We start from the raw sequence: 144,179 nt of genomic DNA on the forward strand, positions 1-144,179 counted from the left end.
GAAAATCAGTTATTCTTTGCAACAATCATCACAACATTACTGTGAATTACTTAATTGTTAACTGTTACATTAAATAGCATCTGAAAGATACCATATGTTTCCATCTATTTCAAAAGTCACAGACTGCATGGGGTGTGCACATCCTTGAGATATCTCAGGTGCCAAAACAACAGAGAAGATGAGAGATGAGCCAAGGATAAAGAAAGGGAGGGACTGTGGGCCATTAAACAGATGTGTTGAGGTTCTCCTGCCCTTGTCTGAGAGGAGCTGTGGCAAGCACTCAGATCAACCCAGCCAGCAGGCAGGCACTGGCACCCAGGCACCCTCAGGGCTGGTCTCCCAAGGAAAGGACCGAGTTCTAGGAGACATAACTATGATGAGAACTTTGGATGTTAGTGGTGGGAAATTTACTGGACTTCACCTGAATACTACTGTGAAAGCCAGCACTAATACTTCATGACCCCTATTCTTTCAAATCTATTTTTTTAACACACATGAAGCAAGACAAATAATTTGAAATAATTTATTCCTTTTTTTTCTCCTTTTTAATGCATTTCATGCTAACCCAGCTAATTACAACCACAACAACTAAAACTTCATGATGAATCCCTATAAATCTGGGCAGTGCTAGGAATAATGCTGTCCCTTTAGCTTCAGTTCAGTCTCCTTAGACCTATGAATGCAGCTGTGGTCTCTAACTGTAGGATAGCTGTTCTTGCCCTAGATCCTGCATTGTCACTGCAGACATGTGGAGCAATGTGGTTCACTCTGCCTCATCCATCGTGGGCTGTTCAAGCCATGCCCTGGTGATCAGGTTATTTATTTCACCCAGTGCTTTTCTTTAGGGCTGATCGCTGCTGTGACAAAAACATTAGTCAGTGCATTGTTGTAGCTCCTCAGCAAGGAGTCTCTGCTGTACAATCAAGGAGCAGAGCCACAGCAAGATTCCTAATTTTGGATGCCCATTTGAGGTTTATGGTATAATTTTCTTCCATACCTGAACAAAGTTACAGAATGCTGTAGATACTTAATATGCAGCTGGTTTTCATTTCAGTTATAACTGTGAGAAAGTTATTGATGATCAAACTGGATGTAGAGAAAACACATCCAGTATGCCTGCTTCTTTTTAAATGCCACATCTATGTATCTTGCCTGTCAGAATGTACAGAAGAGTTGGTAAAGGCAATGCAAGACAGCCTTCTGCAGGGCCGCCTACATATTTTCACCTCTTTTCTCTGGGAGAAGCATGCTATCCAATGCTTGATGAAACAAAGCTGACAAATTATTCTGATCCTTTTAACAGCACTCTGACACCCCTTTCTTGCTTACCCACTTATTGGATATATAAGTTTACAAAAACCTTTGAACCCTTTAGATAGGTAAGGGCTGTGAAAAATATCCTATGATTCTCAGTGTTGCTGGAATAACATCTACAGTCTGACCATCTGACCACCCTGCCGTTCCAGGTGCACACAAATCATCACTCTGCCTCTTTGGTGGGAGAGATTTGTAATCCTCTTCCTCTTTATGGAAAACAAACCAGTCCCAGTGGTCTGAAGGAAGAAAAACTGTTCTCTAGTCTGGTCCCTGATGTTGGCAATGTGTGGAGCAGAAAGCAGGTTGTGCTGTGGCACCCTGATGTTTCTCAGCTTTAGTGATGCCAAATCAACCATGGACTTCTTTTAGCAATTATGAAACACCTGGAGGGAATCCTATTTCCAGTTTCATTGTGCATTGGCTTTGCATGTGGATGAGATGCTGCCATGCGAGGGCAGGTGTGTGACTCCAAATCCCCAGTTCACCCACACATTGCAGGAAAGGACTCCCCTGTAGCCTTGGTAGCTGGCTGTGGGGCATCCAGGAACTACCAAGGACATGGAGGGTACACTTCTGCACCTTGCACTGTGGGGTAAGAGGAGTGTGGGCATTTCTTTGAAACTAATTAAAGAGAGGAGTTTGAAAATGCAGCAGGATTTCATAATGCAGTGTACAGGCCACTGCACTGAGACCAAAGAGCCTCTTCCTCACTTTGGCCCAAATAAAATTTCTGTACTGTGGCATCTGAATAGCTTTGAGGATCTGGTTGTCAAGGGAAGTTTTGTGTCAAAACTTCAAGAATAGCTATCAAAAAATACAGGTATCTGTTTTGGGTTTTTTTTTTCCTGGATGTGGATGTAAAAGTACCTTTGAGCCAATGTATAATTCTCAGCTTTGTGAAGGCTTTTTCCTTTTTTAGGGCTGGTTTGTTGGTTTTTTTTTACTCTGCCTTTTGCTTTCAAAAGTGTTTTCAAATTCCCTCAACACTGTTCACATTCATGCCTCATAATTGTGTGGCACTTTAAAAATACTAATGCTAGCAGTCACCTTTCATGAGATGAAGGTTACATAAATGCCTCTTAACTAACTACAAAATGCTGCAAACAAAGAGCTCCAAGTTTTTCCCCAATGAATGTTTCTTTGGAGATTCAGAAGCTGATATTTTACTGAACTTTTTCTGCCTGTGGACAATCATAATAGCTCTGAAAAAAGTAATCCACACCAAAGCTTTATAGCTCAAAGCAGAAAGCTGCAGGAAATTAGCTTTATTTTGCTGTTAATGGAAAGAGGCAAAATTCTGCAGTAACTTAACAGTTTTGTTGGGTTTTTTTTCATTTTTAAATGATTGAAAGAGATTAATAAAATTTAGGGGACAAAATCAACTTGCACTTCCTATGAACATGAAAGGGCACTGTATCCTAACAGCAGATTTCTGTGATAACCATAAAGCAGAATTTAATGAAATTGCTTTAGAGAAATGCAGCAATAAATACAAGTAACGAGCCAGCAAAAGAAGCCAGGAGGCAAGGTGCTTCCATAGATATGAGTCAATAAATGCATTAGTGAAGTGAAAGGAACAATGGAATCTTGGAGAGAAAATTGCTTGAAATTATCAGAAATTAGAAGAGTAGCAACTTGTACAAAACTCCACCAATAAATCTTCTTTTTTCCCTCTGGTTATATTTGAATATATGCACTTAAACAGAAGTCTGAAAAGGCCAAAATGGCAGTTAAGCCAATATGTTTTTACTGTCAGCCAAAATATCTTCAGAGTCTGATGTGTGATATGGAGCAAGATCTCCACGCCTCATGCACTGTTTTACCAACCAGCACACAAAATACAGCTCTGCTGAAAAAACACCAGTCTCAGGATGATCATAGCTGGAGCTTTGCGTCAAAATATGCATCAGTTTGAGATGGGACCCATATTAAATGAACCAGTAGCTCTCCTGTGTTTGCATCATTCCCCTCTCACAGAGGCATTCCAGAAGCATACAGGTGGCAGAGAGCAAAGCAGAGCTCAGATCTCCTTTCTTCATGGCTTTTGTGGAGCTAGAAGAGATGGTTGAATGAGCTGTGCACCTATATATTTACACCTCCTAGCTGCAATTTGCTGAACAGAAGTAGCACAAACACATCAAGTTTGTGATGCCATTCCTACCCCCTAATGTTTTACTCACTGATAGCTGCAATTTTCTAGGCAGCTCCGGCAGAAGATTCAAAGAAATGAGAGCACTGTCAAAGTAGCTGTCTCCATTTGTAGAAAGGCAATTGCACATCTCTGGGCAGTCACTTGGATGTCTTTCTAAATTACCTTATCTGCAAGGACGTGTGAAAGTCTGCCACAATAACTCACAGCATGCATTACCCTGGAGAGGCCTGGCCCATGTGCAGGCAGCATCTGAGGGTATTTATTTCTATGGCATGGAGCTGAATTAGATTGCCATATGCAATGCATACATCTCCTGGGCTGCAGACAGTGGGAAATGGGACAAACAAAACATTTTAGAGAGAACATGGAAATAAGACATTTCCCTGAAATCAGAGTCACTGCACAGCACGGGGCACAGACATGGCAAGTCCTGGCTGTGACACCAAATGGCTTTGTAAAGTTCTGTGCTACATGACTTTTAGGAGAAGACTCCAAGGATCACTCTCACCCAAAATGAATTGTGGGAAGGACTCTTGCTTAGAGCTGCTGTCTAGGAAGTGGTAACAGCCAGCCTGTGAAATTAGAAAGCCAGTAACAGTAATTATTTCCCTAGAAGAGAGAAGGGGTTTTGAAAGGTATTATGTACCGGTAAGCACTCATTCTGAAAACTGAGACAGATTTCTGTTTCTAATTGGTTAATTATATGTAATTTCACTAGGTAGGGATGTTCCATTTTCTGGAACCGATCTTTTTTCTGTCAAGTGCTAATGGAGGTTAGAAGAAAAATATATTAAGCAAGCTGCTGTGTAAAAAACTAAGCAGACCCTTCAAAGACTGGGGGTGCTGCAGGGCACCTGGGCACCTCTAATTACAGGTCAGTGACAACCAGCGACTGAGAGTGCTTACGTTCATGTTTTTCAGGCTTTTCCAGGGCTTTCTTAACAGGATGTATAAATGGTAGAACACATTAGATATTGGGGAAAAAAAACCACAACCAAAAACAAAACAACCAAACCAACCCAACCCCCCCCCCCCAAAAAAAAGGATGACAAGCATTAAGTACAGTTAACCTATCTGCTAAGTCTATTAAAAACTCTGAGCATTGTATGCATCCTGTTACTTTCAGACAATCAATGTAGAAAGGTTGGTCATAAGTAGGACAGTAAAAAAGGAAAGTTGCTCAACCAACATGCAGAAATAGCAATGATGGGAGATTCTGTGGTCTGTGTGAGCCTGAGGTTGCATTCCCTCCCTCACGTCTTTTCTAGCTCGATTTTTTTCATTGCTTATTCTCTGGAAAAACTTTTCTGCAGATCTGTGTGCCGGTGATACCATCTGCTGGCTAAGCCTGGCACTGTCCAGGAGCGAGCAAAGATGGGCTGGCAGCGCCCAAGGTGGGGCTGGCAGTGCCCAGGGCAGGGATGGCAGTGCCCAGGGCAGGGCAGGGCTGGCAGTGCCCAAGGCAGGGGTGGCAGTGCCCAAAACAGGGCTGGCAGTGCTCAAGACAAGGCTGGCAGTGCCCAAGGCAGGGCAGGGCTGGCAGTGCCCAAGGCAGGGGTGGCAGTGCCCAAGGCAGGGCTGGCAGTGCCCAAAGCAGGGTTGGCAGTGCCCAAAGCAGGGTGAGGCTGCCAGTGCCCAAGGCAGGGCAGGGCTGCCAGTGCCCAAGGCAGGGCTGCCAGTGCCCAAAGGAGAGCTGCCAGTGCCCAAGGCAGAGTGGGGATGGCAGTGCCCAAAGCAAGGCTGGGCTGGCAGTGCCCAAGGCTGCAGCCGCTTCTCTGTCCCTGCCCTCCCACCCCCAGGAGGGCTCCTGGGCCTGGCCCAGCAGCTGAGGAAGGAGCTGCTGTGGCAGGGCGAGACAGCAGATCCCAACCTGTCATCCGAGCCAGAAATGTGTCCAGTTACTCCTATCCCATCGCAATGTTCTGTCTTTCAGTCCTGGTTCCTTGGGTTTTGGGGCTTTTTCTTTGTCATGCTTAAAAGAAATGCCTTGCCTGTTCATTTCTCAGCTGTCCAGGCACACACAAAAAGTCCAGATTGTGCACAGGGATTGGCACAGCCCTTTTTTCATACCTCAGGAAAAGAGCTCTCTGTGCTATGTCCTTTGTTGGAGCTTTGCACATAGCAGTTCCCCTTGGATACAGGACAGGCATTTAAGAAAACTGCAATAAATGTTATGTAATGAGGTAACTGGAAGTAGAGAGCATATGCAAAATGCCTTCAGACACAGCTGGTGCTTGCTGAATACTAGGTATTTCTAGAAATACCTAGTATACTAGAAATGCTAGAAATACTAGAAGTATCTAGAATACTAGGTATTGTATTTCTTTTGGACTAAGATGTCTGACTACATGAGCAAAGAACAGACCAGTACCTCAAAATCAGTAAAGAACATTCAGGGAAAGAAGCCAGAAGCATTAGGTAGCTCTGGCTTCTCTTTTTATTTAAGGGGATGTGTGTTTTACAGACAGGATCACAGAGTTTTGGTCACCAAGGTCTCTGTCCATGGAGTGGCTAAAGAGGCTGGGAGTCTGGTCTGGGAGAAAGAAGCTAAGAGGGAGGGACGAGAGAGGCAACTATAAGGGAGCAATGAAGAGAGATTAAGAAACAATTCTTCTTTTTTTTAGGTAAAACTAACTGGAAACTCTTGTAGAACAAAGAGGGGGGGAATTAGGCATACAAAAGAGATTTGGTGGATTAATAGATCTCTTGCCATGCTCATGGATGTCCTGGATGCTGAGAATTTGCATGGTTACCCAGATGTCCAGCCCTGAGGGCACCACCAGCACCCACTGCCCCATAGCAGCCCCCTGGGCTCCCCTGCCCCTGTCCATGACCCCATTTCAGTCACCCGTGGCTCCCGTCCCTGCCCAGAGATTCCCTAATCCAAGTCTGGTTTCAGGCTCTCACATACTGAGGCACAGTGAGAAAATATTAGTGAACTGAAGTCATAGAGTCTTGCTTGATAAACTGGGAGAGGAAGGTTTAGATTCACTGAAAACAAGAAGGATATATCTCCAAAGCACCAGGGATAGCAAATATAGAGAAATAATTGATTGCTAGGAGGGAGTGAAGTTGCTTCCATCACCTCTAACAAATATGTTCCAATACTGGTAGATAATATTCTTCATGTGTTTTCTCCTGTTTCTGCAAGAAAAATGAGCAATTTCCTTGACTTGGACTGAAGTGTATGGGGTTGTGTTTGTTTTTTTTTTTTTTTTTTTCTAGTCTGAGAAAAATAAAAGTAATTTTAGTTTGGAAAAGAGAAAAGGCTACCTCTTAACTTTTGCTCTATGAGGCAAAGTTTTTGTTTAGGGTTGTTTTGTCGACTGAAAAATTGACTGGGAGCTGTGGACAAAACCACCCCCCTCTACTGGTCAGTGAACAGAGAGACTGAGCTGGTACTTCCAGATCCTGAGCAGTGCTCCATCTTTTCTATGGGACAAGTGAATAGAAATAATCCCAGTGCAGCTGGGACATGCTCACATCTTGTGCCCACCACTATGATTATCTGAGGAGCAGAAATGCACTGGTCACCTATTCTGAACTGATAGGTATCAGTGGAGTTATTTCAGAAAGGGATGTCCATAGTCCTCATTGAAAAGACTTTGAAAAGTAAAGGTTCTGCCTACCAACTTGTAGGAAAAATTATATATAAAGGGTTGGAAGGAACAAAGAGTTTGTCAGTCTCAGCCACCATGCTTGGCCAGAGGGTGAAAAAGCTGAATAAAGTGCAGGGTTGATGCTCCTTCAGAGAGGCCTGGGGAGAGCAAAGCAGCTGCTGGGAGCTTTGCCCCATTCAGAAATTCCCAGAAATACCATCTGTTCCTGTTCTGGTATTATTTAATCAGAGAGAAAAAGAAAATGCAACTCCCTTTCCTCAAAATAAGGTAATAAAAAGCGCAGTCTCAGTGACAATGGGACAACCCTACACTTGTCCTATTCATAACATCTTTCCAAGGTCTGTATGAACCTCTGTGATTCAGAGTCAGTGCTTTCATGAGACAAAGAGCTGCTACTGCTGCATTTTACAAACCACAGAAAGAAAAGCTCCAGGGATTTCAAAAGCCGTAGACTCAGCAGAGACTCCAAGTTTAATTTGTGAAGTGAGAGAGCTGACAGATTACAAACTCCATTTTACTAAAGCCACGAATCTAGTGCTGTGTCACTTGAATCAGGGATGGTTAATGAGTTCCAAGACCTTTAAAAGTGCAAAGGGAAGTAGTTCAGAAAGGAAAGGCTTCACCTGGCACAGAAGAGACAAGACCTTGTTGCAGGGTGACATGAGCCAGGTATTCTCCAGCACCGAGGCAGGGATGCAGTAAGGGTTACTGTGTTGAATGATGTAAGAATTTGAAACATTTTTCTTCCCAGCAATAGTTCACTGCTGTCGTTTTAAAGAAAAGTGGGCTCCCCTAGGTATGCTAGAGAGCAGTTTTGCATCAAATGTTGCCTGGTGCATGAAAGTGAGAATCCCTTGGAGCAGTGAGCTGAGCAATGTGTCAAGGAAGGACAAATAATTGCTCAATATACATGGAAATAACTCCTGGGAATTTTTATCCAAAGCCAGCAGGATTCAGGCTGGAACTGCAGAGCAAGGCAGCCTCCATTTTGACAAATACAGTGCATGTGTTAAGCAAGAAAAAGAGGATTCAGAAGCATAAAGTTTCAGACCCATGATTCTCAAGAACATGAGTCCGATGGGAATTGAGCATATCCCATATTAGGCATAAAAGTACTCTCTCTTTTTCACCACTAACCTACTATTTTTCAGCCAGTCTGTTCCATTTGGTTTAGCTAGTAAAGTAAAATTTATTTCCTTCTTAGTCATCTTCAGAAGAATTCATGTCAGTGGACAGGCAAGAGGACATTCTCTGAATATGCACCAAAGCTGTATGTTACATTTACTAGATTTGCATGTCTGTCCTTTCCAGTTAAGAGAAAATATAAAACAAGGAATGCACAGGACAGCTGTGGACCTTTGCAGAAAGAAGAGCTGTGTCCTGGGATGTGGCTGATCCCACCTAGCAACTGCAGAGATTTATTGAACCAGATATATTTCAATAAAACAAAAGATTGTTGTCTTGCTTAAATCCATTGTTTTCTTTTGTTGAGGTGTTTTTAGTTCCACAGTTTCCATCAGCAGCTCTCTATCCATCAGAAAAAATCCCCTTGTAAAGCAATTTGCTGGCACTGACCTTGCTCTTTGAGGGCAGGGACTCCCAGAGATGCATCCAACGGAGAGGGAATGACTGTCCTTCCACACCTGGGCACTGACAGACACCTGCTGGGCCTCTGACCACACCGGGACCTCCACACTCACTTCCAGTAAAGGGTTCCTGCTGTGTGCAAACACACAACAGCACCAGAACATTGCATGTGCCTTTTGCTTAGCTGGCAGGAGAAATAAATTTATGCAAATCAATTAAAAATAAAAACCAAAAACCAAAAAAACTGAAAAAACCCTAAAAAAAAAAAACCAAAAAACCCAAAACCAAGCTGAAGACAGTGACCATCTAAAATTACATCTTTTCCTCCTTTGTGTAATTTCTATCTCCTTTTCACTAACCCTCAAGTGAGCAAAGAAGGAATTTCAGGAGTCCAGCTCTACATTAAAACATCGACAAAAGGTAAGATTTTTACAGTATTTGTATTTTAGTCTCATATTTACTATAGTTTTATTTGAAGGAAATATTCTGTTCACTACCTGCCTGCAGGTGGGATTGCAAGACATTAGAATTCAAAACTCCATAGTATCAGTCAATCCACAAAATTAGGCTTATCATTTAAAAACTGAATGAAAACAAATTAACAAGCAAAAGAGTATGAAATATTTATTTCTGAGAAAATATCCTACAAAATTCTGTGACTTAACTACCAATAAACTGTTTACATAAAAATAAGAAAGAATGTGATTAAATATATTCCTGACAATCATTTAAATCTTGCATTATATTTTTAATGGTTTCAAATATAGAAAAACTCCAAACCTCACCTATAAAGAGCTTATTCAGTTTGCATCTTGTACTTTTACAGTTTATAACTGGATAAGTGTTGATGCATAAAGCTGCAATTCACCAGTGTTGACCACAATTTTTATGAAAATAAATAAGTAAACACACAGAGATGATACAAGCTGAGCATACAGAATTCATCCTAATTCCACTTGGGCAGAGAAGTTCAAGTAAATAGAGTCATACCATGAAATTTTTATAAGAAAAGCAAACTAGAAGCAGCACCCTCACCTGGTTCTCAGAGCAATTTTCTCCTGGTATTATAATTAGTCCTATAAACCCATTGGCTGAAGTTGCAAAATAAGATGCATAAAGGCAAAAGTAAAATTAGTACATACAAAAATATTCATCATCTTCTTCATCATCTGGAATATAATGAGATGGATCTCCAGCTTTTCCACTGTGTCACCAATGCAACTTTAATGTCCAAAATTTAAGCGCTAGGTTCACTGTCCATTCCTTGCCTGTTCAATGCAGATTCAGCTTAACTAAGACAGTGATTTTAGAAGAATATACATTTCCCATCCCAGATACCTGCTTTTATTTAACCTCTGTGAAAACAGATGTCTACTTTTCTTTCTGGGCATGAGGAAAACAATATAGAAATCCATCATAAACCAGCCAGTTGATTTTTACATGGCTCAAATATGTGTGATGAATTGGGTCAGATAAGTGACACATTCCCAAGTGTCTCTATCACCAAAGGAGTTAGAGATCTAGCTCTGTGTGTCACTTTGTCCATTAGGGTACAATTCAGTGTCCCACAAACCCAACAGAACTGCGATGTGTCAGCACAAAAGAATCAAACCATCACACTGGATACCTATAGCCAGCAGTCATGCTGTGCAGACAAGGATTTGAATTGTGATTTACATCAAATACCAGCACCCAGGCAGCATTTGACCTCTCCTCTCTAACCCTCCCCTTGCACAAGGCAGGCTGACACTGCTCACACTGGTGAACAGCAAAATCAGCTTTCATATATCTGAAGGCTGCCAGTCTCTCCACTCCTGAGCTGAGGGCTCTGTATCTCTCATTGCTGCTGTTAGTGATCTCAGCAGCTTCTGCACTCCCAGCCCTCTCTTACAGAGTCTCCACAGAGAAGCGAAAAGGGATCTCCAGAAGCACTGAAGTGTGTGGCTGCCCCTTGAGCTCAGGGGTGACATGGAAGCCCCTCAGGGTGCTGGGCATGCTGCTGGCCCCGGGTGATGCACAGGCACTTGGGTTTAGAGCTCAAAAGGAAACAGGGCAATGGGAAGAAGAGCTGGAGTCTCAGCATCCTTGCTCCCTGGTACATCCATCGGGCAGCTGATATCCCCAGGGGAGCACCCAAGGGAGCAGAGTGGTCACAACTGCACTTCGGTTTGTGGCAGCAGGACCCATTTCTGAAAGGGAAAGAAAAATGCCCAGTGTTAATGTTTAGCTGGAAATAATTGATCTTATGACCTCAGTGGAATAAGAACTACATATGTCATACACTGAGTCAACTGCCCAGCGACTGAGCAGGGGGCAGTAATTGCCCACTGCTTTTAAATTTGGAATGAACTTTGATTTCATTGTTTGTTTTATGACCACACATCAGAGGCATTATTATTACCACTCCCTTGGAAAATGCTCTGAATGAGGTAGCAGCTCTCTCAGAAAGAAAAAAAAATTATCTCACTGTTAATATTTTCTTGGGTGGAGAAGGGGTCTAGAAGCTGTTGTTTTTCTGATGCATGCTGAAAAATGCTTAGGAAATACCACCTAATTTTCAGAGCAGAAAAGAAGAGTACTCAATGCTTGCTACTGATAGCCTGTTAGCCTGTGTCCTTGAAAATTAACATGCTGCAAGGAGAAAATGGGTAGTTCTGAAGTGTCTTCTATGCCTCAAAGTATAAGGAGTAATTTTCTTTATTGGATGATTAAAAACCTTTGCCCCACTACTATTGCACTGTATGGGGCTGCCATCAGCAGTGACATATTTGCTGTCAGGGCAGAAATGCTTCTTTCAGATGCTGGCCTAAATGCAAATAATTGCTGATTGGTGCTTTTCTGCTGGCAGCGCGATACCCTTAGAAAATAAATAACTTCTGCCACAGGGCCCTCCTTGCTTGGCAGCTGGGTTCACTTGGGTTCCCTCCCCTTCCTCGTGGTGACAGGCACGTGAGCACTGCTTACAGAGAAAGCTTTCTGCAATTCTCCTGGTGTGCCTCATGTTCACATGAAATGCTGTTACTGCTGGGCTGGATATGTGCTTTCTTTGTAAGGGCTTGTCAACCACAAGACCTGTGAAATTGTGCCAGAGAATCAGGAGATCTATTTTAAATTGTTACACTAATTTTCTGTGCTTTCAAGGGTGCCCTCACATCACATTTCCAAGTTTCGCCATGCAGGATTGTTCCTTTTCAAATGGATTTGGTGGGGGTGATGGCATTGGGGACTGAGAAAGTTGGTCAGTCCTGTGCTTCTTTGACCTGGGCTTTACTGGAAACTAAAAATTGCCATAAATTATCATTGCAAATACTGGCAACACTAGTGATGAAAAAAAAGTCCACAAACCTTGTTGTGTTATTAAAGGCACTGTTTTCAACATGAAAAGGCTCAAATGTGGAGAAGGAAATGTTTCAGCTCATCTGGGAGGAGAAGTCCAGTTATTTTTTGATGCTGCTGGTGTCCAAAGCACCTCCTGATGCACAGGCGGCACAGCTGCATCAAGGACAGTGGCCCTGAGAGAGATCCAGGGACAGGTTACACACAAGGCTTTATAATACCAAGACTATAAACCTGAAAGAGCAGCTGTGCAACCCACCTCCTGCCTCTCACCAGGTTTTCACACTCAGCAGTGAGAAGTCAAACCTGCATCCCCCAAAGGACACCTGCCTACCTGCAATCCAGTCCTTGCCTCATCACTCTGTCATTACTCAAGCATCAGCCTTTCCCTTTTAAGCTGTACAAATGTTTGTACTGTCTGAGAAGAGATGATTGATGCTACTTTAAAAGCCGTTCCCTCCTCTCACCTCCCCAGTGAGATCAAAGCTTTCACTCCACTGCTTTCTTGAGGCATATTTCATAACAGTGATGATGAACACATAGCAAAAGAAGCACTTTATAGTTCTTTATTTAAACCTTCCAGGTGAACTGGTCCCACATTGATAGATCGGAGCCCTGTTGAAGAATCTTTGTCACTTTATAAAAAAATCTAAGTGAAAATCCTTTTCAGGAAGAGGAGGATCCAATATGAAGCTCTACCTGCAGCACCCATCAGTGTTCAGCCCTGCAGAGCATGGTTTGCACAGGGGTGATGAGTGTGTAGGGGGGCAGGGGCTGTGGGAGGGGAGGGCAGGTAAAAGATGGGCACCAATGAGGGGGTTGGATGCAGGGAATGGGGAGAACATGGTAGGGACACTGCAGAGAGCAAGAGGGAGGTGAGCTGGGAGGGGACAGTTTGGGTGCTCTCTCTCCTGCAGAGCAGAAGGAAGGAACAAAAATGCAGTGAGGTGGCAGCTTTGAACAGCTTTTGACACTTCCCTCCTGCAGGACACCACACTTCCAGCAGATCTGCAAGGCTGAAAGCTGCTGTGCTATCACAAGGGTTGCACCTTCTGCTAGGAGGCAGCATGAGAGTTGTTACCCTGTTCTTGGGTAAAAAACAAGGCAAGCTATTGCAGTATCACTCTGCACTTGTGCTTGACTCTGATCCCACAGATAAAGGCTCTGCCTGCAAACATCTCACTAAAAAAACAAAAGCTTCCATTAAGAGAAAAAACAACCAAGCCCAAAACATGAAGACTTATCAAAACACAAGCAGTTACACTACACTGGAAAATATTTTGCAAACACAAGCACACAGTACATTTTTGGAGCATTAACCCAATTCTCCCACCCCCACACAGGACTGTTCCTGAGATGTAAGCAGGTATGATGGTCCAGCAGCACAGTGAACTGCTGGAAGGGAACCACCACAGGCACTACACCTGCCCTGGGCTGGTCCTGGGAGGGTGACTGGGTCAGCACACTCACAACTCATCTCTGGTGACCAAACACTCTCCCTGCAGGCTGCCTGGCCATGGGCTGCAGGGCTCCAGCAGCTGGCTCTGGGGGCAGAGGAGCCTGCATGGAGGAGAGCAGCTCCTGCACCACTCTCCCAGATCACAATTGCTCAGCCAGCCAAAGCAGCCAGACATCAGCTGTCCACAGGCATGACCCCACTCAAAGAAGCGCACCTTGGAGAACATCAGAAAAACCACTATTCCACAGGAAAATTCCCTCCAGGCATTTATTGTTTCTGATTTTGATTGCTGAATTTCACTTAGAAAGATCCTCACTGCCCATGCTGTCAGCTCAGCCTGAGCAGTGTTCCAGGTCAGCAGCACAGGGCGTGCCTGAAATGTTTTTCTATCTGAAATAAACAGGACACATGCAGTGCCACAGGAGTCAGGAACTGAATGCAGCACGGACTGGAACTCAAAGAGATCACTGTTCTGTGTGCCATAGATTAGGCTGGGAAACCAAATATCCTTTGCTCATGCATAACATGCGCAGCACAGTTGCTCCCATGCAACTTTCATGTTACTTTTTCAAGCAGGGCCTGATTCATCACTTTGCTATTCCAATTTTACCTTTCTATGGCAACAATGTCATCAATGTGTAACTGTTTTAAACAAATCATCAATTTGTTTAAAACAATGAAAATTCAGATTATTTAGTAATGTATATAGCTTGCTGACTGGCTGAGAATATCTAAGGAAGAACGCAGGTATAAAAACGAGCAGACACTATGGATCTCATTCTAATTTCCCTCAATAATAAGTAACATTTTTCTCCATAATTCATTAAAGATTTCACAATCAATAAAATAAAATAAAATTACCTGAAACTATTAATTTACAAGTATGAAATAGAATCTTCCTAAATTTTAAGCTTATGGTTTGATATTGCTGTTATTATTCAGCACATGTTTGGTCTTTAGAGAAAGTCTAATGTATAATTGAATAACAATATATCATTCCTGTGCAATTTCCCTTAATATTAAAAAAAAAATCATGTAGCCTTTAATTTTAAAGATACTTTTTCTATGTAACAGCTTGGCCCAAGAATAAAAGCAAAGGACAAAGAATTAAAACCCATGTTCAATATACCTTTTCTAGTATTTCATGCATTAAATTTTTTTTGGCTTGCAAATCTGCATTTATGCATTTGTGCTGAGACAAACCTGACCTACTATATCTGATCTACTGTATATCCAGAGATCCCAAACCTCATCCTCCCTACCTAGCCTTAATTCCCATCAGAGGTGATTTGCTGCCTGCATTTGTCAGCATACCCCATGGAACACTCCTGGGTCTACTGCTGTCTGACACAAGGGAACTGACACATTCTGACTAAATTCAAAGCTTTAGGCAATTTTAAAAAGCTACCATTAATTTATAAGGCATCTTTTGCTTGTTTATTCACCCTAAACTCTATTCTGCATTAAATGGCAAGGTCAAGATGATTGCTTCCTGATGCAGAAGATTAAAAATCTGGAGGTTCAGGATGGATTATTTTTGTTATCATTGTCACTGTCAGTTCACCACTATATTCTGGCACTTGAACAATGTCCCTATGTCAGCAAATGGAGGCAAGCTCAGTTATTCCCAGTTTCCTAGCGCTAGCAGCCTGGAACAGCCTAGCCCTGTGCAGCAGTCTGTGTGGGTTTTCCCTAAAACAGGTTCTAAGGGGCACCTTCTCTCTGCAGGAACAGCTGGCCCAGAGGGCAGCCAGGTGGGACCAGCTCCACTGGCCTCTTGTTTTCAGCATTCTTCAGCCACAGGTCTGCTCCAAAGTCCACCAGCAGCTTCACCAGCTCCACGCTGCAACTCCTGGCAGCCGTGTGCAGAGGGGAGTCCAGGCCCTTGCCGCTGTTCACGTTTGCTCCTGAACAACAGGAGGGGCAAACAACAGTGAGAACACACCCAGGCCTGCACAGCAGCCCATTTGCACTCCCTGCACCAGCTGCTACTTCTCTGAGTAACACACAAGTGCTGGAGCCTGCACCCAGAGCTGGGCTCCCTTACGCTGGGGCTTGGTGCTACAGCTGGCACGAGCACAACTCTCGCTGGCTGAGGAGTGGGGCTGTGAATAGGAAAAAGACCCCAGAGGAATGGTGCAGCCCAGCCCAAGGGTATCTTGGAGCAAGACAGAGGTGTAGTTCCACCTATGGACCACCTCTGCTTCCCATCTCTTAAAATAAATGCAGGATTTCAATATGCTCTGTACTGGAGGCTTAAGCTTGTGGGATTTCCAAAAAGTATCTGTTAGGGGAAAAATGTGAGGATGGAAAAATTCCAGAGGTCCTTGGTCAAAGAGGGCATAAGCACCCCTGATGAGAGCTCCCCCATTCATTACCCTGGATTAACAGCTCCTAAAACACCCTAAGAAAGGTGAGCTGCAGAAATAATTCAAAACTACAATATTTTTAGAGTACCCATTCCCATATACAGGAGGCAGCAGAAAAATTTAGCAGAAAAAATAGTTGCCAAACATTTAATTTAGATTAAATTAAAAATATTTCAATTAATTTGTATTTGATTTCTTCCCAAAAAAGGTCACTGTACTAAACAGTGACCTGCTAAAATGTGATATACATAATTCATGATTTGTGCTTGCTTTTTTCTAAAGTAGCTTTGTTGGTCCATCATTTTTGTAACAGCTATGTGGCTACTTTAGGTTATATGGTCCCTTTGGCTAGAAGACCTGCACTACAGTGGATAACAAGAAATGGTTTTGTGTAATTACCCAAGCATTTGTGTGAGGCAAAGGATATCGTGCTGAACCTTCTTCTGTGTTGGAAATGTCTCCCACTTTTTATGAACTCATTGGAAATCAAAACATGTTTGCAGAAATACTATGTAAAGATGGCTGAGTCAATTGTTTTAGGTAAAGAGGAGGTAAAAAAAATTAAAATAAAATGTCTTCCAGCTCACTTCAAATAACCACAGCTGCACATGCACAGACACTGGAAAGGACATCTTGTTTCATGCACAGTCAGCCATGTGAAATCCAGGATCACCCATCATTTTGCTGTGAGCTATCAAGCTAAATTCCTCATCCCCCTGCTACCACATTTAACCAGAGCTGCTCTTAGAAGTGAAGCATCTCCTGGTCCCAAAGCAGGAGCTCCCCTAAATCTTTGATGCAAAGATAATCCAAAGATAGATGTTGCAGGAAATGAAAGCACACCATTCTTTATTTTTGTTTTTACCTGACTCAAGCAGCTTCTTGGCACAGCTCACTTGCTGGCTCTCACATGCTACATAGAGTGGAGTACCCAGGTGCTTGATGTTGTGATCTATATTCACCCCACGGGACGCAAGGAGTTCGACACATTGCACATGACCTTAAAAGGGATAAAGGAAGAGTCAACTCACAGAGATCAGGCTTTTTTTTTTTTTTTTGCAGCAAATTCTCTGTTGCAGCAGTGTGGTTTGGCAAAGATTCAATGTTTTGTCAAGAGGTGGTAGTGTAATACTTTGATCCACTCCAATGGATGCAGCCAGCAAAACAGGAGCTGAAAAGCCACATTCAGCACAGCAGGCTAAAGCCTCACATTTTATCTCACTCATTTCAGATGTCTATTGAAGATGAGATTAATCACTCCATGGTTCTCTCCACTCCTTTTGAAGCTATCCAGACATCTCCCTCAAATGTCCACGTTGCAGGCACTGCACGATTTGGACACTGCATTCCCTTCCAGGTGAACTCAGAGGATCTGATAGCTGAGCTGACCTGCCCTTGAGGAGCAACAGGGGTGGGAAGAACTGCACCCCTCATGATGAGACCAATTAGCAAGGCATTTTACATGACCCAGACCAAGATTTTCTTTTTGGGTTTGGGTCATGTAAAATGCCTTGCTAATTGGCAATAATAAAGATCTTCTTTATCTCCCTCCTCCACTTCAGCGGTGCTAGGAGCATGGAAAGGAGGCTGATGCTGTGGGGTTACCTCTCTTAGCAGCTTCGTGGATGGGAGATGCCAGGTCACAGGGTGGTTGCAGGCTGGCTCCATGCTCCAGCAGTAAATTCAAGCAAGCCACACTGCCACTGACACAGGAGTTGAACAGGGGTGTGTGCCAGTCAACAGTCACTCCATTCACCTGGGGGAAAATAGCACAGAAATCCAGCAAGACTTTTGTCTTCTTGGTATTTCAGAATTGATGGCAATGAACCAGTTTCTCAGCAGAAAATGGGGGTTTCGATATTCTTTATTTAACTCCATGGCAAAACTCCTCAGTGCTTCTGAAAACTACAACTTTTCATTAAAATGATCATTAAAAAAGTCATTTTTTTAATTGCCCCCAAGTCTCTCCTACTGAAAAAAAAAAAAACCAAAAACCAAACCAAACCAAACCAAAACAGAAAACCCCCCCCCCAAAAAAAAAACCCAAAAAAACCAATCAAAAAAACCCAACACCCCCCAACACCCCCCCCCCAAAAAAAACCAAAAACTATCAGGGCCACTCCAGGGTCTCTCAGGAGTCTCAGGAGTTACCAAGCTAAATGTATGACCATTTCTCAGTTATCTTAGCTGAAACATACCTACCCATAGCCCTCTCCTGAAACAGTCCATTTTTGGCTGAAAGTGTGCAACCCGTCCTTATTTTTTATTTATTTTTTTCCATTTTTTGTCCTAACAAAAAAAATGTTAGGACAAAAAATTGGAACCTAACATTCCTATGCCTCTACTTAAGATTCTATGTATTGATACCAATAAGATTAATGTGTGCATAAAACAAAACACACTCTTTACTGCTGCAGAATTATAAACACTTTGCAAGATGAACTTCCCCTTGTCCTTGTGAAAGATGAGAACATCTCATCCTCATCTAAAGAACAATAATAATTGTTGCTTATATCTGTGCTTTTTGGATTGATTTATTAGGAAGTGCATGTCATAAGTACCTTAAGCAGAGCTAAGTACAGAGTGTAAATCACAGAGGTACTCTGCCATGACATCACATGGCATTAAAGTGTGGTAATACAACATACTAACACTGGAGAAGGTGGTCTGTCCATCACCTACTCACCTGAGCACCATGTTTTAGCAGGACACTGGCACAGGCAGCATGACCCCCTAGGCAGGCTTCATGGAGAGGAGACACCTGGTCTGCTGTTACAAGATTGACATCATTCCCCTGGTAAGATAATGGAAAATATCATTACAACCAACTACTAAAACCCTCATATAAAAATCCACAATTAAAAAAATCCTCTTCTTTAAAAGCCTTATGTAACCAGACCTTCCCCAGCTGCCTGGAGCTATTCCTCTCACAAAGTAAGAGATGAAGGGGATGAAGAGGCTGTGATGTTTTGGCTGGAGTGGACACTGGCAGAGCATACCTGAGGCCATGCCTTGCACACCCTGAAAACCAGCACAAAACCTGAGTGCACTGTCCAGTGGGACAATATGTTGTGGTTGTTTGACTGGCTGGAATCCTGAAATGCTCTTCAAGTATTTTCTGCTCTTTGCCTCGAGGCAGCCACTGAAGGGAAGAAATGCATCAGAAACATTGGTTGGATTCCACAGGATCTTTTGTTTCTAACAATCCTGGTGCTCCAGAAGACTAAGCTGGAAGAGTCTCCAACGCCCCTTCCCTTTCCATTACCTCCTTCACAGGTTAAACCCAGGAATTTTGAAGAAACAAAGTGGTGAGGTTCAGAAATCACTTCTACCTATCCCTGACCTTCTGGAGGGACCAGGGATATGCTGAGGCACTTCAAAAACAAATGTCTGGTGACTGAATTGAAGCCTCAGGCAGACCCACAACTGGCTCCAGAGCTGGCCCCTCAGCTGGGCACCAAAACTGCTCACAGGCACACACAGGAGGTGCAGAGGGGCTGCCCTTGGCCATCCAGAGATCCCAGTGATCCCATCACCTCTGCCACAGTTAACATATCACCCAGGATAGCTCAGCACATCATCAAATCAGTGCACAAAGCTTGTGCTGGGCAAGGAACTGACTGTAGGAAAGAAAAGCCTGTTGCATGCAGATTTCTCTGTGGCCTGGTTAACACAATTCTCTCACCCTGAAGTTTCACAGTAAAGCACAGAGTGCTGAACATTCATCCACAGAACAAACCCTGCAGAGACCACATGAACCCAGGGGAGAGGTACCTGTTCAATGAGCTTCTTCAGGGAAAGCAGACGCCCATGGATAGCAGCATCATGTAAAGGAGACCAGTCTGAAACAAAGTCTGCACAAAAATAAAGACAGGAAAAAGGCTAAAAACTCTATTTCACTAGCATACTTTACTTCAACGGTGTGACCTCCCTTCTACTTTATTGGAGCTGCCAAGATTTCTTTGGAGCAGATGCTGTGAGGGAGACAGACAAGAAGATGGTTTCCCTCTGGTGCATTTTAACTCATCCCATGTTTGCACTGTGCAGCTGCATTTCCCTCCAGAAGACAGGAGAGGGATTTGCAGAACATCACCTGGCTCTGGCTGAGCTTGTCCCTCTCTCTGAATTATTCCCAGTGCCTTTTTTTTTTGGTCACAAACTTATTACATTTTACCAATTATCTCAAAAGGAATATGTTTTGAAGAGGGTTTGGCTGGTCAGTCATTTACCCCTGCTCAGAGCTGGACTAGAGTAAACAACACTTGGCAAGAGAAGGGACCAAAGTACAAGGAGAAAAATTGTGCTACCTGTTGATTCTGTCTTTCAGTTTTCAGTGTTTGCTATAAGAGGTGCATTTTAAGTAATAGCTGTGTTCTCTGCACTGCTGAAACCACCAAGTGAGGTACAGCATGTATACACTGTGCAAATATTAATAGAGGGAGATCTTCAGTATTACAGATTTTATGGCTCAGAGCCAGCTGACAGCAATAATCCCTCTGGGAGATATTTACATCCCAGCACTCTAAACCCAGTGTCTGCTCTGTGTCACTGTCCCAGGTTCCCCCTGGGAGGGAAGGGAAGCCTTTACAGAGGGTTCACATTTCACGCAGCTTCCTGTGGAAAGATGTTTTGCTGTTCTCTGGGGGATGTCCCACTCTCCTGTCACTAACTACAGAGAATACTCCAGTGGCCAATTTGCTGGCTGAGCTGCTGAGGTTCTCAGGAACCATATTAGAGCACATGCATGGAATGGAATCCTTAACAGTAGGAAGTCTGCCTTCAGTAAAAAAACCCTAATAAGCCACTGTAATTCCTTAAAAGAATGTTTACACATAAGCTGATGATCATACAGGTTTTAAATTAAAGTAAGGTATATTTAGGCCAGACATAAAAATGTGGTGGTGTGAAATAATGGAACAGGTTGCCTAGAGAGGTGGGAGATTCCCATCTGTGGAAAGACTCAAGGTCAGGTTGGATGGGACCCTGAGCAACCTGGTCTAGTGGAAGGTGTTCCTGCTCATTGCAGGGGTGTTGGACTAGATAACCTTTAAAGGTCCCTTCCAATCTAAACCTGGCTATGAATCTATGAATTAGCTTTTAAAGAAATCGGTATTCTCTGTTATTAGCATCATTTGAGCTCTGCCTGCCTCCTTCTATGTTCCATGGGCTGCATCCCACAACAGTTACAGTTTCATGAGGTTTCCAAACATCCTTTGGCTTTAGCAAATGGACAGCCAATTCTGGAAGTTGTGGTTTCTGGTTCATAAGGACAGCAAAACTGGGCTACAATTATTAAAGCACAGAATGATTAACTGACTAAACCAGCTTTGCTCTAAGTGATGTGTGTCAAATTGATGCTTATCTGACTGTGCTGTTGTTCTTGCTGGTCCTGCCTGTGTTACAGTCAGTTGTGTTTCCAGGGTATGTAAAAAGCTTTTCCCATTTAGAAACTAACGCCATTGGCTAAACTGCATGAGTTGTAAGGGAAGTATGTTTATAGATATTCTAAAAATCTAGATTGAAATACAAGTTTTTTGAGCTGCAATTGGAACTATTTTTGGCCACACAAATATTGGCAGGCGTTTGTGCCTGTACCAACCTGTGCACTGTACCAACTTATGATGCCATCATGTCATGATGATATAAGAGGGACATATCCATGTGTGGATCTTATCCATTCAGTCCTTGCTTGAGAAAAGATAGATTTCTGCTGAAACTCTAAAAAGAGCCAGACCAGCCATCTGTGGACTGGCCATTGGCTTGCAAGTTTCCAAGTTTTAACAGTGAATTAGAAGATTGACCATATAAGCATTAAAAATAGATGTCAGTGAAAAATCAAAGAGATATATGCTAACACGTAATCTATTTGGGAGTTCTGTAACTGAGAGAAACCAAGAGTTTTATCCTAGGTGGAAGTGGAGCCCCATGGTGTCCCTCGGGAGTCCATCACACCAGCCTCGGATACCTTGGGAGGAGCAGGATTGAAGGAATGACTGATGACTAATTGTGATGGCAGAATTCCAGATCTGCTGCCAGATCTGCACAGCCCCAGGCTGATGTCTCTCCTGCCCTACCTCTATATCCAGCAAACACCTCTAACCTGAAGCAATGCCAGGCAGGCAAACCCCCTGGAAGGAATGGAAATTTCCCCAGTTTCTTGACCCAAGGCATCACCTCCTGGCAAACAACCCTATTTCTATTTTCCAGGCTGGAACTCAAGTTTCTTGCCTGGAAGAGGAGAAAGGCTGCAGTGGATTTCCGTGTCCCACTGCCCTCTTTTACACTTCAGAAGAGGCACACTGTCAGCATTTAAAAGATCTGTATTGTATTTGATTAAGATCTAAGCAAATGTCAATTCCAGCTGACCATGGGCTTTCAAAATCCTGATCCAGTGACTTTCATGAATGTGCCCAGAGTACTCTGCCACCAGAGCTGCATATGGAGTAGCAAGGCCAGTGTATGTGGGGGACACATCTGTTCACTGTATGTACCACCACTGCAATAAGGATTCCTCACTGTCAAAAACAGGTACAACTGCTCTTTCACAAAGAAACAAGATGATTTGTCCAAATTTGAATTTTACCCACACCTTAGTCCACAGGGAGGCTGAGTCAGACCCCAGGAGTTCAGCATCTAGATATCCAAATCCCTCTGGCTTTCAGTGGCTTTGGGTCACCTAGCTCCCCTCCCACTGCAGCAAACTCCAGCCAGCCCAGGGTTACATTAAACCTCTTGTCATATTTGATGGCATTGCCATCACTCAGGCACGTGACACTGGCAGGGTGGTGTACACAGAGGGAATCTCATAGCAATAACCATGCACACATGCAAATTCTGACTGCTCCCTGTGCACAGCAGAGCTCTCACAGGACCTTTCTAGAGCACTGCTTTTTGTGGTGATGGCTGAAGCAACTTTTCCCAACCTCTGACCATGTGAGGGCATTCCACCCTCCGTGCCTGTCCCCAGGCTGGTTTCCTCCCATGCCTCTCACGCACAGTGCAACTTGAAAGGGGCTCTTAAGTCCTTCCAGTGCAGGTTTGCTCTTGCACTCATATTTGCAGATACAAAATCCTAAAGCTTTATACAGAACAGTATTACAAATGGTATTATTCATACTCAAAGGCTGTCCCTTAAAGTTTGTGATATACACAGCCTGAGCCAAATACATTCCCGATGGAAACTGCCAGCAGAGCTTACTGACTCTGCTGAGGAACTGGCAGACACAAAAGGAATGGACTGAACTTTGATTTTCAAAGGACCAAATGATCTGTGTGCAGCACTGTGCCGCGTGGGATTCCCTCCTTCCACCCTCCATTTTTCTGGAGCTCATCTCCAGTGTGCACTGGTTCTGTTTCACACTGCTAATAATAATATTGCTGTGCCTTCCTGCCCACCCCAGCCTCAGGCTGTACGTACGTGGCACACACAAGGGCAGGCCAGCTACACTGCAGATAGGCTGGTCAGCCTTGCATTTTGGTTTTATGCTCTTAATTTTCAACTTGGTATTAATGGAAACATCCAGAACAGCCCATAAAAAGAGCAAGGATAGCATAAAGTCACATTTTCTGAATTTACCTCATTCCATCTGCACTCGGCATAAGATGAAGGAGTAGCTTCACAGAAACAGAGCCACATTGAACACATCCAGCTCAGGATATGAAGTTAAATTACTTGTCTTTTTTTACCATGTCATATTTTCAATGGCTCTGGGCCAGACGCAGAGCAATGACTGGAGTGAGGCCATTTGTCTGAGTAACTACTCACTATTATGTGCATAAAACACAACAGCACTGGTCACAGCAATGCCACTGCAGAAGAACCCAATAGGCTCAGCTCAAACAACACTTAGATCTGTTCATCTGAAAGGGGAAATGATAAAAGATAAAGGGAAAAAAAAAAAAAAAAAAGAAGACAAAAAGGAAAAGCAAAAATTAAAATAATCAAAAGAAAGAAGGAAAGTAAGGAGGAAGGAAAAAAGAGAAAAAGGAAAAGGAAATGAAAAAGGAAAAGGAAATGAAAAAGGAAATGAAAAAGGAAAAGAAAAAGAAAAAAAAGAAAAAGAAAAAGAAAAAGAAAAAGAAAAAGAAAAAGAAAAAGAAAAAGAAAAAGAAAAAGAAAAAGAAAAAGAAAAAGAAAAAGAAAAAGAAAAAGAAAAAGAAGGAATTGAGCCAGTGCTGAGCTTCCTGCTGGGACTAATTTAAGTCAAACACGCCACATTTCAACTTTTTTTCTCAGAGTGCTGTGTTCCAAGTGCTGCATTCGTTTCTGCCTGCACAAAACGCAGTACAAAACCAGCCACTCTTTCCTATGACACGATAGGAAAACAACCAAAATTTCAATACCAAACAGAAATAGCTTTTTAAAATCCCCTCAGAAGTACAAAGGCATGGGGGTGTTTTGTGGGGCGGACTGAGTTCCTGTACTGAAGCAGGACACAGGAGCAGCAGCAGCTCTGCAGCCCGTCCCTGTCCCTTGCTGTCTCGGGCAGGGCAGAGCCCTGTCCCCAGTTGCTGTCACTTACCCCTCATCCGCGGGGCACCCGGCGCTGCTACACACGCCTGGCCTCCAGCTCCGTGCAGCTTGCTGGTATTCTGATCTGTTCTCTCATCATCCATCTCAGCGCTGTCTGCCCAGCCGCTGTTTTTTCACTTTGTGCTCGGTTCCCAGAGTTCAAATTCCATCGTTCCCGGCGAGCCCCCAGCGGCCGGAGCGCTCCCTGGCGCAGACCGTGCCCGCATGAGCCGAGCAGCGCTGGCGGCGGCCCGGCCGTGGTGCCGGCAGCTCCCCGGGCACGAACCCGAGCACCTGGGCTGGGATTTGCCGCAGCAGCTCCCGCGCTGCCCTGCTCGGCAGCCAGCGACCCGGCCGAGCGAGAGATGTGCCTGATGTCACATCCTCTCCAGCGCGACGCCCAATCGGGGCGCCCGCCGCTCATTTTTTATCAGGAAGGAAATTCTTAGTTTGCCAAAAAATACGAGACAGAAAGAGCCAGTTCAACTAGTTGAGCAAACTCTGCCTGCAGGGGATGCGCAGGGAGAGCCACGGGCAGGCGCAGCTCTGCCCCGCTGTCCGGGCAGGCTTTGGCACAGCCGGGCAGGGTTTGCACAGCTCTGCCCCGCTGCCCAGGCAGGGTTTGCACAGTCGGGCAGGGTTTGCCCAGCTCTGTCCCGCTGCCCAGGCAGGGTTTGGCACAGCTCTGTGCCCAGGCAGGGTTTGCACCGCTCTGTCCCCGGGCAGGGTTTGGCACGGCTCTGTCCCTCTGTCCGGGCAGGGTTTGCGCGGCTCTGTGCCCGGGTGCGGGGAATATGTGGGAATTTATGTCAAGAGTTCGCGCTTACTGAGGAAACTACGGGCTGCGGTAATTACGTCTAGATATGGATAACAGTGGACAATCTAGACTAGTGAAAAGAGTTTTTTTTTATTTTCAGCACATCAGTTTTAGGACATTGTTAGACAATGGAGACAGGGTGTTAACAGCTCGCTGATTTACAGGGAATGCTAAGGAGGTGTGGTATTACAGCATAGCATAAAACTATCTCAGCTTAGATTTCAGCTAATCATACATAGAACAACACATTGACAAGCATTCTACCCAATCTTATAAAACACACGTAATGGTAGTTAAAACAAAGACTGGTTTATAAGAGACAAAGAACAGAGTTCTATTTAGGCTAACTTTCTAAAGATATACATTAAATAACTTTGCTGCTATCTATAAGCTAATTCTACAGAGGCTTATTGTTATTTGTCACGTATGCTTTACTGCTTAGAAAACTTTTTTGCTGTATTTGCAATGCTAACAAAACTTCTGTCTGAGGCTTATTCTTTTTTAACTATTTCTTAAAAACTCTCTAACTTTATGAATTCTAGCACCCGGGCAGGGTTTGCACCGCTCTGTCCCCGGGCAGGGTTTGCGCGGCTTTGCCCCTCTGTCCCCGGGCAGGGTTTGCACAGCTCTGTCCCTCTCCCCGGGCAGGGTTTGGCACCGCTCTGTCCCCGGGCAGGGTTTGCGCGGTTCTGTCCCGCTCCCCGGGCAGGCTCTGCGCGGTTCTGTCCCTCTCCCCGGGCAGGGTTTGCGCGGTTCTGTCCCGCTCCCCGGGCAGGCTCTGCGCGGCTCTGTCCCTCTCCCCGGGCAGGGTTTGCGCGGCTCTGTCCCTCTCCCCGGGCAGGGTTTGCGCGGTTCTGTCCCTCTCTCCCCGGGCAGGCTCTGCGCGGTTCTGTCCCTCTCCCCGGGCAGGGTTTGCGCGGTTCTGTCCCTCTCCCTGGGCAGGGTTTGCCCGGCTCTGTCCCTCTCCCCGGGCACGGTTTGCGCGGCTCTGTCCCTCTCCCCGGGCAGGCTCTGCGCGGTTCTGTCCCTCTCCCCGGGCAGGGTTTGCGCGGTTCTGTCCCGCTCCCCGGGCAGGCTCTGCGCTCTCCGCCGGTGCGCAGCGGGCGCGGTGGGAGCGCGGAGCTGCCGCCGCCGCTGCCCGGCCCCAGCGCCGCCCGTCCCGCAGCTCCGCGCGGCTCCCATCACCCTGCCCGGCTGAGCCCACTGAGCCACACCCGCAGTTTGGTAACGAAACAGCGTCCTGTTGTTTTTAAGCAACTTTTCAGCCTAAACAACCCATCACAGAACAAACAGCATCAAAAAAAATCCAAGCCAAAAACCGTTCATTGTTTTTTCATTAGGACCTCTGCCTCATTTCTCTGTGTCTGTTTTGCAAAAGTTCTGTTCTCGCAGATCATCACTATTTGCACTGTTTTCCTTCCCAATTTAGTATAATTTACGAGCACAAAATCCATTTTCTGTCGCTGAATATTACAAGTGGAAGTAGGCAGAACTCCCATGCAACATGTTTTAACATCAACCTGGATCTCAAGATAAGCAACACAGAACTTCAAATACAGATTAGAAGCAGCTTGCACAACGCAGAGACACAACAGAGCTTTTAAGCATTACAATACTATTTTCCATTTAAATAGCAAATACACCCCCAAGTTCTCCATAAACAGGCCTAGCTACAGAAATTACTTTATCCTTATTCAAGTGCAGCCATCCTTGGTGCATAGAAGCGCACAGTAAACTGGAATCTACAACACTTAATATTACTTTTTTGTGGGTGTTTACAGCATGTCTTATAAAAGGAATAATTTTTTTTCCTCCTTCAAAAATCTAATTTTTTTGTAATTCAGTGGACTGTTCTGCTATCTTGGTTCTTTTTTTCTTCCACTTGCTAATCAGTTTTTTAAATTGTACAGATAAATTTTATAATGATTTTATTATTATTAGCACAAATATTGCTCCAAAAATGAAAATGCACTGCTGGTAAATCTTGTCTTGGTATGAAAATTCAGCCTTGGTTTCTGAGGATGCAAACCACAGAATTACAGAAAATTGGGCACAAAACCTAAGATTTGTTCAATTTAACTTCAGAATCAGGGTGAGAAATCCTAGCTTTTCCTTAGCACTAGTGAAGAAATATAGGCATTTTCAAACCATGCTTTGTCTTAGCTATTTTAGATGTCTGCTCTGGGGGAACACATTGGAATTTTAGAGTCTGTCTTCACTGACTGTAAAAAGGATCCCTAAATCCTGAGCAGAGAGTTAGCTGTGTATGTGTAAACAGCTGAAACCCACTTTAAAATATGGCTGAATTGGCAGCCCAGGGTGCCAGCTCTGACACCCCTGCGTGCTGTCCTGTGCCTTGTCCTGCACAGCCTGTGGGTGCTGCAGCTCAGGGTGAAACATTGGGTGGCATTGCTCAGTGCCTGACCCGCAGAGCCTGAGCTTCGGAGTGCCTGTATCTCAGAGAGCAGGGTTTTGTCAGACAGCTCAGACAGATTTATCTGCATTGATCCAAGCTGCTGTTCCCTGCCTGGCTTCCAACTCTCAGCAGAGATTACCCAACTCAAGGAATGGCAGCACAGGCCACAGTTTGATGCCACAGCTGTCTCACTACATGGCCCATGACCATGGCCCATTGTGTCAGCTCAAAAACCTGCAAAAGCAGTTTTCTTCTCCAGCCTGTAAACTCGAGCTCTGAGACCCTAGCACATGCCACATCCTCCTCTAAGGCAGTAATTTCCAGTCAGCAAGCAAGGCAAACATCTGGGACAGCCATGTTTTAAATCACAGCAGTTAAATCTGCCAGAGCTTGCCCGCAGGAGCACTAAAGCACTGGTGTCATTTCCAGAGGTGCCTGGGTTTTCTTTGGAAAGCTGCTGTGAAATCCTTGAGCTGACACAAAATGGAGAAGCTCTCCCTTGGAGAAATTAATAATACTGTCCAGTTCTTGTATCCCTAATTTCCTTTCCTCAAATCAAGTCTCTCCTCCAGAGGCTTTCCTTCTTTCACAGTTGTTCTGAGATGAAATGTTTTCATTTTCCTTCCTCTCACCCTCACAGAAACTTCCCTTTGCAAACACTCCATCAGCCTGGCTGGGGACCAGACAGACTTCTGCAAGTTACTGTTCCCTTCTGCAGGATGGCCAATTTACTTAGCAAGAGAGACTCTAAATCAAAACAAAAATAAAAAAAGCCCTGAAGAAGGCATCAAACATGTCTTGGTTTCCTCCTGGCTACATCAGTAGCACCTGGATCTGTGCTTTAATTCATTGCAGATGTGGAGAAGCACCAAGATTTCCCAAGGAGCAGGACCAACTTTGCATGAGAGCTTGCAAACAAGGTTATTGTATTTTCATCATGTCAAGAAGGGGATTAGGGGCATTTTCCCCACACAGAGAAAAGAAACAACAATCTGGTTTCCACCACCTGGTGCCAGTTGACTCTCAGTGAACATCTGTGTAAGCATCTTCATATGTTACAAAATTTATCTTGACATTGCTTTCTGAACTGGATTTAAAACACATGTATGTACTCCTGCTCAGGCAAAAAGCATCCAAACCCTGAAAGTTGGTGGGTTAAAATTTGGTTTGGGTTTTGGTTTGGTGTTTTTTGTTTTGAGTTTGGGGTTTTTTTTGTTTGTTTTGTCGCTGTTGGTGGTGGGTTTTGGGTTTTTTGTTTTTTTCCAAATCATCATGATTTCTATCATTCCTGGGATGGTTTTTGTCCTCTCTTGTGGGTTGCAGTCATGGTTTGCCCACATTGCCAGGTAAGTTGTGTGGTCAAACATCTCACGTGACAAGAACACTCCAGCAAGCACACAGTAGGTGTAACAACAGCAAAAGTGTCAGTCCAGTCCTTGGGAGCTGTGGTGGTTTTCTCAGCACAGACTGCCAGCATCTGGCAAACTGTAAGGCAGTCTTGTCCAATACCAACTTTTAAGTGATACCTAAATCCAGGCATAGAGCAGATTTCAATTTCTTTATTCCCCTTTTCTAACTGTTCATTAATAGTTTTGAAAAACAGTGGGAATTCTTTGGTTTGCTGGCAAATTTTTTTGGTTCCCAAACTTTCCAGTGTAAAATAGTCGTTTCTAAAGAAATAAAAATTACTTTCTCGAATATATTAATTTTGGCAGAAACTTCACATTAAAAAAATAGTTTTCCACTAATCCCAGTGGTTAGACCAGTGTGGAGAAAACCCAAATGTAGCACAAACAAGCTCAGAGCCACAGAGGCCAGCTGGGTTGGCCCTGCTAAGCAGCACTCACATGGCAGGTCCCACACGGAGCATGTTCCCTGCATGGTGGGTGTTCCCAAAAAAAAAACCACTTTACATGCCTTTCCCTGGTTTCTGGCTCTTCTCACTGCTTATCAGTACCAGGAAGCAAGAGCAGTAACAGCTCAGGAGTTTTGGAAAGATGGAATGGTAAAAAATGGGTCATGGGAGGGAGGTATCTAATGGAGAGTCTCCTCTACCCCGGTGCTTCTCTTCCCCAGTTTCACTGGGGTCAGATGTTCAGGGCTTATCCAGCACATTACATTTCCATAAACTCTCCCACCCACACCCACAGGCTGCTTTCCAGACCTTGGAGCCCACCTCTAGAAATTTCCCTCATGGGGCACAGCTTTCCACACTCCTGCATGATGCCATAGGAGCAGCCAGCACATTCCAGCTGTCCTCACAACGGGACCTTCCAGCAGCTCCCTTAGGAAAAGCTGCCAGAACCTTACCTTACCACTTCTACAAAATGCAGCTGTGGACTTACACAAAATTACCCCAGGATCTCCTAAACCCTTGTCCAGAACTGGGACTTCTATTGGCTTCCAAAAATGGGCTTCAGAAGGCAACACTGCCAGCTCAACTGCTTGAGGAGTAGTGGCAGCCAAAGGAAATGTCCCCAGACCCTGCAGCTGGGTCTGTTCCCCCCAGCATCCCAGGCATGGCAGGTGCTCCCATTTTCCTTTGGTAAGGATTTTTAGCATATTACTGAGGTGGGTGAAATTGCTCAGCTGCCCTGAACAACGTACTTGTCTCCCTGCCCTGCTCCTGGATGATGGCATTTGGTGCAGTCAAGAAGAGGATGTGTAGAATAGTCAAGTCCATAGGATCTGAACTGTTCCTAGCATTATCTTCAGGTCTAAGAAATCCACTCACCTGGTGTTGGACAGATTGGCAGCTTGGACCAGGAGCTATCCACATTTTCTCTGTTGAAAATGCAAAGCTGGGACTGCAGTAAGCAGCCAACTGCGGCAGTAGTATGCCTTGGTAGAAGTTTCTTTGCTGTCCATGAGCACAGCTTGGCTTTTGTTTTGCATGAGGCTGGAAATCCTCTGAAAGAGCCAACAGATGCTGATTTGTGGAGGGATAGAATGTAAGAAAATAGTGCAGAAGGTAGTCTTACACTTGAGGAGTTGCAGTTGTACTAATCACCAAAGATTAGGGACAGGCCTGCACTTTACAGGCCACAGCTGTGTCCAATAAGAAGAAGAGTGCTACAAAAGAGTGGGTTAGCTGGGTGAGAGATAGAGTCTGTTTGTTTGTTTGTTGTGAAGAGAGCTGGAGTTTGTTGGCTGTACTGTGAAGAAGAAGGAGTCAGTGCTGTGAGGAGATGTCCATGAGGAATCACTGAGAATATATGGAACTTTTGCAATATGATGACAATGCTGATTCACAATGCTGATGTAGTATAAAGAAGAGTTTCCTTTCCTAAAGGATTACGAGCTGAGCACAGTGACAAGTATACACATTTTGTCTTAGTACTGTAGCCAGCTTGGCCACTCATCTGAATATCTGATGTTGCTACAGAAGAAAAACTTCCTCTGGGAAATGATGTAGAGTGCAGGGCTTACCTGGGGCATAAAGATGGAAATGTGTCGCAGGGCTGCCTTACCCTGCCCTTCCTCCAGCTCTTGGAATGCCTGGTGCACAGCAGGCTGCAGACAACATCCCCCAAGGCTCCCTGACCTAGTGTGGGTCACTCCACATGAGCTCCCAGCATCATCATCCTCCGTGTCCCAAACCAGGAGTGACAGAGCCTCCCTAGGACCCTGCTGGGCCCTGATGGGTGCTAGGCAGGGGAGGGTCTGAAATCCTTGAGGAGGATGTTAGCCAGGCTCAAGTTCCCTGGGGGAAGACAGAGTCAGAAGGAGATGATCCCTCCCATCCTACTGCCCCAGGCTGCAGGGAGGCAGTGAGGAACAGACCCATGTGCTCATGCACCCCCAGAGCCCACACATCCCCTCAGACTGCTCAAAGGGGCCAGCTCCTCACACACCAGCCCTCTTCAGAGCAGAGCTGGGAGCTGGCTGCATATGCAGACCACAAAACAATTCATTCTTCATTGAAGAATTATTATTCTTTTCTTATCACCTGTTCCTGTGACAGCATTGGGGCAGGCATCTGAAGATCTGGAACAAGCCCCTCACTCAACTTACTGTTTCATCTGATGACAAAGTTTGCTAGAGATTTGTACCAGGAAAGAGAATTATCTGTTAAAATGTACCAAGGTGAGCCTTTTTAGTCACATGCTTGAGACATACCAAAGAAAAATAGAAAGGGGAAAAAAAACCCCTAATGAGTAACTTTATGGTTAGTGACAAAACCATATTTTTTCCCAAGCTGCTGCAGGCATGAAAAGCCCAGGTATTTCTCAGCCATTTACAATGGATAAATAGCAGACAGGGAAATTTTCTGTGCAGTAAATCATTTCAGCTCAAAGGCTTTCATAAATATCAAATGAGGTTCCCTCCAGCCAGACACCCAGCAGAGCAGCTGTGGTGCCCTGCAACAGTGGCTGCCCACAGTGAGTGGGAGGGAGAATTTTGGGGGTAAAACTGGAAAGGACTTTGAGAAAAAAAGCAGTGTCAGCTCAGGGGGAAATGTCTTGCCCTCTCTGCACCAACAGCCTGTAGGAACCTGTCTGTGGAAACAAGCTGGAATTACTTTTACTTATTGGCATTGATTTAGAGGAAAGTTTTCATTGAAGTCTTGGAAATTCCCAACCCAAAACATGTGTTGCTCAGTCGCTGTAATTATTCAGGATGCCATGTTTAATATTTATGCCTTGCTGTAAATCTGTGGTGACCCTGAAAGCACAAGTTGCAAAGAAAAATTACCACATTAATTAACTAGGAGCTGCTCTGGGACATTTGAGGATAAGTGGTCTTCAACAGGTACTCAGCAATGAAAGGTACAAAGCTGCTGGGACAAAGTATTTTTACACATATCAGGCTCCAGGCAGCAGGAACTCACCCTCTGAAACAGCTAAGAGCAAACATCTCCCTGTAGGATAATGAGACACAAATAATATGCAAAGGCTGACCCTCTGGGCTAATGTCCTTAAAACTTTTTCTGTTTAGTTGCATTGTGATAGAGACAGAAGGAAAAGGGATAACTAGTTTCCATGTAGTTTGATGAGTACACGCTTTTGTTTTTAATGCAGAAAATGTGAAAAAATATGCCTTGTTTCGACTGCTAGTAAACCCTATCACCCTCATGGGGATTGGTAAACCAGCCTTCAAAGAAATTCAGGGCTAGTGTCACTGCCCATAACAATGTGTTCATTGTGACCAGAGTAAAATAGGTATTTAGTCAGCATCTAGAGCAAGAAAAGTGGAGAGAACAATAACCCTTCCACCCCACCCTCCCCCCAAAAAAAGAAAAAAGATAATTTGGAATAATGTTTGTGAAGCTGGAGAATTATATAGGCACCATAAAACTAGTAAGTCTGTGGAGTCTTTATTTCTTCTCTCCCTAAGACAAAAACTTGCACATTTCACTCAGATTCCTAGGAGAAAAAAAATAAAAGTAAGAACAAGTTTTCTCTGGAAATCTCTACATCTCCTTCCCTTCCCATTCTGTCTAATTTCTATTTTGTTGGGGCATGTTAGCCTCTATAGCCAGCAGGTAGACTTGGAAAAAAATGAACCATTCACCACAAGAGTATCCTGCTAGCAAGTCCCTGGTAACAGACAGATAAAAATATAGCAGGATGCTGCAAAATTCACAGAATCATAGAATGGTTTGGGTTGCAAGAGACCTTCAAGATTCTCTAGTTCCAAACTCCCTGCCATAGGCAGGGACATCTTCCATTAGAGCAGATTACTCAAAGCTCCAGCCAGCCTGGCCTTCGGCATTTCCAGGTGCCCTAAGGACTCCACCATTCCATGGTTAGGGCAGCCAAGGCTTCCCCTGAGCTTCACTTTCCCCCTGGCACTTCCTTGTGGGAGAGAACAAAGTTCAGCAGAGCAGCTCTCCTCACTGGCACCTCTGCCACCTGGAGAAGGAAGTTATTATAGTTATTATTATAGTTATTATTAAGGCATTCCAGGAGCTTCCTGGCTTGCCTGTGCCCCACTGTTGTGCCCATCCAGCAAACACTGGGATAGCAGGAATTCCCCATGAGGAGCAGGGCTTGTGAGTGTGAGCCTGCTTATAAGGATCTCATCCATTCAGCCTTCCTGGCCAGCTGGCCTGAACAGACCCCACAATAATGTGCCTACCCTCCCTTTAATGCTGACCCCAAAGACCTCATCCACACCCAGGCAGAGACCCCTGGACTCCAGCTGGTCACTGACAGAGAGGGAGGCACCTCCTCCTCCCCATCTCCTCTGCCTGCCCTTCACAAAGGTCCTGCGTCCTTCCATTCTAACATTCCAGTCACAGGAGCCACCCCACCACAATCCATGATGACAATGAGGTCACAGCCCTGCAGGTATGACATGCTCTGCTGATTCATCTGTCTCCCCCCTTCCAGATGTTGTTCTCAAGTCAATATGCAGATTATGCCTTATTCTGCAACTCCTGATACCCTTTATTGAAGATTTTTCAATTTTAAACCTGACATTGTTTTTCATTTGCTTGCAATGTCCCTTGTGAGTTTCTACAAATAGTATAAAATTTAAGAATAAAGGAATTTTCAGGAAATAAAAATCAAATTACATAGAAGTTCTGTGTGGAATAATCTGTATTTGACAATAATATATTATACATCTTATGCAGAACATAAAAAAAAAACACAGTGAGGAGCAACTGGCATGTGGGAAATGATAATTTCTGATTAAAAAAATACACAAAGGCATCAGTAACCATCACCCCAGGATACAGGTCAGACAGATTTTTCAGCTCAGATTTTCAGTCAGTGAATGTATTTCATTTTTGTTCTTATCAGACTTGCCCTAGTGCCATACTGGACACACCACCAGTATTTTCAATCCAGTAAAGCCTGGAGGGGTGTTGGATGCCAGCAGCAGTGCTGCAGAAGAAGGTCAGGCCTGGCACAGAAGGGTCCTGGGCAGCCCCTGCCTGTGTCTCTGTCCTGCAGAGCTGGCAGCGAGTGCAGGGCAGGGAGGGGCACTGAGGGGACTGCAGGGCAAACACAACATTTATTTCTGACATGTTGGAGGGAAGAAATCTTTGAGGAGGAGTTGGCCAGGCTCAAGTTCCCTGGGGGAGGACAGAGTCAGAAGATGATCTCTCCCATCCCACTGCCCAAAGCAGCACAGCCCATCACCAAAGGAGAGAGCACACAGGTGGACAGACAGACAGACAGACAACCTCCCTCACAGCCTGCATCTGCCTGGGAAGGTGGGGTGTTGACACCTCAAGGCAGATGAGGGGAATTTCAGTTCCTACAGTATAACAAGTTTCAACAGTCTAGCATTTCCCTACACTTTTTAATTTCACTCTTTGAATGACAGATTCTACTGGACAGACAGAAATTCAGGGACTGGCAGATCTGCTGTGAAAAGTTGAGTCCTTGAGAGGATGGAGGATGGCTAAATGCCAATAGCAGAGTTGTCTTGTAGGAACAGAGGTCACCTTGAACCCAACAGGCTGGTCAAGAGATCAAAACAGAAATCTTTTCGGAGCCAAATCAGAATGAAACTTCTTTTAATAGCTACCTTTAAAAATATTGTTTATTAAGCCCTCCCAAAATGTGTCAGCCTATTTATATTCACTGTTGTACGTCCCCCAGGACATGGCCCATTGGCCAGAATGCTTGCAGAGAAAACTCTGGGAAAAATTAATCTCAAGCTGCAGGGAAAGCTGTGGAGCCAGGTTTTGGGCAAGAGACTGAGAGAGCTCTGTACAGCAGTGGGATTCCAGCACAGGAAACTGTCTGTGTCTCCAGACAAACCATACCTTACCCAAACTATTCATTTCAGTCAATGATCATAGAATGACAGAGAAGACAACACTTGTTTTAAAGAAAAGAGACCGTGTGAAATTAGTTTCCTTCTACTTTCAGAAACTGTGAAAATTAGTTTCCTTCTACCTTCAGAAAAGCAGCTGACAGAGGTTTTCCAAACTCATTTTGAAGAATCACCAAGACTCAGTAGCCTCATAGAAAATTGTCCCAGACTTTCCTTATTCTCACATGAGATAGCATTTTTGAAAAAAAAATATTAATACTTCCTCCAGCTATTTCCTCAGTATTTCCATGCATTATGACACAAAGCACAGCCAATGAGAATTAAATGGGTAACTTCATAATTTGAGGTAAGAGCAAGGTAAATTTTCTAATCAAATTTATTAATCTCAGGACTTCTGAACTTCTCTTCAAATTTATTTAAGCTATCAGACTCTTTGATACACAGACTTTCAGAGAGAAGTAAGTGTCCAGGAAGAAGGAAAGGTAAGGTGACTTTTTGATGGGAAGCTAATATCAGGAATAAATATAGGACATCTTCTCTTGCTTCTTGAGACAAAACCTTCTGAGAGGCTGAGTAAATTTTGCATTTTTGTAATGGAGATACATATTTTTTTCAATTTAAAATCCTATGCAAGTGAAATACTGCTTTCATTGATGATCACAGAAGGAAATCAATTCAGCATTACACATTTTGAAATGGATCCCATAAATTGCCTTAGTCCCTGATTGCAGTGCAAGTCTGACAGCTCACACAGCTGTGCCTCTGTCTCTCTGTTTAGAGAGCAAATAGTGCTCTCACTGCCACTTTATTAGCAGAGCAGGTGAATTTGCAGTGAAGATAGAACTGAGAGGGATCTGCTGGCACCAGATTAATATAGACATTTCTTTCTTGATAGTATTTGATTTTCAAAGGCTCTTGAGAATTTATTGTTCAAATCTCTGAGATTCATTATGTATTATACCATACAAGGTCAGTGAAGTCACTGACAACTTTATGGGCAATAGCTCTTGCCATCAGATAACATTCAATATGTGCAAACACAGGCTGAAAACTGCACCCATTTTTGGCTATAATGTTGAAGGTCCAGTCTCATGAGCTGCTGAGAGCTCAATTCATCTTACTCGTGCTGAATTAATCATAAAGAAGTATGGGAAACATTAGACCTTTGCCTCAGAGAGACTGTCATGGTGACATTAAGGGATTATTAGCATTGAACCAGAGGCTGCTGCTGCTGCTGGAGCAGGGACAGGAGCCTGAATGCTGCTGCAAGCCAGTCCTGTATCCAGACTACATGAGGAAAATTCCCTCTGAGTTAACATGAATGGGCAGTGAAAATTGGTGCCAGTATGCCTCACTCATAAAGAAACCAATGCATTTCACAGCCTGAAAATGTGTCTGCAGCCTCTTGGACCTGGAAGTTGAGCAAAATGGAGACAGAGTCCTTTTAATTCTGCTTCACATTTTACTACAACTAGTGAAACACCATTGCCTGTCTCATGGCAGAAGTTTACCAAAACTTGGCTCTGAAGAAATGTTTTGTCCCCCAGAAGAACCTCCACAGGAAAAATTAAAATAACTTTTTTATGTGGTGTACAGTGGCACTGCAAGTGTCACTGCACACCACATTTCTCAGCTCAAAGAGGTGCATGTTTCAGTCCTGCTGTTTCCAAGCCACTGATCCTCACATTATTTAAACTAATACCACAATGGACAATCATAACACTCTAAAAATCCTTTCTTCTAGGGAAGTAATTAAAGCCTCAGACAAGTCTGCAAACTGCTCCTGGTGAGAAAAATTCAACAAGAACAACATTTGGGTAATGCACAATCATCTTTAGTGGCCCTGCTTCTCTCCAGCTCCACAGTCCCAGGACTCACCTTGAGAAATGTCTAATCATAAAAAGCCAAAAAAAAAAAAAAAACCAGCACTCTCTCCTTTTCTTTTTTTTACACCTTGCAAAGGATGGACTTTGAAATATTACCTACTATGCCTATAAAAACATTTGCAGTTCTGTCATGGAATTAAGCTGGATTAAGCATGGAATTAAGCATGAAAAATGTTCATGTAATGAATACAGCCAGATCTCACGTGACATAATTTTGGAAGGATTTTTTCTGGAAGAGATGAAAAGGTTTTTTAAGACTTTCACATAGTTTTGTGGGTTCACTCCAAACCCCTGCACTTGCTTTCACAACATCACTTGTACCTCCAAGGACAAGGTGTGTTAGCATTGGGAGTAGCTGTGCTCAGGGCTCAGGGATGGACAGCCAGACACTGCTGGAAATTGATAGGACTCCAGTAGACAATAGGAAGGACATGAAAGGATGCAAAATCAAAGCTGATAAAAGATGTGCAGTAAATTGTATACATCTGATGTTCGTCACTGAAAGCTTTCATTTTCACATAATAATGGAAGAAAAATATTCACTGCCTTGATTTTGACATTGAGATTGGATAGACAAAGGAAAGAAGCTGCACAGATACTGCCCAAATACATACAGCCCCAAATGCAGGGGAAAACTCTGTGTAAGTGGGTGAGTGGACGTGTGCATTTACACCTACAAACACGTGCCAAGTGAGCTGGTTATGTACCAGAACTTCTCAGGCTGGTGTGAGTCCATGTGGCAACAGATTGTGAGGGACCTGTATCCATGATACCCTTCACTGCCTGTGAAAAGGTGTTTCCAGTTTCCACTGTCACATAGCAGCCGGTGTTTGGTAGCCACAGAAGACAGAAAATGATGCCTTTGATTTTTTTTTTCCTTTGATATATAAACTTGGAGTAAACAAGCACTTGTTCCTCTTTCTTTCCCAGTCCAAGGCAGCCAGAGCTATCGATGCAGGAGGAAGTTCTGCAGTGGCTCAGGCAGGTGCAGCTTGGGGACTGAGCAGAGGCACGACCGGCCCAGGTGCCTTCTGATGCACAGCCTGCACAGCTGGGCCAGGCTGGCAGGACCTGGGGGAGAGGTAAAAGCAAGAATAAGCACCTCAAACCCACCACCAGTAAGAGTCAAAGCAGCAAACACCAGCAAGATTTGCAACTCAGACCAAGCACTACGTAATGACTGGCTGAGCTCAGGGAGAGTTAGATACATTATTGTTTGTATTAAAGTTCTGTTGTCAGAGTTGGTTCAGCAGTTTGAAAGCTGTGAGCACCAAACACCTTTTTCTGTATGCACAGCTAGGCTGTTTGGCATCTTTTTTTGAGCAAACACCTAAAAAAGTGTCTGCACTGGAGAGAGAGCTCTGGAATGCATAGCCCCTGCTCAGGATATAAGACAACACCCAGCAGTTTTGTGAGGATAAAGGATAGGTACAGTTAATTGTTCATTTATACATATATAACATGATTTTTCCAACTGCTGGTGTCTCAGCAGGTATCTGCACAAGTAGTATCTGCAGCTGTACCTTTTGACATGACTACAGTCTCAGAATATTTATGTTTGTCAGTCAATCCACCAGTGCTCCTCAAAACATTTCTTACTGTGACATCTAATTTGAGCTAAATATGACCAAAAGTTTTCCGAAAGGTCTCAAAGATAGAAAGCCTTCAATTTTTTTTTCAAAAAGACATTGCAGAAAAAGAGAGAAGGAGAGAGAAAGAGAGAAATAAAGAGAGAAAGAAAGAGAGAGCAAAAGAGAGAGAGAAAGAGAAGACAAAAGGAAAGGAAAGGAAAGGAAAGGAAAGGAAAGGAAAGGAAAGGAAAGGAAAGGAAAGGAAAGGAAAGGAAAGGAAAGGAAAGGAAAGGAAAGGAAAGGAAAGGAAAGGAAAGGAAAGGAAAGGAAAGGAAAGGAAAGGAAAGGAAAGGAAAGGAAAGGAAAGGAAAGGAAAGGAAAGGAAAGGAAAGGAAAGGAAAGGAAAGGAAAGGAAAGGAAAGGAAAGGAAAGGAAAGGAAAGGAAAGGAAAGGAAAGGAAAGGAAAGGAAAGGAAAGGAAAGGAAGAAAGGGAAGCAACAACAAAAAACCAGGATGAGAAGATGTGAAGTCTTTTTGCCCTTCCCTTGCTGCATGTGAGAACTCCTGTTACACATCAGAGGTTGAGTGGTTGGAAAGCTGTCAGAGGATTCATCCTGAGCAGTGGCTGGCACAGTGCTGCCCACAGTGGAGCTGCCCAGGGTTTTCCCTGCAGGGTGACCAGGAGCTGTCCCCACCACGGATCAGCTGAGGGGCATGCCAGGCACAAACCCAGTGGATATGAGGCCCCATTGCTTCTGCAGCTACAAGCTTGCACAGGAAAATGCCCCCTGCTAGTGAATGTGTCCCTGCCTGCTTTCACTTTCCTCCTGCCACAGCTGCTCCAGGTGCAGCCTTTACACCTGCCCAGAGGTGCTCAGTCTTTGAACCCTCTTGTGCCCTTCCACTCCAGTTTCTGTCCAAACAGTAACAATCACTGCAGAGTTTGACAAGTGGTAGGTAGAGATGTGGGCTTAAAGGCCTGTGTTTATATCTCACAGTAAGCTTCATAATCTGTGCTTTTATCATGGGAAAAATTAGGAGCTTAAACAGGCTGATAATATCCCTTCTGAGAAGAAATTAATAGAAAAATGTGGGATATATAAAAAAGATCTTTTGTACTACTGTTGCTGGAAGTGAAGAAACCATCTTCTAAAGCACTTAGGAAAACAGACACATTTTGTATTTCACATCACTTAATAGCTGTTGAGAGGAGAAATTAAAGGGACCCATCTAAGTAACCTCAGTGGTTAAGTTAGGGGTAGAGAAACTCTTCAGCCTGGGGTACTTATTTCAGAAGGACCTCAGAAAACACAGAAGTAGAGGAAAAGAGTAGTTGCATGTTAAGCACAGCAAAATATCTGAAAGTGGGACCAAAGGTGAAGAAACTGAGGAAACTTCATGCCTGAAAAACAAAGAGTTAGCAGGAACCGAAATGCTGTTAGAGCCTTTCTGACTGTAAGGGAGAAGAGGGTGACAAGCTGAGAGTGGAAATCAAAAGGAAAGTTCAGGAAGAGAAAATTATTAATATTAGGATATTTATGTACACCAACTCTGATTCACTCAGGGCAATGGTAGCAGGACACTTGGCAGCACTGCCTTTTCTGCCACTGAGCTCTGGGCAGCTCAGGCATGGGAACACAAGTCACACAAGGTGAGAAGTATTCAAACAAAATTCCTCCTAGACGGTTTTAGACATGACAAATTAAAGCTCTGCATGAAAAGTCACAGATAAAGAGAACAGGACAGGAGGATATTAAGCCAACATTTTGTTTCTTCCATAAAGCCCACCTGTGCTCAGAGGGTCGGGACAAAGCCTGTGTGCAGTGACAAAGCCTGTGTGCAACAGTGACATTTATTAATTTACCATGCAAGAGCTGCTTGGAATTGGGCTTTTTGTGCACATCATGCTCTGGTCCCTGGTGGGCTGTGAGCAGGCTCAGGGAGGTGGGAGGCCCTGCATGGGGCAGCACCATTCACCCTCCAGTCAGAAGGGCCTCAGGGGACACAGAGCAGCTAAGAGGGCACCAGTGAGCTGGGAAACAGAGATTAGAGGAGGAGGGAGCTAATTCAGCAAGCCCAGGGCACAGGGGTGTTGCTCTTGGATGCATCAAGTTCTGCCAAATGTTGTGCAGGTGAAAACATCACAAGGGGATCCTGATTTATTTCTGCTCAGAGGTTTCTTCCAGTAAACTAGAAGGATAATTAATTGCAGGAAGCCTGGAGGTAAACAGCAAAGTGCTGGTCTGATGTTGTTGAGTTAGGGATGGAAGAAAAGACTCTAATTTTTAGAAGCTGAATTAGGAAATAATTTAATGAAGGTAGTGGGCTTTTTATAATGTGACTCCCTAAGGTAAGACTTGATTGGTCTCAAAGTAAAAACTTCTCACGCTATTGGTGAACTATGAATTGTGCACTTTGGAGAACAGTTACAAAAAGAAAAATAATAATGGTTTTAATTTTTTTCTCTAAGTTTCCCAGAGAAAAATTGTCTCTGTTCTTTCTTCAACTAAACTGAAAATACTCACACTGTTCTGTGCTGGGATTGCAGCCCTGTAAACCACATGGAAGAGCTGTGAAGCTGAGGATTCACCTGGCAAAGAGCTCTGCTTTCTCCTGGCAGCCAAGGACACACTCACCCATTGAGCCATGGTGCAAGGCTGAACACTGGGTGATGGTACCAAAATATTATCTATTAATAAACTTTCATGGCAGTTTTTAACACCAGGAGTCCCACTAGATAAATATGTATGATTTTCCTTCAGTAGATAGGAAAAGAAGCACAGAAAAACTGACTGATTTACCTGCAAAAACCATAGCACCAGGTGGCAGACCTAGCAACAAAACAGATTTCTGTGTCATGAGTTGGAGGTTTGAAGGCAGCAGAGAAGGTAAGAGAATGTATGTAGAGCATCACTTATAAAAGCAATTAGGAAAATATACTTAGGTAAAGGATACAAATACTGCTTTACTTAAGAAAAAGGAGAAGAAAGGAAACCTTTACCTTCCCGAAGCAGAAGCGCCTGCTCCACTTTGCTGTGGGGTGTGGCAAGATCCAGGGCACATTTGAGGTCAGCATTTCTGCATTTTGGGTCAGCACCATAGTCTATCAACAAGATAACAATCTCCACGCTGGATTTCCTCGCTGCCGCGTGCAGGGGGGTGTCCAGGCGCTTCCCCACGTTCACGTTGGCTCCTGGGGGGAAAAAAGCTCCTGGTGAGAGCTGGTGGGCAGCAGGGACTGTCTGAACCTGCACCACATGGGCTGGTTTCCACCAGGAGCCTCAACAGAGGGAGGGATGGATGGCACACAGGATCTCTCAACAGCATCTGTGCAAAGCTCAGCAGGCCACATCGACTCTGCAGAGTGCTCTGGGCCACCAAACCCTGCCTGCAATGCTCAGGATTGAGAAGCCTGACCTTCAACCCAAAACGTGTTCAAAGCCTACCATGTGTTCTTTAATGGCATAAAATCTAATATGGATTCTGTTAATTGAATTGCCCCCGAAACGTTTAGGTATCTCATTGTAATAGGTCTGGGAGCACAGCAAGCAAAATGCTTGTCCCAGGCTGGCTGGGCACAGCAGAGCCACACTTTGAGCAGGTGTAAATCAGCTAATGCACACTGACAGCAAAAATTTGTGCTAGTTCATGGCCTGTGCCTGGACCTGCAGTGATTATTCTTCCAAGCAGCTTTACTGCTGCTCTCATCGTCCACTGAGGAGGAGGTGAAGTTAATGGTTCTGATAAACTGCTGTGTTAAGCAGGAGTTGATTTTGGTCAGTAATATCAGCCAGCATTTTCTGTGCTTCCTGTTATCATTCTAGAAAACTAAAAGGATTCTGTTTTCACATTCAGATAGTCTCAGGGAGGTGTCTGTAATTAAGAAGGCTTTTCACTTAGGAAATCATAATTTCTTTATCACAACACAGGAAATTTTTAATGGCCTCAAATGAGTCTGACAGAGTCAGGGTCCCAAACAAACCTCTTGTGGAAGTGACCCATGATGTTTTTAGTAGAGAGGCAGCTCAAAGAGGCCAGCAGCATTGTCTCACACCACCATAGCTCTCCTCCAGCCCCTTTTCCAGGTGTACCTAGCTCCAGCAGCTTCTTGACACATTCTGTTCTCTGGTAGGTGCAGGCCATGTAGAGAGGGCTCCCATGCTGTGGGTCTTCTTGGTCAATGTCAACCCCATGGGCCAGGAGGGTCTCCATGCACTCCCTGTGACCTGGGGAGGGAAGAGCTGTCACTGAATTGCTGCAGAGCAGAGCACACCCAGGTACAACTGTGAGGCACAAGAGCTTGAAAAAGCCAAACCTGTTTGTCTCTACTGATATGGAATGAATTTTTTTAAGTGCTTAGTGAACGACAAAAGGCGCATTTGTCACATAGTTATTGTTGGCTTGCTCACACCCCTCACACCCAGAACATCACCTCTCTCACCTCTCTTGGCTGCTTCGTGGATGGGTGAGGGCAGGTGGCTCCCCAGCTGTGCCTTGGCCCCGAATTCCAGCAGCATGCTGACACAGGCTGCGCTGCCGCTGCAGCAGGCGTTGAACAGCGGAGTCACCCCGTCGATGGTGGCTGCGTTCACCTGTGTGGGACAGCACACACTCAGGTTCATCCTGTCTAACAGGAATGCCTGTGCAACATGCCTCCTGTGCACACCAGACCTGCACCAGAGTGAGACTTGCCTTGTTTAATTGCAGGAATTAATTTATTTACAGCTTTCTGAGTTATATGTTGTGGCATAACATACAGAGCATTCTCCTTTCATGTCTGCCCTCTTTCCCAGATAGTTAGTGCCATAAGGCAGAAACCCTGCCTGCTCTGCATGCTCCTGCTGGAGCTGCTAAAAAATGCAATTTTTTATTCTTTCTTTTTTTTTTTTTTTTAATGTGAAGCAGCTGAGTATCTTCAAGATGTTTTTGTTCGCACCAGCCTCAAGGTGGAGCACCCTCAAATGAAAATGGCTTTGCTTTTTAAATGAAAACATTCACTTTCTGTTTAATATTTTCATCTGAAAACACATTTCCAGCACAAGAAATTTTCATAGAATATAATCCCAAACAGAAAAGGAGCTTGAAGGAGTTGACATGCATATGTCTATGCAAGACAGAAATTTTCTTCCCCAACTTCTGATCTAATGACCTGGCAAGAACCACTATTGCCATTCTCCACTGGGGGAGCAGAGCTGTCTGTAGATCACAGAATCACAGAATATGCTGATTTGGAAGGGACCCATTGGATCATGGAGTCCAACTCCTGGCATTGCAGAAGACAGCCAAGGAATCACACCATACCCCGTTTATGCTGTGTTTAACCGTGTAGCAAGCCCTCAGGGCCAATTTATGAAGCAAATCTGGACGTCTTTAACTCTGTGGCACACTGGAGAGGAGCAATGGATTATGCAAGCACATGTCATACCCTCACTCCTCCCAGTGTCATCAGGCAGGTGTGGCTGAAGTGCTGGAGGCACTGGAGATCTCTTGACTATTTTGGCGCTGCTTGGTTTCTTGCCATATAAATTTTACTTGAAAACCCAGCTGACATAAAAATATCCTTATATATTTCACCCATTCCTTAATCTCTGTTGGGAACATGTACTCTACCTTAGGTCCAGCTGTAGGAATTGTTATTTTATTAGCAGATAAAATGTTTCATTGCTTCAAGCACATCCATTTTTATTTACACGAGACTCCCAAACCTTCCCATAGAAAACCAGGTGTAATTCCAGTGATCACTGCTGAGGGGGGAGGGGGAGGGCGAAGGTGTGAGTTACTTTCTTCAAGGTTATTTCACTTAGCATCTTTCATTCGTTTTCCATCAACCGTGACCATGTTTCACACGCAAAGGGAAAACAAAAGAGAATAAAGGGATGACGCAAGGGGGAGACAAATCTATCACCCAGGGAAACAGAACACTGTTATGGACAAATCACCCAGGGAAACAGAACACTGTTATGGACAGATCACCCAGGGAAACAGAACACTGTTATGTTTTTCCACATTTCTGTTTGAGCTGTCCACCTGCATCTTGGCCCTGCTGCCTGGACAGCACATCCAACATTCCCACTGATGCGGGGAGCATCCATTCCCAGGTGTCCTTGTCCCAAAGTCATCCCCAGGACTTACCTGGGCACCATTTTCCAGCAGCACCTTGGCACAGGCCACGTGCCCACCCAGGCAGGCCTCGTGGAGAGCTGACACTCGGTCTGTGGTGAGCAGGTTCACGTTGAAACCCTGCAGGAGGAGCAGGGAGTGAGGGGCCAGCCCTGCCCAGCTCCTGCAGGGCTGCTGGGGGCCCATGGCAGGGAGAGCTGAGTGCCAGGGAAAGGGCTCAGGTCACATTGGTGCTGTTCACTGACTTCTTTCTGGTGTCCCCACACACCACAGCTGGTGATGGGGTTAAAGAGGGAGCAATCACAAGCTGTGTCTTCTGTTTCTAGCTCTTTATGATGCACTGTCAATTGCAGGAAATGCTTCACATTTCTTTAATTTATATGGGTGTCATTTCCTCCCCTATTTGTCCTGCACCAGGAGCTACAGCTGGAGGGATTCACCTCCCTGAATGAGGATGCTTCTTTTGAAAAAGGTGTATTTTATAATTGGCTTCTCGCAAATAATAAAATGAATATTATATGTGTTGTGCTAGAAAGTTATGCTGTATTAATTCTCTTAAGTACTGTGCTAAATATAGTTTTAGGTGATAACAAAATGTTAAAATAGAAACTACGCTATGTAGGATACTTTTTTTCTAAAGAAAAGACTGGCACTGAGGCAGCAGCCACAGGACGTCTAAATCTTTCAGAGAAAGAATTTATTGCTCCATTATCAGAAGAAACGAACTTCTTCCTGCCTCACACAGTCAGGATGATGCCATTAGGATTAAGAGGAAGAAGTTGACAATGACCAGCTAGAATCCTGTATTTGAATGGAATTTATGCATCATGTATGAATATGCAACAGGTTATTGTTTTTAAGGATTAATCCTCTGTTAACCTGTGTCCTTTTTGGGCTTATGCTGCCCAGAAAAAGGTACCTGGACATCCATAACTCTTTGTTTCTATTGTCTCATATTGTTCTAATCCAAATTGTCCAAATTATTATTACTTTAATAATAATATTATTATATATTATATTTTTTATATTTTTATATTTTTATAGCCATTTTATTATCATTAAACTTTTTAAAAATTTAAAAACAAGTGATTGGCATTTTTCACACTTCTGGCAGAGGTATCTGCAGCTCAGCTGGAGCTGGCACCTCCTTCAGTGGGGAGGAACAGGGTTCCCTATGCTATGATTCATCCCGTGCTAAAGCAGCTGTTTCCAGTAGGGCAGACAAATTGTATCCTGAAAGTTCTTTCATTCACTACATGGGGTACCCAAGGGTGTTTCACTCAGAGGTAATGAGTACCTGGTAAACCTACAAGAGAGATGAGTCAAATCCCACCCACAAATCAGTTCCCCTTATCTGACCATCCAGGAAATGTTTTACACTGGAAGAAAGAACAGTGGTTTACAAATCACTGTTGATTTCCTGTTGGTCTCTGTTGAATGCCTTATTTCAGGTGTTTCCCTAATTAGCAGTTGCCATATCTATTCCGGCAGAAAGACAAACCGGACATATTCACAAAGGAAAAAGCAGTTGTAACACGTGCTTTCCTCTGACTGCAACTAAATCTCCTGGTAATTAGAATGTTACAGCCATGTGTGAGAACAGGCCTGGCAGCAGCTCCATTTTCTGCTTGATGTCATATTTTGAAGCACAGCTGGTGCCTGCCTGACGTGCTATAGTCAGGGCAGCTCACGAGATGGCAGCAATGCACTTTTTGGGACACAGTCACCAATGCAATGGGCAGAAAGGAGTACCCGGGAGCAACCTCACTCAGCAAAAAAGGCAGCAGTCCTGACACCGTGAGCATTAACAGCACTGTAAACACTTCAGGCTACGCATTACATGATAGAAAAACAATCTTTTTCAGTCATGTGAAAATATTATTAATGTAAAAGTTGTTGGTAAAATTTCTCATGCATTACAATGGTGCTAGGGGAATAGACAAAACCTTGAAAAAATAGAGATTATTCCATTTTCTAATTGTGTGGTGGTTTCATACTTTGTGATCAGCATATTCCTTCAAGATTAATTTCTTCTAGAGACTCCTAATAAGGAGACTTATTCTCAATCATTATTCATATATACATGTATATATATTTTTAACAAATAAAACTCAGTCATATCAAGTGACAGAATAAGCATTGATATCTTGGGAAAAACAACAATTCCTTCTATTACAAAATGAAGAATAAGTTGTAGATCTTACAATGGCTGTTTGCCAACCATCACTCATGATAAACCTTGTTTTCAATGTACGTGAAAAATCAGAATCTTTTTTCAGGCATTGAAACAGGTGTTGGTGAGTTCTTGAGCCATTTGAAAACTGCAGCACTATATCACCTCCCTGTGTCCAGGCATTCCCAGAGCCTCAGTGGCTTTCTTGAAAGCTGTGGTGCTGCAGTAGAGACTTCTGAGTGTCCCACAGACACTCAAGCACAGTCCCATACTTCATTTCAGGCTGGCATATTAGAAGCAATGAGCAATGATTATGCTGCTCCATGAACAATTTCATCCCTGCATTTATCAGTCTGTGGTGACTCAGCTCCAATTCAGGCTCTGCAGACATTGCTGCCTTGATCTCTTTCCATCAGCAAAGACCTTCATCTTTTACTCCCAAAATTAAATGTCTTTAGGAAAGGGAGAAATAGTGGATTAACTAAATGCTATAAGCACACCAGTGGGTGCTTCCTCAGCGTACAACCATGAACAGTGCATAACCAGGGCATCTGGTGAGCAACCACGGCACTGGGTGCTCTACAAAGCAAGTGGTGTAAGGGCAGCATAAATGGAGATAGAGGGGTCAGAAAACCATCAAATCCCTAAATGAATAAAGCCTCTTTCTTTTTATCTCTAACTTCCAACTTCCTTTTCCATAAAAATCACTTTGTGTCAGCAGGTGAAGGAAAGAGGGATCAGAAAATGGGAGGGAAAATGCTGTCTGTAAACAGCATATTTTATTTAGCTGCAGCTAAATGCCTCAAGAGGTGTCTGAAGAGGATTCTTTCCCACTGACAGCTCCACTCCTTGAGGATGTTGTCCATTAGAGATCTGGCTTCTGGTAATAATTATTTACCTTGCCTATAAAAAGACTGATAGCCAAGTCAAATGCTTTACATTCAGGGAATTAATTTCCCTGCAGTAGCCTTGGGGGCAAGAAGGAGAGGGGGACAGTAACCTATTTGTGCTAGATGGGGACACTGAGTTTAAGCAAAGGTGGGAAGGAAGATGATGGGCAGAGCACAAAGAACCATAATTTCTTTTCATATCCAGCTTCTTTTCCCTCTCATGTATTCTCTCCTCCTCTCTTCCTTTTGCCTGAACTCTCAGTTCCTTTTGGAGCAGAGGGTTTCAGGCTGACTATGAAAGGCAAGATGCCTTTTATAAGGCATGCCTGTTACTTTTTGGGTTTTTTTTATAGCCTACATTTAAATATTTGTTGTCCTAATTCTCAAGCCTAGTTGCATGGTTCATCATTGAGAAAGAGCACAAGGATCATTGTTCATTATATAGCAAGCTGCAAGCTGTGATAGTCTTTGTCCCAGGCTTGTCCCCAGCTTCTTAACTGAGCAAACTAAAACATGCCCAGAGGTGTTTGTGCTGATATATTATTCATACAGCCATATTTCTTATGCCCTGTTGCAGTCTATTACCAGCTCACCAGCCCATAAATGCAATTCATGTGAAACCACCTTGCTTCCCAGCCTTTCCTTTCCCTGTGGGCCTTTACCTGTGCAATCAAGGTTTTCAGAGAGAGGAGGCGTCCCTGGAAGGCAGCATCGTGGAGAGGGGACCGGTCTGCCCAGCTGCCTGAAACAGCAAATGCACGGAGCTAATTCAGGGATGCAGCAAAAGCACATCTTGGGAGCACAGGGGAAGCACAGCCACGTGTAAATGCAGATCAGGACTGAAATCAGTGTGGGCTTAGTGGTGAAACTGTTTGATGAGTTAATTTCAGCAGAGCAGCGGAGGGATCAGCAATCCTGAGAAAGCTGGCTGCTCACTATGGGACCTAAACAAAAGCTTCTTGGCAGAACTTTTAAAAGAACAGCTAAAAACATGTTTCAGCAAAGATCATGAATTTAGTGCTGCTGGGTCTCATGTGGAGTCTTCAGAACCCTGCAATTCTCCTACTCAAAACAATATCAGCCTCCACCTTTCCTTGGGAGCTCTTGTCACAAATTGCATCCCAGCTTCTCTGACACTTTGTTAAGAGCCTCATAGCAGGGTTGACTTGTCCATCAAATGAATTCTGGCATGTCCTTGGCAGTTTTATTTCCTGAACTGACAATTTCATAAATAACATCCTCTCTCTCAGACTACCATGTAACAGGTTTAATCATTCTCTTCACTGAAATATTTCAGAAAATACATGGAAAAACAAATTCTGCCTGAGGGCTTTACTTTTCTTCTTTAATTATTTTGAGATCCTTCACATAGGTTTGCTTGCCCTTTTTTTATCCTAATCTATTTATGCCAAGAAAAATAATTCTTTAGCCTAGCTACTACCTACAGGCATAGACATTTAGCTCAGGTTAAATCCCTGCCGCTCAAATAGAGAGCAAATTTACTTGTCCTATATTAAAATTCATAACCATCCTGTGACACAGTGTATAGTAAGTGTTTCTCCAAAGGCCAGCTGCATTTCCAGTGCCACAGGACAGAAGCAAAACCAGTGTTTGCATTCATGCTCTGTTGTACAGCAAGCCCATGGGCACTGTATCTGAAACCCTTGTCCTGTTTAATTTTTTCAGCTATGCAGCACACCAGAGAGAATGGGAAGGGTGATTTATCTCCATTTCACATGCTACCCAAGGCAGGGAGAAATCAATGAGAGGCATGGACACATCCATGGGGACTTGAGGCCAAGGACACAGCAGAGGTTTTACTCTTGGCCAAAGGAGTCTCCTTTTGTTACCCAAGGACCAGGATGCACTTCAGCTAATGGAGTTACAGTTTTAACTGTAGTAATTACTATTGTTTCCATTTATTTACAGAGCACTTCCTGGATCACTTCCTGGGCTCCTAAGGCAGGAAACTGGCATGGAAAGAACAACTGGCACAATATATGGCAAGGCTCTGAATGGCACATCAGTCAAAATGATGGAAACAGGAACCAAGAAACGCCTTCCTGAAACCCCTCCAAGTACCCCACACCTCTCATCATGCTGGTGACTAAAACAGGCAAGCTCGGCTCAGAAAGCCAGAAGACACTGCAAGTGGCAAAGCCCAGAGCCCTCATACAGCAGGAGGATTCAGGAGTTACTCAAGCAGAGCTCCAGGGCCTTATTTAACCTTTAATGCAGAGTATAGCTCGTGCAGTGCATGTTCTCACATGCATTTCCAGGGCATTTCCAATGCATGTGTGTGCACACAGCCTCAGGACAACACTCACTCTGCACACTCCCACCACAACCTACCTCCCTGAAATGTGTGGCAAATATAGTTCCCATATGGAGCACTTCTCCCCTGCTCAGCTGGGAGTGACATGACTGAAAGTGCTCTTTTCAAATGCCTACAGATAAATTATGCAGCCCTGCTGCTGCTGCTGCTCTGCTACTTCACTGCAAAGAGAAAAGGTTGTGAAGCTCTGGCTGTAATATGATATAGTGCCCCAGCAACAACATCACATGATCTTACATTTTGTAAGATTATCCTTAATGACTTTCTGCAAATGGCAACTTGCAGATAAAAATATGTTACAGCCTGCTGAATTTCAAGGCACCTCAATAAGAACCTGAAGGAAAAGCTTGAAGGAAAAACTGCTGCTCACCACGTGTCAGACTGTGATTGCATAAAGGTGCTTGGGAAAAAATGACAGTAACAAATGACTGGAATTATATTCTAGAGAATAAAAAATAAATTAATAACCAAAACATGCCTGTATATATACAGGCTTCATAAAGGCTTTGTCAAAAATGCTTGGCTGCAGTATTTCTCTTGGCCAGATGTTAATCTCCCTGCTTTGGGTGCCCATCCCAAAGAACACCATCTGTGTTCTGATGCCATTCCTGTGCCTGTTCATGATGGCCCTATCACAAAGCAAGTGCCCAGCAAATGAGTCACACAGAAATGTGTGATGTCACAATGCTGATCAGAATCTGCAGCTAGGAAAATAAGCCCTCATTAGCAGTAAATTGAAAATACCGTGTCATTTTAATTAGTGGAATTAACAGGAATGCAATCATATGCCTATTCATTATTATGGCAGTGATCTGAAGGAATAAAATCACTTGAAAAAAACAAAACCATGAGCTGCTAAGTAACCTATAAAATACAACATATTCTTGTGCTGAGTATTTTTCAGAACAATTTTAGCTGCATTCATTTTTATCATATGATTTAACAAAACAAGGCTTCTTTGCTTGGATTCATAAAGTTATTAGTTATATCCTCCTAGCATCTCCTTTCAGAAAATCAATGTGCTAAAATTTTTCCCTAAATATTCTCTGGCAGTAAAACTGGATGTTTAGTAAAATAATCTGTAACCATTGATAAAGAACACCTTGTACTGAGAGCAGTATTTTTATTTATCATATATAGTGCATTGACCAAATGTCATCCTCATTCTAGCTGGGTAATTGTTGGAGTCTCAAATTTTGCACACCTAAACCAAGCCAACACATACTGGCACTGCAAAGACCCCAGAAATGGGAGGCACTTCAGGTTCAAACATTTACCCCTACATTTAGCAAAAAATCCCTCATTTCATGGCAACTCACCGATTTAAATCCTTGAGTTACAAAAATGTGGCAAATAAACATTTAAATGATAGAGTCCATATTTTTACTTTACCTGGGACTATTCCATAGATCTCTTCTGCTATCCTGGCAGCTTCTTTTCTGTTGCCTTTAACAATATAGAAATGGGTCAGCAAAGCCAAGGAAATCTTAATTAAAAGCTTGAAGCAAAACAAAGCAAAAATGGCAAAATAAATGTTAGTGAAAGAATGGAGTATAGAAGCGCCCTCCATTTTGGTTTGCTCTTTGAATAGTTTCTCAGGTTGGCTAAGTTGCACTGGGTTATTCTTGGTATCATATGTCATCTATTTTAAACCCTTCAGGACCTGCTGTTCCTCAGTTACCAAAAATACATCCTGGTTTTACTTGGGATGAGGTGTTTGATGCTAAATAACAATATCAAGGATAAGATATTTTGAACATCTCTCCATACAGTAAACAAATGAGAAAATCCTTTCCAAACCTACATAAATGAGAGTAAGTTTTCAGACAGATGCTCTCCATACCATCTGAAAGGCTATACATCCACATTAGATTTATTCTTAAAGATAGCAGTTCATTTACAAAGACTACATAGAGAAAGTTGCAGAAATTGTTCAGACGCTGCAAAAAGAATACACTTCTGTCTTTTCCATCTAGAGAACAAGCCTTGCTGGTACTCAGATACAGAACAAAGGCAAACATATCAAAGAAAAGCATTATCATGAAAGAATTTGAAATAAATTCATGTGGCCAAAGCCAGGGCTAGGCAGTCAAAGATATTCTAGGAGGAGAAAAATGCATTGAAATTGCACAAAAAGAAACACATATCATTTTTTTCCATTACTCAGGGATAAATAGTGGTGTCCACTGATATCTCTTGCAAACAGCATTGTCTGTTTTGGAAATATTTTTACATTATCCTCCATTGATTAAAAGGTGCAATATTTGAAATAGAACAAGATGCACCCTTTCTTTAACTGCCCTTTTTTTTTCTTTTTGAAGGCACATGGCTTTCCATAGAGAACAAAGGGGTTTTTCTGCATGTATTTATTTGAATCTATGTAGAACACCCCATCTCTTTTTATTTTAAACTTTTATTTATTCCTGTTTTCTTATATGTACCACAAGAGGAGGATTTAATTCTTACTTGACTGCCCTCTTTGCCCGGGTTCTCTTAGCCTTCAATTCCAACATCTGTCAAGTAAAAGAGCAGGATAATTTCTCTCTTAGAGATCTCAAAGAGATGGTGGATATGCACACGGAAATTATACAGCAAATTATTTCTCTGGGCATTTTAGATGCAATTTCTTTTGGTTTATAGCAATACAGCTGGTTTAGTACCTTGCTGTCTTTGGTGTTCAGCCCTCCCAGGTGCACTAAAATGCTGTATAAAATATGTGCAGAGATAAAACACTCCAAGCAATTCTCTCAAGTGAAACAATTTTACTAAAATTCTGAATTAAACCAAGTTATTACATTCTTACATAACTTAACCCCTTGCAAAAGTATTACATCTATCTTTCCATACACAGTAATTGTAAATACCTGTAGAAACCTTAATACTTATGAATAATTTGAATCACTTTAATACAGTTTACCACAGACAGCTGAAGATACAGATTACAGGACAAGAAAAGTTCAGTTAAAGAATCATAGAAAAACCAAAATATTGGTTTATTGGTAGTTAATTCTGCTCAGCTGAGAAACAGAGGAGAAATTAGCAAACAAAAGTGGACCAAAAACCAGAATGGTCAGCCCAGAAAAATCTGAGATAATGAAAACATTCCTCCTGGAGCCAGAGGAATAGTAAAATCTGTAAAGAACAAAATGTTGGATGCAGAGAAAAAGAACACATAAAAAATATTAAGACCATTACAAAGTAAAGTCAGCCTGAATAATGGAGAGATATTTCTCATGTAGGATTTACAAAACTGTCTCTCAACAGGAGACAAGCAAAAAGGAAGAACACCTTTTAAGAGAAAAAAACTAGAAAACCAGGCTTTTGGTTGCAAAGGAAAATCATTGATTTCTTTCACAATCAGCCTGCTAGATGGTATGTAGAATTGTACATGTCCATAAAACTCAGAAAAATACAAGAAACTGAAAATCAGGTGATTGCCACTGAAATTCTTTTATCCCTAATGGAATAATACCAAAGAGCCCTCCAAGTGCTCTAGAAAACCACAGGAAAGTTTGACTGCTTGGAAGCAGTCACTGGAACATGACTCTCCCAGAAGGACTAATTCTATTTGTGTAGCAGCAAAATCACCCTCCTGGCTTCAGAACAAGACAAATAAAGATTTTCAGTTAAATTATTCAGTGAGTCACTTGAGAAAAACTTGTGTAATCTCCTAATCTGCTCTTAGCGTACAAGAGCACTGGGGAAATTAATGCAGTGGATGTAAAAGAAAATTATCATTGGGAAGGCAGCTGAACAGCGTGGTGGAAAGTATGAATACTGGTGAGGGTGGCAGTCAGGCAGACAACAGCAAGCTTGGGTGTGATCACTCAGAAATCTCTGGTATTTTTGAAACTAGAGAGATGAGCAACATTGTGTAGGCGTGAGAACAGGAGGAACACAAGAGCAATGACAGTGCAGACACAGGATTGTCATCGCTCTCCCTTGCTCTTTTGAGCATCACTGCTGTGAGCTGAGCGAGGTGCATTATGCAACTCCATTAACAGACTTGAGTGAACAAGTCAGCCCCCTGTAGAAAAAACACACCTCACTGATTTATGCAAGATGCCCTAACCATTCCGTGAATCACTCTTCCTTAACTCTAGGATAATTATTAAATTGCTAAATCAGAATATCAAAAAATATATTAATCCTTCAAAAAAATTGTCATGAGGAGGTAAATAGATGTAGTTTAGCTACATCCTCCAAAAAACATGAAAAGTAATGTTTATATATGCTAGTTTACACACATGCAAGAAATAAGCAGAAAAAAAAGGGCAATCCAGTTTAGAAAACAACTCATTTTCACTAAGGTTCACCTTAACTTTACCCAACTTCTAGGGAGAAATATCAGATATGACCTAAAGAATTTGGCAAGGAAATAAAGGATGAGGAATGCTGATCTCAAAGAACTTCAAAGAGGTATTGGTCTATTCTTATGCTACACACACTCTGAATTACAGCAGTGTATTTCTAATATATTTAGTTGGGATTAGAGTATCCAATGTATTCAATCAAAGTAAGGCAACTGGGGAAAAAAAGGAGTCAGAAACACTCAAACAGAAGAGATGAGAACAAAGGAGTCCATACAGAGCCTGGCTACTTCTTGTCTATCAGTTTGATCTAATAAATGACATTACTTCCCACACAAGCCTTGCCCTATTTGCATCCTTGGGTCAGCACACTTACAACACTCCCTTTGAAAAGAGATGTGAGAGTGACTCACGGGCTGCTCTCAAGCCAATGTGGGAGTGATCTCACCTATCTGCCACCCATCACACCTGGTTATTGAAACTCCTGCTGCTGCCTGGGCAGGAAGACAGCAAATTCCAGCAGCATTCCCTGTGTTCCCAGGGAATGCACCAGCCCCTCCTGCTTAAACAAGCAGCTTGAAGAACCAGCATGCACAAGACAAGCAGCCATGCACAGCTGAAGTTCAATGAATCCTGCACAAGTAGCATCTCTAGAGTTGTGAGAGAGTTGAATCATGTCATGATCTGAAAGCAACCTGATCTACCTGCCAGGTTTACAAGAAAAATGTTAATTTTGGTAAAATAATAAATTCAGACACATAGCCACATCCTGTTACTAATTTTATTCCCTTAAAAAATATCCACCTTTTATCTCTGCCAACGTTCAAGTCATTAGGGAAAACTGTGGAAGGCAACATACTACCAAATGTCATGATGCACAGCAAACATCATGACAGTAGTTTAATGACAGCAATTAAACACTAAAAATATTGAAATACTTTTAATTTTTAAAAAAATCAAATTATTAAGCCATTTTGAGACTGATTATTCTCTTATGTATTTACATAAAATCTCTATTTTACTGAAGCAGAAAGCACCAGAAAGACTTTTACAATTAATTTTCAAAAGCCTAGGCATATATGAAAAAGGGACCAAATATAAAACAGGGAAAAAATATAAACAGATGCAGAAAAACTTGACCACAAACCAAGTAAATTACAGTAGTTACCTTCTTACAGATACACCCACACCCACTAAAACACAGTCTGAAAGACTAATCTTATATCTATAGTTTACTTGATGCTTGTATGGTGTATTGCATGGTTTAACCTACAATTTTCAATACCTTGATTCACAATGTCTGCACATCATGTATTGGAAACAACATTCCTCCTTGTGCCAGGGGATGGAATTCCATTGCAGTTTGGGAGGGGGACATTCTATACAGGTCTTCCTGCTCCTCCTACACACCAGAGGCTCTGCTCTGTGCAAGACCTTGCTTAATTAGTGTCACTCTCCCTTTCCTAACATTTCCCTGGTATTTCACAACAATTGAATGTTACCTACAAGCACAACTGAAACATTTTAATTTTTTTAAACAAGTTATTATATTAATTTCTAACCATATTCATTATCTCAGTAATTTTTTTTAGTATCCTGCTTATTTTATTTAGCCTGATATTTTGTAAAACTGTAAATGTTTCTGTGGCATCATCCTTTATTCCACTGCACAAAGCCAGTGAGCAAATCACTCCCACAAAGTTCTGCATAATACAAGTGGTGATATTTGAGAAACCAGTTATGGGTTAAGTTTATATGGCAGCTTGTACAGAAAGATGATTATTAAAAAACATTCTCATAGGAACTCCAACAACCAGTGGTGAAAAGCAGCATTATGGTTTGTAGCTCTGTATTTTCTAATTACATCCTCCCACACATTAATGAAATGTATCCATTTTTTATGGAAAGGTAAATAAACCCCTAGATAAACTTCACATTGGGCTTGTAAACAAGACTATAACAAGGTTTTATTATGTTATTTGTAAGTACACAATGTTCCACAAAAGAAAATTTATTTTGAATAGATACACGCAATCCTTTTGATTTGTGTTTGCAGATGTTGCAGGAAACCAAACAGAACTAAAAGAAAACAAAGTATTACTAAAATTACACACACACACATATATATATATATAACATTTCCCTGGAGTGGCAATCAGTATTTTCAAAGGGTTGTTAGAAATATGAATGCTTGAACAATATAAAAAAAAAAGAATAAATTAAAAAAGTAGAATATTAGCTTAATTCTACCCATTTATTCTTAAACCTTGTGGCACCATTTTAGATGATTTCTGCTTTTAAAGCAGCTGTATGTTACATATCAAAGGCTAAAAATTCTAGTAAAAGAAAATAGACTTCATATATGGCAATTATTTACATTATCTTTGTGTTTCATGAAAATATGTTCAATGAAATTATAAAATGCTTGTGTAATTACATCTCTACATAAACAAGATGAATTTGGCAGAAGGAGTGTGTTAAATACTACTCTTCAAGGGTTTGGAAACAGTGTTTTCATATTGCACAGTTTTAATATTAATACAGTGTCCAACAGCACACAATACTCCAGAGTTATAAAATAGGAAGCTTGTCATGATTAGTGATGCTTGAAAAAGAAACTAACCCAGTGCCTCAGACAAGGGGCAATTTTAGAGGTGGCTGACACAAATGAAACAAACACCTCTTCTCACAGCCATTGGCACAATGCTGTGCTGCCTCCTGCCCCAGTACAAATCACTCAAGACTCCTCAGAGCTGCTCCTTCTGTCTCTCCATGAAAAGCACAGCCATTGTCATTTCCACTTAAGGAATACCTTCCCAAGGTATTCCTTGGGAGATTGCACATGCAGCACCTGCCAGCCAGTGTCTCTGATGTGGGTGAGGTGAAATCACTCACCCTGAACGCTGTCCCTCCCAGAGATGGACTGAAATGCCACTTTGGTCATAAGAAAGGAGAAGGGATGGGTGGGTGGGAGGTGGAGAGAGCAGGTAAGCACAAGTGTGCCCGTTAAGCCCTTCACAGTTTTTGCTCTCTCACACACGTGTTACTTCACACTTTGGCACAGACTGCTGGAAGTTTTCAGGCCTGAGATGTTTCTAGAGGCTGTATTATCTCTAAATAATACTATTTCTTCCCCTATGTACTGAAAAGCAAAAGCAAAACCCAAAATCACTATAAGCTTTACATCACTTTCACACGTGTAAGGGAACAGGAAAAAATTAGCACCTCTGAAAATATCAGAAAATCATTATGGAATGTTGATTTAGCAACAAAATGTGCAACTCTGACTAGGGAAGAACTTCAAAATAATAATGCTAGGCAGGCAAAACACTGTCACTGAACACAACTGCTAGAACTAAGTCACTGAAATTTACATGGTAATGGACTTTATGACTAATTTCAAGTGCCATTTTCATCTTAGGAGAAAAAAAGGTGTATTTTGTTGAGATTTTAATTATTTTGAAAGAGGTCTTAAAATAAAAATCACAGTAAATATCAGGGATTAGCGGGGATTACATTAAGCTAATAATTGTTGTGTTTTGCTTTCCCAAACACTTAAGTCCCTTTCTGTAATGTTCAAGTTATCAAGGAAAATCTTCTACTTTTGTTTCCAAGGCTTCTGACATATATAAAAACACATTTCCTCCTCCCAGCTTTCAGTGCAAAAGAGATGCCCATAGATTTGCATTAATCCAAAACTGAACTAAGAACATCATCCTAAATTGAGGTAGCACATTGAACTAAGTTTCTTTCCAAGAACTTCAGAAAGAAACTGAAGAGTTTTAAGAGTAATGTCTCTGTCAGCAAGCATTAAAACCTTTAATGACTGACACGTTCTTCTCTCTCCACTTGCGCAATTTAGGAGTTTACAAGTTCCTCTTTAACTCTTCTTTTTTTCCCAAAAAAATACCGTTTAGTCCATGCACCCTTAGGTCCTGTAGCATCTATTGCAACATCAATAATGGAATCTGGAGTCATCCACCTCAGAAATGCCAAGAGAAGGAAGTTCAGAACAGCAAAAAAAGCAAAAATACACCCGGTCACGGGACCACAGTGAGTCATTAGTCTGTCAAGTCGCTCCTTCATTGGTAAAACCACTTCATCTGCAACTCTGTCATACACCTAAACAGAGAGGAGACAGAAAGTAACATCTTAAAAATGCATTGATTCTACCTCAAAAAATCAGGCAGTGCTTTATTATCACTGCACAAAATAAATGATCTAGTCTTAGCTACCAGGCGGGACAAATATTGCCCCCCAAAAAGTTTGCAGATCCTAAGTGCTGATTTATGAGTCTTGTTCTAGACATTTCATTCATTCATTTAAGCAGAAATATGAAACATTCTTTTCTTTTACACACTTCAGAAGTATTTCATTAACTAGCATGGCTGCATAATTTTTCTCTCATGTAGTATTATACAGGAAGGGCTGGGGGTTTTAATGGATTGAATGGGTTCTAATCTCATATTCACATCAGTCCCAGGAAGAGCTTGAACATGCAATTACTAGATTTTAAACACAATGATGGATGAACTCATGGGTGAGTTTGGCACTATTCCAAATCTCTGTATTTGAACAATGAACCAAATCCTAATAGGCTCCTGATTTTTGTTTAAAGAAACAGTAGTTCAATTACTGCACAAAGCAAATATTTGCCACTAGTGACTTATTATACATGTCAATCACAGCCAACAACAAACCCACTACAAACCACTCCAAAAAGGCTTGAAGAACACTGTTATTTCCTTAAGAATGTTACAAGCTCCATTCTACAGGTAACCTTATTTGGTAACAAACAACTACCTTCTGTAAAATTTAAGATCTATGCATACTTCTACCAATTCTATGACCATTTTCCTTCATGAAGTATTGGTGGGTTTTTTTAAGAAAATGTTATATAAAGCAAACTCAAATCTAGGCTAACGTCTGTAAAAACTTTGCAATTCAAATGTCGCCTGCAGTTACAAAATCGTAAAATGAATTATACTGATGGCATTTAAAAATATTAAAATAAACTGTTGTACATATCACTTCAAGGAGGCTTGTAAGATATATATATTTGCATGCAGTACAATCTAAGTAAGAGGCATGGGGTTCAGCTACTCTCTCCTTCCTAAAACACAGGAGGTGAAGGCAGAAGTGACACAGCTCCACAGGGGTTTGTAACATTACTGCAGCAAACATTCTTCACGGAAGGCAGAGTTTTTCTACTGAAGTGCAGCTCTAGTTCTGAAATATGATTCCAAAACTATGAAAATAAATTTTCATTACAACCACAGCTTATGTAAACTCAGGTGTGTTCAACTTTCCAGCACTAAACTACTTCACATAATTTTAAATTACTTGTTAGCACATGGCAAAGCTTTGTCATGAACTGCTCTTACCTTGTCATACACCTGAGCAGCACATTTTCCAGTTATGCCAGAAAAGTTACTTCATGTCAAGACTTGAACAAATAGAGTAGAAATCTAACTAATGATCTAGGCTTTTCTTCAAAATATTTACCAGCAATCATGGCATGTTAGAAAGTATAAATACAAATAGAAAAGATATCTAGGAGTTATTTGTGGGGAAAAAAAGCATTTTCTTGACCTTTTAAAACCATGTATGTTTGAGAGGAAACATGCTGAAAAATTACACTGGAATATTGCATGGTGAATGTGCCTAGTAATATTTCAAAGCAAGAATTGTTTCAGAAATGTAATTTCAGAGAATTTAAAAGAAGTGATTATACATACTTTCTCAGTTCTCTCTGCTACGTTCCTCCACGTATAAAAAGTCTTTACTTTGTTATGAACAGTTTCTGGAGATGGCAGAGTTCCTGATCTGAGCTGGGCAATTGCTTTTTCTAGTCCATCACACAAAGATTTCACAGAGGGCTCACACAAAATGATGAGATTTTCTGGAAGTACCTCTGGAATCCCACCAACTCTTGTGCTCACCACCTTTGAAATAAACAAAAGAAATGGTGACATAAAAAATGAAACTGTGTGACAGCAACGCTATTACATTGTTCAGATGCAGCTATTTAAAAGAATAGGAAAACATCATGGTTTGGGAACTTGACCTGTGTGTGCACTAAAAAAGTAAACCCCAGAGAAGACAAACACTGCAGATTACCTTCACCATTGTCCAGAATGATTCTTTGGTGATAAAAGAGATGACTAACTAGACAGGTCTAATGAGTGGTTATGAGACACCTTTCCTGAAGGTGTTTGCCACAATACACAACTGAACCTGTGTAATCAGATTTTGGACATTTCTTCCACAGTATCTCAAGAAACCTCTTACCTCTACTTGCAGAGGATAATTTTACCACATACTTGAAATTTCAGTTTCCTAGGTTACTGAACACTTGCAAAAATTTATTTACATTAATCTGAATTATTATTTTTAAAGGAAAATCAGAAATTACAAAGACTCACATTGTGCAATCATCTCTAAACATTGGGCAATAAGAAACTGCAGAACTTCCTCACTTCTAGAGAAGAGATGGCAAGAGAATAACTACAACTAGGTAGTAACTGCTGTCAAAGGATACTGAAGTAAAAAAAAAAAAATTGAAGTCACTCCCATTTTCTATACTTACTGTAAATTAGGTACTCTTATCAGTCTGTCTTCTTAATAAGGTTCCTTTATCTTTTATTGTGAAGCTCTAATTCTTTATCGCTACTGACTCAACTTCTTTTTTGAGTTGTCAATCTGAGTTGTAAATTAGTCATGGCTTTTACTGTTCTCTCTCTCTCCAACTTATCTTGAATCCCTACACAGGAAGGCAACTTTTCTGCAGCTCCCTTCGAAGTAAACCTTTGTGAACATCAACTACCCCAAAACTCTGTAAAGGAGTACAAACAAAACAGTATTTGGCTATTTCAGAGAACTGAGAGCAGATCTACATGTCACTGCAAATTCTACACAAAATTCCTCTTGGAGTTGACCCTTCTCTCTCAGCTTCCAGGTGATCTGTAAATGGGAATAACATTTGCTTACCTCTGCCAAGACAGAGCCTCAGATGAAATCAATGTGATAAGCACGTGTTATTTCATTGTGAAATCTGTTTAAAATGGATACATGCTTTCCAGATACTGAGATTTTTTTTTTACCTGTAAACCACAGCTTGCTGCCTCCACAATAGCCATACAAAAGGCCTCAGTGAGGGAAGTGTTGAGAAAAATGTGCCCCTGGACCAGGACATTTCTGACATCCTGGTGTTCCAGGCCTCCTAGAAGACGCACCCTGCATACAAGAGGAAAAAAAACAAACAAAAAACCCTCAGAGCTAAATACTAGATTTGGATCATAATAATGCCACATATTCAGAAAAAGGTACCAATGGTTCACACTTAATGTAGTGAGAGAACAAAGATGGGCACCTCGGTTTAGTTTTCTCTAAATTTCTCCAGCAATGGAGAAATAGAAAATCCTGCTTTTTTATTGTCACACTGAAAGAAATTTCTGAAAATAAAGTTGGTGGGAGAAGTTGCTGTTTTAATGACATTTGCCTCCAGAACATTGCTACTGAGCCTTCTAGTTCTGCAAGAAAAAATGGCTTCATTCAGTTAATAATTAAGATTTGTCAAATGCATTATCTGAATTTGCAATGTGAGGTCTGACCAATCTGAGTCTGACAAGGGAAAATTTTTTAAGATACAATGATCAGGACCTATCAGCTTGAAGAGACATTGGAAAACAATAAAGGGCAAAATGAGAATGATACTGACAATTTTAATTGGGGAAATCACTGACTAAAGCACAAAACAGGCAACAAACAACCTAGAAAATAAAATGAACACTCCAGACTATGAAACTTGTTCTTGATCAAGAAAACCCAATAGAAACACATAAATGTATCTGTATCATGGCAACATTCTGGTAACATGGTAGCACCAGGGAACACGTTTGTAGCACCACAAGAACACATAGGAGACAAGCACCATGCTGAAGAGTTTCATAGTGAAAATAATAAATTCCTAGCAGTCATCATGACAAGCAATAGCACAAATGAGCTGTTAACACCTGATGCCACATAAGATCCAAGCATCATGGTTGCAGAGAGGGACATGATAAATTTATATCCAAGTCACCTTTCTATGTCTCAATGGAGGCTCATTCAGGGCCTAATCATAGACATATTAATTAATTTGCTGGACCACAGTCCAGCTCTCAAAGTCTTCAGTGTCTTGTTTATCTGCCTTGCCTTTAGCCTCAGGCTTTGGGGCTTATCTGGGGGAGGGAGGCAGGCAGGTCCCCACCCCTGAAGAACCTTGAAGGGTCATAGACACCCACAGAACCAACCTGTCATGTAGCTGGTATCTCTCCCGGACTTCTTCCAGTACGATTCGCTTTGGTCCTTCTCCTCCAACTAAGAAATGTAACTCTGGATATTTCTGACACAGCTCAGGAATTATACCACTAAGCAAATCAATACCTAAGAGGAGAAAATTTAGGGCAAGCCATTACTTTCTTTGATTTCAGAACTTCTCATGATTGTAGCCCACAACTACAACTATATTCGGGAGCTGAAGAAATGAAAAAAAAGGTCTCCTGAAGACAGTTAAACTGCTGTCCACAAAAACATGAAAAAAACCACAACTTGGGACCTCATAGGAGACAAAAATGGAAAAAAACCACTTAAGTTGCTGTCATTTGATTAAATAAAAAACAATTAAAACATTTCTAACAGAATATAGAGATTAGGCCCTAAATCTTATGTCCAATACGACCCAAATGTTCCATTTCACAAACTGACCAAAGCTTCTGGTCTCTTCAGTATTACAAAGGAAACACACCTCTGAACCCACCACGTACAAAAACAATGTACATTTCTTCTTCTTGAGTTCACAAACACAAAAGCTTGGAACAGCCACCTCACCACTCCCAGTGCAAATTCCATCCATACCACAGACAGCCTAAGCTGTACCTGACCAAGACCTATCCAAGGAAAGGGAACCAAAACAAGCTTACATTTGAACCCCCATTACCTTTTCTGTAAACGAGTCTGCTGACAACCACAATTGTTATTGTACTGTCATCCCTCCTGGAGGGGTCTGGGGTGAAGTCGGTGGGATCCACAGCGTTGGGGATGACAGAGACAATCCGAGGGTCCAGGGCTGCCCGCAGCACCGTGTTCTCCTTGCTGGTGTAGGAGACGCAGATGATGTGGTTGGTGTCACACAGGGACACCGTCAGCAGCTTGTTGGTCAGCACCGAGCTGACATCGGCGAAGCCGAACAGGGAGTGGTCGGTGAACACGGTGCGCAGCCCCATGGTCTTGGCGTGGAACAGGGCGTCGTGGGCCATGGCCGAGAAGGAGCTGTGGGCGTGCACGATGGTCACCCGCTCCCGCACGAAGATGTACCTGAGCAAGGGCAGGCTGTGGAAGAGCGTCGTGGCCGTGGACTGGTTGTACATCACCTTCAGGGGCAAGTAGTAGACTTTCAGCCCGCTGGTGAGGTAGCGGACGCCCTTGCGGTGGCCGTAGGCGTGGGTGACCACCAGCACCTTGTGGCCGCGCTCGATGAGGCACTGTGACAGCTGGTACACGTGGCTCTCCACGCCCCCCATGTTGGGGTAGAAGAAGTCCGACACCATGCACACGCTGTGCGCCGCCGGGCCTCCGCCGTCCATGCCGGGCCCGCTCCTAACGGGGGAAGGAACCACAAGGCGCCATCACTCGCCGGCGGCCGCCCGCGACGACCCCCGGCCCCCTCAGTGTCGGCGGCGCCGCCGGGCCCACCGCGCTTTCCCGCGCGGGCCGCACGCGGGGAGGGGCGGCGCTGGGCCCCTGCAGAGCCCGGTCCCCGCGGCGGCAGCCCCGGGGAGCGCGGGCGGCGTGAGGGCGGGGGGACCGTGCACGTACCTGCCGGCGGCCGGCGCTCCCTGCGCGCTGCCCGGCGCCATGGCCCCATCGCCCGTCACCGCCGCGGCCACGCCCGCGCGGCGCGGAGCCGCAGCCAATCACCGCCCGGCGCGGCGTCACGCGGGAAAAACAGGGCCAATCGCTGCGCCGGACTGCCCCGGCCTCGCGCCCGGGATCCGCCCCGCCCCTGGCCCCGCCCCAGCCCCCATCCCGGGATACACCCCAGCTCCCGGCCCCGCCCTAACTCCCATCCCGGCCCCGCCCCAGGTGCCATTCCGGGATCCTGCCCCGTTCCCGGCCCCGCCCAGCTCCCACCCCAGGATCCAGCCCCGCTCCCGGCCCCGCCCCAGCTCCGCCTCAGCCCCCAGCCCGGGATCCCGCCCCGCTCCACTCCCCGCCCCGCCCGAGCTCCCATCCCGGGATCCCGCCCCAGTTCCCATTCCGGTGTCCCGCCCCGTTCCCGGCACCAGGCACCGCGGGCACGGCGCAAAGGCTGCGGCGATGTCCTTGCAGGAGTGGGAAGCTCGTCCCGGACGGCTGTTGACAAAAAAGTGTAGCACGGAGCTGCTGAAAAAGTGGCATAAATGCCGTATATGGATAGGATTGCCTCAAAATTCCAAAGGCTTTGCTCTGCCCCAAAGGAGAAGCTCTCCTGCTGTGTTACAGTTACAGCTGGAGCTCCCGAAATGTTCTAGACTCTTCTCCCACAAGTCCTGAAAGCTTGCTGTCTCTAAATGAAAATAAATTTTAAAACCATGGTTTTTATAGCCGGCCCGGGAGCTTGAACACTGGGAAAGGAGCTGGGTTGGCATCACTTGGCTGTGTATTCCTGCTCTTCTCAAGGAGCCTTACCATCAGCCTTTTTTGCCGCTCCAACACTCTCCTGACTGCTGCTGGCTGCCAAGAAGGGGGTTCATGCCTTTCCTGTATGTTCCCAAAATTACATTTGGCAGCTCCTTCTTCTTGCCAAGATTTCTGATAAGAATTTTGTCAGATTTGTCTGTCATGACTCCCATGCAAATGTGCTTGTTGTGAGTGACAGTACAAGCTGACCTAGGCTGGAGTGCTGGCTGGGTTCCTGTTAGTTGAAGCTTGGACAGATGTGATTTGGAGATACTGATCCCAGGAAGGACTGAGGAGGAAATCAGGTACTTCATTCTGGGGACTGAAAGATGTGAAAACCTCAGCTGTATTGAATAAGAAAAGCATTGCTCATTGATGGAATTTTTGTCATGTGTTCAGAAGGATGGGACCAGCACTGGCAAATCTGGTTTCATCATCAGGTGGGTCAAGAACCTGAATTCTAGGGGGAGAAGGTGAGTGTGAGGCCAGAAGAGGAGAAGCTTCTCACCAGCAACAGCAGGGTGTGAAAGAAGAAGAGTGAGAAGCAAGGGTTTGTAGGGATCCTATCTCAGAAAAAACTGCAGCCTGAGTGTAAAGCTGTGGCCTTCAATTACATCTAGGAAAAAGCCCCCAAAATGGTGCCAGGAGAAGGAGGAATGCACCTGGGGGCTCTCCAGTGCAGCACCCCATGTGAGCTCTGGTAAATGGCAGTGATGACCTCCCTCCCTGGCTGTCACACTGCCCTGCAGAATCAAGCTGTCAAGTCACTCCAATTGTAGCTGTTGGGAAAAAATGCTTATAGTTTTAACTATTTTGAAATTTTTTTTTTTTAGATTAGTTCTTCATGTGCGTCCTCTAGAGAAGTTGTGGTTCTTGGTATGCAAACTTTAAAAGTCTGAAGAGAAATTGTAGCTGGTACATGACATAGCAGCCCCCTTTTTCTTTTCCTTTACTTTCCTGGCAGATGGTCACAAGCTCTGGATGTCCTTCTGAAGGAAATCAGGGATTGTGGCCAACCTTCATGCCTTTGGCCTGGCATGTTGGCTTTGGTGGTCTGACATCTGTGTTCTTCATTAGATTCATCTGGTTAGGCTGGATGTCATTCCTGTCAGTGATCAGTAAATCCCCCTGTATCAGCAGCCTTCTCCTGTTGTCATGTTCAAGGGAACTTGAAAAATTTGTCTGCCAAGGAGCCTAGGACAAACCTTAATGGAAAGGAGAGGAATCTTTGCCACTGCCAAGCTGAAAAAGGTGCTGCTAAATTTTGTCTCCACAGCTGGTTCACAAGGATGGGATAACATTCACTTTTCACTGGCTGTGGTGTTGTGTTGTGTATTCATAAAATTGTCACAGATCCTGGTCATATCCAGAGTCTGTCCTGGCCTGATCTGGGGTGAAGCCTATACTGAAGGTACCAACAGCTGAAGAAAGAATCAAATTTTCTTACTTTGGAAATCCTGCACTCAGTGTATTCACTCCCTCACTTAGAGCACATACAAGGTCAGAGTGAGACTGGAGGATAAATCGAGTAGAGAGCAAAGATGTAAAACCTGTGACAGCAGAGTAATTGCCATTTCCAAGCCTGGTCCTTGAATGCTCTCTAAAACATCTCATAAATTGAGTTAATGGAGGGAGAAGATGGAGGACACTCCAAGAGACTCCTGTGTCTTTGTTCAGGTAGCAGAGGCCATCATGCCTCAAGGAGACCTCTTCAGTGTTCACGAAAATATAGGAAAACTTTCTGCCAAGTACTCCGCGCTTTCCACTCCCACTCAGGCTCCTCTCAGGCTGAATTTGCCACTCTATCCCCCAGCCTCTTGGGTGACACTGCTCTTATTCCATGTCTGTATGGAGCAAAGACTATCACTGTTTGGTGAAGTGGCTTTGCTGCATGTTGTAAGTGGATGTATTAAATTAATGCATTTATTTACACTCCATACAAGCCTAAAACATGCACATTTATTATAAAAAATAATAGTAATTGACAAAAACAAGCTATCAGTCAATCAGAGAGTACTTCACTAAAGAGTTTTGAAGCAGTGCTGCTCTAGAGCCTGATGCAGTGACAAGGGAGACACAGTGCTCCTGGAAAAGAAATCTTGTTTTGTGGAACTCTGGTGTGAGACTGCACAAGTGGCTTGAAGTGAAGGACATTTCCTTTTCATGGTCCAGGAAAGCAGAAACTGTTGGAAGCCACAGAAGAAGTACATCAGTGAAAAATAGCACTGCTGAATGGAGAATTGTGGCCTAGAGATGTATCATAAACAGAGACTGGGTAATGAAACCAGGCAGGACAGCCAGAGACAGCCCAACAACTTGTGTGAAAAATTACAGTGTTTGCAGGTTTTGATCCTGCTGGTATTAAATAGGCTCCAAAACAAAAAGGAAAGTAGTATTTGGAATTTTTCCTCTGAAGAAAGATGACTAATTGTCTTTCCATTTAGTTTACTTTTACTTGATTTTGTCACTTCTAAGATTGCTGCACAGGGGGAGTGAGTATCCAACTCTCTCCCTCAGCAGTTGTTTTTTGCTGCTAGGAAATGGCAACAGGATCTAATAGATTTCTATAATTCCATGGAAAGGTTGGTTTTGCCTGGTTTCTACTGCATACAGCCAATCTTATTACCTGGCTGGAATACCTCCCATAAAGCAGCCAGGAAAAAAATCATGGTTTTCTCATTCAAGCACTTGGGTTTTGCTATTCATGGAATCCCACAGAAGCTGGCTGAAATTGCATGTTAGCGTACTTCTGAAACACAGGTTTCAAGTTGAAGGCTTAACAAACCGCAGTGCTGTCTGTGAAGGAAATTACCATTAAATGCAAACTGGAGAATGGGCTTCTTTTCTTGAAGCCAGATTTCTCTCTTAAATGCCAGAAAATTAGTTGGTTTTCCATTTTACAGACACTTCTCCCTTCCAAGCAGTTTGGAATTCATCTGTGGGATGTGAATTGCTAACAGAAGGGAGAAGGTGATTGGCAAGGCTGAAGGGTGTGCCTGTTTGCTCTCACGTGTGTGATCTGTGCCTCTCATGACCTGAGGTCTCAGTCACCTGGTCACCTCTGTGTGTTACAGTGCTCTGGCACCCCAGAGCATTCCCTTCTCTGTCAAATCAGGTCAGTGAAGGTGGAGAAGAGCATGGGGGTTTGGGAGCAGTCAAAGGATGTACACCAGGAGCAGCTTCCAGTCCTCTGGGCTTACAAACAAGTTACACCTCTTAGCAGGAGACAGGACAGGACAGCTGCTCCCAGTGCATTGGGTGTGACTGAGAAGAATCCTCTTTCACACGCCCTGCCAGTGAGTCACTCACCACTGCCATGCAGGATCCATCCCAGTACCTGACACTTGGTCTCTGGTCCTTCCTGGTCCCCAGCAGGAGCAGTGATGCCAAACAAAGCCTGCATGGTGCCTGTCTTCTGCCTTCCCAGATGTTCCAGCTTAAGTACTCATCAAATAGGGCTGAAAAAGTTTCCTGAGCACACAATGCAGAGTGGTGTCTGTGCTTATCCTCACATTTTAAGCCTGCCAGAAGTTGGTTTTGTACTGGCAGACCCAGGGCATATCTGTCCTTCAGCCAGCATAACACTACTATCAGCTCTAACAAGCCATCTGACTAATTTGGCAGAAATCTGTGTCTGATTTTGATGAAATGATTTACAGTAACACACAGGTCTGGTGTCAGTTATGAAGCCACACCATTTGACTATACTAGACTTGATTCTACTTTTTTTTTTTTTTTTTTAATTTGCTTTCTTGTTGTTGTTGTTGTTGTTGTTGTTTTGTTTGGTTTTTACTAGATTTTACTGTCTATTTAGTTGCAGGTCTGTTTCTGCTTTTGCAGCCTTGGGGCCACATCAGAGGACTTTAATACTGATGTATCAGCTGTGCTAGAAGACAAGGCCTGTCCTAGAGGTCTTTGGTTTGTATCTTTAAAACTGTACTTGACAAACTCTTGAAAGCTTCTGGCAATTTATGTAGAGTTGGCACAAACTGGAGTGGCAGAACTGTTGGGTGGGTTTCAGCTTTAAAATGGGTTTAACTGAAAGTTGAGTATGTGTCAGGACTTGTTGGTGGAGGAGAAAAAAAGGTGCAGTGACAACAGTAGATGGAGCTATTGGAAACTTAAAATGTGTTCGTCCTTGTGGTGCTGCAAAATATCTCTGTGCAAAGCTGAGGAACCTTTACCTGGTATGTTTTATTTCCTACTACTAATGCCCCTACCCACAAATGCTTCAGAACATTTTTGGCACTGTTCTCTGTAGTCATTTTACCAAATAGAGTAGTACCTGTCTGCATTCTACAGTTTGAATTTAAAGGAAATTGAATTTCTTATAAAAAATAAGCATGAACTATCCATAGTCCTATATATTGATACTATAATTAACATTTATATTTATAGCTTGAATCCAGATTTACACTGTAAGGCAAAAGTAATTAATTTTAATTATACTTTAAAATCCATTCAATGAGACAAGGGTTTCTTTAAACTGATACCCTTATTGTAGCTTTGGATATCTAAAGAGAAAACTAAGGTAAGGTCTGTGGAGGAAGAAGTAATTTTTATTTGATTGTTAGAATTGAGAAGACTCAGAGAGGCATGCAAACCATCCTGGAGGTGTGAAACACAAACCACAGATTGCAAGCTCTGTGGGGCTGGGAGGTGCTGCTCTGAGGTTAATTTAATTGATGTGGAGCAGGGCAAGGTGAAAGGTGACTGTACTCCAGGGCACGGGTAGAGGAGCTGTCAGAAAGCTTTTCAGAAAAGCTCTGAAGCTCTTTCTTAAGAGCTTTTCAGAAAAGCTCTGAAAACTTTTAGGAGTGAGCTGTGAGTAGATTTAAGATGGGATGCACAGGGAAATGGAGGAACAGAGAGATTTAATGACTTTCAAGGGATTTTCACTACATGCCTTCATAACTCAACTACAGGAAAATATTGATGTTTATTGACAATATTGATAAGAAGCACTGCACATCCACATTGTGGATGTGTTAAGCTCTTTCTTGTGTTTCATCACTTGTGTTGGTGATTTTATTCAGAGGACTGAATCAAAATAACCACTATGCAACTGTATTTCAATGTTTAAACACAATTCTGAACAGTTTGTCCATTAATAGGAATCAGGATAGACTTTCCCAAGAAAAAAGATCAAAGGATGCACATGAGTGTGCATAGTGGGATCGGGGATCAGGGGAAAGTTTTGGATAAATGCCTTGCCAAAGAGTCCCCTAACAGAAATTCATTTGTCTGGGTATCTTGCATCACCTTTTCAGCTGGACCTGTGATCCTAAGCCACACATCAGAGATAGTCTTCACCAATTAAAAACACCACTTCACATAAGAAAGTGGAACAAAAGGCTAAGTGAAATGCTTCCTACTTTGTTACCTTATTTTTTTGGCACTTAATTTGTAATCACACTCCCTAGCAAGATATTTTTTTGTATAATTACTGTTGTATTTTTAAATCTATAGCATATACCAATGTAGAATAGAATTAAATCATTGATTATTCAACCATAAACATTTTAAAAGTACCTTTAGATATTTAGGAGAGGAAACAGTTCACGCTAAATTATGGATCCCCCCCTGACTGCTCTCAGCCTGGAATGACCTTTCACATTGAGTAGTATGGTAAAGTATGATAAAAGTGGAAACAAAGAAGAGTGTTAATAGCCTTGAAGTCAAAATGCAGACCAAGCCCTGACACATCATTTTGTGTACTTATTTTGTTTTATTGGCCTAAGGAGCACTTTCCTTTTATCTTAATTTAAAACAGATTTTTTACCCCTGAGTTAAACGTTTTTTGTGAGGTTTTTAAGTAACTGCTGATGTAGGAGTCTGATAAATAAAATGAATGGCAGTACATCACTTGTAACCCCTGCTTGTTTGTTTTATTAATGGAGACTTTAATAAATGAGAACACAGATTTTACTTGGCCTGGTATCCACCTTGTACTTCTTTGCAGAAAGAACAATTCACTCCACAAGTCCACAATTAGAAGATGAAAACCTCTTTGGTATTTTAATGTTGAAATGCATTTACCAGTTATTTAGAAAATACAAAGGAAACAGGCAGCTGAAGGAGCTTCCTCAGATTCAGTTCTGGGTTCTCAAGATTTTTCTTTCCTTTTTTTTTCACACTACTGTAAATCAAAATAACTTTAATCACATAAATCCCGGCTTGCAGTGGTACAAGAAAACAAAAAATAAACTTAAGCAGATTCACATTTGTTTTTGCTGGAATACAGGGAAGGACCTTGCAAATCAGCTGGAGTGACTGCCCAGAGGATTCCTACAGATTTATATGTTTGCAGTGTATATGAGTACAGCAGGATTTATGTGTGCTCTGCCAGCCCTCCAATGAATAATTCTTGCCATAAGCAATGTCACAGCATATGACCTGTGATAGCTTTTGAAGTAAATGAGAGCAGTGCTTTCAGGAGGTGCTTTGATTTCTTCCATGTCACCAGCATTTGGTAAGGCCTCAGGTACCTCTGTCCTTCTGCAAGTCAAGAACAGTTTTTGCAATTAAATAAATATTTCCTGACTCTTTCAAGCAGTGCACATATTTAGCTATTTTTCTGATTCATATTCTTCCTTGTCCCCTTCCTGAAGAAAGCACATATAAAAAGAAGCTAGCTACTCATAAAAACTGATGGCTTGAGAAACTTCATGTGTGTTTATTTAGAATTAAAAATTTATATTTAAGTACTGTCATTCCTATTACATACATAACACAAATATCACTTTAAAGACATCCCTCACTATATAAAGATTAAGACACACCACAACAGGAATTTTTAGCACTATTTTTCTGCCTATGAAATCTGTAAATCATGTCCATATGCCTAAAAAGCAAGTCATGCTGAACACAGTAATAAAAGGCCTTTCAGACTTCAAAGAGAACATTCCCCTGCTCAATAACCTTCTCTCTCTGAGGGTCATTTAGTCATAGGTTAAGAGTTAATGACATCAGTCAAAAAACAGATCTGCTATGAATTTTACATACCTCATTTAATTCTTTGAATTGTTATATTAAATATCCTAATTAAAAGTTAATCTGTTAAATCAATATGAAAAATAACATAAAGCATTTCTATTTTAAAGTTTGTTGAATATTCTTAAATTAAAAATCCCGAATTTCACCAACTAAATAGCATTGAATTTTTATAGATTCTCACCAAAATCTAATTATCTGCATGTGTTTGCATCTTCACCCAGACCCTCCTCTTAGTCCTGGTCTTCCACATAGAGGATTTGTGGCTATGCCATAGAGTTAGTGACATAGAGGTAGTTAGTTAATTAGTTAGAGTTAGATCTACTTGGGGCTGTGGCAGTGAAGACCATCACACAGCACTGTCACTCACAGCAATGTGTTTCAATTCTTGAGCTTTTCCACATGGTGTTTCAGTGAATGTTACAGATTTGCACTGCATGCTCTGGCTTTGGTAATTTTCTAATGGTTAGGACAGCAGGGTAGCAAAGAGCAGCACCCTACAAGAGACTGGCACAGGGCCTTAGGGGCAGATGATCTGCTGGGGTAGGAATTTATTGTAAAAGAAATTTATTGTAAAAGAATTTATTGTATTTATTGTAAAAGAAATAGGCTGCAAGATGCCTGTAGGTTGCACCAGAGCCGACAACCCTGCAGAAGTACACTCATAAGGCTTCTAGAAACTAGGGCTGAGAACCTCTATGGAGAATCCAAGCTATAAATTAGATAAACCTGTGTGTTGGCTGCATAGGTCATGCTTGCTAGTGAATGCCACCACAAGCAGTTTCCTTTTCCATCTTCACAGTAAGCCTAAGAACCATTCTTAATCCACAAGCTTTCAGACACATTGCTCCTGCAAAACAGAAATCCCTCACAGGTAGGAGAACCTGTAGGGGGTTAAATTCAGTGAAAATAACGCTGAATTTTACATTGACCTCCAGATATATTTTTGATGATCACAAATCCTCTGTTGCTTGAGCATGTTTGTATCTGTCCTGGTTTGGGCTGGGATAGAGATAACTTTCTTCTGAGTAGCTGGTACAGTGCTGTGTCTTGTTTTTAGTGTGAGAATAATATTGATAACACACTGATGTTTTGGCTATTACTAAGCAGTGCTTACTCTAAATCAAGAGCTTTCCAATTTCCCATGCTCTGACAGAGAGCAGATGCACAAGAAGCTGTGAGGAAGCAAAGCCAGAATGGCTGACCCCAATGGGCCAAAGTGATATCCCATTTCACAGATCATGCCCACTATATAAACTGGGGGAGTCAGGGAAGGGGAGTCCCATCACCACTGGGATGCACTGGGCACTGGTCAGTGGGTGGTGAGCAATTCTGTTGTACATCATTTGTGTTTCTTGGGGTTTATTCCTCTCTCTCCCCTTTCCATTGCAACTACTACAAGTGGTAGCATTATTATTTTTATTGCTGTTGTAGCTGTTATATTTAATTTTGTTTCAAATTTGTCAAATTGTTCCTACTTCAACCCATGAGGTTTGCTTTTTCTTTCCAAATCTCCCCACCAGTGTGGTGGTAGGGCAAGTGAGTTGTGGGGCACTTAGTTACCAGCTGGAGTTAAACCACAACATTATCAAAAATATTTGTCTAAGTGTTGAACAAAGTGATCCACAAGATTTAAGAGCAAAATTTTGAGGTTAAAGGTTAAATTCACCCAGAGGCTTAGACTGAAAGCAGCATATGCATATAGCAAGATCTCATCTCACTCCATCCCACTGGGATCTTCAGTCCTGCATTGCACTGGTCGCTTTTCCAGTGGAATGGGGAAATGTGAAAAGCTCAGAGCAGGATTCACAGTGGTGGCCAGTGATGGTACCTTTTCAGCCTGGGTATTCTAATGGCCATTGTAATCTCCTGGAGGTTAGGTGGTTCATGTTGAAATCCCTCTCTAGCTCTGTAAGGAGATCTTTGGGACTTGGTTTTCATCCCCTCAGTGACTGCTTTATCTGAGAGTCTTCTGGGGTTGAAGCAGACTTGTCTCTCTGGCAAGAGCATTCCGTTTTAAAAAATGAAGTGAATTTATTCACTGGTCAGGACATAAAACTAAGGAAGCCTCTACAGATCAACACTGACAAGACACAGATGTAATTAATACAGCATTCCAGTTGCTAAACTCTAGGATAAGCTAGGAAATGTAAAAGCTTGATTTCTTTCCACAGAATTTAGCTTTACAAATACCTTTGTCTGGTTTTGCATAAAGGTGCATTTTTACTGCATGTACCTCTGGTGCTACCAGCTGTGTCAGGTTTGCCTCTGCAGCTCCCTGGCTTTCTGAGGAGTGGGCTACAGGTGTAACTTATTGGCAGCACAGCCACTTGGTCAGAGTGCCCCCAGATGAGATAGAGGAGAAGCGATGGGGAAGTTCACTCACTCCTTTCACTCCCCTGTGGAGCTCAGGGACCGCACCACCACACAGGTGTTTGTATTTAGAGCTTCTCGGAGGAGCAGGAGAGATGTAAGGGTGTGCTTGTTGTGCCAGGCTGCTTCACCTGGTGCTGCACTGGGATTGCCTTCCCCTTCCTGTCCATGCAGAGTCCATGCTGGTGGCACATGTCCTTCTCTGGAGGGGCACCCACAAGCAGGAGCCCAGTGCAGCCCAGGGTATCCCTGCTCCCCCAGGATGCTCACGGGTCACAGGATCCCAGGCCAGCTCACAGGACAGGCAGCACAAACAGCCTGCAGGTGTGTTTGCAGAGACCTAGGTCCCAGCTGGCTTAGGAAACACTCTCAACACTCAGGATCAAAGCCTAAATGCCTTACTGAAACTAAAGGCGTGTTAAATTGTTTGGTGCTTTGTCCAGCCATTCAATCAGTCTTACAGGATTTGCCTCTAATTTTACTATAAAGCAATATGGTTTTCCTATATGAATAATAAAAAAAAATCTTAGTTGCACATCAGAAATCCATTTCCTGTTCCCTGTGTTGTGTCAAACATTTCATCTCTGTAGCTTTTTTTTCATATACTCTATTCCCTTTGTTCACAGTGCAGTGTAGAATTGGAGAATTCAGCAACTAGGAAAAAATCATACCAATGTCAAGACTACACTTCAAGTTCAGGATTATTGCTCATAATATTTTCTCTGGACTAGCTCACAGCAGACTTCAGTGGCTCAGAAAACAGTACTGCCCTTTTCTGATCTGGTTAAAGCACTGTTACTCAGGCCTCACACTGGGGAGAGGAATTTCAGTGCGAAGGAGATATTTTCATTGCATGGTAGGCTAAAAGGAAAACCTTCTTCTAGTCAACAGTGCTTTTCCAAAAAATCACTGAAGAGTCAGTACTAGTGGGCTGCTATCCCCTTAGGAAGATTAACACACTACACCAGGAGCAAATAAATAAATCACACATGCTGTCAAGCAGACATGGGAAAAATGCTTCCTTTTTACAGAAACTATTGGGTCAAGTGACCTTGTTTAGACCTGGGTTTGGGCAGGAGCCAGTCCCTGTAGAACAAATGTAAGAAAATTGTACTTGAAATGGCTATGGGGTTTTTCTTATCTCCTTTTTGTTGGGCAGAGTTTTAAAATAACAGAGAAAAATCAAATCCACTCGAATAACTGATGTATTTATTTTCTTATATACACTTAAATATGGCACATCTGACAGTAGTTGTACAATAAACACAAAATGATAATCAAAGCTGAACAGTAGATCAAATAACTCAGTGCTGAACCTATTAGAAGCCAAATCCTGTACACTGAATTTCTGAAGAAAGTTTTACCCAGGAGCTGCATTAGCTAAGGATTCAGAGGCTAAGATTATCAAGTCTCAATTTCTGAACGACTGGCTGGAGACTGTGACTCTATTTCCAATACACAGTTTCATCTTCCATAATGTAACATTAAACTGCTACTTTCCAAGCTTTCTTCCATGTAGCCAGAAATTCATCAGCTGTTGTTACCTCTTAGAGAGCAATTACCAGTGTCCCAGAGGATTCACTTGCCGTTAGTGATTACTCTAATAAATAAATGCAGACTGGATTAATTCTTCTGCTATTAATGTGGAAGATGTTCATGTTTACTATTGTTTGAAAGTCAGTGACAGCTACTTTGCAAGCAGTGGATTTTCAAAGAATAGGGGAAGCTCAGTCAAGGAGTTTCTCTGCTTTGGGACCCATGAGAACCTCTCTTCTCCTTTGGACAGCGACAATGCCTGGAACAGACTGGTTTGGCAGTTGGGCATGTTCTGGGTTGGGATGGACATCTGTCTTCACAACTGTTTGATTAAGGAGAAAGAACACAAAAGACAAAAGCATTTTAATATAAAAATTCTTCGCTGTCAAATTCCTCAAATTTTTCATCATTGAACACTGCAATGCTCCCTACACACTGTTTGGAAAGGTGTTGACATCCTACAACAGAGGGAGACAAGAATTTGCTGCCTCGCAATTTCTGTCTACAGCAACATGTCTTGCAGTGGTCCATTTGTCCAGATTCACAACTTAAGTGATGCTTTCCTTTCTTGAGAGCAGTGAAGTCCTGAGGGTTAGCACTGGAAAGTGCTGCCCTTGGACTCTGAAAAGCAGCTGATCTCACTTCATGGTTCAGCTTTGCTCCTCCAGAAATACTGCATGGAAGTCTGGCATTAAGGTATCCTGCATCCAGGTTACAGGAATTTCTAGAAGCCAAATTCATGTAAACAAGTGATTACAATGCTCCCCTCCCACCTGTCTGAAACATATAAATAACCAATTTTTTCATGCTCAGTTTTAGCTCTGCTAATTGTTTTAGCTATTTTTATACTTTCTATTTTGTGTTTGTCCTTGTCGTCAAAGTTGAACCTGAAGATGCAAATGTTAATTCTTCCACAGCATCTTCCCTGTGAATGAACCTATGAAATCACTGGGAATGAACCCTCTGGGGATCACTCAGTGAGCTACAGCTCTGCCAAGGTACCCAGGGAAACTGGATGCTGACTATCCTTATATAAACTTTGAGACTAAGCTGCTGCATGCTCCTGGGCCTCTACATGGGACTAAAGCTTTCTGAAAAATTTAAAATTTAACTAATCCATAAGGGCATTTTCTATCTGAGATTTGACACAAAAACCTCAAAACCAATAATACAAACAGATTAGAGAAATTCATGGAGCATAGTAGCCCCAGAACCATTTTCCTGCTTCTCAGTGGAGTCAGAGCTGGTTAAGTAGATATCTCAAAACTAATAATACAAACAGATTAGGGAAATTCATGGAGCATAGTAGCCCCAGAACCATTTTCCTGCTTCTCAGTGGAGTCAGAGCTGGTTGAGTAGATTTATATGTGTACAAAATTACATTAGGTTTAGAAAATTACTTGCTCTGAGGACAAACTGGATAAGGAATGTGCTGTGTGCTCTGAGTGCAAATTTAGGGAGCCTTTGTCCCTAACCATCCATGAGATTGCCTTCAGCTGGCACAGAGAACAGCTGGCACAGGATGGGTCCTGCCTACCTACAAAACTGTATCTCATTGCAAAAACTAATACCAGTTGTAGTACAGTTTTAATCATCATTCCCTAAAAATTAGCAAAAAAAATAAAGGTAGTAAGTATTGACACTCGAATAACAGCCTTGTCCAGATTTCTTAAAAATACAAACAAACTTTGGAGTCCTTTTATACTATAAATATTATTATTATTATTATTATTATTATTATTATTATTATTATTATTATTATTATTATTATTATTATTATTATTATTATCTCTCTAACTTCAGCAAGGCTTTTTATCCCAAGTGTACCTCCCAGCCAATTAAATACTTGCATCTCTAATTCAGCTCTTGCAGTGTAGACCCTGAATGGCAAGGATCACTTACCTGCAGGTTTCAGCATGAAATATCTTGTGTTTTAGAGCACAGCTCTCCTGGCTCTCCCTACACAAATAGCAGCTGCAGTTCTCTTTACTTTGAAAGAAATCTGTGGGACACTTATGTCTACAGATGCATTCACAATTTTCTTCATCAAATTCCATATGTTGTCCACACATAGCCAGCTCAGCAAGAGAAGGGAGTCCTGCAAAAGCATATACATCTTTTAGCAGTAAGCTTTACATGGATAAATCCTGCTTTTGAAGAGACTCTGTATGTTCTATATTCATTAGGACTCACACATGTACTTTCTGATAGATTCTAGACTTCACAATTTCTGTTGCAACTTCCTGTGCAGAAAAGGACTCAAGAGGATTGCGCTGATTATTTCACTTTATTCTAATTTTGCTATTTCTTGTGGGTTGAACTCAGCACAAAAAAAAATGTTGGGAGATGTATATTGCAAGAGCCTAGTGTTATGCTTTGGAATGCACAAATATTTACTGGACAGGAAATTTTAAAAAGATAACCTCAAAAGGATTTAGTCTTTAGTTTTAGGATTTAGGATTTGTACCCGTGACAAAAAGGCACATCCATGCAAACTACCACACCCATCACATGTGTACTTCACTGCACAGTCCCTGCAGAATTTTTTTAGCAGTAATGCTATGTCTACTATGGGGCAAGCTAGCCTAGCACTTCAACTAGGAGCACATTCATATTTGTCAAAGATGAAAGAAAATACCTCGTTTCAGAAAAAAAGCCAGAACAGCCAAGGGAACTCACTGTCTAATATCTTCCCTGAAAATGCACATCTGGAGCACAATATGAAGCTAATCCTAGCAAAAAGGGAACACATTTTGTAAAAGCTTTATTAAAATGCAAGCAGCACATCCCTGGTTAAAGGTCATGGCATATAAGGTGTCATTGGGAAGGTAATTTCCTGTAGCTTTACAATTAGCTCTTAGATATAACCTATGGAATGTGAAATGTAACCTGCACCTCTGCCATCTGATCCCTGAGCTCAGTGGCCAGCAAAGGCTTGCACCTTACTTGAAAGAAACTTTCATTATTATTTTCTCAGTGATGAAAAACCAGTATCTCAACAGAGTAAAACCTAAGGCCTATTGAAAGCAAGGAGGGAGTCTGCCCAAAATTCTTGGAAGACAAACCCTTCCCTTTGGGTGATAAAACCTGGCATGTGTGAAGTGGTGTTGAGTGTTTCAATCTCACTTTGTTTCAACATCAAAGACAGATTTTAAGTTATTTTGTCCCAGCCACTTGCCAAACACAATGTACTTCAGAGAATGGTATTTTTGTGAGGAAGTATTGAGTGTATGTCAACAAAAGCCATAATTGCCTTTGTTGCAAGCCACAGATTTTAATGCTCCAAGCTGACTATACAAAAGACTCTGAGTTTAGAGGGCTCTGGCTATTCTCAGGCCTTCAGACTCAGGCTAAAATAGAGTACTAATCTTTTCTGGACTGAAAAGTCTAACTTGTGTTTGATTGCCTAACCTGATGGGCAGAGGATCTTATCCAGAGTGAGAAAAGATCCAACAGAAACCCCTATGCAAATTATTTCTTGCTTATTAACATTAGGAGACTGCAATCAGCAGACCAGTTTATGAGGTTATTTAGCTTTATTTTAGTTTGCTAGTCTAGGAATTGCTCACCAGATTGAGTGGTTTATTCTTTCTCTTGCTGAATATAGCTTAAAGCACAAAGGCAAGGTTTCCTTCTCTGTTTCCTCTAGTGCTATGATTGTGTTATTTTAACCAATACAATTTACTGAGAAAAACAATTTTTAAAAACTTTACACAGGACTTGGAGAAAAAAAAATTATTTCTCTTAATATTTATTGCGAACAAGTATGTTTAGACGTACACAATTATCACCCAGAACATTTCCTGCCATTTTCTTTGACAAACTAAAATTTTACAGGAGAAGCAGAGGAAGAAAGGCAGTTACTATTCTTCCATAAATTTTATCCTTTTCCATTTCCTTCCACAGAGCTGAAGAAGCATAAACATATGCTCCTGAGTATGTAGGGTATATCTGTTTGAAGGATTCCTGAATAACTTAAGATTATCATTAAAAGTACTCAAGTATTTTGAAAAGTTATATAATTTTTTGCACTGACAACAGGTAACATGCAGGACTGGTTTTTTTTATCTTATTGCTTATTAATTACTTTCTTAAAAACTAAAGATAAAATAATAATAAAAAAAAGTACCTGCCTCATGCAATGTATTCTAGTGCATTTTTTTCTATAGTTGAGAAGATTTCCTAATGCTCGTCATAGAATTTAAGGCACATGTGAAATAAAAATTTGCACAGGGTGCCTACTTCACAAAATCTTATAAATACTTTCCTAGGTCCTACTCAGGTTGCTGATACAGAGACAGTAAAACATTCAAGCAAAAAAAAAAGCCAAAAACATGAGATGAGGGGAAGCACATATGTGTGTTTATTTTCAGGTGAGTTTCCACACCATAATCCAAGTCTATCTAGGGATGTGGAATAAAAACTTTAACTCTCTCAATGTAAAAAAAGTGAGAAGACCAGAATGAGAGACAAAGAGCTTGGAGAGAGTATGCAAAAGTGTCTCTTTGTCATTCCATCTTTACCTTCTCGTCTGTTGGAGTGCTGTGTGTCTATAACACATTCACATTTGTCACTATCCCAGATCCATCCATTATGGCAAAATTTGTTGGTAAAGGGGCATCTAGAAGAAAAAGAAATTGAGATAGGAATTTAAAAAAAAGATAATTAGGGCCATCAGAGTAGCCATTTGGCAAAATGAGCTGCTGGTGTGCTGGGTCTGCCACCTGTGCCACTGAAGGCCTGGCATTACAGTGTGCATTGCTGCTGCAAACAGAAGGAACGGGGTCTGGGTGCCTCTGATGACAGGGGGGAGCTCTCTGGCTCCCAGTGACACAGGAAGGAAGTTTAGCACCTATTTCAGATTACAGCCTTAGGAAAAAGCTACAGTTTTGCAGCTCCACTTTTCCATAAAACAGCTTTACCCCAGGCAGGGTGGTCTTTGTCCAGCAGTATTCATGTTGTGTACCTTTACTGAATTTTGCTATGCTGCCAGGAGGTTCAGTTCCAGTTTAATTTGCCCATGCTCATGGATGCACAGGAGACTGTTTCAGTGTCAGAGGAACAGATTGACTTTCAGACCCTTTGCTCTGGGGGGGAAACTCACAAGCTGAAAAAAGACTGAGGTTCTTCTGTATTTGTCAAGAAAGAGGATTCAAAGTGGCCAGCAGGCTGAGGGAGAGCTGGAGTGGCTTTGCTGAAATGACACCTCTCACTACCCCAATGTGCAGCTCAAGGGCAGTGATGGGGACCAAATGCCAAATGAAGGGCTTGACAGAGATTTTCGAGCTGACTTCCAGTGAGTCACTCAAGCTATTTCAGTTTCTAGAGTTTTTGTTTATTTATGTAGCCTTTTCTCACCAGGAGTAATTGTATTTTATGCCACATTTTGGAGTGAGATGTGAGGTCACTTTTCTCCTGCCCACGAGCCCAAGAGATGCAGACCAAGACTGGATCAAAAAGTGAAAAGCCAAGATTCACATTGATTCTGACCCAACGTGCCATAAAGTGTGACAGAGGGCTTTAGCTTGAGCACTCAGTGTGCCCTGGCTAAATAATGCACGAGCAGAGCTGCTGTGTCAGGCTGAAAACATTTGTGCACACATTCACAAATAGCTCCAGTGGAGCACAGTGCCAATATGAGCACTTTGAGTCCCTGCTAAAGAACCTAAAAATCTTAGTGACTCCAGATGCTGCTGAACTGGCCATCAGTTTGTTGGATTCTGATGATCACTCACTTAAAATTGACATGGTTTGGGTGAATTTTCTAACCCTGAGTGATAAGCAAGTTATTCAGAAAACCTGTTGGGAAAACAGAACGAGAAGGGACCATTATAACATGCAAATCGGGACAAAACAATTTCAGTGTATGTAGAAGTTTGCAAATGAGGGAACTTACCCATCTTCCTCTGGGTACTGGACAGACCTTCGTATGATGGTGTACTGCTGGCGCTGGGTGGTTGATGTGCACTTACAGGCCGTGTGATTGGCAATTTTGATGGGCACAGGCTCAGGAACACTTGTCAAGGGAACCGATATCTCAAAGAGCTAGATGGCACAAATAACATTATAGTTAATTAATAATTACAATTTTAAAGAAAAATCTTGTATTCCTTTCCACCAATTCCCACCCGGCTCTTATCTGGAGAAAGTTACCATACAGAAGTGCACTGAGGGTTTTGAAGAGTAAGCAATGCCCATCAAGGTAGGAACTTGCCAAAATGGGCATCCTAATGCTGTATTACAGCTATTAAACCCCCAAGGCTACTCAAAATTATTTGCAAGCAAACACAAAAACCTCTTTTGGATGCTAGGGCAAAATGGGAAAGAGGTAGGTATTGAGAACTTTGGTTTTGGTTGTACCATCAGTTGAGTCTCTACTACTTACAGAGACCTATTTAACTGTCCTTGGGTATAATCACAGTATGCATCTTTAGGGACCTAACTTAACCTCCACACCCTCCTCAGAGAGGGAAGAAACAGGAGTAAATAGAGGAAAGTTCATTCTGCTGCAGCTGGGTTTCTGCAGGGAATCATCCTGGAACTGTCTCTCTGTTGACTACAGTAGGAGCTGAAGGAGAAGAGCAGCCTGCTTTCAGTGCATCCAGATTATTGAGTGATCTCTGAGTGGGCTTGAGGAGGCTCTGGTTCCTTGGGCAGCTCTGTGTAGGAGCTGTTGAAGGGATCCACACTCCCTCTGTCCCTCAAACCAGCTTCCTTCCCATGGAAACCAAAGCGTTGGGCACATCTTGGTGTGCCAGCCTGTCCTGGCTTAAAGCTGCATCCACCTGCAGGGACTAAGTATTCCTGAGCAGACTGCTCAGGCATTAAAACTTACATGTTGCAGTGTCTAACTAGGTGGCACCAATAGCGTCCAGTTGATATTTTATACCAAGGAAAAAAATCCTCTCACTAATATGGGAATATGGAAATAATTCCATTAGATGAATAAATCTGGACTCATGGTGGTGTATCCAGAAATGGAACTTAGCTGGGGACTTTGGAGCGAATGCTTATTTTGAAGGATGCTAAAGGAATGTTACACTCTGCAAAATTGCAGTTTTTCAACACACTTATGTACTGCTGCTCAAAAGACACATAAATAAATAAATACTTCTTAGCCTGACCTAGCTCCCTGAGCTGATCAGATGTCTTTTGTGTGTGGCCAACGGCTCATAACAGCTTTCCCCTTCTGGTGTGGAATGAAAGCAACTAATGAGCATTGACGCAAGAAGGACAGGCCCTGATTTATTTTACTCCAGCTATATTCCAGTACAACCAGACACAGTGGAATTACATTCCAACAAACACAAAATAAATACAGAAGTGAATTGGACCTGTTCCCCATAAGGGCTTCAATTTTCTTTTTGAAACAATTGCCCTTGATCTCTATTACGATTTGAAGAAAAGGCTTTTTCCTAAGTACAATTTCATTTATTACGCCAAGTGAAATAGGAATGCACAAGATGAAGGTTTATCAAAGAGGACTAGTGCCATGAGCTCCATCTGTGGGTATGAATCATAGAATCATAGAAAGGCTTGGTTGGAAGGGACCTTAAAGATCAGTTCCAACCCCTTACCCCCTCCCATGGGCAGGGGGGCCACCCACTAGACCAGATTGCTGATGAATGATGGATGGTTTCATCCACAGGGTGGATTGAAAGTACTAAAGTTGGAGTTCTGCTCAGTCACCCATTGGAGCAAGATATCTCTGTACATAGCCTCTAGTGGGAGTCTGCAGAAAGAAGCTGTCTGGCTGCTCTATGCTCAGTTTTTGGGACTGCTCAGTAAAACTTGGGTATTGCCTGTTGCACCCATTTAAGAATTGACTACTGGTTTGTGCCTCTCTTTCCCTAAGAGGTGTGTGAACTGGGACATTCAGATCCTGAGGCATGCTAATTAAGAGCATCTGGTCTCTCCTCATGAATATGTCTCCTTTTTTGGCTTGCAAAATTGCACATCCAAAATTATTAGCCAGCCTTCTTGGCACAGATGAGAATGTTGAAGTGCAGAGGCCCAACACAACAAAATTTCCTGGGCTTAAATCTTGGATACAGAGGATTCCCAGGAGACAATGATCTCAAGGGGTCCCCAGTCCAAGTGACAATATTTTAAAGAAGAATCTAACCTCTGATCATCATGAGCCTGCAGTCACTTTCTCAGGACCTGATTTGCCATCTCTACACCTATATAAACAATTTTTAATAATGCAACATGGATGTAAAATGCTATTGTACACTCCTGCATTCACTCCACATGGATAAAGAATTAATTCTTCTGTTTGTTATGATAGCACAGACAGATCTTTCATAACAGGATCTCAGAAACCAAACATCCTCCTTCCCCTCCCTTTTTGGTGAGCCAGGGTAAAAAGAAAACAGATGAATAGCCTCATTTACCGTTTTCGACACGTAAGTTGTACTTGTATTCATGCAGCTGAGACTCTCCTCGTTGCAGCAGCCTCCACATCTGAACACATTCACACAGGGAGGCTTGAAAAATTTGTTGGTTGTTGTACCCAGTTCTTTGGCAACTTCCACACAGGTTTCCCTTGGCACACACTGAGTCTTTTGCCATTCTTCATCTATGACTAGAGAAAACAGCATTTTTATGAGCAATCATGGCAAATCTAAACCTCTTGATTAGTGAAGCAGAAGCATTATATAAATAAAAAGGAAGTGCTGGCAGGCCATTTGCACTTACTTGGATCAATTTGCACTTATTTGGATCAATCTAAGGACCAGAGGGACTCTGAGTGCAAAATTATCCCAGTAACTTACACCAGCTGCGCCGGCAGAGAGGTTGTTGCATTTATCTGCCTTTAGCTTTCAATGCAAATGAGCAAAATCTCTGTTAATTCCAGCAGATCAGGTAGAGCTGCATTGATTTCCCCAGCTCCACAGTGTCTGTCTGGCCAGGCTGCCCCACACCCTGTTCCCCCTTGCTCCTGGGTAGCCTTCCTTATTTTCACTTTATCCTCTCTCTGAGCGCACCCCAGCACGGACTCAGCAGGGCCTGGGCCTTGGTGCAAGAGCACATTAATGACTAGCAGATTCTGGTCAGAGGGTTTGAGTGCTCCTGGTGGATGTCAGCCAGAGAGCACAGTTTCCAAAATGCCCAGTGAAATCCAAGACAAACAGTCTCACACCTCAGCACCACCAGGGGGTTCAGGCTGAATAACAGCAATATGAATTCGAGCGTGAGTCGTCTGTTCAGAACACTGTGGCATCTTTCAAGTTGTGAATTGCTATAGACTGGGCTTGACTGATTTGTCAAATTCTGACTGTGAGAAGGAATAACGCATTAACTGCCTGAGCCAGACAGAGAAAAAAGTGACATTTACCTAATAAACATAATACAGTCTTGAGTTTTCTCAGGAGGTGTCTCTCCTTTTTTTGCCTTTTGCTTACTTGATTCAAGTTATGGAATTGCTCACGAGTCATCAATGCTTATGTTTTAAGTTCTTCTTAAAATGATGAAAAACATTTTTCTTCTTTACCCTTTACATCAGGCTTATGAAAGATGAAAAACAACTTTTAAACTATTAAAAAAAAGGTCTCTCTTCCAGCACAGTCCACCTCCCTACTATTGTAAAAGAAGTTCCTACATTTACAGAGAAGTTCTGAGAAAAAAGAAAAAAGAAATCTTGGAATACTTTTAACTTACAAGCTATTCCTCACCTTCAGGTGAAGACCTGTTTTTCTCATTCCTGACTGTCCTTTTGTTATTTTTAACTTTTTCTTCAACTGACTTTGTATATTTAAATAATTTTGTTTATTCCTGAAAAGTCCTTCAACATGGTTGATTTGCTCAATTTTTCAGTGATGCAGAGAGTACAAGAAATAAGAGTTTGATGTCTGAATTGTAAAAAAGAGGCATAAATTAAGAGAAGAATAATCATTAAAATTAATAGAATTTTCTAGAGTAATGTTAGTTCTATCAAAACACCAATCTAATCCTAACATTAAAATAGAAAATAAAGTGTTTGCCAAGCTCATTAATGTATGTGCATGTAATCACCTCAGATGTCACTTCAATGAGCACAAGCAGTGATGACCTTTCAGCTGCACACATCCTCACTTATTAACCACTTCCTTAGCAGAAGGGCTGCTACAGGAACTGGCTGCCAAGCAACCGAGTGTCACAGCTTGTTCATCTTGTCACCCTGGTCATTTCTGAGACCAGGCACAGAGCAGTTTCTGAGAAATTTGTCCGTGATACAGTCTCCAGCTTGAAAGTGCTGCAGTCCTTAGAGACTGAGCAGCTCAGGGGAGACTGTGGTTTGGTGAAGTGACACAAACTTTCAGTGAATTCATTGTTAAAGCTTTAGAAAGGAGGAACAAAGTCCTGAATTTTCCCTGATGGAATTTGGAGTGCTGTGGAAGATACTCTAGTGAAACAATGATAAATCTTGACCCAGCCTTCTCATCAAAACATTTTATTAAAACAAAACAGATGCACTTGGCAGAAAGGTCACTGTTTAATTACTGGAAAGGGTGTGGGAAAGAAATACATGTTTATGGGCCTGTGGTTTTTAAAAGGAGCTTTAGTACCTTGAACATATTAATATATTAGAACAAAAGTACTTGCTGTCCTGGAGTAATTCCACTTTGAACGGAAGAATGGCCAGCCCCAATGGGCTTTTTTTAACTTGAATTTCAGCACCTTGACTTTTAATGAGAAAGCTGACATCTCTGTGTCTGAATTTAGACTTTCAAAGGGAAAATAGCAAGCAACTTAATAGCAGTTCCAAGCAGAAAACTTGGAACAGCTATTAAGAAAACTTTATCAATATGACCATAGTAAAATAGAACCATAGAACATTTTGGTTGGGAAGGGACCTTAAAGATCATCAAATTCCAACCCCTCTGCTGTGGGCAGGAACATCTTCCTCCAGACCAGGATGCTCAGTATTCAATCCATCCAGGCCCTGAACACCTCCAGGGATGTGTCATCCACAGCTTCTCTGGGCAACCTAATATCTAATCTAAACTTACCCTCTTTTAGGTTCACTGCATGCCCTTGGGAAAAGCCCTTCTCCAGTTGTCTTGCATAGATACTGGAAGGCTGCAATTAGATCTCCATGGAGCCTTCTCTTCTCCAGGCTGAACAGCCCCAACTCTCTTAGCTTGACTTCACAGGAGAGGTGCTCAAGCCCTGTGACCATCTCAAATAATTCACAGCACACTAAATGTCATAGTGACCTTATTATCTGAACAATATTTACGCTATAAATATTGAGTCACACTATTCTGCCATTGAAAAATGCCCATTTCAATGTTCCCTGCCTCAGTAACATTTAATAACATCTCCTTTTGTCATGCTGTTTTGACAAAAGGGATGTTTTAGTTTTGCAGAAATGTTGGTGTTTTGGTGTTCACTAAATGAGCAACAGTGAGTAGAGGATTACACCACTTGACTCTGGTTACTACTAATAACTATGGATTTTTAATGGTTTTGAGTAGAATTACAAGGGTATGTAAGCAAAATGTTTATCACTATTAAAAGCTGTCTTAATTGTTCTTCATGTGTGTATTTGTTTTAACTTTTTTTCTGTACAAAATTTCTGTGAAAAGCCATGCCTGTGATATAAAAATCCTCTTCAGACAGCCACTTGTATACACATTTCTGTGTTGTGGCTCAGAGAAGCAATTTAAGGCCTTTGTTCAGACATAATTTAGCTGAGTAATGGTGTGTGAATGTGGCTGGGGTTGTTGTAAAAGTGGTATTGGAACAGGATCAGTAATATCTGATTTCCCAAAAGGAAAGTGATATGATAATATCACAGCAGGATAAAGACAACAAAGATTATCTCAGCCTGTCCTTCATTAGGATACAGTTTAGCTCTGCTGTAGGATGTCCATTTGCTGGACCAAAATATAGTAACTGATCCTTTGTTTTTCATCCATGAATATGTAATTCCTCTTGAGCATCACAGCTACAAGGAGCAATATTCAGACTTGCTCCAGATGGAAGGAGTAGGTTGTGATTCTCCACTTTTAGTTTCTGGTTGGTTGCCTCGAGGTCTTTTCTCTGGAGAAACTTCCCCAAACAGATCAAGGTTAGGGCAATGCCTTCTTTCTCTCAGTTCCCACCCAGACTCTGCTGCTGGTGCAGTGCCTTATATCAGAGCACACCTCATAAAAAAGGGATTTCTATGCCTGCAGTAAAGTTTATTCATTTCTGCCTGCAAGCAGGTTCTGAGATGTAGCACAGTGCTGCTCTCCAGGCCCTCATCCAGTCATTCTGACCTGGTTTTTGTACATTGACTTCTCTTTCTTTTGTGCACTGACAAATCCCTGAAGACTACATCACTACATCTTCCCTTTGGAGAGCATGCAGAGAAAATAAGCCTGATTTGGCCACATGACAGGGAGGTGTACTCAGGCTGTTGTCTGAAACTTTTTTATACAAAGTAATTTTGAAATGAAAAAGAAATGCCCTGTTGTTTCTAATATGGGTATATTCTAGGAAACCCTTACCTCCTTCACAGTTTACTGCACCAGAATCAGGGAGGAGCCTTGAAGCTGAGCTCAGACTTGGCCACAAACCTGCACCTACCTTTCAGTGTGTCAATATCATAGAAAGCAGCAGCAAATCTGGTGGAGCGATGGGAAGCAGAGCGGGAGTCCAGGTTGGCCAGGCTCTTCAGCTTTAGCCTGCATTTCCACAGCTTCCAGTCCTCAGAGTGAGTGATGTGGAGCAGCTCTTCCAGGCTGGATGCTCTCCTGATCTGCTGTTCTGAGCGCTCCAGTGCTGACAGAGATGTCCTCTGGAAGGAAAGGGGACGTCAGAAAGGCAGCACTGACAGCCTGTGCCCAGCACAGCACGTGGAGCACTTGCACCAAAGGGCAGCACATTACTGAGGACATCTGAGTGTGCCTGGGAAAACAGCAGCACACAGAGCTGCCCCAGGCCTTGAGAGTGCCCAGCACCAGACTTATCTGCAGGATTTGTGCCCACAGAGATTGGGAAGGCGAGATTCCCACTTCTTCACCCTCTTCATCACAGCCCTCAGAACTATTTGACAAATGCAGACTGTACTGTGTCCCTGGCAGACACTGGTCACATCACTGCAGTGCCAGAGGGAATCCCAGGTCATCCTACAGGGAACCTGGATCAGTTCAGCTGATCAGCCCAGCCCATGTGCCTCTGCAACAAGCTGCCTTGGGCACCAAAACTCTGCTTCCAGCCAAGAGACACCACTGCAGGGGCAGCTGGAAGCTGCACAAAGTATAAGGGCCCATCCATGTGGCAGGCAAGCACATCATCCAACATGCTGCAAGGTGCAGGATGCATCTGCCATCTCCCATTGTGACTCCACTTGCGCCCTGCCCATGTCCAGCCTCAGAGCTGTGCCTGTGCAGCAGCATTAGCACAGTCATTGCATTTTCCACCTGTGTGATGCTCCTGACCATTCTGCTTCCATTGGAGAAAGTGCCCTACAAAGACATGTACCATCAGTTTGAAGTTAATATTCACTTTAAAAATAAGTGTTTAACACTTCATATTGCTCAGCATCCTGTAACAATAGTGCTTTCTTTGGCTGCTGCTTTCTGACATCTGTGTTTGTGCCTTTATCAAGGCATTGAGTATTTATTTCCACTGACTCACCAGATCTGCTGAAAGCAGTCTCCAACACAAGTAAGAGATTATCTTTGTAAATGTCTGTGTTGCACTGAGCTGGTGCTCTCTTAGCTGTACTCTCTGGTCATACAGTGAACTGTATTTTTTGACTGGCAAACAAAGGGCTGCAGTGCCAGCTGTCACAAATAAAATTCCATCTCTTTAAAGCAAAGCTGTAGTACAAGAGGCTGTCCATGAGGTGTGCAGCAGACAGCAGCCTGAGCCAGTAGTGAGTGCTCTGTGTAGTGCTGGGGAAGGAGTGAGGGAAAGGGCCACCTCTAACAGGAAGATTTTTAGATGAGGTCTGAAATCCAAGCACTGAGTGCATCTGTTACTTGTTATAAAGACATCTGTGGCATTTAGTTTGCAACAGTACCGATGTTAGCCTGTACACATGGGCCAAGTTAATTTTTGGGTAATTACCTTTCACTGACCTAAAATTCCTTAAGTAGTTAACTCAGAAAAAGTTGTTTGCTCTCCTTTTATGCCGTACAGAACATTATATTGTGCTTTAGCAAGTTGCCATATTTCATAATAGAGATGGCTGCTTCATAGGTGAATGATTTCTCATGCATTTCATATGTGGTAAAAACTAGAAACCCCATCTCAATACTTATGAACAAATAGCTCAGAAGGAATGTGAATACTTAGCACCAGTAACTGAATTTCTAGACAGTTTTACAAACAAGATACTCAGAATTTTGCTGATCCAGGAAAGCTGAAATTCAGCTTGAGGTCAATGCGTCAAGACTTATTTGTTTTAAGAACCACAGCTTATGTTCCCATTCTCTCCCATTCACAAACTGTCTCCTTGGTCTTGCAAACATGCAAGTGCAGGACCAGAACTGGCATGGTAATGGGACCAAAGACATCAAAACTGAACTCTATTAAGCATTAACTTTTTTCCTCTCTCTTTGCAGTACAAAAGAATATTGTAGCTGAATCAGCATCCAACACTTCTAAACTAGATTTAATTTACAGAGAACCTGTAAAATGAGATGATAGCATTCTGGAACTTGGAAGATATACCCCTGCACTTCTTGTAAAAGTCAGCAGTTTGGGATGACTAGCTTCTCAATTTCTCTTACTCCTATATCAAGAGGTTTTATTAATCATAGAATTGTTAAGGTTGGAAAAGACCTCTGAGATCATCAAGTCCAACCATCAACCCAACACCACCCCTGTGTTCACCACTAAACCATTAGATGAGCAAAATATGAGCTTGCCTAAGCTATTCAGCCCTATTGCCCCTTCTCTCACCATGTTTCCCAACACCTATCCGAGCTCTGCAGCTTGATGGGATTGCCTGTTGCCTACCATGATAACACAAGAATAATTGTATTCCTGCTTCTTCTATTTCTTATATTCTTCCCAGAGGGAACACATTTCACAGCTGACTTTTTAACTTCTTCCCTATCCAGTACAGAATTTCCTGGCACCCTTTCCCATAACAATAGCACTACAGAGATAAGGATGGTCTTTGTCTCTGGGCATTGCTGACACTAGGCAAGATGGTGAGCTGAAAGCACTGCTGGTGTCTAAGGGAGGTCTGGATCTCAAGCAGTTATAGGATTTTACAGCAGGGACACCTATTTTGTTAATGAGCTGGTTGCCCTCCTGAGTTCCTTCTGTAGCAAAGACAGAGAAATATAGACACTTTTAGAGCATGATTCATTTGAAATTAGACTGAAAGTCTTTTTTTTGGGTGACCAGGAGGGCCAGGCTCACCAGATCACAAGAGGTATCAGTATGGTAGATCTTTGGTCAAGCATATCTCAACACAGCTATCTGGGACATAAAACATCTGAAGAGAAGCACCAAATTTTGTTCCAATCTTGCTAAGTGTCAAAACAGGAACAGTGAAAAGCCCCTTATGTGTTTCTTTTGATTTATTTGAGACTACTACAATGCTCTTATCTAAAACCTTGTTCTAAAAGCTTGCTAGATAAGCCACTAGGAGGACATCCTCATTGTAATACATATTGACCACAGAGGTGGCTGCCCACAACTTTAAAGCATTGAAAAGTAAAAGCTTAAAAAATGAAAAGTGTAGAAGGTGCATCAGCTCCATCAGCAGGACAAAGCCCTACAGCCTGAACTGCTTCTGCTGGCCATGCTCTTCCTACAGCACAGCTGCAGCAAGTGGATCATTGTCATCAAATCTTTCCAAAGTGTTCAATTCTGGTCATACTATTTTGAAAAGGACAGCACCAAATAAAAACACAGAACTTATTACAGTCTCAGATTATACCATGGATGAAGTGCCATAGGGCACCACGCAGGTCTGGAGACTTCTTTCATTTACTGCTGTTTAAATTCAAGTTCTGTTTAGATACAGACATACTGTGGCTGACTGAAAAGACCTACTTTGAAGAGTGCAGCTTTGGACAGAAAAGTGAATAAATCTTTCAAAATATGAAAATGGAGGAGGGTGTTAGATTCAACAGAGTCCCAAACTTTCCTGCCATTTGATTTAGGACTTTATGCCCTCTCACTTTGATAGCAAGTGGAAAGCAGTTAAAACCAGCATTTGAACAGAGGGGAGCTCTTCACTCAGCCACAGAGCAGAGGAAAGATACAAAGATGACAGACTGGCATTTCACTGACATTTCTGGGAGATCCAGCTCCTCACAAAAAGCAAAAGAGGAACAGAACCATTGATAGCTTCCCCTGACTGTAGCCATCTGCACATGCTGTTTCCCACTTTTCAGATATCCCTACCTCCCTTTTTCAGTCTTTCCCTGATGACTACATTCCTTCCTTCCAGGTTCCCTTCCCATTCTCCACTCTGCTCTCAACATCTTGAACTGCTTGGATCCCACTGTGCTTTGATATTGATTATTTTCACTGCTTTCCCCATATTCTGCTAGGAGGGAGTCTAGTGAAACCTATCTCAGGCTGAGCTGCTCAGCCTCCTAGTCTAGAGGAACATCACTTTTTTTTCCCCTTCCACGCCCCCATCCAACTTTCCTTCACATTGGCACAGATTTTAGTAGTCAGCTGAGGTGAGCTGTCACCATTGTGGAAGTTGTTGGTTGTAATGGTTGCAACAAAGATGTGGAGCAGAACTTCACTGCACTTGGCATGTACACATATGGAGCAAAGCCATGAACTCTGGTCCCTTAAAATATTCATTAAGAGTTGGGAGAAAAACAAATTAGACAAGGGTTCTTTGGTAAAGGACCATGGCAATGCCATTTCCATGCTCCCAAATGAAAAAATTACCTCTGGAGCCATATTACTGGAGAGCTCCAGATGTCCTAAACTTTCAGTACTCATCAATGTACAGCCCATAGTCCACCAGAGACATAATGCTATTCCCTGTGAGAAATAGTTGAGCAGAATTTATCAATAACAAATATCAAAGTAGCAGGTTTAAGTAGTTCATTCTCATCTCCTCAGCTTTCTGCAGCTATTAGTGTAATTTTTCTAAGTGTCTTATCAAAAAAGAGATCCCATACCCCAAAATAAAAACCAGATTCCTAATTTACTGAAGTCACATGTTTTTCAAAACACTGACCTCTCATATGTTCCAAAATTATTCTTCAATTCAAAGAGGAATATCTGTTTTCCTCTATTTTGGCAATGAACAATCATCAGGAAATGATAACGCGAGTTACCATTGTGATTTTTGGATAATTACAATTCTTGTCCTTCCAAAAGAAACCATAATGGGCTATCTATCTTTTTCCCAGTAATCTCAGATGCCAGAAAAACCCTAAAAGTAGTCAGCACTGGAAAGGAACAAGAGAAAAAGCAGTGATACATTCAGTGGCCTTTCCCACCTTGGACACTGACTAAAATCAGCCACTGAGTTCATTTCCCCACTGATTTATGCTAGTCCAATGTTTGGCTTATGCATCATGTCATACAAATGCACAATCCCACAGACAGCCCGCCCTGTTCAAACTGGGCTCTTTCTTGACTATTAGTATTGACCATACCCTATGGTCAATACCCTGCAGGGGCTACAGCTCTGCAGTTTGCATCTCTTCTCCATCCTTGACAAATTCCTAATTTCCTGCTTAGGAAAAATAAATCAAAATCATGTCTAAGAAAGCCAGCAGAACCTATCTTTGAAGAACTCTTTTTGTTTTTTCCTTGACATGTGCTGCTCTTTTCAGCAGCATTAACAATGTGTTTCAAGAGCTCCTGGAGGTATTTTGAACAACAGATTAAAGATGTGGAGTACAACAGTCAAAAAAAGGCCTGCTAAGGTCCTAAATTTATTTGAGGACCTATACCATAAAAACAAATGAGGTTGTATTTAAGAAAACACATGCATGAATGATCTGCATTGATGTAGATGAATAATACTTAGTGTGCATGGGAAGGCAAAAATAAAAATTGATAGAAATTTATATTTTGCTCAATCTGCCTGCATTTCACTCTGTACTCAAGCATGCTCACAGACCCAAGAAATATATCCTGAAAGCTTTACACATGATTACTTTCCTTAAGCCCCAGTCTCACAGTCTTTCTCTACAATAGGACATAAACCTCTGCTTAAAGCTAAACACATGTAAGAATTCTTCTGATAAGGAATGTTTTTCTGAGTTAGGGTCACAGACACTGTCATGGCAAGTGCTGCGTAAATACCAATGGAAATTTTCAGCATTACCACTGTGTCTGGGGCCAGGACAAATGATTAAGGAACCTCTTGATAACCTTGCATTGTTTTATGATCCATCCCCTCAGCAGCTAAGCAATAGAAAGAAGGTAACAGATTTATCTTGCCAGTAAAAGCAGATTGTAGCTGCATAGCACAGTGATGATTCTCTTAATGCCATTGTATCAAAACTTGGTCAAACAGGCTTTAGATAAGGTCAGACTAAAGCTTTCAAAATTAACCAGTCTGGGGGGTGGAAGTTTTGTCTCAAAATGAGGGCACCTGAACACAAAGAGTGCTGGCAGCATGTGAGCACATTTGAACCCTTATGCCAGCATTGTGTGCTTTATGCAGCTGCAGCAACTGCATTCAGGTCAAGAGAAGTTATGTAGAAGACAAAGACTTGATGCCAGAATTCACCTAACCAGAAAGTGAATTCTCCCTGTTCCAGTGCTGCCTGAAGGCTAATCTCAGAACTAGATTCAAACCAGTTTAAATACTAGGTAGATGATTCATCACCACAAGAAAATACCAAGGAATTTTGCTTCTATGCATGCTACACCTGAAAACAACCACCTTTTCTCTTCCATGATGCATTCCCCAAGGTGATTTTACAGTGTATAAACTGATTATAGCTGCAGGCTCATCTTGTGGAGATAGAGTGCCTACAGCTCCCTGCCACCCCACAATTTTCAAAAATAAAAAATAATCTGATTCTATGGTTCTATTTACCTGAATGAATATGAACTCTTTATCTGAGACTCCTCTCATAGATAATGGAGAAAAATAGGGCCACTAGGTGAACATTCATCCCATTCTAAAGCCTGTTGAATTATCTCTGCCTCCAAAATGCCTCTTCACTGATGCTGAAGGATGAATTGGCAGATCACCAGCTTAGCTGTAGTGAGGAGACTGAATCCCACTCAGCTGAGAGTAGTCAAATGAGATTAAATAACCTCTCCTAATCAAAAGCACAAGCAATTTATGAGGTACACAGATATAACCATCCAGGATGTGCAGCTGCAGCAGGGTCAGAAGGGCCTGGGGCTGGCAGGAAAAAGCACTCCATTCCCTGCCCCAAAGCCATGGTGCAGTTCCCCAGCCATGCTGTGGCTCCCAGCTCACAGACTGTGAGCTGATGTGGCCAAGGAACTGCAAGGGAGTTTCCATGGAAAAGTTTGGTTCTCTCTTGGCAAGAAAATGCCAAGCAGCTCCTGCCATTATGATGCCAACGCAAAGAACTACATTTTCCTGGTAAGAATGACAAGCTTGTGTGGAGATTGTGCAGTAAGAAGAACTCTTTTGAGGGTTTTCATCATTATTAGTAGTATTTTTAGCATTATTGTGTCTCCTATCAGTTTGGAGTCAGGTAAAAACACAGAATGAAGAGATGATAGCTAACCTGGTGTCTATAGCCAAAGCAAAATATATGAGAAAAGAGAGGAAGGCACTCATCCAAAGGGAGAACCAAGGAAACACAGAAGATATCACTCAGCGTGAAGAGCCATGATTTTTAGGTAGCAGGGGCTCAACCACTGCCAAATTTTATAATAACAAATATTGTCTATAATACAGCATCTTGTACCCTTGGGGTGTTGCATAACAGGAAATAAAACAGTGAGAGAATCTTCTGCAGTTTGAAAACATGAGGCTTGGAGGAGTGACTTACTGCCCTATCAACAAGCAACTGCAGCACCCCATAAATATCCATCATGAGGCATCTAACCCTGCCACGTGTCTGACACATATTAGCATGCAGTAATTTTATCATCACTTTGTATTTCATTTCCAAGGAGAGAAAGAGCGTTTACTTTTCAACAGCTCCAGTAAAATCATACTTTTGATTCTCTGTCAGCTATGAACTTCTGATATATGAACTTGCATCCCTGGCTATATTCCCTCTGGAAGCATCAGTGTACATTATTAGTGCATAAATAAGCTATTTTTAATTATAGTGAACATGACCATAGAGAGACAAAACAATTAGATATTTTGACTTCCTACTAAAATTATTCTCTGGAACATGGTGGGCTTGTCATGGGATTTTTAAGTGGCTATTACAGTCTTTGTTATCTCAAAAGCATGGATGAAATTTCAGGAGCATGCAGTACTTCAAAATATTGTAAACAAATACTCAAATATCTTCTAAAAATGTTTCATCTCTCTCAGTGCACTGCCTTGTCCAGACTGAACATTCATTTGATCATCACTGTTACAACATTAATAACCCGAAAGGGCGTTCTGTTTATAGTGGGGACAAGTTTGGGCCCTGCGAGACAAATTTCCAGCTGTCACTTTTTAAAGAGGGTTTTTTCTCCAGTGAGAGCTATATTGAAAGCATGCAGCTGTATTGTCCAAGTATATAGCAAAAAAATACACAAAGGGATGGAACTTCTTCCCTGAAAAAGCTCAAGGACTGAAGAACAGGAGCAGGAAAGTTTTGCTTCCCTCACCCACAATCTGTGCAAAACCTCTCTGCAGTCTGCCTTGAGAGTTAGAGAGGGTTGCCTGGGCAGTGCATCCTCTCAGGAGAGGGTGACTGTGACCACAGCACTCCATCCTGAGCTCCTGTGTGCCACGGCTGCTGGAAGGGAAGCTGCAGAGAGCCCTGGCCTGTGAGAGGAGCAGTGTAGAGTTCTACTGTGCCAGAGCACACAAAGAAGGACTGACAGACATGTCACTTGTGGGGTGGGGAGGAACAAAAAATGGTCCAACTTACAGTGTGGCCAGGTGTTGTCTGAGGGGGCAGAGGGCTGACAGGGGGACATTGACCTGAGGCTGTCCCATTTCTCACTGATCCATTTGGGATGTTTGAGGGCCTCTTCTGCTAAAACCCTGCCAGCACATGGTCTGACAGACACAACACCAGAGGAGGAGGAAGCTCAAGACTGCTCCACCTCATGTTCAGTGTGGTAAAAAGCTCCTTCCAGATATTTCTTCTTGAGAGTCTGTCTTCTTGGTCTCCAGTTTAACTTCCACTGAAGAAGGAGACCTAATTACCCATTTTCTAAACTTGGTGGTCAAGGTGATGATGAAACAGCTTCTACTTTAGCTGAAGATGATATTTTTTCACAAGTAAATCATATTAACTTCTCTGGGGCTTCAAGAGAACAGCTGTTTTATATTTTGAATGGCCTTTTAACTAGAATACATCTTTTGTAGTGTTACAGCAAACAAATCAGACTTCTTGCACTTTAGTAGCATGCTTACATTATAAAAATCCTTGGAGATGAGATATTTTGGTTGCTGTATTCTCTCTTGAATAAACCAAAATATTGAAAGAAAATAACTTAAAACATCAGAACTGGTCATGTTTTTCTGGAAGCACGAATCTCAGAATATTCATATAATTTTATATATATATATATACACACATATACTATCAGCAGAGACTGATAGTATTTTATCAAAATAGCTCTCAGAACTATATACTTTTAGCCAGTTAGGTCTTTACACCAAATTGAGGCACTTTTCTTTCAGCCAATAAACATTTTGAGTATCAGCTTTGTCACTCTCATTAAACAGATGCTTCTTCCCACAGCCAGGTCTTTTGGCTCTCATAGGAAACATCCTCCAATCATGATTTTGAAGGTAACAGCATCCACTGTGCATCAGCTTGCTGGCAGTAATGGAAAAGCTGCAGTGGTGTATTGTGGCTACATTTCTCTTCACAGAGAAAAGAAAGACACAACTTCCCAAGGGTATTTCTGGGATTCACATTCTCTGAACCTCAGAGAAAGAAAAAACAATTCTTATCTCAATTTCTGCTCCTCTTGTTGTTCACAAGTGGAATGCATTGTGGAAGATTGTTTACCTGAAGGGAATTGGTACCTGGATTCTGGTGTGAGTGTTGTGATTCGGTGACCAATTGAATCCTGTGTGTGTTGAGACTGTTGGCTGACAGTCATGAGATTCTGTGCAGTGGAGTTGACTTGGGTGCTTGTGCAGATTCAGTTGAGATTCAGTGTAATATAATATAGAATAATATAGCATAATAAAGTAATGAATTGGCCTTCTGATATCAGTGGAGTCAGATGCATCATTTCTCCCTGCCACAGGGGTCACCTTGTTTCCAACAGTATTTGAAAGAAAATATTTGGTCTGCTAAGTTATGGATTTTTTCCTGTTCAAGCCTGGTCAACTACATTGAGAGTTTACCTTTAGGTCCTTCCTACAGTGATCAGGCAAAGTACATTCATTTGGTAACTGAAAAAACACAGATGATCTGTCATAAATGTCCAGTGTGGTAACTCACCGATATATCCTAAGTTCTGCTGACAGCTTTGGGAGTCTAAAAGTACATTTTCTGAGCTTCTGCTTATAAGCTTGTTCAAATGTCTTGCATTGCTGCAATGTGTTGAGGCAGATGTGCTGCTCAAGAGAGAGCTCAGCTAGAACATTATCACTTCACTGTACACCAGGTTAGGTGCTGGCCCAACACTATGACAGGGTGCACACATCAAAAATAGCATCTTAAATGTGTTTACAAAGAGCGTGTCCAGGCTGTAGTCACTGTCTCTTGATATTTGCCCATTCTTTGGAAGTCACTGGGGTTTGGAGAGTGAGTTTGGAATGGCTCAGTAACAGAGACCTGCATGAAATCAGATGACTATGTGTTCTTTTAATATTTGAAAAAATTATTTAATGTGACGAAAGGTCCTTCAGTTAGTGCTTTCATTGTTTTTTGGGCTTTCCCCAAGACACTTTAATAAATGTTTTGGAGGTATGGCTAGCCAATTGGACAGCTGGGTTTCAAAATGTCATTCACAAAGCAAAGCCATTGCCAACACTGGATGAACTTATGTTACCCCAATCACACGCACACATTTTCCTGGAATTGTAGTTTTTCTTGAGTAATATTTCCCTAGCAATTCAGAAAAGTATCCTAACATGGTTTCTGAGTCATGCTGCTAATTAAAGTGAGAAGTTTTGCCTGTCTTTGTGGCACATTCCCTGTGTGCAAAGTGACATATGATATAGTAACATGATGCAACTTTTTTGCAATTCACGGTGACTCAGATAGAATTCCCTGCCCAGCGCAGCCGGTGACCGTGCGCTGTCAGACCCAGCACAGCCCGACTCCCATGAAAGCACGGCTCAGAAAAACCCATCCCGACGGTGAGCAGGGTGCTCACCCCTTTCCAAAGCCATTCACGTGGTGCCCACACTGGGTTGCCACATCCCAGGAGTCCAGCTCCACGCTGTTTGTGCTCAGTAGGATTTTGTGGAAGCACAGGGACCCTAGATGGCGTCCTACCACCGAGTGCTCGCACACCTTAACTCACATTTGGGCAAAAAACACAAAAAATACTCAGCTGTCCTTCACAAAGCAAGGAAGCCGAATTTTTCTTAATGCAAGAAAGCCAAAATAGCCTGTGCTGTTCTTCTGCTGTTGGTGCAGAAGCCCGTGTATCACTCTTTCACCAGTATGTTAAAAAAAATTCTGTTTGGTCTTCCCATAGGCAAAGGGGTTCTGTGCAGCTATAGTGGGGGCACTCAGCATTTTGTTTGCATTCCTCAGATCCCAGCAAGATGTATGATGATTTGCAAAGCATGCTGGGGAGGTAGGAAGCAGGTGGAGAAGTAGATAAGGGAATGGCACATAGTGAGAGGAATGAGAAATTTCTCAGGAATAAGTGTTTCTGTAGGAAAGTTACCTTATCAGATTTACTTCCCTGCAGCAGCATAGCTCAGGTCATTTTCCCCCCTCAGCAGGATGGTCTCAAAGCCAAGTCCAAGAAAGGGCAAAGGCCAATTTTGGAACTGGACTTAGGTGCTCTGAGAGAAAGGCCTAAAAGAGTCACAGATCCCACTGTGTGAAAACTATAAAATATATATATTTTTTTGAGCAGGAATTAGAATAAAGAAGTTATCACCTACAAAAACTGTACCTCATTTATTTTTCTCAAATGCCAGTATGGTGTCCCCAGGAGATAAGACCCAAGTAAACCTTGTCTGGAATAGCAGCAGTGTTGATCAGAATGAAAACTGCAGACACCATGGCAGAGCTCTCACCAGCCAGAGTTTGCACCAGTTTTTCTTTCCTGTTTTCAGGCAGATCTTTTCTCTGCTTGCCCCCTGTGGGAGCCTACATTGATCCCACCACACCATTGGTTATAAACAACAAAAATGCCTGTGGGGAGAAAGCACCAGTACACTGCAGAAACAGAAACAAGCAACACTTGCTGCGCCTGAGCTGATGGCTTGTTTTTGTTGCTTTCAGATCACCAAAATTATGGCCCACTGCCCTCTGAACCTGCCTTCTTGCCTCCCCTTGGTCCCACAGACTTTAAGATGTGAGCTGCAACTGATGGCAAAGTTTAATTAGTGCTTAATTTCAAACAGCTGATAATTTGGTCTCTCAAATGCTGCATCTGAATAATCTACACAGGCTGGTGTACTTTTCCAAGCTCTGCTCTGTCCTCAGACATTAAAATCCTAGCTGAGATGGACTGGATTGGATCAGCAGCTGGGAGGGATTTTTTTTGTTCTTTCTCATGAGCGAGAGCTGTTCCTGATAAAGTAGCAGTGTGTTAGTAGTTGCCTTTCCAAATTGATAAGAGCCAAGGACGGATGCTCTGTGGCATGAAAACAATACAGGATTGTTCTGTTTGCCTTCAGTGCACCTTGTCAAGACAGTAGCAGATAAGGCAGAACAAATTGGCTTTCCTCACAACTTCCCTGATAGCTTCTCCCTTCTGAAGAAAAAGCACAATCATTTCTGAAGGAATGCTGTAAGTAAATTTTCGCACATTTTTGGCTCATTGTGCCTATCAGAGATGATAATCACAGAGAATCAAAAGCAGCAGAAAAAACTGGGAGAATTAAATACTTCTGAAAACCACAATCTCATAATATTTGTTTAGAAGTGTTTCCTAACCTTGAAAGGAAGCTGGATTTGAGGATGAAAAGCCCAGTTTAAACAGAGAAATTGTTCCCAATGACATTTCAAGTTCCGTTTTCTAACAGTTGAGCACTTCGCTGGAATTTCAGGAGTTGCCTTTGAGGAAGAGATCCCATGACGCAGACTATTGTTAGAAGCTAACTGTTCTAGAAACTGAGCAACATTTGCTAGCAGATTGTAGAAAGCTGTGAAGATCTGTCTGATAACCAGTGTCAGTTATAATTACAGAGACAAAAGCTTACAGCCAGCTCTGCTGCTCAGGTTTCCTCACAGAGCTCTGTTTCAGCTGTACAGACAGACAGACTGCAGCTGGCTCTAGGAAAGGAGATGTAAAGAGCTTCCTGATCTCTTCTGCATGGTATGATGGCTCTCCAGTATTTCCATGCCTTCCCAAGGGCAAGGCATTCTCCACTGAGGTGGTCCAGGCCTCAGGAGCGTGGGGAAGCGCCGCTTCCCTCTCCCCAGTGGACAAGGACTCTGCACCAGCTGTGTTTGGAGAGCGCAGCTCACAGGGACAGTAGGAGATGAAGAAGATCTGTTTGAGCAAGAGCGACCACAGGAGGCTTGAACAATGTTTAGTGCAGAAGTAGAAAAGATTTAGCTGTGGAAAAGGAGTGCAAGTAGCAGAGAGCAGCCGTGTTTACCTCCCAGCTAAGCCCACCCTTGGTCTTTTGATCAGAAAGCCGCTTTGTAGCTCAGAGACAGTCCTCAGGCCTGTTCACTGTGGGTTTCTCTCTAACAAAACCAAAGGAGGGTTCAACATGGAGAGAACACCTCTGCAAAAGGAAAAGGCTCTGAGTCTGTTTAACTTGGAACAGTTCTTCCTTTCTCTTGCCTGTCCCCCAATGCTTTATTAGTATAATGTGAAGCAGCAGAATTGAGGAGGAAAGCAATGAGATCTTAATTCTCCGAGATCAAAACTTGCTGCCCCATTAGAGAGGCAGTTTTAGTGTTGGAAGGCAGAAGCAGCTCTGATGGATCCTTGGCTTTGCTTGGCAAAAAATTTGCCTCAGCTCTGATGAATATAGGACATAGCTCTTCACATCTAATTTTAAAATTCTGGAAAAAGTACTTTATGTCTGTTTCTGCTCTAGGAGAGGAAAAATTTGAGGGGGAGAGACAGAAAGAGAGACAGTGAAATTTGCGGTTCGCTAGCTGAGAGGTTCCAAAACGTAAGAGACTGGCGGGACAAGAACTTCAATAGGAATTTTCAAAGCATTTCCTGATGATAAAAAACCTTATAAAAATAATTCTCAGTCTTCAGAAAACCCATGTGGAAATCTAATTCTTCCATGAGGACTTTATATATTAGGTTGGCATCCTGAACCAAGCCACTGGAAGGCAAGGGCCACCCTTGACATCAGTTCAGCTCTGGAGCCAAGTCCTGTTGGACACCTGTGTGGATTAGGATGTGCTGCCCCTGTCTGAGGCTGCTCACTGCTTCCCACCATGAGCCTGTGCTCCACTTGTGCTTCTGACTGGCATACATTTGATGTTCAGGCTGAAACTTTCCATACCAGACGTCTGCCTCAAAATTGTTTTAATATTTTTTTGCTTTCTCTGTCAAAATGGTGACCGCAGTGGAGGATGAAGCTCTTCCTTTATCTGTGAAAAAAAAATTCTGTTTCCCTACTGTGAATCACAGATGTGATTTTTTTTGACACCTGAGGAGCCTTTTTTTTGCTCAGATGTGTACACTGCTATCTTTGAAAAAAGTCCACATAGCCCTCCCAGCGCTTTGCAGCAGTCGCGTCCTGTGCTGGTTCCATTCAGGAGCACAGCAGGACCTGGGTGGAGGCCACCCATGGGTGCAGGACCAGCCTATGGGGCTGGGAGCACAGGACCTCCCTTCTTCCTCCTCAGGCCACAGGGATCTGGCATCCAGGGACAGGGAGCTGCTGGATTTGCCTGTGGGAGGGAGGGAAATGAATACCCATGGAGGAGGGCAAGGCCTGGCCAAGGAGGCTGAGATCATCTTTGGAGATCAGGACAAGAAATGGGTCAGGAAAAGGAAAGCTGGGGCAGTTAAAACCGCAGAGACAAAGAAGGAAGCTATGGATGGAGAAGGGAAGGGGGAACCATGGTCAGATATGACTGGAAAACAAAAGTGTCCATTAGGGCTGTTGCTGAGGAACTTGGACAAAACTCCTGAGGGTCTGTGGCAGAAGAAAGATGTCCCCATCCAGGAGGAAGCAAGTGGGAAGGAGGTTAACACTTGGATAGCACAAAAAAGAGACCAATTGGAAAACAGTCCCTGAGTCCTGGAGGTGAGGGAACACAGGCCAAGTACTGGGAGCAGAACAGGTTGGGAATGGAGAGGGGAAGGAAGATCTCTGGCAGGCGAGGAATACATGTACATGGTGGGGAAAAGAGATTCATGTGCTCAGAAGAGGATGGAGTTTTTGAAGGGTTAGGAAAAGCCAACTGCCATGGAGATGCTGGATCACAGCAGCTTGTACATAAGCTTTTTAACATTCATACCTTTAATCAGGATATTTGAAGGGGAAAAGAAAGTATTTAAACCCTTAGCCCCCTGAAACTCTTGCATGATACCACACTGACACTCCCTGATGGTTTGAAGCATAAAGAGCTTTAAAATGTCAGGTGTCCTGGGCAGAGCTCACCTAGCTTGGATTCATATAATGGGGCAGAGCAGGTTGCTGGTGCTTAACCCTTCCTAGGTCTCATCAGTTGTGTATTAGCTGCATCCTGACCTTGTGGGTTTTATCCAAGCAATGTTGCTGTTATCTTAAAGAGCTTTGAAAAAACAAGGTAGGGTAAGTAAGGGAATGCAATACATCATTTCTGTGTACTGCAGATTCAATTTGAGGTGTAAATGGTAAAAATAATCATAACCCCATGTGCCATCCAACACTGTAAAATGAAGTACATTCTGTGGTGTATTTCCATATGTGTACACACACAGAAGCCCACAGTTCATACAGGAGAAAACAGCCCAGAAAGCCAACACTCTATGTAGAACATTAAAAGAAAAACAAATGGTTTAGCCAAAAGCCTCTGTCTATACCAAAGGAGCCAGAACAAGCAGTCTTTTCTTTTTGGCAATCAGCAGCCAATGCAAGTGAAATACAGCATTTGAGTGTGATACCTTTTTGAGTGTGACCTGTAAGATTCCTTTAAGATAGTCTTGGAAACTCTCTGTGAGTTGCTTCAAGAACAGAAGCCTGTGGCTAAGCAGGCAGCTTGACAGTGGTCACCAAATTTCAGTGAAAATAATCACAATTGCACCTATGTTGGATGGACAATCCTGTCACAGAGAATGAACTGTAAGCCAGTATAAGCTAGCAAGAAGAGCTCTTGCATTTACTCTAGGCAAAGTGGATATGGATTCAAAGTTTACAATGAAAGGGCTTTCTAGTGGTTTTACTATTGTGCTGAGCAAACTTGCATCCCACATGTGGCTAGAATTATCACCCCTGCCAATTATGAAATGGTTACTGTTCTGTGTTAGGAAGCACGTTCTGCTTTAAATGAAGTGATTCCTGCAGGTACAAAACCAGTGATTTGTCATGCAGTGCACACAGTTAATGTATTAAACAAGGCTTGTTACTCTGGTCCTAATGCCTTCAAAGCATTGATTGCTGAGGTTGTAAATTAAAAGCTTGTGAGCAGTCAGCAGGCATCAGTCATCCCGAGGCACACACTGCTCAGCACTGCCGACTTACTGGGCTGGCAGCAGCAGTCTGCAATTAGGCACACAACTTAGCATTTCTTTCCTAAAGCACAGGTCAGCATGCAGCAGGCTCACAGAATAGTGTGTGGTCATTGCTTGCAAGCAGGAGGTTTTCTGAAGTAAAAAAAAATAAAAATATTAGCTTGTTTTGCTCTGCTAGTGAAAAACAAAGAATTTGCTCTGGACCACACACAATTAATCATTTTTGGACAGACTGCACATGTAGAAACTTGTTCCAGTTTTTGTTCTGATTTTTCTAAATGATTGTCATGGATGTTCTCACATTGTCTCAAAGCCAGATCTGAAAAATCCTGCTCTCATGGTGGGGGTTCAGCTTAAATTTTTTTTCATGTACTATATTCAAAAGAAAAGTTAATTTCTAGGCAATATGCTCTATTATTACTAATTGCTATTTATTTTAAAATCCTATATAACTTTTTCTAATGAAGAAAAATGTTTTTCTGATATCTGCCAAACAGATAAGTGAACAACTGATGAACACGTGTTCTTACAGGGAAAATTTCAATGCCAGCATAATAATTCCTGCAGTTATAAATACCTGAAATAAAAAAGTGTATTTACCAAATATTCTAAATACTCTGACTCATGCTGCTTTTTCAGAATTTTCTTTTATTTTCCATGATTGAAACTAAAATTTTAACTCAAGAACAAAGTATACAACAAGTACTTAATAACTAGTAAAAAAAGTAATAAAATATTAAACAGAGAATGTGGATTTAAATTCTTTGTAGATTCATTTTCCTCTATGGCTGCTAAACATTTCTGCAACTAAACCATCACCAAACAAAAAACTAACAATCCATTACCAAAACAGCAAGAAACCTACTACCTTGCACATTAAATGCAGCTAATTCTGGAAATTTGTATTAATAAGAATCACAGTAAATAAAGTTCACTTACCCTCACTGAAGCATTCTCATAGTCAGATCCTTGCAGCAGATGTAGAAAAGAAATTATGAAAATATTCACAGTTGCCCACGGTTTGTACATTCTGATGTTTAAATCCACAGGTTACTGCGCAGTCGTTGTTGTACAGCTGGAAGTGTCTCTTTCCAAAGGCATTTCTCTACCACCAACACAGAAAAGCTTCCAGAATTTCTCTCATAAACTCACAAAGGATTCCAACATCTGAGAGTAAATATCTGTCTCTTTGCTGCTCAAAACAATTGTAAGTTCCTCTAGAGAATGTAATTTCTCAGAGCAGATCTTAGATACGCTTGAAATAAAATCATGATAAGGTTTTAAATGGATATCTATCTGTATGTGTACACATACACACTCACGAGCGAGCAGGTATGGATTCCAGTTAATGAAGGTAATATATCTTCCATCAGGACACAAGGAGACATTCAAAATCCATCTGTGGTCCAGAAAGTGTAAGAAATCTGCTCGATTCTGTGCTCAGTGTTACAGCAGGCTGTTAAGATGGTAGTGTAATGGCCAGTGCTTGGAGCCGAGAGCTGTAATCCAACTCTGTATGAAAACTTTTTTCACAACCTTCATGGAAGCTTGCAGAAGCATGTGTCTTAAATCTGATACAGACTTTGGCAGTAACACAGGCAAATTTTGGCTCAAATCCCATTTTCTTCCTACCAATAGCATAGCAGTTTTTAAACTAACTGATGCAATCTAGACTGCCATTATTTTAAAGGAGATTACCTGAAACATGAAACTTTAGCACACGTTCTTACACCACACACATATTTTATGTTACTTCTCTGAAAGAAAAAAAAAAAAAGAGGGCAGGAAAAAAAAAGAGAAAGACTTTCTTTCATGTGTTCTATCTCATGTGTCAGAGGACTTTCTGAATAAAATTTTAAAAAGCAAAGTTAAGAACTAGCTCTGACAACAAACAAGATTTTGATTTTTTTAAAAGAAAACTCATGAAGCTGCAGTATAAAAGGACAAAATCTCTTTTTATTGCAACCAGCATTTCTAGTATGTATTTCCTCTGTATATTCCTGCAGTTTAAAACAGAGATTTAAAAACACAGTTTAATCATTTCAAATTATAGTGGGGACAAAGGCTCCAATAAATATATATGTTAAATCCATATTGCTGTACTCATGTATAACGTGTTCAGGAGAATAGTTCCACTCTCACAGGTTTTAGTGTTTACAGAATCGGACACCACGGTTGTTAACATAAAACAGTCAAGTACATAATACTTTAGAGTCCTGGTTTTCTACCTCTGATGTCCAAACAAGTGCTGTCTTAAATACAAGTTACACTTCTCTACTTACCATTAGGTTGAATAATTTCTTCTTCAGTACTGACCACAAATGAACCTTAGCAAGAAAATTATTTTAATCCAGCCTTTCCAGTTGTTGTCTGTTAAATGTCATTAGGTTTAAAAAAAATATGTAACTCTATTATTTTTTAGCTTTGTCTTTTCCCATTTGATTTGTGAAAGTAATCTATTTCTCTTTTTTTTCTTCCTCCCCCACCCACCCCACACTGGTTAGTCCAAGGACAGCAGGAATTTCATCTCTTTGAAAGGAGAGTGAAAAAGCTGCTTTGTCAGTGTACCTGCTGCTTCCCCCATACCTCCCCTGCCCCAGCTGCCAGAGTTTTTTTTGCACAGTTTTGCACAGCCCACGCTACGAGGGCCATCCTGTGTCTGCACTGTAGGCTATAATTAACATTCTTTAAAATATTTAATTCATCATTTTAAATTATTGTGTTATCTAATGCTTATGAAAGGTCACCTTGACCTCATTTAATGTCTCTGGCTTGCTTTTGATACTGATATCCATCCCCTTGCAGGAGCTGAAAGCCTGCTAAAAGGAATGGATATGCCTCAGCCTCGGATGCACAGCTTCCGAGTAAGGGATCAAACCAAAAATAACCTCTGTGGGCTCAGGACTACAGGAAAATAACTTTATATCGTTCTGCAGTTAACTGGAGGGAGTGTCTGGCCATACTCACCTCTCATTTATGGGATCATTGGGAGCACAGACCTGGAACCACAGGAGAGTGAAGAAGCAATATGTGCCTGCAGAGGAGGTGAGTGGGATCCTTACACAGCCTGTCCCCAGCAGCATTCAGGGATGAGCTGCTCTCTTCCCTGGTAGGGCTGGTGCCAGATGCCCACAAACTGCCCTGAAGGGACTCTAAGCAATCTAGCATTAGACAATTAAGCCTGTTTGGTTTGGAAATGTTGGAGGGAAACACCTCTGTAGTATTTTCTGTATGTTGTAGTTCATCGACGTAACTGACCAAATTCAGCTCTGAATTAGAAATTACAATGTTTGGAAAGACCAGGCCTGTATCTTTCTCAAAGCAAACCATTCATCAGAAAAGGTCACCCACCTCTGGCTTTAGGGGGCTTTTTGGCAGGAAGACTGAGCTGACCCTCAGGCGCTGAACCAAACTCGTTTATACCAGAGCAAGTTAGATGCTGCAGGCAGAACACAAAAAGTACCCAGTCTCTCCCTTAGGACTCAGACACAAAGACTGGCAAATAAAGGGAAAAACCCTCTTGTTAGCTGCAGAGAATTTTAAAGCTGGCTCAAAGTTGCTAGAGAAAGCAAAGGCAAAGCAAGAGAAACCAGCTGATAGGACAGCACAGAAACTCAGATAATGAATTTCTGGGAAACTTTTTTCACCATCTGTATCACTGTGCTCATCCCATTCCCTATGGTTCTTGTCTCTCTCCTCAATTCCAGATAAGAATCAGTTCTCCCTTCAGCACCACCTCAGCTCTGCTCCTTACACAGCTTTCTTATGATTTTTTGCCCAGTGTTTGAGAACAATTTAAATACTTTTGTGCTGGAGCTCAAATCTCAGAAGTATGGTGAGATTATATTGCAGACTGCCTGCAACAGCAGTGAACAGACTTGCTGTGTGGACAGACATCTCTGTTTTCATTTAATTTATGAACATAAGTTAACAATACACACACTCTAGTTTCTTCTTTTATCTCAGTTAGCTGTTGTGGAACCAGCTGCTCAGTTCTGTGCAGGATTTGGGGTTTATATTTCTTTTGAAATCTAGCACTCTCTAAAAAGAGGCTTAAATAAAATTTATGTGACTATTTAAATTACTTTTGTAACTGAAAAATCAGCAATGCTAAATACTGCACAATGAGCTGAAATTTCAAACATTTATTCCACCTTTGGGTAAGCAGCTAATACATTAATATTGTGGCACTGAGTCAGCTCTTCACAAGAAGAGCCTAAAAATTTGTTTAGTTAAATCTGTTTCTAATGTTGATCAACACTGATGTCTGAAATGGATGAACAATACAGATTAAAACTTTAAAACTATTTATCTACAGGCATTATGTATGATTTTGTCAATATCATTTGAACTATGAGTCTTTCTTCCAAAGTAATAGTCTCACATTGCACAGAAACCTGGAATCACTGATTGCTATTCTCTGTTTTTGTGATGGAAGGGAAAATATAAGTGACCCAGAACCTGGTCAATGAATAGATTAATCATAATTTCTTGGTACTTTTATGATAGGATAGGCAGACCAAGTGCAGTGTATTTACTAGAATTCCTCACCATGGTGCACTGGGGGCTCTACATTTGGACTTCACTGCACATAAAGAGAAACAAGGCCAGTACAGATGACTAAAACTAAAAAATCAGCACCATATTTAACTCATGCATTTCTTACATGCACATCCAAGGAACAGAAGAATTTCCTGACAGTGCTGAACAACTCGTGTTCTTCAAGCTGAAATCTTTTCAGGTGAGACAGTAAAATCCTGCAGTAATGTGAAAACTCAGACCTGCAGAAAGGCCCATACTAGTGTCATTATTAGCCAGAGAAAATTAAAAGGGAACACTTCAAACAAACAAAAAAAATCTTCATCTGGAAAAATGTAACAAAACACCAAAGGAAGATACTTCGGGCTTTTAATACAAGAGTAAGCCATATATGAATAGGACTACTTAGATCAGGGAAGGTTTGTGAGGATATGCTCTAAATAAACTCCAATTAAATTGATCAGTTTGCAAAGTTGAAATTGGAGATAAATAAAGGAAGTTCATAGCCTTTACTTCACAGAATTTTTTCACCAGCTACTTCAGACTTAAAAACTCCACACCATTAGAAGTTCCAGTATGGCACAATGTTCAGAATAACATAATTCCCAATGAAGGTCATTAAGTATTTTCAAGATGATTCTATAAGTAGATCTGTACATTCCCTCTAACTAATTCATACACAGAGGAACTTGTTTTCTTGAAAACTACATAGAAGAAGAAAAACTGGGAGAGTTTATAAAATATTGCAAACAAGAATCTAACTTAGATTTAATAAACACTCATGACATAGCAGTTATATGGCAATCCAGTAACTTAGTGCACATTATTAAACTAATTATCAAGTAATTATTAAATTAATTTTTTTTTCTAAAATAAAGCAACATTTATTAAAATGGCTATTGGTATCAGAAATTTATGAGAAATAGCAGAATGCTTGAAGCATCACACTAATGTTAAGCTGGATTTATAGAATTTAGGGGAAAAAAGAAAAGCCCCATGCACAGAATCTCAGATTCAGAGCACCAGGAGTCTCTGCCAAAGCTGGGCTGGCAGAGTGATGGGGACAGCACCACAGAGCAGATCCAGAGCCATCCCTCTCACCAGCCCCAACCCTGCTTCATCTCCTCAGGTTACTCTTTAGTTAATTAGATCATTTAATTGTCTGCTTGCTGCAGCAAACTGGAGCTCACAGCAGGATGCAAAACCGGCCGGGGAAGAGGGGAAATCCCAGTGGGAGCCTGTGCTGCGCTCCGGGCTGCGGTGGCTGAACTGCTATCCACACCTTCATCTAGCTGGCTGAAAGTTCACCAGGGAATGTCTGCACAGGCTGCAAACACACCTTGGCTGAAGGGCAGGCATACTCCCAGCTCCCCACAGCATCCCGGGCTCAGCCCTCCCCTGCTCAGGGAGGGACGCCCTTGTTAATGGAGGAGCCTGTCAGCAAAAGGCAGATACACATCACAAACAAACGCTTTGTTTGTTGAGCTTTTAGAGATGTAAACACTGTGTAGCTACTCTGGTTTTGAAAAGGCTCTGCCTCAACCTCATGAAGAGCACAGCTGCATTGTTACCCTTCAGTAGCTCACATTTGTGATGTCTAACGCATGGAAAGACAGAAAAACTCTCTGGGGATGGCTACCGTGCTGAGCAACATCTTTATATCAAGTGTGAAGAAACTTGTGCTTCTTTCGTTTCAATGCTTCCTTTGTCTGTTTGGGTAACTCCCAACTTCTAAGAAGTCTAACCTACACAGAGATACCTGGTCCAGAGAGCAGGAGCTCTCTCTGGATTCCTGTTATCCATATTTATCTTCAATAATGGGAGCTCTGTGTCTGCTTGTCTTCACACCATCTGTGTTTACATACCTGTTAATGAGGGCACAACTGAAGCAATAATCAAACTTTAATTACAAAGGTGTGTAGTAGCTTTCATAAGCCTTTGTTTCACTTGTTATTTTATAAGTTCTCATTTCTTTCTACAGAGAAATGGGAGAAGGCGAACATGAAGATAACAGGTCTTGCAGCTAAGAAGAAAGGGAAAGGAAAAGGTGGTGAGGTAGGGGATAGGTGAAACAGAAGAGAGAGGAGGAAGGAGAGGAGGAACCCTGACTGGATAACATCCTTCACATCTTCTATTGACTGTAGGCAGGCCCTTGCCTCCAGACTGACTGTGAAGCACTGGCTGGTGCTCAGGTACATCTGAGGATTGCTGCTTGTTCCAGTCAGGTCTGAAACAGCTCACAAAGCCAAGGCAGGGAGCAGTTACCCAGAGGATGGATTCCACACCCAGAGCTCAATGGCTACATCCAGTCTGAGGCTTCATCCTCGGCTACTGTGCAGCAAGAAAGGGAAGTGTAACTGCAAAGCACAGTGAGTATCCAGACTGCTGAATCCTGAAGATGTTGCAAGCAAAGCAGATGAACTCACTGGTTCTCATAAGGAAGAAAATAACTATAATACGTTCTCATTTCTCCAGCACACGTGGCACTGTTGCTAAATTGCCCTGGGAATTGAGGAATGCACAGCTTGCACCAACTTGTGCAACTGAACAGACATTTGTTGCACTGTGCACATCAAGCCCAGAATTTCTCAAGAGAAAGATGTGACTGCAGGTGATATCAACCTCCTTAACCTTGCAGTCTCTGGTGAGGTCTTGAGCAAGTCCACATGGCAGAGCAACATTACAGCTTGAACTTCAAATATTTCTTCTCATCCAGTAGAGTCTCACAGCAATATAATTCAATGACTGTAGAGTGGATGGTGCCAGAAGACCAGCTATAAGACATCAAGGAGACATCTTTTCCATGAGAAAATCCTCATTTATTCTAGTGACTGTTGCATTCTCAGAGGTCAAGAAGCAACTATATGTTATGGGACTGGAGAGTTAAAGCAAACTTGTGCAAGAACATTTTCCTGAAGTTATTACCACACAATCACCTTCAAGTCCTCCTGGAGAGCTTCACCCATGTCATCACAATACACCTTGAGGTAAGGAGACTTTGTGACAGGAGTGGAAAATTAAGATTAGTTTCAACTTTTCAATTCATACACCAGGCTAGAATTTGCCACAGGCTCCCATAAGCAGCTGGTGAATCTTTAGGCAAAACTTTGTCTATCAGAACAGAATATAAATAGTCTTACAGTCACATCTACTAACAATTAGCTTTTGGACTTTTTCTGGACTTTCTAATCATATTCAGTCTGCTTTAAAAAAGTTATTGGTCAAATGCAATACAGAATTCCTCAAGTCCAAGTGCCTGGCCAAGTTCCAGGGTTCAGATTTTTCTTGCTTCCTTGTTCTGATGTCCTGTCAGGGAGATGTGGCCATGAAATAAGGAGAAACAACCCTGCCCTGGGAACAGTTTCTGTGCCAGAGCCCCAGACTCTTGACCCAGTGGGTGCAGCCAGAGGATGCTGTGAAAACATCCTGCCCATCAAGGCCAGCAAGGAACTCCAAGGCTAAACCCCACACAAGACAGCCTAAAGATACCTTTAGTCACCCTCCCTGCCTCTATCTGTCTTCATTGAACACAAAGCAGCTTTTTGTAGGAACATTCATCATTAAAATGTCTTTGGAACAACTGCCTTTGCCCAGAATTTCTTTTCAACAGAGTCTTCTGCTCCTCATATGGCTATTTTCGCAAATAAAGGCTACTAAGTGATCAGAGAAATCAGGCAGAAATTAAAACATTCAGAGGCAGAAAATTTTATTACAAGTCCAAGGATAACTGAAACAACATTGTGGGAAGAAGGTGATAAGGAAGGGATTTATATCTTTATTTTCTATAGGGAATTTCCCTACTTACTTCTGTAGCACCCTGAAGTGACATCCCTGGAGCAATGTGTACATACATAGCAGATGGTCAGAGGTCCAGTACAGGGTTTAGCATAATCCTCCTTGCAGGGAACATCCCAAAAGTGTGCACACAGCCATTGCAAAGCACTGAAAGGTACATACATATCTGAGGACACTTTAGGGTAACAATAGTTCAGTAATATGAAAATAAAACCCTTTTGGTGCAACTTAGAGTTTGAGGATGAAATGGGTATTGTTTACATTTTTTTTTGCTGTTTTGACACCAGGCCAATAAAAGGACATATCAGCTCTCTGACATCAGGAGGGGAGAATAGATGAGATCTCTGTTAAATGTTTAGATAAGAAAATGTATGCTTCAAAGTGTGTATATTGCAAAGTTAATCTCTAGCTCTAATAGGAGGATTTTTTGACACTTAAAAAACAAAAGCAGTTCTCTGTTTTTACAAGAAATCCACCATTTCCTGTTTTTATTACATCCTAGTGCTATCAATTATGTGTAAGCATAAACACAGTTTGTCAGTCTCACCCTATATATTTCCCATTGAAGACAAAATAAAAGATGGCTTGGCTAGCTGACCCTTTACAGAGTTTTCATCCTCATGTTGTTTGTGCTGTTCCAGCTCTGCCTGCATGCAAGGCCCAATGAACATTTCAGATCCATCATCCTCTGGCCAGTCACCTGTGTGAAACAAACTCCTTATCTCTCACTTATCTCTCATGCCCATGCACTGCAGATGTCAGGGTTTAGGGTTCAGGTGCCCTCAAGGCTTCTCCAAGGACAGGAGGTGCCCTGAAGCAGCTCAGAGAGTGCCCTGACATTCGTTCATCTTGGAGCCTGCTGGTCTCACACCCAATGCAAACTTGTTTTTCTATGGGTGAGACTGCTGCCCCCACAAGTGCAGGAGTCTGCTCAGGTAACACAGAAAGCTGGATGTATCCCCCACCAGGAGCAGTGGTGTAGAGGAGAAGAGCTCACCTGGCCATATAAACTGTAAGGTTTTAACCAGAGTGTCTTATAATGTCACAAGAGCGCTGAGGGACCTCCTTATCCATTTGGGAATTACCCTCTTGTTGGTGTTTGATGAATACACCATGAACTTAAGTCTCCAGCACTGCCTTTTGGCCAGGGTATTCATAAAAAAATCCTCCCAAGTTCAGAAGCCATAGAACAGAAAGCAAATCTACACTGCTTGAAAGAATAGGGGAAAGACAAGAACAAAGTGAAATAATGAGATATTTATTCTTAAGTCCATATCAACTGCTGTATTATTCTTTAAACACAGTGGAGAAATTTTATATAAAAATTTCCAATTAAAAAAAGGGAACACTATTTAGATAGTGAAACAGGAGTTACTTATTAAAAAAAAAAATCAAAGAAAGCAAGCAGACATAAATCCAAAGGAAATTAAGCCATAATTACTCAAAAAAGCTCTCTGGGAATAGATCACTGCTGTAACATGTTGAAAAACAGTAATAGTTAACTTTATATTAAACTTTCAACAGGTTTTAAAACACTGAATAAAAAGCCCCATAATGTGCTGTACCTAAATGTACCTACATCTTCAATTCTAGCTGTTCTGATGCCTTCAGTCTGACAGAAAATCTTCAGCAACAGTCTTCAAGCAGACAAGATTTTAAAGAGCTGAAGATGTTGCAAAATCTTTTCAGGCTCCACGAAAGACACTAAAAAGCAGATTTTAATCCAATAAGCAGGTTTTAATCAATTTATTTTTTCAGTATTGATTTGGAACTAAGAATATCTGTATAGTGTTAGATATTAAAGAGGCAGTGACAGAGGGTTGAGCATTGGATCTCTGCTCCTCTGCCATAAGTCACAGTTACCTTGCTCCATGGTCCTGCTTTGGACCACTGTAGTTTGTAGTTTGGACCACCAAGGCAACAGCCAAGTATGGTTCTGGCAATAGATCATTCCAGAAACCTCTTTCCAAGGCTGAAGCAAGGGGATTCCCTGATTCCCCTCACACAGAGCTTTACAAGCAGGCTTTGCTTCTTCAAACACGCACAAGTGTCTTCCTGCCATGCCCCAAGGCATGCTACATGCATAATTATGATCTAATAATTAAGTCATTAAGGATAATAATGCTTAAAAAGTCTTTTAAAAGGGATAATTATTTCTTAAAGCCCCAGGAACATCACATGGAGCTTAGAGGAGATGTCTGGCCAAATGCTCCACAGCCCAGATTCAGGCAAGTTGCTGTCAATCCTGATGGGGTGGCCTGAAGCACTCGGGACAAGTGTCTTGTCCTCAGGGAGAGATCCTGTCCTTCTTTTACTCAAAATCCAACAAATAATCCAAGAGACTCCCTGAGGGTTATGAAATATGTGCTACTAGGAATGTTCTGGGCAGATCTGAATCTTCACTGGCCTTTGATACTTGATGTTACTTGATGATACTTCCCTGATTTTAATTATCTTCTGCCATTGAGGATCAAAAGCAAATACAGCAAACACATTTCAACAGATAATTAATTAGGAATCTTTCTGCCAAGCTGGACTTCACAGTCAGGATATTCCTCTGGCATGCATAACACCCCACCTACCATTTTTCTGCCTACAATAAAGAGCGCTCAGCATAAAAGGAAGCAGAGCTCAGCAAAAGATCAGATGAGACAGAGGGTGAGAGGATCCCATCCTGATGTAGATTCATGAAGAACCATAATGACTGACTGAGGCTGTCTACTTTGCTTCCCCAAAGAGACACTATTTCCCTATTACAGTCTTAGAGAAGATCCCCAAGGCTGGAAAAGTAGGCCAGACACAAAAGAAACTCATTTGGAGAATAGTTAGCATGCTAAGTGTAACTACAGACCTATTATTGTTGTCCTTTTGTCCCATTTTTGGGAAAAGAGACTTTGTTCTAGGATAGCTAAATTTTTATAATGGCAAAAGACATTTAAAAGAAATGATCAGTCCAAGTTAAACTAATCCTGGTGATGTCAAAGAAAAGGTCCCCTTTACAGTTCCAACCTCAAAATTAATGCAGAGGCTGAAGGATTGATGTGTATCATAACAATTAAAAAAAAGTGACCATTTAATAAAAGACATAACCATTATCAAATATTTAGGAGCTTTCTGATCTGAAATACTGAGAGTAGGTTTGTAAATTTATGCTTCAAAGGCTGCAAGGAGGTGTCAGGAAGGTGATGAACCAACAGTTATGGCTTATGGCAATGTCAGCAACTCTTATCTTAAATCTCATTCAGAAATGTCCTTCAGACCACAAGCATTAGGGCAGAAATACCCTGTCCTCAAACTGAGCAGTCTTTGTCAGTCAACACACTATGGTGAAGTTCAAGTTTATGTTTAGCATCCTCAGGATCTTTGAATAAAAAAGACATTTAAATAAGAATTTAAATGCAGGAATCAGACCGTATGTTTTTTCTAAACACTTCTGAATTTTTTTTTCTCAGAAATATTTATGTTACTCTTACAATCCATTTAAAACCCTTAAAAGAAAGGTTTTTTTCCCTTGAATACATCCAGATTGACTCTTTCTTAGTGTTGACTGGAAGAAAGCTATTTTCTCTCTACTTTTAAGACAGATATGTGCAACCATCCTTTTCTCAAACACCAGATATAAAAGATGGCCCCAAATCTTTTGTTGTTTCATGGACTACTGGTCTTCACTGTCACTCATTTCCATTTAACTATTAAATACCATTTTTCAAAGCCACATATAGGGCTTTTTATGTAGTAATCTGGAATTTGAATACATCTAGAGTGCCTTTTTCATAAAGGGCATAGACACTCCTTGGAGAATTTATTTTCTCCTGTCCTTTCTGAGAATTCTAAGTTGCAGATCATTAGTATAACTTTGCCAAAATATTGAACTTCTGACTTTATATGAGATCATTTTTCCTTTCCTCACTTTTCAAAGGGATGGCTGGAAACAGCAATGTTGTGAAATGAAAGATCATTTCTGATTACACATAAATGTAGTTTCCCTGGCCTGTTGCTGGACTATCAATTGTCTTCATGGTTAAATGACAGAGCTTTGTCTATAGTCCCAGACACTGAAGTCAGTTTACAAAAATGGGGAAAGCTAGCTATATAAAGATAGATTACATATGTAAAATATGTTGCTATTTATACATAAATTGCTTACAGAGGATTTGCAGAGTAGCATCAAAGACAATTACATAAATGTTCACAGGCAATTTTTTGATACATTATGAACATTGTTATTTTTTGTAAATCAAAATGTTTCAAAAGACAAAATACATATTACATGTCTTTCACTTATAAATACAGCCAAATCAGATAAGAAATATTTTCCATTGCTAACCTGGGCCAAGAATGCTAACTAACAGCACAGTTCACAAGGGTCTCTCTGAAAATAGCTGTTCTAAATATGTGGTTAGATTAGGCTGTCTAAACATTTGTAAGAGCTCAAGGAAAGCTATCTGGAAAGGCTATCTTTCATTTCTAATTGTAACATTTTCATAGGGTATGACTTTTATTGGCTACCACATTTAATCCCCATTGACTCTGCTTCCCTTCTTATAGTACTGAGGATTAAGCAATAATTCCCACAATCTTGAGACACACAGACCAGACCAATTAAACTGTAACACACATATTGAAATTCTGATTACTGCTTCATGTTTGGGTTGGAAGTATTGAGCAGACTTACAGATCGCCCCAAATCTCTTAGCAAGGGAATAAAAACTGCAGACATGAACATGGAAAAACTATCCCTGTGCTCTGAACATCCTCTTCATCCACTGATGAAGAGAGCACAGGAGAGCTGAGCAGTCAGAGGCTGCAATACAACACCGAGGTCCCTCTGCTGGGCTGGGCACTGTCAGGGGCACATTTTCCCTCTGGGTTTCTCTCTGTGGGTGGCCCCTGCCCTCCCCAACAATGTGCAGGCACGCAGCCCCGCAGAGATAAAAGGGTGGAGAGCACTGGGTCCTCAATCAGTTCCAGCAGGTGGGAAAACAGATCTGATATATAACATTGAGCATGTAAATAATAATCTCATAATATAAACCTCTTCTGTGGGCATTTTTATTAAAGCACAGTGGTGTCAACAGTGCTCAGACACTGAAGAGGAAATGAAAGCAGTAAGCTGTCAAAACACCAACATGTTGTTCTGCTCAGCCACAGACTTCTGTTGTTTTTATTAAGTGCAGCATCTCACATACTTGCAAATCTTGTCCTCTTGCCGTTTGCCACAAATCTTGTCATCTTGGCATGCACCAGAGTGCTGCTTTTGCAGAGCTGAACAGAAGCTTCAAGGAGAGTTGAATACAGATTTACCAACCATACACAGTGCCATGAATAACCTTTATTCACAGTATGAATAAAGGTTATCAACCCTAGAGTATAATGTGACACAAAACCTATGTTTAATATACAGAGTTTTGGGAAACAGATAGAAAGGACATCACTGATCTGAACTGAGGGGTCTCACAGACTTGGTCAGGGAGTTGTTTATGCACAGATGGATCTGTAGCTAAAGTCTGTAAGCATTAGGTACCATTGCCACAAGAAGATATTTAGAAAAATGTCTTTTCTCCTTGATTCCAACCTCACAGACAAGGCAGTGAAACAGACTGGGAGTTTTCTTAGTGTTGCCTTATGCTCACTTGCAGTCAGGAAGGTAATTCTGGACAATGACTGACTTCCGTAGGAGAGTTTAGCAGCTCCTGCAAAGGCTTAGTGTACATTTGTGTGTGTGTCAGCCCTAGCAGGCAACTGCAGCTCCATGCTGCTCCTCTGTTTTGTGCATATAGAATCTTGCCCAAATGTGCTCTGAACAAGCTCCAGGATGAATACCAACACAGTCTTTCCAGCTTTGGCTGTGGGAGCCTAACAGTCTCCTGTGCACTGAAAATCTGAAGCCTAACTTAGTCTGTGAAACTGCTTGCACTGGACCAAATCACTCTTTATTTAAGGAACTCATTGGTACCTATAACTGGATTAATTTCCTCTAACTCTGGATTTTTACAAACAAGTGTATGGGTTTGTCAGACCAAGCACACGCATGTGCTTTGAAATGAGGGCGGTGCTCCAGTGAGTCTGTTTGCCTCCACTGTAGTGGAGTCTGGGGTGACTGGCTCAGGTGGATTCAGTCCTCACAGTCACAAGCAGCTCCTGCAGCTGCTGTTCAGCCATGTAATAAAATCACAGTGCTTTCCAGATGCATTTTTCTTCTGCCTCTCATATACTGCCTGGAAAATGTCAATTTCCTAGAAGCATTTTAAATTATTATGCCACAAGCCAATAACTTACTGCTTGTAGAATTCACAGCATATCCCATCTGGGGTTGTTGTTCCGTGAAAATTGAAATATTTGTGTCCTTCTTTTCTCAAGGTGAAATGAGGTCTTCCAAAATTTTCTGCAGGTCCCTTAGTCTTGCAGACATTTTTTCAATTTCTTACATAACTTCAGACTAATAACTAATAACTCTTTATGCCTTAGTTGCTATCCTGTAGCATTCACCTCTAGCAAAAAGATTTCTCTTTAGATCAGTTTACTCCCTATTTTATTCAGTCTCTTTGTTTTGATATTACATTGTTTTCACATTTGAAAGCTTCCCTTCATTATTATTACTGCTTTTTTCCCAAGGTATGCAGGCTTCAACAGAGATTCCTTAAAAGTAAGGAATCAGCTTTTGTTCTGTATTGAACAATGCTGCACTATTGCTGTAAGAAATGATTACATTCAGTAGAAAACATGGTTTACTATTCTGAGATGTCTTACTGGAGATGCTATCCCAAATATTACATACACATTGGTTAAATTCCAATACTACACGACTGGAGTATTTTTTCTCTAGTATCAGAACACACTAAAAATAGCTTATTTTCAAACATTAATCAAATTCTTAAGCTGAGTGTCCTTTGCACATTTTTCCATGCTTTGATCACCAATGCAGGTGAGTTAATATTGCAAATAAATTATAACTTATCACTAAAAGGATTTTTTGTGTGTCAAATTTTCAATTAGTATACCACAGTGAAAAACATTCATATGTAAATAATACATGCACATTCACTAACTACTTAACAAGCCAACAAATATTCCAGTTCTATTTTGGAATACATTTTGTATCAGGAATAAATCTGCAGTAAATCAGCTGATGGGAATCCCACTATATTACACTGACCACATTTTCTACATTCCCTTCCCCTGCCATGTGCAAGGAATCATTTTTCTTGGTGATCACCTCTGACAGCAGGGAGAGAGGTGCAGTCCTTAAGTACTGAAATTCTCAAAAATGTCATCTCATGCCTTTGACACCCCTATTTTTTCCCATTCCATCAATTTTCTTATTATTAGAGTTCATCATTATAAAAATGAAGGGAATAACTCAGGATTTTTTTTCCCCAGCTCACATACTTTTAAGGCTAGAAATACATAAACTCCACAACACTTCAAAAACTATTTATCTCCATCTGCAGTTAAGTCCCAAATCAAGGCCTGATTCCCAAACAGCACTGCAGACTCTGAATCCCCCATTTGTGAGCATTGGTTGACCCCAGGTCTAATGGCTTGCCTTGCCTGGATGCCACGCCTGCACCTGCAGCCAGACTGCAGCCTGGGCTCAGCACATTTGGCTGATACCATTCTCCAGAGTCACTGGAGAATATTACAGCCACTCAGATCTCCCAGGGTAATTATAACCCTACAGCAGAGTACTGCATCCTCCCAGATGGTTTATTCTTAGAAAGGTACTTTGGGATAAAGAAATATCTTCCAGCTTCTCTATCAGATGATTAACTGTTGATTGGGAAAACTGAAAGGACTTGACCTATTTGTTTTGCTTGGTATTGCTTAATTTTGCTTTTCTCTCACCTAGAGCTATGACAATATATCAGCCTTATCTGGTTTGGCTTCTATTTGTGTTCTTATCTGCAATTCTGAATTATCATAAGTTAACTGCAAACTATTATATTTTGGCTGCAAAGAGGTAGGAAAATCATCCTACCATAATTTCTAAACTTTATAGGATCATGTTCTGTACTTTTAAATGTTTAAAGAAATTATTTTTAAAATCAATTAAATCCTGGAACTAAATTTTACATTACATTGTTCACTGAAGAGTGCTTGTGGCAAATGGAATGCAAAACGCTTCCCTTCAATATATCATGTCCACCATCAAACAAACAAATCTGCCAGAAGTAGTGATAAAACACCTGGTGAAAAATTAGACCAAAGGCAATAAAAAACAGAAATCTTGCTGTGAAGCTGCAATATAAAGAGCATTGGGATGTCACTTCCATTTGAGACATATCAGCTAAAATAACTATAGTTTTTGCTAGAGTATACAAGAGAGTCTCATAAAAATTGTCAAGCAAATCAAACCTTACCCTATTTTGGGTTTCATTAAGGTAAGACACTATACCAATTCTTACTCAGCATTTTGAAAGCAATTATCTCTTGTGGATATGGTAATATGCAGAGACAGAAGAAACACAGGATGACTTTGTAAAAAGATGAGGTTTATCTACATGTTATTAAATTCCAAATCCCCATGATATTGGACTTACCTCAAAAACAACAGGTCAAAAGTGACTTGTTTTGTGGCAGCTAGAATGCTACTGAGCTATCTCCATTCATGCATTCACAGAGGGCTGGGTTAGAAACTCTCTACAAATATGCATGGAGCTGTCATCATGCAAGAAGAGATAAGTGTATTGGTATTAAAGTGATCTGCTAAATCAGAGCCACCATCTCCTTACTCATTCACTGCTTGAGATCATTCATGGATCACCTTGTTGCCCTAACCCTTTGCTAATGTTAAATATTTGCTCACTAGTTCCTGTTATTCACATGCCATGACCATCTCCAGTCATTCTTCCAGCAATGCAGGGCCAAGATCCAACATGCTGATTACAGCACTGGAATACAATCCTGACCACTCATCTACAGGCCTATTCATACACACCTGTATGATGCATTTAATGTGTAATTTGGGGTGATTCACTTCACCAAGCTTCCCATCTTTATTGCTCTTCTAATATGTAAGTAATTTGTAACCTGTGACCATAAAGAGAAAAGAGTTCTTCGGATATGCTACATGCTCATCATTGTTAATATTATTCCTCATCTGACCTTTTTATTTGAAAGCAGCTAAAAACTATCTTTTGTACTGCAAATGAAATTTATTTCTGGTGCAAACCAAATCCACTGCTGTAGATAGTAAGGAATTCCCTTTTATACAGCTAGCAGGAAGAAATATGTTACAGATGTGAAAGAATTACGCAATGCTGAGATTCTGCTAATCCTGAGGGCAACCACTGACTGCCAGGACTGGCACATGCTGTGTGGGGAGCTGCTCCCAAGAGGAAGGTTTATCAGATGGGTGCAGGCTGCAGGATGTGGCCTTGGGCTCTCTCCAAGCCACGCAGAATGTGCTGCTTTCAAACCCTGCCTGCCTTCTGCTGCTCTCGCGCTGTGCTCAAACATCTGTTTTCTATGAGACCAAAATCACTGACCAACTCTTTAACTCTTAGATGTACTAGTTTAAAGGAATCATCCAGGCAATTAAGACAACTAGTTCCCTAAAAAATTATCTCTAATGGATGTGTGTCCATGTTTTTTTTCCTTTCACTCCTATGTGAATTGTCAGATGTTGATGAAGTGCAGATTGCGAGTGACGTTTTCCCCGTGGTTCTGGGGCACCTGCAACACCCCTGTCTCATGGGGGTGGTAGGAGTGGAGTCCAACTGCTGCCTTCCTCAGTACAGGGGTCTAATTGAGCCTCCATCCCTCCCATTTGCAGTGTTTGCATTATCACTTGAATAATCATTCATGAGCAATCTCCTCTTCTGAACTGACTGACACCAAAAGTACATTCTCATAGTAAGGTTTTCCCTTGCTACCTAAAATAAAAGTAAAGATGTTGTCTGCCACACAGTTTGTATATATTCTTAGTACTCCATTCTGAAGGAAATAGGCATTGCAATCCCACTCTGTTTCTCTTTCAAAGTCTGTCTGTAGTAGATTAATACATGAAAACATCTGATTACCATTAGCATCTGTAGTTAATCTTCCAGTTGCAGTCTGACAATTAAGAAATCTACAGAAGCCAAAAAATGAAGGAACAATGAAACAACACACTTGAAACACCACATGAATAATGTTACTGGTTGAGCTGTCTGTGTTTAAATCTTTCCCCCAAATGCCTACTCTTCATCTGTTCTCACATGAATACAGCTGGTATGTATGAAGGCATTTGGAATGCTTCCTCACACGTTCATACAGCTGACAACTACACCTTTGCTTCTTTTTTTTTTCCTTTTTTTTTTTTTAATTTACACCAAGTGAAACTATTAAACTGATTAATCAGCATGAATCAAGCAGTTTTCATTCACTAAAGGCATCACACGCCCAGACTCTCACTTGAGGGTTTTGAACCATCAAGTGCAGGCTTTTCTATGCAGAAGACAAAGTTTCTTCTCTCATCTAGTCCATCATCAGCTGAGACAAAGAAATTTAGTCTTGCTGGTGAGCTTTGACCTTTTGTTATCCAGAAAGCAATGAAGACCTGACAAAATCGGCTCTGGCATTAATCCATAATTACCCATCCAAGGAAACAAGCTCTTTTCAAACAAGCCATCTCTGGATTATAAAAAGTGTGTTCCATGCTCCAGTCCAACACCTCAAAGTCACGCTTAGTAGGCAAGGCTTACATCTTTCAATTCCTGTTGATTTTCTGTCAGTGGAATTTGAGCTGCTCTGGAGTGCAGTTTTAGATCAATAGAGACATACTACCCCACACAGAGGAGCCCAGCGCCCATCACACCCTGTGCTGCTCCATCCTGAGAGCAGAATTTGGGAACAGGTAACTGCCTTTTCCAGTATGTTACCAAACACTCAGAATGCAGATCACTGCAAAATTAACATGCTTTTCACCCTATAAAAGTGAAATAGTTTATCTCATTATGAATCACACCCAGTTCATTATATTCTTCTTCTCCCACTTTCCTCCTCCCACAAAACCAATAAGGTTCATACCTGTAAGAAAGTTGTGTGTGCTTGATTTCTTTGTCCAGCTTGAAGCCCAGGTACTTGCATGGTACTGGCTTAGGATAAAGCAAACAGGGAAGAAAAATGTTGTTTATATATTTAAAAGCTAGTTTGTAACTTGTAAGATGTCTAGGGCCACTATTCAAAATCACTTTCCTTTGTTCTTTGGAAATCAGCTGTAATATCCTAGATACATGGAGTAGGAATTGAGGAAAATTTCTACATTTTTAGCACTAGGGCTGTACTAATAGAAGCTGTAATGGCAGCTGTATAAACAAAATGTGGAAACAGAGAATTGTAAAAGGAAAAGCCAAAGTAGCAAACAGGGGAAAAAAAGGGGAAATCTGGCTTAGACTAACATTCAATACACTTCCTCAGATACACCAAACTGAAGTATATAATGTCCATTATGAAGGAATGAGGTCATACACAGTAGTTTTATCTTCTTTCAACCTGACAGTTCCTGCACTACATAATTTTTCTCTGTATTCTTGAAGTATTTATATAAGTATGAACTCTTCAGGAGAAAACAGGGAATTTGAAACAAAAGCGAAATTAATGAATAAATGTATGAATAAATGACTTGTTGCTATCACCAATAAGACAGTGAAGCAAATTAAGGGAACCTTAGAAAAATTAAAATTCTAACCAATATTATACTTCACTGAAAATGTTATGCTTGTCTTTGTGGATTACTGGCAAACTAGAGGAATCACCACCCTTGGACTGATATTTACTGGCAAAAATATTCAAAGTGTTTCATCACACAGTTTTATAACAAAAAAAAATCTTTATAGAAGTCAATAACCATTGTGAAATCTCATCCATGCAAGTGATATGAGTAGAACTTGAATACATAAATCAATTAAAATATCCATTAGGAAAAGCAATGAAGTAATTTTTTTTTCCAGGGCATGTTTAATTGGCTTACCAATATTTCCAAATGGAAATATTTCTAGTTAAGAGGCAAATCCAGATGCACATAAAAAAAAGCCTTCTATTTCCCTCCCGCCGCCAAATAAAAAGACGGCGTAAGCACATTGCAGTTAGACATTGATGTTTTCCAAAATATACATCAGCCCTCCCCAAAAGGAAAGCAGTGAGAATTCTTTGGAACTTGCTGCAGTGTTGTATAACAGCCCCAAGGCTCTGCTGCCCTGTCCTCTCAGCTGAATGAAGGAGCCCAGGTATTGTTGGGAGGGACAGAGGCAGGGCTGGTCCTCTCAGCTGTGATGAACAGGGCTGGGAGGTCAGCAGGAGCCTGCCTAGGTGTAAATGCTGACAGACATTTCTCTGTCACCCTTTCCTCAGTGGAATGCTGCTGCATTTGATCACCTTCTAATTCTTGCAGAGCTTTCTTCTTTTCAAAGTTAACAATTTAGGGGTTGTTCCTGGAAATGCTGCTGAGATCATGTCCTTTGCTGAAAGCTTATTGAATATAACGTGCAAAGAAAACCAAGAGCAAATCCCTGAGAAACGCTGAAGTATCTTCGTGGAGAATTGAATTTCTTCTGAAGATTTCTAGAGAAAAGCTGAAAGCTACTCAAAGCTCAAGAAGCTTTTCAGGGAGCCCCCTAGGCATTGTTTCATCCCCATGCTATCCCACCCTAAGTTTTCCTCATAACTCCTCATGAATTGCAGAAGGCTTCACATGAGAGTGTTCTGTCCATCCACAGCCACAATGAAAAACTCAACCAGAATTGCCTGGACAACAGCAAAGTAGGGGCACAGACTTCCTCTGTGCTCACAGAGATTATTCAAATACATAGTGCATGGTCACAGACATGACCTTTCCTGGTCTCTGATGACTGATCTCAGCTGCTGATATGTCTGTTTGACAGGAAAGTCAGCTGCCAACAAGCAAACAAACAAACTGGACCTGTGTGGGGGCCAGACTGCACAGCAGTTACAGAAAACGTGCAAGAAATCATCTTTCAGCATCTGTGTTCTGCCCAGACAAGACAGGTTGGACAGTCTAACTAGACAGTGACAAATTCCTGAGTTATATGCTTATGGTCATATCACAGTCGCTTTGGATTGCCTTTTCATCTACTATTTCATCAAAACACTGAGTTGATAATTTCAGTGAAATCACAAAACCAAAATAACATAATTCTTACTGCAGATAGTTTCTTGTAGGCCTGGCCTGCAGCATTCTTTATTTATAGATATTGGATAAAAATGAAGTAAATTGAGTTCAGAATTCACAGTGGCAATGCTCTGTGAAACTCAGACTTAATCTAGACCTGAAACCATTTAATAAATGTATGCAATGCATTCCAGTGCTCTCAGGTAGGGTTTTTTTAGGTAAAAATTTCACATTTTGAAGTTTGTTATATTTCAAAATACGTAAACAAATACTTAATGTCTGTATACTTTTTCCATTAAAAAAAGGTGCCCACAAAACCAAATCTTCAGAAAGATTCTGAGTGTCAAACCTCAGAAGTAATAACTCAGAAGATGAGTCATTACTAAAAATAACACAGTGCTTGTACATCATTGAAATAACAAAATGGTATATTACACCCACCTGGCTCATTCAGCACATGAAGTTTGGGTCCTAATGGCAAGGAGAAACCATAGCTGAAACTTTTGAAAAAGACAAAGGGAAGAAAAACCTCAATGAATCAATGCAAAATGTTCCAATAGCTTGAATTGTCTGAAATAGTCACCTTTGGCTGCCTTTCTGGCTGATGAAGAGGAACAGAGATTTCAAAGGGTTATTCATCTTCTCTTAAACAACAAAAATCTCCTGTGAACATAATCCAAAAAATCTCTCACATATTTTAAGGAGCATGTATGGCAACCAACTCTGCAGTACATGCTCTGCTACAGACTTCTTAAATTTGGGAAGATAAATACCATCCTAGTTTTACTGGATATGTTACATTTGAGCATAGTCTACATGTGTTAAAATGGAAGTTTGTCAATGGAAATCATCAAAGAAAACAGGAAAAAAACTGAAGAGAAATGAGATTGAGCATCTGCTTTACAGCACAGGATAGATCACAGAGTCTTTGAGGTTGGAAGGCACCTTTGAAGACTGCCCAAGTGGGGGCAGCTACAGCAGCACTCAAACCACATCCAATCCGATTTTGAGTATCTCCAAGGATGCAGATTCCAGCACATCTCCAGGTAGCCTGTACAGTTCATACAACGGTCAATCCCACTGTCCATGTCTCCAGCAAAGAGGCTGAAGAGTGCCGGTCCCAGTACTGACCCCTGAGGAACACAAATCATCACTGCTTTCCACTTTGACATCAAGACATTGACCACAACTCTCACTGGATGTGACCATCCAGCAGATTCCTTCTCCACTGAGTTGTCCACCTATCCAATCCATGTCTCCCTCTAGTTTTGAGACCAAGATATCACGCAAGGGAGTCCCAAATACTCCAGGTAGATCATGCCATTCATTCTTCCCTCTAACCACCTCATCAGACAAGGCCACCAAATCTGTCAGTCACAATTTGCTGTTGGTGAAGCCATGCTGGCTGTCACCAGTCACCTTATTCCCCACGTGTATCAGCACTGCTTCAGGAGAATCTGCTTTATGATCCTGCCAGGCTCCATGGCAAGACTGACCTGCCTGTATTTCCCATTTTTATTACACACCCTAAGACTTAATTATATGTGCAGACCAAGGAAAGACAGACCTACATTTTTTAAGAGTGAAAACACCAGAAGACTAGGCTGTAGTCTTACAGATCTCCTTTCAAGCAAAGAGGTTTGTTCCTTCTCCTGGGATTCATAGACTTCCTGAACATTTATTTTGGGGATGAGGATGATAGATGGACTTTCCATTGCTGACCAGTTCCCCAGACTGTCTTGGTCTTGGGTCACCATTCAAAACTGCAGAGTCTGCTAAGATCAGAAAAGGCCACAGAATACCCTGCGTCCAGGCAGATGGTGAGCTCCCTACCTCCTAATAAAGTGTTAAATGATGTAAAAATTGAAGCTCTTTGATGTTCTTTTCCTTCCTGCAATTTTGCCAATACAATCTCTGTCACCACCACTGCACAATTCCCTAATTAAGGACTGAACCAGTTGAGGAATTGGCCTTTAGCAAGTAGTCTCACGTTGTAACCAAATGCACTGTCTTGGTGCAGAAAACATGCAAATCAGGACTAAAATGAATTTATAAATACCCTTTCTGAAATGAAGAATTCCCTATATTGCGTGCCCTTCAAAGAGTTTCCATGCAAAAGTCTTTAATTTTATCACCCCTAACATTCTTTCCTTACTTTCCTGGGTTTTATTTGTAAATGTGTTCTTAATTATAAGAAAAAAACATTGCCACACATAAGCTGTGCAGCCTACTGAAATCACAGCTGCTCCAACAGGAAGGCACTGGAGTTTCTAGCACACGTATAAGAGGCAGGAGTATGTGTGTCCACACCAAATTCCCCTCCTGCAAATTAGAAATTATTTATGAACCTTTTTTAATATGTCCATTTTATTGCCAAAGTGAACCAAAATATAAAACATGAAATCAATCAGAGGCTGAAAAGGAGTGGGGTCTGCATACCAGAGCAGTCATAAATTTTTCAACATGTGGCTTCAAATATATCCATAACTATTTTACAGTTATATTTTAAAGGTATTTTTATTTAATGTTTTCTTCAAGCTTGATCAATTTTTTTAGATTTCTACAGAGTATTTTATTTAATTTCCTGCCCCAAGTATAATTTGCAACAGTGGTATGAAACACCACATCTTAAGACACTATAAAGAATGAATTAGTCTTCCTCCCTGGATTTTTCCTTTTATTCTAGTAATACTTTCCTAACAGAACAAAGAAACCAAATAGTTTGCATACAGAACCTGTATTACAACCATAGATTCCTATAATAGTTTGGTTTGGAAAAATCAGTTATTCATAATTCCAGGAACACTATAAGCTGTGCTTTGCATGGGAACCAGCCAAGATTTTGTCCATTTTTTGCTTCTTAAAATGCTTTATATTGGTCATACACACTCTATGAACAGCTGGTCTGTGGGGCTTACTCAGATCACTGCACCTTCTGGAATAATTTCTGCTTGTTAGTTAACTATATGTTGATAACACTATGTGTTTTGTTTTTATTCATATACTGCAGCATTAACTTCTTTTTACCTGACACCTTGCTTCACCTACCTTTGTTTTTCTCTTGCACATCTCATCCATTCAGCCCTTTCTCCTCTTCTCCTTCCTTCAGCATCAATGAATCATGAGCCAAAGGTGCCATTCCACAACCATCCTCTCTTTTTAATTCCTCTCTTCTCTCTCCCTAAATCCTTTAAGTCTTGGGCCCAGCTTTACTCTGGCAGCTTTGCAGCAGTTTTACCCTCCATGTCCCTCAGGCATCCCACATGCCTCTCTGACCTGTACAAACACAAACCAAAAGACTTCTCAAGACCTAGAGAACTTAAGGATGATCTTTACAACAGAAATCATCACAGAAAAAATGGGAGGGAGAGAGAACCAGTAAGGCAACCTGGTGATGATAGGGAGTGGGCTCAGCAAAAACTCAAGTTATTATCAAGCTTGCTACAGACAGCATGGCCAAGCCAGGTCTTATAGAGAGATTCAGAAATGGACAATTCACTAAATGACTACTGTACTTAACAAACATAAATTTTTAAATGGTACAAGAGGTTGAATCTCAATATATAGCAAATATAAAAAGTATTGTGAAGTCAAGGCAAAGATGGACAAGGCAATTCTTATTTATAGCCATGTTAATTTTTACTTTTCCTAAGACAGGTCTTTGTAACCATTTTGTTGCTATCATTCTCCTGTTGCTTTCTGGTTTCTGTTCTTGCAACAGATATCCTTTCTGCCCAAATCTATCTTGGTATATATCAGCTTCATCTGAAAGATCAAAACCACTTTTTGCACACAGAACTCCCTTCAGCTAAACATGATTTCACACCAGTTCAAGATTCTTCCTATGTAGATACAAATGCAAAATAGTAGCCCCACATTAGAGACTGTTTCAGGCAGGGGACACATTTGTGAGATCCTATGAAGCACAGAAAACACTTTGGACAGCTTAAGAACATCTGCAATCAAGAAAAGAACTGCCAGTGAAGACAGTAATTAAGAACTGCAAGCAGGATGGTAGGGAGAGTGAGAAGGAAAAAAATGATTTCATTTTTAAGAGCAATAGGAACCTCCAAGTCAATAATTTCCTGGCAGTTAATGACCAGACAGACCAAGATCTCCTCCAGATGGCCATTAACTGCCAGGAAATAGTCACCTTGTTGGCCATTAGTGCTTCAAGCACCATTAGGGCACTACTCTTCATTAGTTATATTTGTGAGATGTTACTATCCACTACGGATATGAATTCAGCAGAAACCCTTAATTTTAATAGACAACAGAACAAAACCAGGGCTGAAATAGATGGATAGTTTCACTAAGGCAGGGCTGCATTGCTGCTGGAACTGTGAGAATGTGGTTCTTGTAGAAATCACTGTCATCAGTGTATGCTCCACACACTAATCCACTTATGTGCCTTCTCTTATGTCCTGAAGGGACCACCCCAAGGGGTGAAAGGTTAGTCTCCATGTCAAATCAACAAATGGTTTCCCTGCTAAGATGTCCAAAAAGTATGTGACTGTTGAGATTATGTTACTTTACCAGTCATAAGAGGACTAAGAGAAAAATTCCAAGTGTAGAAAGTACAACTGTTTCATTTTATGGTGTAGACACACAGGTCTGTTTCTTCCAAGTAATCTCCAAACGCTGCAGTTTGCTGTAGTTCATATATAGTTTACTATACAGACTATACTATACTATACTATAGTTTATATGTACTATGTTATATGTAATTTACTATGATTTATACAATGTTCAGTTTCCTATAGAACCATAGTTCACAGAATCCTGTGCTGTATATACCTATAACTACTCTGGCTATTTGTAGAGCTGTGTAGTAAGTTTAATTGATGAACTCACAAATAACTAAAGCCTTCTTTATGATAAAATCTCCAAAGTTAAAGCTAGATTAAATAGAAAATACTTTTTGTGAGTTTTTATATGTATGTGAACAAATGTATGAACATCTATGTTCATACAGGAGTCATTCTAAAAGTACCTGAATACAGATGGTTTATGAAAAAGTAATGCAAGCATGTGTAAATTAATAGTTCTGGATGTACCTATTGTAAGGTCTTAAAGTAATCCATCAATTTAAGAAGAATTGAAAGTGTGCACCAACAACTGGGGCTGGCAAGCAGGCTGGGTAGTCACTAAATGGAATCTTAGCACTTTAATTTAACTTCTGTCAAGGTGCCTCTCTGGAAAAGCAGTGTGGCCACAGTGCACCCTTGTAGCCCAGTGGTGCACTAACACAGCACTTGGCTGAGCTCACCAGTCCAGGGTGAGCAGGGGAATCCAGGTTCCTCTTTCATAGGGAGCTGCCCCTCAGCACAAGAGAGAAAGTCATGGATATTGTTCTGGGAGCAAAATAAGTCAGTTGGAGAGGAAAGGCTTTCTTTTATTCCAGGCACTCTCCATTGGTGTGCTAATATCAAAATAATTTCTAACAGGCTCAGAACAGGCTCCTGAATGTCCTATATAGCAATGACTTATCATGCCCAGATGTACAAGACAAGCTTTGATTTAGCTCCTTTATCTAGTGATTTGTACACTTTTCTTCTGTTTGTGCCCTGCCAGGCCTGTTCTGGTGAGCAATCAGATGGTTTTCCCATTACTTGATTACCTCTCCCCATTTTTAGAAAACAGTGGTGCCTGCCAGCTTCAGGCTACAGATGCCTTACAGAGTTCACTGCAAAGAATTAAAAAGTGCTCCTGCATGCACAGGCAACAGCAATGCCAGAAATTTAATTTTTATAATGAGGAATTATGACTTATCTTCCAATTTTTAGCAAGTTAGACGCAATACAGTCATGTTGTATGTGAATGTCACCTGCCTGAGGGAGGCAGGACACACAGAACATTCTCTCCAGCTGTTGATGGCAAGATATCTACTGAAGTCAGAAGGGAGAGAACTTCACCCCAAAATTTTTTATGATAATTTGTGTCATTAGAAATCATAATACAAACAAAAAAAAACCCCTAACAAAAATATCTCTTCAATTGATTTTGTTGATAATGATGTAAAACATTGATTTGTGGGTATGTTTTTGTAACTGAGTATCCCTTTTAGAAAGCCTAGGTGAGGATATTTTACAAAATGGCAAGATGTACTGATAGTGCAGTAAGAGGGCTGTTCTGAAGACAAAACTGTGGACAAGAAATCAGGATATCAGTTTCCATATCTAGCTTTTCTGCTAATTATCTGGTTGGGTAGACACAGCCTTATCCATTAACAGACCTAATAATTGCTGTAGTTTCCCTCATTTACTCCCTTTTTTGTGATTTTTCCAATAATTTTTTCCCATTACTGGCTGAAGATTTGGGAAAAACAAACAAATGGTAAAAAAAAAAGCAGAATGTTTCCTCCCTTTTTTGCTAGGGAGGAAAGAAAACCCAGGAAAAACATCCCAACCCTACCACATGGACCTACTACGTTTTTGCCAGAGGGCAGTAAATGTCAACACTGTAGTATATTTCCTGTTTTGAAAATGAACCAGTTTACTTCAGAACTATTAAATGTCCCAGCAGTAGTAACCCCTTCCTGTCTGTTGTCTTTCTGTTGGGCAGATCTTTTAAATCATTCAAGGCTGCTGCCTGCTAAAGACCAAGCAAACGAAACTGCCCCTGCAGTCAGATTTCTGCAATAAGGCTGCGCTTTGATCAGAGCCTTCCCTCTTTCCCCAAGGATGAGTTAACCTCATAAAAATGCATATCCTGCCCAAATGTTTGTTTGCTCTCATTTATTCCTTTCCTAATACTACCAGTGAGATTGCTGAACAAACAAACTGCTGATCTGGGTATAAACACCCACCCTCCAGTGGCCATGTGTCAGAGGTGGCCAGGCCATCCCACAGTTCATGCTCCAATTGTAGCCTGGGCGGCTGCTGTTTTTCTTGCCCTGGTTCAAAGACACCCTTTGAGAACAAGCATCTGGCCTTGGAAAGGGAGCAGGACAAGAAATCTCAGCAGTACAAGCAGACAAAAGTCTGAGGTTTTTTTAAAATGTATCTACAAATTCTTCTCTGCTCTGCCCCGGTATATATAATATAATTCTTACTGGGAGTGAAGTTATGAATGCAATCAGAACTGCCTACCATGACAGGTTTTGTTTAACACCAATTAAAGGAGAAGTCTGATTGTGCAGACTCCTGCCCTTATCTGTACCCCACTCAGCAGCAGTGGGGGACTGCAGAGCAAGACGGGGAAGGGTCATGGTGAAACATCATAGCCTTATTCTCTATTTTATAATAGAGTGCAGTAAATGAAGTTGCATGGACCATGACCATCTGAGAGGTAGGCAGCCAAAGTGGTTTTCCTCCAAGTCAAAACAAATTACTGGCAGACTGTACAGGAGGCAGCCCCTAAATGTTGAACACACTGTAACTGCTCACAGAACTGTCCCCTGATGAAAGACTGAGGACTAATGCACCTTATCACTACCCTGGGAAAAAAAGGACTATAAAAGAAAAGATACAAGGTGAATGTAATGCAGCCAAGTTAATGTTATCTTTGCAGCCTTGCCCACTGGTATTTCTTCACTAGTTTTACCCCAGAGGATCCCTATCACATAACTTGTTCTTTCTCTAGTATTTAGAGGTTTAGATTTTCACTGGCTCTATCAACAATTCTGGCTTTTTGTGGGTTTTTGGGGGGTTGAGTAAATAAAAGCAGGAAAGAAACCAACATCCTCCAACCACTGTCAACTGGAAATGTGCTGCCAGCTTGATCACAGAGATCCAGAGGACTGAGCTGTTTCCACATCCAACCCTTCCCATAGTTCCTTTCCCATAGATAAGGACAAACTGCAGAACAATGAGAAGTGTGTGCTTAATCATCATACCTGAGAGAACCAATGACAAAATAAAAGGGATCTGATTACAGTGTTAACAGTTCATATAGAAGTGTTACTGCAATATGCCTTCAGCTTCTCTTTCCCCCATAAAGGTTAGTCTTAATAAAGATAGTAGAATCACAGAGCCATTTATCTCTGCAAAACAAACAATAATGGAGGAGCTACATAAGACAGCCTTACATTATGCAGCAAGAGTGCCTGAAGTGTGCTTACCCCAGAGGCAATGGGATGTTCAGTTTTAGGGAGTTATTAACTGGGACTGGTTAATGAGCATTAATTCAGTCCTTTGACTGAGACAACAGCCTAAATTGCAGTGGGCTTTTCAACTATGAAAAATGCAAAATGCCATGAGCCCTTGAGTCAAAGCAACAATTATCTTCTGGCAATGAAAGTCTCCCGTGGCACTCGGGCTGAAAATCTGGCTTCATCCTGTTGGTAACATAGTTGACTCTTTTCTTGATTTGCTGAATTCTTTATAAGCTTCAGTCTCTGTGGCCTCCAAAATATTGGCAGAACAGTCAGAAAGCAGTTAAGATTTTGTTTTGGATGGACAAAACAGCATCAGAATTTTGGCATGAAATGAAAAGTCAAGTTGACTACACTCTCATGGTAAGGCTACCCAACCTGGCAATACTGTCTGCAGAAGGGAAGGAGCTAGAGAAGGCAGAGTTATTTTAAACTAATTTTTAGTGCTGTCCAACAAATCCATGAAGAATGTGAATTCCCAAGCTTCACCTCTTGATTTATCCACTGTCATGAGAAATATTTTAATATATGTTTGTACTGGTGGCAACTGCATCTCCAGTTCTGTTTCCAGGACCTGTGAAAGTGTAGGGAAACAGGTTTCCAGCCCTGTCTCACACTTTCATGTGAAGGAGGAGGTGACAGCCAGGCCATGAACCATTCCCTAGCACAGGAAGAAGCATTTGGGGAGCACTTTGAAGTGACATCTGTAATACTGCCAACAGCTGTTCTCAATGTGGAAAGTGACCTGTAGAATGGTATGTATAAAATGAGAGCCTGCTTTTCCTCTCTGTCTTGGTATAGCACAGGATAACACAGCTCCCCCTCCCAAGTAACATCAGGAAACAGTTTCTTTTGATCAAAAGCAGTCATATAAAATGCAGACATTTGCATCTAAACTGCTTCCTGAGGTCAACAGGCCTGATTCAGATTGAATTAAAATGGAAATCTAAATTTAAAAGAAAATCCTTATCTTCTCCAGTGATAGCTGAGACCTTCAAAATCAGGTGAAATAATTCCACTTCCCATGTTTCAAAAAAAGTCATACAGCATCAAGGCCAGAGTCCTCCTATTCAACATCCATCTGTGGTCTTTGAAACTTCAGTTACACCCTTTTCTTCCCCTTTCTGTAAACATGTGCTTGCTCCATCTGGCAAGGAGAACCACAAATCTCCCATAATAATAACCCTGCTGGCTATTCTGGCATCTTTGCAGTAGTCCACACAGATGGAGTGTATCTACACAAATGGCAGAAGGAACACATTTCTGCACACATATAAGTGGAAGTCTCATCTACAAGCAGTATTTCTTCTGTATTAGTCTGTAAATTCATGATGCTGCACATCTTGAACTCAGCTGCACCTTCTGTCTTTCAGCACTGCTTTTACTGTCTCTTTATGATGGCTTTCAGCCAGAAATACAAGATCAGTGGAGGAAAAAAATGCAGCAAATACCAACATTACACCAATCTGCCTTACAAAAAACCTCACTTGCAAAATTAATGTGAGCCAGATAGCACGAAACAGTCACATGGACTGAAAACCTCCATGCACGTAAGCAGAGGGTAATGATAAATATCAAAGAACATAGGTCAGAGGAGACAGCTAATGGAAGATTTAGGCATCAATGTAAATCTGGTTTTATTTAAAGTATGCATTTACAATCAGTAAAACCAAGGGGATACCACATAAATGTCATTTTTAGATGTAATTAAACCAGGAGAAATGTCAACTACCAGTAAGAAGGGAGAAGTCCTGCAAAGAGTCTTTCCTCAAAAGCAGAGGGTGGGAGGTTTGTGAAACCATGTCTGGGAGAAATGTAAATCTTGGGGAAAGGAAGGAGTCCAAACAAGAAGAGGGAGCCACAGTGACAGTGGTGCTGAATGGCACAAATGGGTAATAGGAACGGCAGAGTAGAGAGCCCTTCCTATCGCATTGTGGTACCCAGAATGACACAAGATGCAATTTGGAGTTCCATGTGCAGAGAGGTCTCCACACCCCTCCCCAGTGTGCTCACTGCTTGCTGGGCACCAAGGGGCTGGGAGAAGGAGGCAAGACAAGGAAATGATGGTTTCTCCAGCTTCCTCTGGAAAATTATCTGTGTATGCTGCATTAACTACTCCATGGACACAGCTGAAGCAAAGCAGAGACAGGCTGTGAGAGCCCACAGAAGCAGAGCCTCTTTCAGCTTCATGGACTTTGGGACTGTAATTCACAGGATTTTCAAAGCCATAAAAATGCACAGAACCATCTGAGGAGTAAGCCTGCATCTGAGGCTTCTGTTAGAAATTGTCAGTGTTAGAGATAACATCAATCATTGAAGCCTTTTACTCCTCATTAAATTGTTCTCATCACTATTTTCATTAGTGAGAAACTGCTTCTTATAGCAGTTGGGGATCTATGAAATAGCTGGATCATACATATGAAATAGCTGGAGCATACAATCAATAATTTCTCAGGAATTTGTTGGAAGTGGAGACAAAAGAAATGAGAGCCTGAAATCAGACAGACATCTGGATTTTGCACTGCTCTAATCTTTGCATACAAGATGAGCTCTGCTTTTTGATTTACTGTGCCAGTGGCCTGGCAAAGAACAGGATGCTAACAGGAACATCACAGGAGCATTACATGCTCATATGTAAATGCCCAGAGAAGAAAAAAGACTCAAATCTCCTGCCTTGAACTCTTTCAGGGATCTTTTTAAATAAATGTGTGTGTAGAGCATTAGGAAAGGGAATTATTAAATCAATCAGTCCAGCATCTATCCAATTGCTCAGAATAATTTTTTCAAGTAGCAACAATCATTAGGCACTCCAGAGGAAACATAATAAACCTCACATCAGACAGATTAAGTGTGTTTCTGTTTTCTATCAGAGACTGTCTAAATCTCTGAAGGATGTGGTTTAATAGCATTCTGATATTTTTTAAATAAATAATCATCACAATCCTGAAAATTTATTAACCCTGTAATGCTGTCAAATGGTTTATGAATCTTGTTAAATTCTCAACATCGACAACCTCCTACAGCCTTAGTTCCAAAGCCTAAATTAATTTTTGGTCCAAAAAAAGCCCATTAGCTTATATCTGTCTTCAATCTGCAAACTTCAGATCTGCACTGAATGGCCCCTTCTTGTCTCTTAAGATAGCAAACCAAGTCCTCCTGGATCTAATGAAGTGCCATACTCTATTTAAAAAACAAATTAGTTCCCACCATTTGCTCCCTTCTAGTACCTCTGTATATAATTTTTTAATCTTCTATGCATAAAAAATCCTTGATTACTTTTCATTTTTCTCTAACTCCCTTCTGTTCAAGTGGAGTGGCACATTCAGCATGACATGTGGAACTTACCTGTGGTACTAAAAACTAAAAAAATATTCTACTTGCAAATTCCCTTTACAAAAATTATGTAACCATATAGATAAAAACCGTCATCAATTAATTTCCATTTTAAACACAAAGGGGTTTTGTGTCCCAAGCTACTGCCCTAAACACAGACCATTCAGGGACATGACCAGCAGTTTGAATTCAGCTGGAATTTCTCTTCTTTTCTCTCAGAAGAGGTTTTGGCAAGCAAGCACTCATCTGTCCAACCTTCTGGATGTGGCAATAGACTCTGATCCTGCAATTTGTCCTTTTAGCTGCCATTTGTCTATTCCCACAATGAGGCGATCATTATACACCCACTACATCTTTACCAGAACACATTCAGTTGTCTACAATTTCGAGTCTGGTTAGTTGTTTTTTCTCCTTAAAAGAGAGAAGTCATGAAAAAACTATTTTTTAAGACTGAAGCCAGTGATAGCAAAAACTTTATGTTTGTTTGTTTGTTTTTGCAGAAGAACAGACATGGATTGGAAGTACTTCTTGAGGGACATTCAATCTATTCCTGAAATCCTGGTCCTTTCTGAATTTCTCTCTTCTGTGGTTAAAGGAGTCCTCCCTATTCATCTACCACTAACACAGATGAAATAAAATAATTTCCTAAACAGCTTGCTTATTTCTAAAGGCACCACGAATGCAAGAAATTAAATCACAGCATTTCATACGAGCTGCATATCTGCAAGCCTGACACTCATTATATACCCAGCTGAGCCTCGCAACTCCAGCCACCCTACCCAGACAATAAAGAATGAGGTACTTCTTGGTGTTATCAAGGCTGCACAGCAGTTGGGAGGTGCCTTTCTGTCTTAATTGAGAAAGGTTATAATGACCACAGACACTGCTAAATAGAGGTGGTAAGGAGCTAAAATCAGAATGAGAGCAGGCTCATCCTTTATTTTACTACATGTTCAGAAAACCTCTCAGGCTCTTTCTCTAAGAAGTAATCTAGCATCTCCTACCATATTGCATCTCTCAAAAGCAGTTCAGGTTTCTGCTGGTTTTGTGGCATAACCTTACTGCAAATTCATATTTGTTGTAGCATCAGATTTGCAGCAGAGATAGGTCTATTTTCATTAACTCTAATATATCATCGCTAATGCTCTTGATGTCAAGTGAGAAAAACCTTGTGCCTTTTTTCTCTGTATACACTCTTATTATCTGTCCTGAAGAGGAAGGAATATCCTGTCCAAGCTACAGTGTGCAGCAAAAAGAATTGATTCCTTTTAATCCACAGTCTACAGTAACTTGTTCATATCAGCCTATCAGAAACAAATTAGAACAGCCAAAAAAAGCTAAACATTCCTGAAATGATTGATGCTTTTTCTGCCCTTCATTTATCTGCCTGCAATTACAGATGGAATGCCTTACCACCCAGTTCCTCAGTCAGGAAATGGTCCCTCTGTACACTCTGTACTGCTCCTCAGATCGCCTGGGTGCATTTATCCAGAGAGTTATCAGTGGATTCTGTCCCTGCTGCAAGTAAATCAAATGTAAGCCAGATATGGAGCAGATGTCTTATGGATAAAGCCAAGGATACCCTAATGAAAAATGCCTAAGCCTGACCACTGCACAGCACAGCTCCCCTGCTCTACACCTGGGCCAGCTCATGCATCCTGTGGATAGGGAATCCTACATCAGTCTGAAAACACTGGGCAGATGTGCTCCTTTATATCACTTTTTTTGTGAGCAGAGACTTGGTATGGTGCCCAGTTACTTCATGTATATAGTTTATTTCTTCCTATACATTTTATTTTCTTTCAACACTGCATTATTTACCCCCAGCCTAATGTTAGCCTCCAGAAAAGCTACACCAGGCCTGTGGGTTTTACATAGAAGTTTTTGCTGCCTTATTTTCTCTAAGGATAGTGAAGAAAGAGAAGAAACTGGCCAGTTTATCTGATTTGAAGAACATGTAAAAAAGAGAGAGAATTTTCTTTTTCTCTCAATTACTCAGTGATCTCCAGATGCTCAGCTAATTTCTGTACAACTCCAGCAGCTTTTCAGGAAACACACAGAACCAACAAGCTTTCTGACTGGACAAAATTACAGCCTGGAGGTCCCATTTTTTTGAAGAATACCTCTTATTCATCCTCACTGAAGTAGAGGCAGAGCAGTAAGACACAGGCAATTATTTAGAGCGCTCAAGGTTGTCACAGCCAGCTTCACCTTCATGCAGTGGGAAGGAGGAAAGCAAAGGGATTTATGAGAAGGTATAATGTGATAAGCACCTTTCCTTGCACATGCTGTTTATTTTGCACAGATCCCCTTTCTGATTCTGCAGGCTGTCTCCTTTAAAGCCATTCCTGGGCTGGCACTGCAGACACAGACAGACAGACAGACAGACAGACAGACAGACACTGTGTCCGTCAGACAGAGTCATGAGCCCTGCAGAGCTCCTGGGGTGGCAGGAGGGGAAGGAGGCAGAGCCAAGGTCAGGGCTGCGGATGGGAGGAGGAGGAGGAGGGTGGAGCAGGAGCATGGGCACTGGCGAGGTATCCTGGAGTATTTGTTTTTCTTTCCCAACATTTTCTGATAAAAATATCCTTCTGGTTCACAGCAAAGACAAAAACTCATTGTTCTTTGGCAAGATAAGTTTCTGTAGATCACAAAAGCGTTCTTTCACACATAAACCTTGTAGTAAAGAAAGGGACTTTTCTGTCTTGATCTGTGCAATCAATCCCTCATAACACATTGAGTTCTAATCCCAAACTTAGGAGTGAAAATAAGTATCTTGACTCATTCACATTCAAAACCTCTTACCAAAAAGATGAGAGAGATTGAGTTCTTTGTTTTAATTGCTCAGAAACAGCAAGTCAAACATGAAAAAAAGCATTTTTTATCGTGCTTCCTTTCTTTTGACAAAAGGCACTTTGCTGCAAGAAAGCTACCAGGAGAGGAAATTACATAAGCAGGTTAACTTAAAAGGCTTTTTCTCTTTGCTATTATTTAAATTTTTCCATTTCATACAACCCTAGTACACCACTAAAATTTTTCCAAGACAAGTTCCTATTTGACCAGACATTTGGAAAAAAGTGTGTGGTTTTGTTTTTTTTTTACTTCTAACAAGAAGCATATAAGGTTGCTGTCTTTCTGATACCCATAACTTTCCTTACAATGAGTTACAAGTATATATTAGGAAAGAAAATTTTTCCTATGGGTCAGTGGAAGGGAATTTATACTTCTAAAATATATTTACTGTATACATCTTAAATACACTGAAGATATTCTAATCTGGGTGCTAATACAAGTCTTTACAGTGTCTGTAAACAGCCTTTATACTTCTTAAGGCAAGAAAAACAAGTAAAGAAACATGAACAGTTTGACACCAGGTGGTTGTGTCACCTTCCAGGGGCGCTTTGACAGGTGGCAAAAAAGGGCCAGCAGGAACTTCATGAAGTTCAACGGGGAAAATGCAAATCCTGCACGCAGAAAGGATCAAACCCAAGGCAAAAATGTGTGGACATGACACAGCAATGGGTGCTTGCAGCCTGGACAGCCAAACACATCCTGGGCCGCAGCAAAGGCAGCATGGCCAGCAGCTCCAGAGAGGGGCTCTCCCCCTCTACACCACTCTTGTGAGAGCTCACCTGGAGCACTGCATCCACCTCTGGAGTCATCATCACTGAATTTCAGAAGACAGAAGTGGAGAAATGCCATAAAACATTTTGCAGTGTAAGAGAGACTCACAAGAAAACACTAAAAGACAAAGTATGGTGTGGTGACACAGGTAGAAAACTCACAGTGTTAAAGGCATCATAAACATTCTGTTCTCCTTCAACTGTAGAGAGCATGTTAAAGGAAGCAGGTGAAGAAAAATAAATACCAGAATTGCACTTGATATGAGAAATATAGGTGAGGCTTTCACCTGATTTCAAGGTAAATCAGGTATGCAATCACTTCATATCTATTATCTGTTGATTTTTCTGTGTTGGAATGGGGCCTGGAAAAATACCCCTTAAATGTAAGTGAGGTTTAACAGATCAAGAAATCATGACAATGCACTGCTGGTGGACATTTAAGCAGTTCAAATATAAAGATTTTCAGTAAAGCAAGGCATGTTGAGGATTCATCTGGAATGTGAGGGTGCTGCATTTGTGAGGGCAGAATACAATACTATACAATACTTTGGCTGGCTTCAACAGCTGGTTGCAACACACCAGGGAGCTATGGTAACAAAGACATGCAATATTTTTGGGCTGCAATTTCTTCATCAATTCACAAGAGGCAGATGGATCCTCTTAAATATCAAGCGCTCCTTTCTGTCAAGATTCCCCTGCCTGCAAAAAGCATAGCTTCAGTTTAGTTACATGTCCACCAAAATTTTCATAAACCATAAACTGTCTAATGGTTAAGTAATCTTGAAGAACAAGGGATACAGATTAACTCCATGAATGCTACATACATTCAGAATTATCACAAACTCAAATACTCTATCCTAAGAATAAAAATAGATATTCTAATAGAAAAGGCAGGGTATAAAAGAAATAGTCTAGTCCTTTGCAGCAAGCAGCTGAAATCAATTTGTATGGTTTTCTACATGTAGCATGAAGTTATACTTTTGGGATTTGCTTTCTTTATTCTTCTCATTTCCTCATTTCTTTTCTTTTTATTAAGCATTCCTACCTTTTCTGCTTTCTTATTCTTACATCTTTACACTTTCCTCTTTTTGTTCTGTTTTCGTTTTGTTTCTAGGACAGGAGAAAGAGAAGAAATTAGCAAGGACCTTAAAAACCACAGTTTTACAGCTTTAGTTAAAATGTTCGTGCAAAACCTGCACATTTTCCTAAGACTGTCCTCAATGAGGAAAGCAGAAGGAGAAGAACCACAGCACAAGCCATGGTCAATTTTTCCTGCAGCAGCATATTGAATTGAGCACTGCCAAGACATCTGCAGAGGAGTGTGCAGATCTGGCTGTTCCTACGAGCACATAATACTCATTTTGAGGTTTTCAAAGAACTGTAAATTAAATCTGAGTGAACCAGCTGCTGAACTCGCTGGTTAGCTGGATTGTAACTGCTGAGGCAAGAAATACCTTCCACTGGCCCAGCACCTCTGGGCCCCAGTGGGTTTCAGCTGCCAGCTGGGGATGGGCTCACACATCTGTCCACCTGCTTTTGCTCACCTCAGATCAGCCTCAATATCCAAAGCTAAAAACTGGTGCTGTGCTATCTTCTCTCTGGCTCAGCTTCAAAAAAAAAAAAAAAAAAAAAAGAAGTTGTAGTTTGAGCAAAACTTAGGTCAAATAAGTTACAGATCTGGGACAGTAAAGCCAAGATCTGAGAAAGTCCCTGAGTATAATTAAATGGAAGAGGAGGTCAGAAGTCAAATATAAAGGAGCATATATGGGCACCTAGAAGCACCCAGAATGAAGAGCCAGTTAATCCAAATATCATCTCCCATGCAGAAACTGACACAATGGTTATCAAAAAGCCTCTGTCCACCCTGTCCACTCCAAGTGAAAGCCTCAGTACAGCCCATCCAAAACACTTATAAACCACAATTCAGGCCCTCAGAAATCGTGCTGCTCCAATAAATATTTGTGCATTTTTAGACATTGCATACTGTGTCTGATTATTTTTGCAGGAAGTTCCTAGCTTCAGTGGGTAAGGGAACAGTTTAATTGTCAGTACAAAAGGGAAGCAGCAAACAACAGTCCCTACTCTCTATTTGAGGAAAGCTCCAGCTATTACACCTAAAATCCCCACACCAAGCAGGTGGGTATTTTAGATACCCTCTCCTGTCTCCTCTAATCTCATCTGTTCTATTTCATGCACCTTCACACGTCCCCTCCTCCATCTCCTCAGTCTGTCCACACACTTGTATTACACCATCCCTCTCACACTACATCCCACTTATCACATCTCCAGAATGAGCTTTTCCTTTTTGTTTTCTTTGTTTGGTTGTTTTGTTTCATTTTTTTTGAAAATAAGTTGCAAGTGACTTTAAGTGAGTAAAATAAATAACAGCCATCCTGCCTTCTGCCTCCATTCTGACATCACTGAAATGGATGGAAATATGCAGTTATTTTGAATGAAGAAATAAGAACTGAGATGGAGGTCAGGAGTAAGAAAATTACATGTAAATTAGGGAAAAGTCTCAGTATCACTGGACTAAATTCAGATACAAGTCACAGACAAGAAAAATTAAATGCTCACTCCTCACTTATGGCATGAGTGAATTTGGTCCAGAATATTTTTTTTTTAATTTATGAAGAAAAGTTATTTCAAAATATTAAAAGCAGT

General features: G+C 41.7%; 4 protein-coding genes across 6 annotated transcripts; all 4 read right to left on the reverse strand.

The window, feature by feature from the left end:
- Positions 1-12,063: 12,063 nt before the first annotated feature.
- ASB9 (ankyrin repeat and SOCS box containing 9) lies at positions 12,064-24,625 on the reverse strand. Its single transcript, XM_058045609.1, has 7 exons — positions 24,363-24,625; positions 19,615-19,694; positions 18,527-18,634; positions 17,446-17,596; positions 16,706-16,840; positions 15,187-15,378; positions 12,064-12,188 (listed from the first exon to the last, which is right to left on the reverse strand). Exons 1-7 carry the CDS (start codon positions 24,454-24,456, stop codon positions 12,064-12,066), a joined length of 885 nt encoding a protein of 294 aa, XP_057901592.1. The 5' UTR covers positions 24,457-24,625.
- Positions 24,626-38,151: 13,526 nt separating this feature from the next.
- ASB11 (ankyrin repeat and SOCS box containing 11) lies at positions 38,152-51,864 on the reverse strand. 2 transcript variants are annotated; one of them, XM_058045612.1, is made up of 7 exons: positions 51,687-51,864; positions 48,622-48,701; positions 44,909-44,965; positions 43,218-43,368; positions 42,868-43,002; positions 41,778-41,969; positions 38,152-38,276 (listed from the first exon to the last, which is right to left on the reverse strand). In XM_058045612.1, the coding sequence occupies exons 1-7, from the start codon at positions 51,862-51,864 to the stop codon at positions 38,152-38,154; spliced, it is 918 nt and encodes a 305-aa protein (XP_057901595.1). The 2 variants fall into 2 exon arrangements, with proteins under 2 accessions (XP_057901595.1, XP_057901593.1); XM_058045610.1 differs by having other exon boundaries at positions 44,909-45,016.
- Positions 51,865-56,546: 4,682 nt separating this feature from the next.
- On the reverse strand, positions 56,547-64,503 carry PIGA (phosphatidylinositol glycan anchor biosynthesis class A). Of its 2 annotated transcripts, XM_058019142.1 has the most exons (7): positions 64,463-64,491; positions 64,105-64,243; positions 63,585-64,017; positions 62,899-63,031; positions 61,708-61,840; positions 60,343-60,549; positions 56,547-58,726 (listed from the first exon to the last, which is right to left on the reverse strand). In XM_058019142.1, the coding sequence occupies exons 2-7, from the start codon at positions 64,228-64,230 to the stop codon at positions 58,463-58,465; spliced, it is 1,296 nt and encodes a 431-aa protein (XP_057875125.1). In that variant the 5' UTR covers positions 64,231-64,243; positions 64,463-64,491; the 3' UTR covers positions 56,547-58,462. The 2 variants fall into 2 exon arrangements, with proteins under 2 accessions (XP_057875125.1, XP_057875124.1); XM_058019141.1 differs by having other exon boundaries at positions 63,585-64,243; positions 64,463-64,503.
- Positions 64,504-75,863: 11,360 nt separating this feature from the next.
- Positions 75,864-106,352, reverse strand: VEGFD (vascular endothelial growth factor D). Its single transcript, XM_058018370.1, has 7 exons — positions 105,959-106,352; positions 88,766-88,976; positions 84,604-84,794; positions 82,104-82,252; positions 80,731-80,828; positions 78,110-78,305; positions 75,864-76,529 (listed from the first exon to the last, which is right to left on the reverse strand). Exons 1-7 carry the CDS (start codon positions 106,046-106,048, stop codon positions 76,403-76,405), a joined length of 1,062 nt encoding a protein of 353 aa, XP_057874353.1. The 5' UTR covers positions 106,049-106,352; the 3' UTR covers positions 75,864-76,402.
- Positions 106,353-144,179: the final 37,827 nt, after the last annotated feature.

The sequence above is a fragment of the Melospiza georgiana genome, chromosome 2 (genome assembly GCF_028018845.1).
Source record: "Melospiza georgiana isolate bMelGeo1 chromosome 2, bMelGeo1.pri, whole genome shotgun sequence".
Classification (NCBI taxonomy): Eukaryota; Metazoa; Chordata; class Aves; order Passeriformes; family Passerellidae; genus Melospiza; species Melospiza georgiana.

What these genes read in the sequence shown, in the direction of transcription:
- ASB11 (XM_058045610.1), bottom strand. Translation starts at nt 51,864, where the DNA reads ATGGAGGGCGCTTCTATACTCCATTCTTTCACTAACATTTATTTTGCC. An exon ending in TGAAAACCTTGATTGCACAG is followed by an intron (nt 45,017 to 48,621) that starts GTAAAGGCCCAC and finishes CTCCTCCTGCAG; the next exon opens with GGTTTCAACGTGAACCTGCT. An exon ending in GGCGCTTCTGCTTCGGGAAG is followed by an intron (nt 38,277 to 41,777) that starts GTAAAGGTTTCC and finishes CCTCTCCCCCAG; the next exon opens with GTCCTGCCAGCCTGGCCCAG.
- PIGA (XM_058019141.1), bottom strand. Translation starts at nt 64,503, where the DNA reads ATGGCGCCGGGCAGCGCGCAGGGAGCGCCGGCCGCCGGCAG. An exon ending in GGAGCGCCGGCCGCCGGCAG is followed by an intron (nt 64,244 to 64,462) that starts GTACGTGCACGG and finishes TTCCCCCGTTAG; the next exon opens with GAGCGGGCCCGGCATGGACG. An exon ending in CAGACTCGTTTACAGAAAAG is followed by an intron (nt 63,032 to 63,584) that starts GTAATGGGGGTT and finishes TTCTCCTCTTAG; the next exon opens with GTATTGATTTGCTTAGTGGT.
- VEGFD (XM_058018370.1), bottom strand. Translation starts at nt 106,048, where the DNA reads ATGTACAAACCGTGGGCAACTGTGAATATTTTCATAATTTCTTTTCTA. An exon ending in GCACTCCAACAGACGAGAAG is followed by an intron (nt 78,306 to 80,730) that starts GTAAAGATGGAA and finishes ATGCTTTTGCAG; the next exon opens with GACTCCCTTCTCTTGCTGAG. An exon ending in TTTCATGCTGAAACCTGCAG is followed by an intron (nt 76,530 to 78,109) that starts GTAAGTGATCCT and finishes TTAATCAAACAG; the next exon opens with TTGTGAAGACAGATGTCCAT.
- ASB9 (XM_058045609.1), bottom strand. Translation starts at nt 24,456, where the DNA reads ATGGATGATGAGAGAACAGATCAGAATACCAGCAAGCTGCACGGAGCT. An exon ending in GGGTGCCCCGCGGATGAGGG is followed by an intron (nt 19,695 to 24,362) that starts GTAAGTGACAGC and finishes ATTTTTGTGCAG; the next exon opens with ACTTTGTTTCAGACTGGTCT. An exon ending in GCTGTTCCTGCAGAGAGAAG is followed by an intron (nt 12,189 to 15,186) that starts GTGCCCCTTAGA and finishes GATCTCTCTCAG; the next exon opens with GGCCACTGTCCTTGATGCAG.